Source organism: Anolis sagrei, chromosome 2 (genome assembly GCF_037176765.1).
Source record: "Anolis sagrei isolate rAnoSag1 chromosome 2, rAnoSag1.mat, whole genome shotgun sequence".
Lineage (NCBI taxonomy): Eukaryota > Metazoa > Chordata > Lepidosauria > Squamata > Dactyloidae > Anolis > Anolis sagrei.
In genome coordinates, this window is record NC_090022.1 from 150000121 (window position 1) to 150122016 (window position 121896).

At 41.1% G+C, this 121896-nt stretch overlaps 1 protein-coding gene across 1 annotated transcript; it reads left to right on the forward strand.

The window, feature by feature from the left end:
• The first annotated feature begins 13610 nt into the window (after positions 1 to 13610).
• RBPMS (RNA binding protein, mRNA processing factor) lies at positions 13611 to 121672 on the forward strand. Its single transcript, XM_060763812.2, has 8 exons — positions 13611 to 14077; positions 57731 to 57808; positions 60925 to 60963; positions 61494 to 61556; positions 81051 to 81204; positions 90079 to 90209; positions 114598 to 114667; positions 121570 to 121672. The coding sequence occupies exons 1-7, from the start codon at positions 14015 to 14017 to the stop codon at positions 114658 to 114660; spliced, it is 591 nt and encodes a 196-aa protein (XP_060619795.1). The 5' UTR covers positions 13611 to 14014; the 3' UTR covers positions 114661 to 114667; positions 121570 to 121672.
• Positions 121673 to 121896: the final 224 nt, after the last annotated feature.

A 121896-nucleotide genomic window follows, 5' to 3' on the forward strand; every position in this document is an offset into this window, starting at 1 on the left:
TATACAAGAGGAGGTGTGTGGTGGTGCAGTAGCCATGTTTCAGGAGGTAGTGGGTGCATTTGTACAGGTAATGTTCCAAAAAAACAAAAAACAAAACCAAGTCTGAAGAATGTTGGAAGAAACAATATTAAATAAATTGTATTTTGATGCTTCTCTCTTTGAATGTTTTTTTTTTAATATTTCTGTCGAAGGGCAGGGAGTGTTTCTGATAATGGGTTCTTGCAGTCACTTCTGATTTTCCAGCTCACTCTGCGGGCCAATGGTGTGCAGCAGTCATAACAGTCTCGAAATAGTGAAAAAAAACTAACTTCAGGGATGGAGCGGTCGTATGCCTCAATGTGTGTTCAATGTTTCTTTTCTTGCCAGAAAACATCACTGACTACACTTGCAGCAAGTGCAAACTAGTGGCTCTTTTGGAAGAGAAGGTTAATGCACTACAGCGATGTGTTGAGACTCTTCAACACATCAGAGAACATGAGGCCTTCCTGGACAGAACAGGGGAAACAATTAATCCTACAGAACCAATAGTATCTTGAGAACAAGGCTATGAATAGTTGGATGCAGTATGGGTTTATCAAGAACAATTCCTGCTTAAATTACTGATTTTTCTCACTGGGACACTAGTGTAATAGATGGTGTGATGTCATTGATCTGGGTGTCATTTATCTGGATTTCAGCAAAGTATTTGACAAGGTCTTCCATTATATTTTGATCTTCAAACTAACTAAATACTTAATAGATGGAACACCATCATATGTAACTATAATTGGTTGGAAAACTGCTCAAAGAGTTGTCATCAATATCTGTTCTTCAAATCGGAAGGAGGTTTCAAGGCGAGACTGACTACAACAAAAGGTTCTGTCCTGGAACCAATTCCTTTCAATATTTTTATCAATTGTTTAGATCATGGAATGGACAGAATCTTTAACAAATTTGCAGATGATGCATAACTGAGAGGGATAGCTAATGCATTGGAAGATAGCAACAGACCTTGATAAAATAGAAAACCGGGCTGGAATAAATACAATTAAATTCAGCAGAGACAAATGCAAAATTTTATATTTGGGTCATAGAAATCGAAAGCATGGGTATCATTTGGGGGATATTTGGCTCAGCAGTACAGTTAGTGATCATAAGTTGTAAATGAGTGCGCAAGTGTAACGTCGTGACAGAGAAGGTAAAAGCTACCTTAGTCTGCATTCATAGAAACATAAATTCTAAATTTATTAAATTCCAAACATAAATTCTAAATAAATTCTAAATTTATTAAATAAATAAATAAATTTAAATTTAAATAAATAAATAAATAAATAAATAAATAAATAAATTTAAATTTATTTAATCTAAATTTATTAAATTCCAAGTCAAGGAATAGTCCCATAATAGTCTGCACTGCTCAGACTTCATCTAGAGTTCTGTGTTTGGTTCTGGGCCTCTTGTTTTAAAAAGGATATAGACAAGTTGGAGTGAATTTTAAAAAGGCAAAAAGGATAGGGAACAAAATATGAAAGAGCTGGGCATGTTCAACTTGGCTGAAGGGTGTCAAGATTGCATTCTAAATACCCCAAGGGCTGACAGAGAGCAGAAGAGACAAACCTGTTGTCTGCTACATTGGGGGATAAAGAGGGTAGATTTTGGTTGAACATTACAGAAAACATATTGATAGTGGGAATAATTCAGAAATAGAACCAATTGTCTAAAGAAGTGGTTGTATCTCCTTCTCTGGATGTCTTCAAAGAGGGTTTGGAGAGCTGCTAGTTGTGATGCTCTAGATCAGTGGATCTCAAGCTGTGGGTCCCCAAATGTTTTGTCCTTCAACTCCCAGAAATCCTAACTGGCTGAGATTTCTAGGAGTTGTAGGTCAAAATACCTGGGGACCCATAGGTTGAGAACCACTGCGTTTAGCTGGAGATCCTCCATTGAGCATCTTCCAGCTCTATGATTCTATAATTCTAATTAACTTTTTCTATAGTACCTTTTGGTTGACTACACAAAACCAAATATTACCTTCCAAGGAAACTGAACATGACATATCCTCCTACTTTGTAGTATGAGAGGATGAAAAGCTGGACGTGATTAGTGCCATTAAGTATAGTAACTCAAGCAACAAGGAGAGGTGAGGACTTTCCCTACAAGAGTTGTATTGCAAAAGATATCACCTTCAGCTCACCTCTTCCGTTTCCCCTGACTGGGAAAAGTACAGACAGATCCTATACACCCATATGTTCTTGTTTGGCACGCCTTGCTTCCACTCCTGCTCCATGCAACCACAACAACAAAAACTGTGAGTCAGAGTAAACATTATGAGAGAGTTTTATGACTTCTGACATTATTTTCTTTTGGAAAATGTAACTTTGAAGGGCCCTGGCTTGGGACAGTCCTCACTTCCAATACCATTTTCCTGTGCAACATCTCACTTCTTTGCTATTTCCCCTGACTGGAAAAAAGTACAGATAGACCCTATACATCCATATATTTTCCAGTTGGGGCAAATACCAGCTCCAGGAGTGTAGAGGTAAGTCAAAAGTAGGAAAGCAACATGCAAGGAGAGAGATGAACAATGATCGCCAAGTAGAAATCCTGATTTGGATTCTCGCTTACCCCAAAGTGACTACATTTTGTATATTAGGGTAAGAATTTATTTATTTATTTATTTATTTATTTATTTATTGCATTTCTATACCATTCTCTTTCACCCAGAGGAGGGTTCAGAGCGGTGTACAACATGGCAAAATTCAATATACATATAAAAGCAATATATCACATTAACTGAAATCTTAACATAAATATGAGTTAAACCATTTAAACACTATACATAAAAAACATCATATAAAACATAGATCACATTGACATTGCATCATTCCCATTGTCGTCATTTAGCTACTTATGTCCATATCATGATAGATATTATACTGTAATACTATATTTGCCAAATGCCTGCATGCACACCCAAGTTTTATGGGTTTTTTTCTGAACACAGGAGGGAGGGGGGATCTAACCTCACTGGGGAAGGAGTTCCACAGCCGAGGAGCCACCACTGAGAAGACCCTGTGTCTCGTCCCCACCAGCCGCATCTACAAAGGCAGTGGGACCTAGAGCAGGAACTCCTTGGCCGATTTTAACACTTGGACTGGCTCATAAAGGGAGATACATTCAGACAGTTAAGCTGTCAAAGACTAGGAATCAAAGCGATCAGCAAGAAAATAAAGGAAGCAAGGCTACTGTAGTATGGCAATGTCATGAGAAGAGAACCAACATCGGGAGCACAAACAGCACTGCATTCCGAGATTACAGGACAACGACCATGTGGACAAAGGGCAAAAAAAAAAAAAAAAAAGAAGGATAGACACCATCAATGAAGACATGCATGCTGCAAACCTGAGACCTGAGGATGCCCAAAACAAAGCTATGTGGAAGTGACAGTCACAATGCCAACATCTTCATAGGAAAATAGTTTAGAAAGAAGATGGATGGATGGATAGATAGATAGATACTAGAGCACTAGATTTGGAGATTGCAGAACGACAACCACAAATCATTAAGCTCTCTAGATTATTTTAATCTGCAAGTCCCAGCATTCCTCAAAATTAACTGTGTTAGCAGAACAGCTGGGAGCTGCAGTCCAACAACCTCTAGAAAGCCACAATATTCCCATCCTTATTGTATATGTTATAGTTTACTCTCCACATTCACTGGGGTTAGGGACACAGGACTCCTGCAAAAGTGAAAAACCATACATTAAAAAAAGCTAATTTGTTTACTTGAGATAATGCCTCCTTGAGAATATAGGGAAGGTTCCAGTACAACTTCTACCACAAGTTGACCACAGAATCACACTGGAGGTCCTAGAAATTCCCATAGAGGTCTTCTCTCTAAAAATCTCTAGGGCCTCCAGTTCAATTCCATGGTCAACTTCTGCTGGAAGAGGATCAGAGAGCCATACTGGAGGACCTAAAGATTTCAAGAGAGCATTTTAATCAAATCTATTTATAATCAAATCCACAAACGTGAAATGCTAACTGGATAAGCAGCCTGACCCTAAAATTGCTCATTTTAAATCTCCCTTGGGACTATAATGTCAAAATAGCGTTGTTATGAGTGATAGTGGTATCCTAATTATTACATTTGGTGTACAGCTTGTGAACATGAACTGCTGTTATAGACGCATATAAAAAGTCAAAGGATATTAAGATGCAGCCTTCCTTTAAGCGCGCGCATACACAAACACACACACAGTCGACAGGCTGCTAGGGCTTCAAAGGAGCCACTTGTGTTCTGCGCTGTCAGTCAGCCATGCTTTAGGGAGTCCCTTAGAAATGAAGAATCATTATAAATCCTTTCTGATCATCTGACTTATTTTTAGTGACAGAGAGGCAGGTATCATGTTGATAAAACTCAGTGTGAAATCCATCTAGATCTAAAGGCTTTTGGAAGCGATGCAAACAGATGGGAGTCTTGTTATTTATCTGTGCTTTCTGAAATTATAAATAAAATTAATACAGACAATCCTATGCATAATCTAATAGCTGAGATTACAGCAGAACCTTCTGTATTTCAAATCACATCTTATTTTTGCTTCTGAATTAAAGTTGGAGGCATACGTCACGCTTGTATACTAATTAGGTTTATATTTCAAACATTGAAACACGATCTCCCCACTTTCCTTCTCCTTGTACATTGGTATAAATCTCTCCTTCAAATGTGTTCACTGACTGAACAAACCATGCGGACATGCAATGAGTAGCTGATCCCCATAGATGAGTACAGGCAACTCTCCACTTTGACTTTTGAGAATTTGATTAGTCATGGTTTTGATTAAAATGATCTCTCTAGGAATGTCTAGGTCATCCAGTGCAATTTTATGGTCAACTTCCAGCAGAAATTGACCATAGAGTCATGCCAGAGGACACAGAAATTCCTGGAGGGATGTCCCATTAGATTGTGATTTTTCACTTTCATTTATTATAATTGTGTTTCACCTTTGCAGAGACACAGCTGCACCAGAAACCAGTGGAAAGGAGGTAAGGTTACAACTGTGAATCACGAAGAGAATGCATTGCATACTTCAGGGTCATAGCATACTGGGGAGCCTCCGATGGCGCAGTGGGTTAAACTCTTGTGCCAGCAGGACTGAAGAACGACAGGTCGCAGGTTCGAATCCGGGGAGAGCGCGGATGAGCTCCCTCTATCAGCTGCAGCTCCTCATGCGGGGACATGAGAGAAGCCTCCCACAAGGATGATAAAAACATCAAAACATCCAGCCGTCCCCTGGGCAACGTCCTTGCAGACAGCCAATTATCTTTCACCAGAAGCGACTTGCAGTTTCTCAAGTCACTCCTGACATGACAAAAAAAAATTAGCATACTGGGAGAAAGGCTGGATATAATTTAAACAGATGGATGGATGGATAGGAGACAGTGGAGGAGAGCCATTTCATAGATTCATTTCTTGGTAATATCAAAAAAGGGACTCCATTTTACTATACCATTGTGTGCGCGACCACATTTCTGTGTACGAACCCACACAATCTCTTCGATCATCTGGTGAGGCCCTGCTCTCGCTCCCGCCCCCTTCGTAGGTGCGATTGGTGGGGACGAGGGAGAGGGCCTTCTCTGTGATGCCCCCCTGACCCTGGAACTCACTTCCTAAGGATATCAGGCAAGCCCCCACATTGGCAGTCTTTAGGAGGGGCCTGAAAATGTGGCTGTTCCAGTGTGCCTTCCCTGAATAAGGAAATAATCCCCAGCAAATTGTCCTCAGAAGCACTTTAACTACTAGTTGGGTTGCTTTCCTTTTATTTCTTTTAAAACCCTCTTACCAGGTACATCCTACCTCTGTTCATGCCCAGCATTTATTTTTTAAATTTTAAACTATTACATTTGGCCCGACCATAGATTTTTAAATCCTTGGATGTTATTGTTTATATGTTATTTATATTAATTGTATTGTTTTATTTGCTTATTGCTTTTTGTTTTATTGATGTGTTGTCGGGCTTGGCTTCATGTAAGCCGCTCCAAGTCCCCTTGGGGAGATGGTGGTGGGGTATAAATAAAGTATTATTATTATTATCATCATCATTAGTTTTATTATAATAGAGCTCAAGCATCTATAGATTTTTGTATCCATTGGGGGCCCTGGAATCAAATCCCAGTGGATACCAAGACTCCACTGTAAATACCTTTAATACAGGGCAGCAACGGGAGAACTATCTGAAAGACCATGTCTTCCTTTATGAACTCGCCTGATTTTTAAAATCCTTAATAGAGGACTTTTTCTATCCCAGGTATAGGTGCATATGAGGAAGAGACAGGAGACAGACTTCTCAACTGCTGCTCCTAGGCTGGTCCCCTTCCTGCTTTCCTTCCTGCAGCAAGTGAAGATATTTTTATTTAAACAGACATCTGGTTGGCCAACTGCCTATGCAGGGCGGTATCTTAATTGGATTTCTGTACTGTGCTTTGATTGTGATTATTATATTTTACATGATTTCCCATGGTTTTAATGTATTGATGTTTCAGTATGGAAGTTTGTTTAATTGTCCTTTAATTCATTTACCATTGGTATTATTTAGATGTACCCTGTTTTAATTCCTGAGGTGAGCTGTCATGGGTTCAATGGAGGCAGAAAAATGGGATATACAAGAGGCAGCATTATGATTGTTCAATTAAGACCAGGGTTTGATTCACTGTTTGGTGATGGAAACCCAGTGGGTAACCTTGGGTGAATCTCATACTCTCAGTCCCCCGAAAACCTGTTAATAGCTGTGCCACAATCCCTGTTAACCCGGGATTGTGGCGCAGCTGGCTGAGTGTCAGCTGCATTAAGATCACTCTGACCAAAAGGTCATGAGTTCGAAGCCAGCCCAGGTTGGAGTGGGTTTCCAACCAATTGTGTGTAGCCTGTTGTCGACCTTTGCAACCCGAAAGACAGTTGCATCTGTCAAGTAGGAAAATTAGGTACCATCTTAAAGTGTGGGAAGGCTAAATTAACTAATTTAAGAGGCTATAAAGAAGACTCCAGCAGAGCATTCCAGCGGGGAAGCATGCGGGGAATGTGGAAGTACTTCATCAGCGTCGCAGATGGACGATGAAAGCGACAGCTCCCCTGGCGGCCAGAAAAAGTTAAATAGCCCCTGTGTATGTCTGTATATGTTTGTATGTCAAAAATTGGCATTGAATGTTTGCCATATATGTGTACACTGTAATCCGCCCTGAGTCCCCTGCGGGGTGAGAAGGGCGGAATATAAAAGCGGCAAATAAATAAATAAATAGGTCACCTTGGGGTTTCTATAAGTCAGAGATGACTTGTAGGCACACAATGACAAAAATGAGAACATGGGGAGCTATCAATTGTTCATCAAAACATTGACAGTAATGCCAGTTTCCACCAGAATAATTTCCCTGGTCTTCCTAATGCGACAATACCTGCTCTGGAACTCCCATCTAACTATATACCAGACCCTGAAGTTTGGGTGCATCTACATTGAAGGATTAATGCAGTTTGACACCACTTTAACTGTCATGGATCAGTGCTATGCAATCCTTGCAGTTGTAGTTTGGTGAAACCTAGCAATTTTTGGAAGAAAAGGTCAATTATCTTGTAAAGCTAGAACTCCTTTGATTCTATACCATTGGGTTATGACAGTTAATGTAGTGTCAAACTGTATTAATTCTACAGTGTAGATGCACTCTTAGTTAACAAGTCCAGAATCCCAGCTGAATATACTAGTTAATATATGGTTCTCTTTCACGAGCCGTAAAAACAATGTGAAGAACATGGGCTACAATAACTCTTTGGCCCATCTACACCAACCATGTATTGGAGTTCAAAGCTAGCCTCAAACTGCAGTAGATTGACAATGCACTCCCACAAGAGTGCATGCAAGAAAGCCTTTTGCATACACCAATGCTCTAGGATTTGTATAATCATCATCCAGGGTTCAAGCTGGTTCTGGGATTTACTATGTAATCATTTGCACAGTGAAAACACTTTCTCCAATATTGCTGTAAGACTGTGGTTCTCAACCTTCCTAATGCTGCGACTCCTTAATACAGTTCCTCATGTTGTGGTGACCCCCCAACCATAAAATTATTTTCGTTGCTACTTCATAACTGTAATTTTGCTACTGTTACAAATCATAATGTAAATTATCTGATATGCAGGATCTATTTTCATCATTGGACCACATTTGGCACAAATACCTTATACGCCCCCAATTTGAATACTGGTGGGGTGGGGGTTGATTTTGTCATTTGGGAGTTGTAGTTGCTGGGATTTATAGTTCACTGACAATCAAAGAGCCTTCTGAATTCCACCAACAATAGAATTGAACTAATTTGGCACACAGAACTCCCACGACCAACAGAAAAGATTGAAAGGGTTTGGCGGACATTGATCTTGAATTTTGGAGTTGTAGTTTGCCTACAGCCAGAGAGCACAGTGCACTCAAACAATGATGGAACTGGACCAATCTGGGCACATATTCTCAATATGCCCAAATGTGATCACTGGTGGGGTTTGGGGAAAATAGACCCTGACTTTGGGAGTTGAAGTTTCTGGGATTTAGAGTTCACCTATAATCAAAGAGCATTCTGCACCCCACCAATGATAGAATTAGGCCAAACTTCCCATACAGGTCCCCTATGAACAACAGAAAATATTGTGTTTTCTGATGGTCTTTGGCAACCCCTCTGACACCCTCTCGCGCGCCCCCCCTCCAGGAGACCTGACCCACAGGCTGAGAAACACTGCTTTAAGTAGTCAGTGTAGCTGTGCCTTTTGACCATTCCATAGTATGCTCCCTGGTGCCAAGAGAAAGAGGAAGGTCCAGATATTTCCAAGTGCACTAAAGTAGTATATCTTTTAAGCAATGTGATGTGGGGAATCCACAATTTTTTTTCGTGTCTGTCTGTCTGGCTTTTTTGATTTCCTGAAAACTCACCATAGAGTGGCAGTCAGTGACTCAAGAACTGGCACCAGGTCAGGGACCACACTACTGCACTAAAGGGTATATGAAACTGTTTTATTCCGAATCCAGGCTTCTCTTATCTGATCAGCAGCAAATGTCAAGGGTATCTGGCAGGGGCCTTCCCATGCCCTAGAGATATTGAGAAATGAATCTTATTCAGGCACAACATGGGTTACTGAACTCTTCCCAAGATCTCATTACTTTGCTCAGTAAGTTCAACCAGGTGCTAGGGTTACAATCTGGGTAGGTCTTAATGGTGTGATATTTCTTTCCTCCTGAAAACTATTAAGATAAGGTTACCAAGCTTAAACGTTTAAATAGAACTGGGGGTGGCAAAACAGTAATGAAAGAGGAAATCTTGTCATGGGAAAAAGATATGAGACTAGCGCTGAATCTACACTGTAGAATTAATGCAGTTTGATACCACTTTAAGTTTTCATGGCTCAATGCTATTGAATCCTGGAAAGTGTAGTTTGTGAGGCAGCAGTACTCTCCAGCATAGAAGGCTAAAGCTCCTTGTAGAACTACAGTTCCCAAGATTCCATACAATTGTACACTGGTAGTTAGAGTGGTGTTAAAGTGCATGAATTCTGCCAGATGCACCCCAGGAATGGTTTTAGGGATCTCTCTCCATATATAGCTTCTCCTCTGCAATAAACTCACTTGAATTTCCCAAAAGTTTAGACTGGGAAGGAAGTGACTGGTTTCGCATGGTCTTTCAAATTGAGGACATACATTTCCAGATAGAAGGCAGTCCCAACAGGGGTTGGCTTGACATGCCTTCCTTTTGACACGTTTCTTCCTTTCGCCCTCCATTCGTGCCCCTTCAAATTCCACAGCACTGTTAGTTACAGCTGACCTCCAGTTAGACGTTCAAGAGCCAAAGCTTCCCAGATTCAGTGTTTATACCAAATTTTAAAGGTCATCTTTAAGCCCATCTTCAAATCTCTTTTGCTATCTACCTGACATTCCGTTTACGTTCTGAAACTAAGAGTAAAGTAGCAGCCTTGAGAGACGGTGATCGGGGATTCAGACAATGTGGTCGGTCCAGCAAATTTGATGGCGAAGGATCATGGCTTCAATGCTGGTGGTCTTTGCTTCTTCCAGAATACTGATGTTTGTACATCCATCTTCCCAAGAGATTTGCAGGATTTTTTGGAGGCAAAGCTGAGGCAATATTCTAGAAGTCAAGAGTGATGTTTGCAGATAGCTTTCGGGAGGAGTTGAAACTCCCCCCTCCCACCCTGCCCACATGACTTTTCAGATCAGTATCAACTGATCTGGTAGATTTTAAAAAGGCTCTGAAATTACCATCATTATGCAAAGGTTCTTCATGGTTTTCTTCTTCTTCTTTTTCGTGTCAGGAGCGACCTGAGAAACTGCAAGTTGCTTCTGGTGTGAGAGAATTGGCCGTCTGTAAGGACATTGCCCAGGAGACGCCTGGATGTTCTGATGTTTTTATCATCCTTGTGGGAGGCTTCTGTCATGACCCCGCATGGGGAGCTGGAGCTGACGGAGGGAGCTCATGAGTGCTCTCCCCAGATTTGAACCTGCGACCTGTTGATCTTCAGTCCTGCCAGCACAAGGGTTTAACTCACTGCACCACTGGGGACTTCACAGGTAATAGGTCCTGAATCTTTCTCCCTCTTGTCGGTCACAAAGGACAATAGTTTCCAAAATTGGCAGAAGTTTTTTTCTGTTTTTTTTTTCTGCTTTCTTCTTATTTCCTTTGTCGTGATGACGGTTTACGTCAAGATATTTTACCGTGAATTAGCAAGACATTTTCAGCCAAGCACAAGTTTTTCTGATGGTACTCTTCAGTTTCCACAGTTTTTACCTGCAATCCAGGTCAAATCCTCCTCCCTGTCCCGTGCCTTAGGCTTTGCCTGCTGGCTACCACATTTTGGCAGCTTCCACTATGTCAGCTATTACTGCTATTGCAATGTAAATTGGTAGAAAGGCAGGCAATGATAGTGTGAATCATCTAAATTTGGTTGAGAGAGTGCTTGTAGCTCTGGAGGAACTCTAATTGTTGCTTCTCATAGGCTTGGCATGGGGATTTAGTTAACCAGTAAAAATTCATGAGCAAACCAGTGTTTTGTTTTATTTTTGATCTGACAAATTTCAGGGAGGGTGTTGAATCCCTAAACTGCCCCCTTGGCTACAAGCTTGGACGGTCCATGTATCGCATATAATTGAGTTGTAAAGACCATAGTCTCATATCAATATATATCAATATATATCTATATCTATCTATCAATCATTATCAATACACATAATAAAAGTGAAAATCTGTATGTATGAGGCTGGGGTGCCCACTTTCACAGACAGGCTCCCGCCTCCATCAACAGCTATAACCCCCACCTATGAAGCGAACACCAAAGACCCTCCCTCACTGACATTGCAGGTTATAGCGATTGCCATAAACATGTCCAAAGAGCCCTGCCAATGTCCTCCACAAACACCACACTGCCCACCACCCAAGTGAAGGCTTTAATTCAGGGACAATTTCATCCTAGATTTTCTGTTTTTCCTCCGCCAAACACACCTCTTGGGGTGTCTGGGAATGATTTACGCCCCCTGGATTATCCTTTCTCCCTCTCTGAAAATCATGTTCCACAAAACATTTCCATGCGTTCATATCTTTTCCCTCCGCTTCATGTTTTCCTAGGCTAAAAGTGCCTCAACTTTCTCTTCCCCTCTCTTCCCCCTGCCAAGGGGGCCCCCAGCATCCCCATTGCTCCTTATAACATAGACAGTCAAAATCCTGTCTTGCCCCTATAGCTAAGGCTCTCTCTCTCTCTCTCTCTTTCACTCTGCACAGTCCCTCAACAACCCTTTTCTTCTTTCCTGGTCCATCTCCCTCCCCTCCCCAAATGCATGTGTGTGAATCTTTTAATGGCCCCTCTAACTGCCTTTAAATATGAGAAGGGCACTGTAGGGTCCAGGGGACCTCCCGGCACAGCTGAAATGAACCAGAAGACCACCTGACAAGGGACATCAGATCAGACTGGATCCAGGATCCATAATCCACTCCTGCCACTGTGGACAGCTACCTGGGTGGTGAGTCTGCGGGAGCTCTGCGGGTTTTCTCATGTGGCAGCTGGAACTCAGATGGCACAGGAGGATCCCAGAAGGGCAGGACCAGACCTCCAGCCACCCAGAAGAGACAGCCCCCCCTTGAGGCTGGGGAAGGCCATCACAGGAGAGGCCCCAGGAAGAGAAAACAGGATCCTACAGTGACCGCCATGAAGGAAGGATGTCCTGCCTTTGCCAGAGCTGTGCAAAGGGATGGCCCCAGGACCCCTGGAGCCCTCACTAGGTATGAAAGCTTTCCCCTCTCTCCCTACTAACCATCATAAATCAGTTAAAAACAATTAAAAACAGTAGCATAATAAACAGTCAATATAAATAAATAAAACATCTCATTAGCATCTCATAATAAAAATCAAGATCCAGTCTCATCATTCATTTGTTCCATATTCCTATGTTCGTTACACTGCCTATTCAAATGCCTGCTCAAACAACCAGGTCTTCAGTTATTTCCCAGTTGTCAATCATTCTTGTTGCCATAATCTTGGTTTTTTTACGTTTAGCTGCAACCCAGCTTTTGCGCTTTCTTCTTTCACCTTGATTAGAAGGCTCCTCAGCTCCTCCTCGCTTTCAGCCATGAAAGAGGTATCATCTGCATATCTAAGGTTGTTAATGTTTCTTCCAGCAGTTTTAACCCCAGCCTTGCATTCGTCAAGCCCGCACATGGCATTTTTTTCTTTTTGTCGTGTCAGGAGCAGGTTGAGAAACTGCAAGTTGCTTCTGGTGTGAGAGAATTGGCCATCTGCAAGGACGTTGCCCAGGGGACGCCTGGATGATTTGATGTTTTTATCATCCTTGTGGGAGTCTTCTCTCATGTCCCCGTATGAGGAGCTGGAGCTGATAGAGGGAGCTCATCCGCCTCTCCCCGGATTTGAACCTGCGAACTGTCTGTCTTCAGTCCTGCCGGCACAGGGGTTTAACCCACTGCGCCACCGCACATGGCATGAATGAATGGGAATGGAGATGTTGTTGTTCATTCGTTCAGTCGTCTCCGACTCTTCGTGACCTCATGGACCAGCCCACGCCAGAGCTCCCTGTCCGCCATCACCACCCCCAGCTCCTTCAAGGTCAGTCCAGTCACTTCAAGGATGCCATCCATCCACCTTGCCCTTGGTCGGCCTCTCTTCCTTTTGCCTTCCACTTTCCCCAGCATCATTCCCTTCTCTAGGCTTTGCTGTTTCCTCATGATGTGGCCAAAGTACTTCAGCTTTGTCTCTAGTATCCTTCCCTCCAGTGAGCAGTCAGGCTTTATTTCTTGAAGTATGGACTGGTTGGATCTTCTCACAGTCCAAGGCACTCTCAGCACTTTCCTCCAGCACCACAGCTCAAAAGCATCGATCTTCCTTCGCTCAGCCTTCCCTAAGGTCCAGCTCTCACATCCGTAGGTTACTACAGGGAATACCATGGCTTTGACTAGGCGGATCTTTGTTGCCAGTCTGATGTCTCTACTCTTTACTATTTTATGGAGACTGGACATTGCTCTCCTCCCAAGAAGGAAGCGTCTTCTGGAGATCGTGCTGCTTTATTGTGTAGACGTGCAGACGCCTGTCAAGCTTGGCAGGGGCAAGAGAGGGTAGCCAGCAGGCCAAGGCAGTGGAAGCCTCGACGGTTGAGCTTTGGCGCCGCCTCCTCCCCTCACGTGCCGCGGCGGGGGGTCTCGCGCTTCCCTGCCCTCCTTTCTCGCGCCGTCGAGGGCGCCGCCTCTCCGCCAATCAGAGCCGGGCGCGCGCGGAGACAGGGTGGGGTGGGGGGCTGCGCGCGCCCTCCTCTCTCCTCTCTTCTTCCCCTCAGCTCATTCCTTCTTCGCCTCAGAGGGAGACGGAGGTCTTATCTCGCTGCCTTCGCCGCCCCGCTTCCTCCCCGGAGCAGCCCCTGTATGCGGCTGGAAGAGCTGCGGGCGGCCAGGGCGAGTGCCCCAGCCCAGGAGAAGGAGGAGAGGGAGAGGAGGAGACCATGAACAGCGCGAAAGGCGAGCAGGAGCCCACTCCGCCGGAGCCCAGCCTGACCGAGGAAGAGGTACCCTTCCTGTGGGGAAAGTTGGAGGGCGCTTTCGGGGGCGTCTCTGTGGCTCGCGCAGCTCGGGAGGAGAGCGATTGCGCAACGCCGCTCCCGAAAGTTAAGGCTGGAAGGGAAGAAGGAAGGAAGGGAAGGAAAGAGCCAGGCGCCTCTGTTGTTGTTTCCCTACAAGGAAGGCGATGGCAGGGAGGGAGGGAAACAACAACAGAGGCGCCTGGCTCTTTCCTTCCCTTCCTTCCTTCTTCCCTTCCAGCCTTAACTTTCGGGAAACTTTTGTTTCCCTCCCTCCCTGCCATCGCCTTCCTTGTAGGGAAACAACAACAAGAAGGACGCCCGGTAATCGATAACGCATCCAGCACATTCTTTCCCTATTAGAATCCGATTTAGATCCAGGGGAAAAGGGTGGGAATCCAAAGCACAGGCTTTGAAAAGGGTGCGCCTCTACACTGTAGCATGAATGCGTATTGACACCGCTTGATCTGCTTCGTCTTTTTCATGGCGAAGGGGAGTTTGTGAAACTTTTTGTCGCGTCGTCCGGCGCCCTTCCACACAGCCCTATATGTATCCCAGAATATCAAGGCAGGAAATGCCACAGTAGCTGCTTTGAACTGGGTTATCTGAGTCCACACTCAGATAATGTGGGATTTTCTGCCTTGATATTCTGGGATATCCCCCCCCCCCCGTCACCCTGTATATATTTCTGTGCTTTGATGGCTTCATAGCAGTCGAATAGTTGGGTTGCTGTGAGTTTTCCGGCCTGTATGGCCATGTTCCAGAAGCATTCTCTCCTGACGTTTCGCCCACATCCATGGCAGGCATCCTTAGAGGGTTGTGAGTTGAATAGTTTGTGAATTTGTATTTGCTGAGCCTGTGGAAACCGATGGAAGTTCAACACTCAGGACCCTTCCACACAGCCATGTAACCCAGAATATCAAGGCAGAAAATCCCACAAGATCTGCTTTCAGCTGGGTTATCAGAGGGCCCTTCCACACAGCCATATAACCCAGAATATCAAGGCAGAAAACCCCACAAAATCTACTTTGGAACTGGGTTATCAGAGGGCTCTTCCACACAGCCATATCAAGGCAGAACATCCCACAAAATCTACTTTGGAACTGGGTTATCTGAGGGCCCTTCCACACAGCCCTGTAACCCAGAATATCAAGGCAGAAAACTCTACGATATCTACTTTGAACTGCATTATCTCAGTCTGCACTCAGATATTGTGGGATTTTCTGCCTTGATATTCTGGGGTATAGGGCTGTGTGGAAGGGCCCTGAGTCCACACTGACATATAACCCAATTCAAAGCTGATAATGTGGGATTTTATTCAGCTGTATAGTAGGGGCCTTGGACCACCTCTACTTCCATATAACCCAGTTTCTGAATCCAGATTATCTACTTTGGAGTGGATTATATGGCAGTATTAACTCGTATATATAATTCAGTTCAAAGCAGATAATCTCAATTCAGAAACAGGATTATATGGTGGTTTAGAGTGAGCCAGTAGGATCTGATGCGGAAGGTAGTTTGGGAGTGAAGTCACCTTTTCCTATAGGACCACATTGGAGGGATCAAGAAAGATAGCTATGCCAGGCATGGGCACTCTTGGGCCCTCCAGGGGGTTTGGACTACGATTCCCACTATTTCTAACAGCCTCAGGCCCTTTCCTTTTCCCTCTCAGCTGCTTGAGCCCAAAACTCAGCATAGCCTGGGCATGGGCAGATTTGGGCCCTCCTTTCCCCCTCAACTTAAGTGGCTGGGGGAAAAAAAGGAGGGCCCAAATTTGCCCATGCCTGGGCTATGCTGAGTTTTGGGACTCATTTTGGAGTATAGTGAAAGCAGCAGGATAACAAATCAGTTAAGAGTTGGTGCCAAACTGTGCTATCTTACTGGCACAAATAGCACTTTTATGGAACAACAGGGAGAAAAACATTTCCTGATGCTCCAGATTTGTCTTGCCTGTATTTTGGGGGGGGGGGGGGGGGGATGGGACCCTGATATGTAAGATTTATTCATTCTCGTCCCTTTGGGTAAGAGTGTAACGCTGTATTTCTTCAATACTAAAAAGCACTTTCCCCCCTATATAAACAGATCTAAAAATGGGATGTGCCTTAGAATTACAGGATATACAATCTCCAAGTTAGAAACATCCGACTTATATACGACTCATAGTTACAATTGGGGTTGAGACAACAGGAAGTGGAGAAATCTATCCATACGAAGGGATATCCACTCTTGTCATGGGGAAAAGTTGTCTCCACTGAAGCTTTATCACCAAAAATAACAACCAGAACAACTTTATTCTTATATCCCGCTACCATCTCCCCAAAGGGACTTTGGGGAGATGGTACAGGAAGCACAAAGTGCCTAAAAACAAAACATAAAAGTGTGAGCACAATATAAAACACAGTAAAATAAAACACATGCACATATAAAAACATCAACTCAGACTCAGTCAAACTGCGGTCCTCTAACCATGGCAGTAAATTGCTGTAAACACGGCCAAGCTGTAAACATTAGGAATCAAATAAGTGCCAGCTGCAGTAATGGAGAGAGGGTATGGGATAAAGTGCAAGATGTGCGACTACTCGCAGGATAACTAAACATTCTCAAAGGCTTGAGGATGTCCCTAGGAAAGGAGCACAGTGTGGGGGGCTGTTTAATCTCCCTGGGGAGGGTGTTACAAAGCTGTGGGGCCACCACCAAGAAAGCCCTCTCTCCTGTCCCCACCAACCACGCTTCTGATGTGGACTGAGAAGAAGGTTTTCCCTGGGCAGATCTTACAGCCTGTGTTGGTTCATGGAGGGATGCAGTCACAAAGGTAGACAGGAACTGAGCTGTTTAGGGCTTTATAGGCAATAATGTGCACTTTGAATTGGGACCGGAAACTCATTAGCAGCCAATGGAGCTGTTTTAGTAGGGGCTTTGTTCTCTATAGCTGGCTCCGGTTAGTAGCCAATCTTTGTTTCCACAAGAAGTCATTTTCTTCCAAATACAATTATCATAGGGACAGAAAGTGAGATGAAATCTTCTGAATAGGGGCACACACAGCAAAACAAACATCACAAGGGTGTTAACTTTTCTCTGTGCTATCCATGTATGTGTGTGTGTGTGTGTGTATGGCTGGAGTTACACTTAAACATGTACCTGTTCCCACTTATAAACATATTCAACCTATCTTGTTCATAACTTGGGGGCTGTCTGTACTCACATAACTTTAGGATTATATGCATCTTTTTTTTCTGTTGTTAGTTTTGAAATATGTCTTGAACTCAGAGCTTATAGTGCAATGTGGGGAAGGTCAAACTAACAGTTTACTTGAACTCTTTATCAAAAACCCTTTATCAAAAATTAGGGGGTTATGGAAAAACTATGTCAAGGTGAGAGAGATCAGGGACTGAGAATCTGCAAGTGGCTCTCTTGTGTGCCACATCTCTGTGGCCTCATGCTCCCCACATTTGGTGATAAAATTAAGGAGCACTGGGCTCTGATATTATCTTCATCCTATTTGTCTCCAACCTTATCCTTTATTTACTTCATATTGGCAGATTCATTGCTCTGCCTACACCTTATGATCAACCTTTCCAAATTGAAATAGATGCACTGTTCTGTGAAAATAAGAAGATCCAGTTTTCTAGTTTTCCTGGCAACTTCCAGAGAGCCTGCTTACCTCTAATAACTGTGCTAATAAATGAAGTATTCGTCTGGTGTAAAAAATTGTAGTCCAGATCAGGGCGTCTTAAACGTTTTCTGCACATGACCCCTTTTTTACCCGAGAATTTTTTTCGTGACTCCAGGTATACAAAATAGGGTATAAAAAGCAAACATTTATGGATAATAAATCGTTATTTGCAAGGCTCGCTAAACAGGGTGATTTTCTTTTTTGTGGAGTACAGCTAAAGCATTTTTCCACAGTCCACTGTAAAACCTGCACTTTGAAATTGGTGGCATTCATAAACCTTTTAGTATTGCCAATTTTTTGTGATCCCAACATTGACAGCTGGTAAACTGGATTTCTGGGAATTGTAGGCCAAAAGCATCTGGGGACCCTAGGTTGAGAACCACTGAGCTAAAGGTTCTCCATGTGGTGTTTGGACCTACAGTTTAAGAAGCAGTGTTTTACGTATATCAACACAATCAGATTGTAGTATTAAATTAACTCTTATAACCAGAGCAACCATTGTAATGATCTTGTTTCTTTGCCTGGACGCTTCCACCTCACCCCGCTTCCCCAGTGACTTTATTTATTGTGTCAGAGGCTGATTGAGGGTATAGTTATGATATATTTTAAAAGACACAGGCAAAGTTAAAAAGCTTGGCATTATGCTAGATTTCCATTGACCAGAAGCTGGCCACTTGGAGTGCCTCTGGTGTCACTGTGAGGAGGTCCTCATTGTGCATGTGGCAGGGCTCAGGTTGCATTGTATGTAATGGGTAGTCTGTGGTTTGCTCTTCTCCATACTTGCATGTCATGAACTCCACTTGTAGCCCCATTTCTTAAGGTTAGCTCTGCATCTCATGGTGCCAGAGCGCAGCCTGTTCAGCACCTCCCAAATTTCCCAGTCTTCTGTGTGTCCAAGAGGGAGTCTCTCATCTGGTATCAGCCATGGATTGAGGTTCCGGGTTTTAGGCTGCCACTTTTGGACTCTCGCTTGCTGAGGTATTCCTGCGAGTATCTCTGTGGATCTTGGGAAGCAATTTCTTGATTTAAGGCTTCGGTGTGCTGGTTGATAATTGAACAAAGGATGGGCCGGAGATGTCTGAGATGATAAAGTGATCATATTTACCCATTTTAATGATACACTTGCTTGCAATAATATATATTTACAGTTGTGCATTCTCTTCAACAGCGCTATCTGCTAAGCAAAGCTTCCCCTCAGTTTTCCACAGCTTGGGATGGTCCCTATCAAGCCATAATTAGTTGTTTTGGATGGAACTGGACTACAGTATTCCCTTGAACTATGGCAATAGGTTTTAAAATTGGTCTTCCTTTGGGTTCCTTTTTACCTTTTCGTTACACATCAGTTTCTGTAATTCTGAGTTCTATTAATATATGGTGCTATTTCAGTAGTTTTAAAAGGGGTGTGAGTATTTGTCTGTACACATGAGGTTCTGCATTGTAAATGGTATAACCTTCATTTATAACTAGATAATTCAGTGGAGGAAATCCTCTCTCCCAGTCAAGGAAAGGAGCAATATATGCCAGTCTTAGCCAGAGCAGGGATTGATTGCATGAGAATCATATACACATTCAGAACTTGGAATGTTTCTTTTTTGAGGAAAGTAGCCTGTTATGTCTTAGGCACCATCTACACTGACATATCCAGATTATCTTCTTTGAACTGGATTATATGGCAGTGTAGAATCATACAATCCAGTTCAAAGGAGATAATGTGGATTATATGATTTGATAATCTGGATTATAGGGCGGTGTAGAAGGGGCCTTACTTTATAGTAAGGTGAGCATACGTATAAGTGACTGCCGTCAATTATTGCCCCTATGACACATGGCATGTATTGCTGTTTTCTGGTGCACATGAAACAACATTGTTGATGTTGGAAAGGTTACGGGGAATTGAGAACAGAAAGAAGTGAAACTAGCACATTAAGTGTTCCTGTTGTTTTGTCTTGGGGCTGTTTTTACTAAAAATAATCACCCTAAAATAGACCAAAAGGAAATTTTTTTTGAGGGGGTTGTAAGATCTCTCGGGGAACTCCAGGGCCACAAAAGTGAAGTTCAGATGGGCAGTTGTGGTCCTCCAGTTGCACGTTTCCCACCCTTGTTTTATAGGCAGTATATTAGTAATATTATCCAAACGTGTTGTTGAAGGCTTTCATGGCCAGAATCACTGGGTTGCTGTGAGTTTTCCAGGCTGTATGGCCATGGTCAGGAAGCATTCTCTCCTGATGTTTCATCACCCACATCTATGGCAGACATCCTCAGAGATTGTGAGGTTTGTTGGAGACTAACAAGCCTCACAACCTAGTTTCCAACAAATCTCACAACCTCAGAGAATGCCTGCCATAGATGTGAGTGAAATGTCAGGAGAGAATGCTTCTGGAACATGGCCATACCACAGCAACCCAATTATCCAAACTTGTTACTATTTGTTACTCAATAAAGCATTTAAAAATATTTGAAGACAAAATACCCCCACCCCAAGTCTTGCCTAGTGACAGTTAGAAAACAATGTTTTTGAAATATTTAGTAAGCATCATTTGCGATACACAGTGATTTTACTAATCATTAGCATATTTTGTGAAAACAACACTGTTGTCCCTTTGCCAATGTAAAATGTGAAAGAACACTACAAGTGGGGTCATTACTCACAATGTGTTACTTCCACAATCTGTTAATACTTGACACAACAGTTTAAGGAGTGTTTTCCACACAACACAATAAATGGGACTTAACAATAATCAAGCAAATGTGCACATTTCACTGAATTGCTTAGTACAAAACACAAAAGGGAAAACACTTAACAAATATATAGTTGGCATACATTTTTAAATATAAAATAAACACTCCAGAGGTGTAATACCTAAAAATGTATTCACAAAAATCCATTTTTTACAAAAACTTAAAATACACAAAAATTAATTTAATTTCAGAGCAACTAAATTAATTTGACAACAGTCACCTAAATGCCTGTCTTAGTGTGGCATCACCTCAACAAAGTTTTATTTTTTACTGACCCCTTGCCTCCCAGACACTTTTCCAAGCTTCCCCCTCACCTTCCAGAACTTTATTATTATTGTTACAAAGACTGGATGGCCACTTGTTGGGTTTTTTTGATTGTGTTGACTGTGGTGGGTTGGACTGGATGGCCCCTGGGGTGCTTCTACTGAAATAACATTAAGATTAAGTTGGTTAATTGTTCTTGATTTTAAATATTGTATTGTTCTTTCTTTCTTTTGCACTACAAATGATATATGTGCAGTGTGCATAGGAATTTGTCCATTCTTTTTTCAGTGAGTTCACACAAACACCCTCCATCCATCTGCCACTGGCCCAGTCTGCCTGTCAATTTTTAAAATGCAATGTGCCCCCTGTGTCCATGCCTGATTATATATACATTAAACATTTATTGGGGCTCCACAATAAAGCTTTGCTCTTGTTACATCCCAAATAGACTACTGGAATGCTCTTTACATGGGGTTGCCTTTGAAGACTGTTCAGAAGCTCCAAGTAGTCCAACGGGCGGCAGCCAGATCGCTCACTGGAACGGCATACAGGGAGCACACAACCCCCCGTTACATCAGCTCCACTGGGTGCCAGTCTGCTACCCAGTACAGTTCAAAGTTCTGGGTTTAGCTTACTATAAAGCTCTAAATGATTCCAGCCCAGTTTATCTGTCCGAACATATCTCCTTGATATGACTCACCTCGGAAGTTAAGATCATCTGGGGAGGCTCTGCTCTTGATCCTATCGCCTTGGCAAACACGATTGGTGGGAACAAGAGACAGGGCCTTCTCAGTGGTGGCCCTTCATCTGTGGAACGCCCTCCTCAATGAAATCAGGTCAGTTCCCTTCCTCCTGTCTTTCAGGAAGAAGCTTAAGACGTGGTTGTGGGGCCAAGCATTCAATCAAGCATTGTAATTGTTTGTGCTGGCATTGAATTTCGCCATTACTTATATGTAAAACGCTTTGAGTCCCCTTCGGGGTGAAAAAAGCAGTATACAAACACTGTAAATAAATGAAAATAAAAAAATAAACCAGTAAATAGTGCAATAATGTCAACGGACTAATGGAATTGACAATTGGATAGGCCTTGGACTACGATCTGGATTAAAAGATTTTAATTTTTGTTTTAATAATTAATGTTTAATTGTATGGTTTTAATTGTATTTTTAAAAATGTTTATATGTATTGGTATTGAATCGCTGCCTCCTGTAAGGCCGCACTAAGTCCCCTTTTAGGGTGAGAAGGGTGGGAAACAAATATGTGAAATATGTAACAATAAATAAAAAGGGCTCCACAGCTGAAAATGTTTGAGATCCCCTGTGCTAGAGAATAGGACTCTTTTCTGCCCCAATCCCTGGGAAAAAAACAACATTGTTATCAGGAGATTATGGCGCTTCCTCTGTCTCATTCTATGAAGATGACACAGGGTCTAGTATACAACAGGATAAATAGGTACCTCTCATAGTATTCTACACCAGTTAAAGCAGGTATGAGAACATTGCACCCCTGCAGTTGCTGGACAGCTAGTCCCAGCATTCCTCACCATTGGCTATGTGTTTGGAAATATCTAGAGGACCTTATGAATTAAACCCCAGGCATAAAGGATTCTGCATTATCTTTAAGGGAAGCTCCTAACAGAGCACATTGTAATCTAGACCCCCCCCCAAACCCCAAAAACCTACAGAAGAGTAAAATTGTCAGGGGTACTTTGACCATTTGTCAGGGGTATTTTGCGCTTTTCCTGCATGGCAAGGGTTTGGACTAGGTGACCCATGTAGTCTCTTCCAACTCGATGATTTTATGAACCAATGAGCTCTCCAGAAAGCTACAGGCTTTTCGATTTATCTGCTGATGGGGGGGGGGGGGGGGGGGGAGGAGAGTTTTTTTCAGGTCAGGAACAACTTGAGAAATTGCAAGTCACTTAGAATCATAGAATCATGGAATCAAACAGTTGGAAGAGACCTCATGGGCCATCCAGTCCAACCCCCTGCCAAGAAGCAGGAATATTGCATTCAAATCACCCCTGACAGATGGCCATCCAGCCTCTGTTTAAAAGCTTCCAAAGAAGGAGCCTCCACCACACTCCGGGGCAGAGAGTTCCACTGCTGAACGGCTCTCACAGTCAGGAAGTTCTTCCTCATGTTCAGATGGAATCTCCTCTCTTGTAGTTTGAAGTAATTGTTTCATTTCCTCGTCTCCAGGGAAGCAGAAAACAAGCTTGCTCCCTCTTCCTTGTGGCTTCCTCTCACATATTTATACATGGCTATCATATCTCCTCTCAGCCTTCTCTTCTTCAGGCTAAACATGCCCAGCTCCTTAAGCCGCTTGTCATTGGGCTTGTTCTCCAGACCCTCGATCATTTTAGTTGCCCTCCTCTGGACACATTCCAGAGGTGTAAGAATGTCCAGGTGTGAGCTTCTGGTGTGAGAATTGGCCATCTGCAAGGGTGTTGCCCCGGGAGCGCCTGGATGTTTTACCAATCTGTGGGAGACTTCTCTCATGTTCCCACATGAGAAGCTGGGGCTAACAGGTGGGAGCTCACCCCACTCCCTGGATTTGAACCACCAACCTTTCAGTGAGCAGTCCTGAAAGTCCTGAAACCCATTGCGCTACTGGGGGTACCAGGGGATGAGATCAGAAGTCGCAACAACTTCAACCTGCTTCTCAAGAAGCCATGCTGTGCCCTGAGCATCACCATGTTCTTTTACCTGATCACCTCAGGTCACAAAGCTTCTATCAGTTGCAGCCAAGGTAGCTTTCTCTATAAGACATGTTGGTTGGCTGGCTTTTGCATATCAACATCATATCTGGCTTATACAAGATGAGTTTAGTTCTACCTCTATTAATGCTACACTAAATAAGAGCCCCTTTGGGAACAAAATCTTCAAACATGTTCACAGCTCTTGTTATAAGTAGCATTACACACTAGGAAGATGAATTCTTCAAAGGCAGTAACTAAGATAATAATCATTTTAATTCTAAATAATAGAACATTTGAGCAGAAGTATCCTTAATTTTACCTCCGTATTATTATTTAATTAACTTCTATTCTGCCTTTCCCTTGGCAAATTAAAAACAAATGACACTTTAAATCTTAACAAGTATAAAATATAATAATTAAATACACAGTTCTAGGTAAAATAGTTGAAAATACATCCAAAACAAGTTAAAAAAGATGAAAGCACAGCATATCCTAAGGAACAAACCTTCTGCCACAACATGCGGAGAGCCAAAGGCCTGAAAAACCTAGCAATGTATTTGTCTCTCAATTGAAAACAAGGGCCAACGGGAATAGAATTCCAGAGTTTAGGAGCAGCCATGGAAAAGACTCTCCTGTGTCATTACTGAGCACACCTGAAAATGAGAGAAAGCAAAGGTTGCATTAACCAAAGTTGTGTCTTAGTCAAGAGTAACAGTGAAAAAAGGAGATCAAAAAAGAGATGACGGCTATGGGGAGCATAGCACCCCTTTATCAAACTGAAGGATTGTAGAATGGCAGCCTTCGAAAGGGACTGAGATGGAATGAATACCTTTTGGGACAAGAAATGGACTTAAGACTTTTCCAGCCTTCAACTGAAAATCACTATGTGTAATTCTGTTGCATTTCTACCAGTTTATGTCATTGCTGAGTTTTTGTTAGTTAAGAAACTAGTTAGGGGATCTCAAGAAGTCCCATCTCCTGGTTAATAACTGGGGCGAATTACAGGGAGCAGTCAACCCTCCTGTTTAAGGAGCTCCATTGGTTTTTCCTCAAAAGCATTTTGAAGCTTCCCAGTTTCTTTCCAAGCTGCTCATCCTCACTGAGAGATCATCTTTACCTGGAGCAGAGATTATGCTTTTCAGCTGCCATTGGCCAGACAATGAGAAAAGACCATTATCACAATGAGCCTATCTTTAAGATTTCCAGGGGAAGTCTTTCTCTCATTCCTACCACCCTTAGATCAAACACTAGCATATAGGAAACATTGCTTTAACATCAAGCACAAAGTAGCTGCACGCAATAACATCCTGAGAAAACGTACTGGCAGCACATGGGGTCAGACCCAAAATTAATAAGAACATCAGCCCTGGCCTTGTCTTACTCAACTGCTGCGTATGCCTGCCCTGTTTGGCATAGGTTTGCCCATGCAAAGCAGGTGAACATAGCATTGAATGACACATGCAGAATAATCACAGGTTGTCTTAAACCTTCACCTGTTGATAAACTCTACAAGCTAGCTGGCATTGCCCCCCCCCCCTGATGTGTGATAGGAAGTTGCTGCTAAATGTGAGAAAAATAAGGTTGAACACTGTGAAAGTCACCCACTGCATGGCTATCAGCCTCCTCCCAGTAGATGCAAATCAAGGAAAAGCTTTATGGGAACCACCACTCCTCTTGGCGTCCCCCAGCAACAGCAAGGGTATCCCTCTGGGCAGCTAAACCAGGAAATCCCAACTGGATGCCCCCCCCCCCCCCCGTGAGGGTCTTCCTCCAGGGCAAACCAAGAATGGGCAACCTAGAAGTCCCTGAATAGACTCAGAAGTGGAGTGGGCAGATCAAAAGACAACCTGGCAAAATGGCACAACCTAAAAGAATCCCACACCTTGTGTGACTGTGGAGCAGAACAGACAACTCCACATCTGTATGCTTGTCCATTGTGCACTGCCTCATGTACAGAGGAAGAATTGTTGGAGGCTACAGACAATGCCATTGCTGTTGCCCGTTCTTGGTCAAAAGATATTTAGCTGCCTGCACACCTTCTATTTTTATCAGTTTTATACCAATTTATGCAATGTTTTTGATATGAAATAATAACCACCCTTGTAAGAATATTTGGTGAGAACAAGGAGAGGTTATCACTGACCACTCAAAGGCTATGAAAATGCCCCCCATGAGGGCTATACTCAATCTCTTTCTTCTTTCCTTGTTTATTCAGATATTTGGGCACTACCTTGCTACGGGGGGGGGGGGGGGGTGTTCTGTTTTCCTTGTTTTATGTCTTTAAATAGTTTCTGAGGGGACTTTCACACAGTCATATAACCCAGAATATCAAGTCAGAAAATCCCACAATATCTGCGTTGAACTGGATTATCAGAGTCCATATTCCAGTTCAAAGCCGATAAAGTGGGATTTTATTAAGCTGTGTTGACGGAGCTTGATGTACAACGACCTTGAGGCCAACCTGTCAATGGGATTCCCCCCCCCCCCCCAAAAAAAAATTATTCAGATGGGGTTTGCCTTTGCCCTCTTCTGAGGCTAAGAGATTGTCACTCAGTGGGATTCCATTGCCAAAGGGGTATTTAAACCTTGATCTCCAGTCATATTCAAACACTCAAACCACGATTGTACCATCCTGGCTCACATTCCCCTCTTTATTATGTTCTTAGAAATGTTTAAACCACTTTAAATCAGTAGTTTGTTGTAATGATAATGTATGCAATCATTTAAAACATTCAGTGTTTTTATTGCTTGGTTTTTATTTATGTTTTGATATTCATATTGTGGGTTGACTGCATTCTGCAGATACTTTCAATCTTGGCTAGAGATGTGAAGGTCGGGGGGGGGGGGATCAGAAGACTGTTGTGCAGTTTGCATTCAAGGGCTTCAAAGTCTCTAGAGACTTTTCCTGCCATCCTCTTAAACTTGACTAAAGCTTATTTCAATCAACCAGATGCGGACTTATCAGTATCATTGCTTCTGTTGATGTTATTTGAATGTTGGCGGTCCCTTAGGTGACAGCACTCCAATGATTAGTGTTATGTCTCATCATCTCTAAATCTTCATAGAATCATAAAGTTGGAAGAGACCTTATGGGCCCTCCAATCCAACCCCTTGCCAAGAAACAGGAAAATTGCATTCAAAGCATCCCCTACAGATGGCCAAACCTTTTTGGCCAAACTTCAGAAATTATTCTTTTCACTCTCCCTGTCCGTTACCTGCGTATTTGGGGTTTTTCTCTTGGAAATCCAGTTTATGATTTTTGTTTTGCTTGGTGTGTGGCCAAATCATTTGGAGGACCTTGGCATATTAGAGCAAAAAATCACAAAAACACCCAGTCACTTTCTTTAGCTTTAGAAGGGAAACTTAGAATGGTCATTTTGGCAGTGGGTATCTATGAACCTTGGCTAGCTGACACCATAGTTTATGTTTGCCTCCCCCAACTCCAAAGGTTGTGATATCAAGAAATATATAAGGCAGCAATGTCGTGCCCTTACCTAATATTAAGTCTTCCAACATCTAATTAATTACTTACACCTATAATTTCTCTTAGGTGAGGAACAGTGGAATGTCTTCTGATTAATATTGCTTGAGATTGTGCTCAAGAGGAGAGCTACGATACTGGTGGTCAAGACTACTAAAATGTTAATTAAAGAGTAGATCACATAGGCCTAGATCCAACTGCTAGTCCTAATACCCCGCTGAATCAATGGGAAGTTGGTATGTTAGGGTGCTATTGATTCAGTGGGACCATTGTAATTGAGAACTAGCAATTGAATCTAGACCAGTGGTTCTCAATCTGTGGATCCCCAGGTGTTTTGGCTTACAACTCCCAGAAATCCCAGCCAGTTTACCAACTGTTAGAATTTCAGGGAGTTGAAGGCCAAAACATCTGGGGACTCATTGGTTGAGAACCACTGATCTAGACCATTGAGTTTCAGATACATCACATTTTTCAAGTTTATCCCAAAGTCAAAAGCTCAGGAAAACCCCACGTGAGGCAGGACAGCCTGAGAAAATATGAATATCTGAAGGCCATTCAGTGTACATTGTGGCTCAATGAGGTTTTAACCTAGGTCATCCTCAATCTGTTTTGGGTTTTTTTGTATTTTTAAAATTAACTGTGGACAGATGTAAAGCAATGCAAATCTCGATTATGAAATTCCACTTACATTTTCTCTCAGTATAATGTATCTTATATATATTAATCTTTCCAATCCCAATTCCACAGTTATCAACCTCTTGTGTCTAACAGTTTTTCTTCCCCTCCTTCACCTCTCCACCCACTGCGAACAGTTATGACCTCAATTCAAGGATTATTTGAAATGATCAACCATGAATAGAATATGATTTAGTTCTTTTGGAAAGGCATGACCTTTTAGAAATCATAACCTTTTGGGAAACCAGAAATCTCCATAGCCTTTGGAACGTGACTTTTTTGGAGATTAATTTGCATTTTCACTATTTGGAATAATCATAACCTTTTTGTAAAGTATGGTCTTCCTGAGAATAGTTAAATGCTCATTTGAATGAATCTTCTCCTTAGTGGTAAATATCCACTATTAATCATGCAAGGCAAATTAGGTTTCTCAGTTGTTAGACTGATATTCCTGGTTATCTCTCCGGAATGTTAGGAACCAAGATTATGCCAATGCAGAAAATATATAACAAATCTTCAAAACTGTTATTTCAGTTGCCCCAAAACATCTACTTTCCCATAAAATATATTGCTTTTAAATCATGCTCTCAAGATACCAAAAATTAGGTAGTCTTCATTAAAAGTAACATAGTCTATTTACTTACAAACTTCATGTAATTCAGCATACAAGTACATTTCTTATTGGTTGAGAGTTTAAACAACGAGTTCTCTAAAGCATTCTGTTTCAGTCTCTTCTTTGTTGCATACAGACTAACTCTTCAGTCTAATACATTATTGAACACTGACTCAATGCAGACTGACTACACATTGCAGCATACCGACACTGACTTTACTTCTAAACTCTACTGCTTCTGATGCAAACCGACTTCTAAAATAGAGTTTTAGTCTGCATAGTTCCAGATCTGGTCACATGGTCTGTAGTCCCTCCCACAACCTCAAAAAACATAAAGTTAAGGGGGAAACTGCATATCAAAATATACATACAATATAGTAAGAAATCTGAATTATGTACATAAAAATAACTAGTACAGGAAGCTTGTAGGAGGTTGCTATTTCCAACAAGTTCTTTATATTTTTCTTTTCCTCTGTCTGGTGACCTCCAATAGTTGTAATCCAGAATATCTGAAGGATGCCAGATTTAAGGAAGCCTTAATTGACAGTAGTATGATGAGATATATATATTGTGCTGGTACGGCTGTACCAGTAGCTCCTACTTTATTTGCTTTGTATTAAATGTTTGTTTGCAGTCCTAGGTTTCAGGGACTCTGCAAATGGATGGCTTCCTTTGGTTGCAGTCGTAGGGCAAGTCACCTGTCCATCATCGTTAAGTTTTGGTTCCGCCCCTTGCTCAGGGCAATTGGGAAGGGAAGGGAGCCATTTTTAGTTAGTCTCAGCAAGGAAAGCTAATGTACAGGATGTGTGCAAGCTTCCCCTGTACAAAAGCTTCACCCTTAAGACTTTCCGGGGGGAAAGAGTCTTAAGAGTCTCCAAAGATTTCCAGGAATACAGTTCTAAAGACCAAAGAATTCCAGCTGGAGAATATCTAAACTTTTACTGGTAGGTCCACTCGGTGCTTCGAGACGCAGTTCAACCCAGTAGCGGAGCCCACATCAGTAAGGGTTAGATTACAGTTAGCCTGGGAGAAATTAAAAAGGGAATTTCCCTTTAAAGTAAAGAAGTTATTGAAGACAGTTGCCTGTCCTTCGTGGGCAAGTTTAGGAAGCCACCAGTTGCATAAAAGCCTGGAAGCATTTGCTTAGCTTTATTGAAGACAAGAGAAGTTTCTGTTTGATTGTTCATTAATAAAAGACTTTGTTATACTTCACAAGCCATCTAAAGATCATTTGTGGTGGAAAACCTCTGAGAACTTCTCTTTGGGCCCCCTGGCTTCCCGCTGGGCAAAGGTTGCACGTCCTGTTCTAAAGGAAATTCTTTACAGGCCCAGCGCGCGACAGAACATATATATTTCTCATTCTAGTGTACACGTCCTTAAAGAATGAAATAGGTATCTTTAATTATGAAAAAAGGGTTTAAAGAAATAGAAATTGCCACTTACTTGGTAGCATGCATAATATTGCACTTACGCGTCACTACCTGGCTAGCTGAGAACATGGATTTGTAATATTTATAATGCTTTTAAGGGCTTAACATCACTTCCTAATTGTTGATAGAAAGATCATTCCATGACCGTATTAGTACAGAATGCCATGCCAAAAATCTGTACAAGTTTGCCATTCCTAGCACTAGTGGTTAAAAACCAGACACTATACAGACCCATGTTTTGTTTACTGTGGCACCTAAACCAAGCCAAATTACCAGGCCATCTATTTGATTTATTTAATTTGTTTGCTGTCCTTCTCCAAATACAGGATTCAAGGCCTCTTTCAGCTTTCCTATCAGCAAAGGAGTAGGTCTAGAACAGTGGTTCCCAACCTTTTTTTGACCAGGGACCACTTTTACTCTCCAACATTAGTACCAAAAGGGTTATGAATCAGTTTCTAGTCCAGTTTCTTTAGATTCGGTTTGTTCATTTGGGGTGCTGATTCAGAAAATGGCATTGGATAGACCACATCAGTTCTAGTTTCTGATACAGAGCATATGGCACTCAGTAGTTCTCATCTGCTTGCCACAGAAAACCATATTTAATAATCTAGAGGTGATGTGGTAGTAGTAATCTTTTGTGGATAGTCAGCCGCTCCCCTCCAGACATCTCAGTTGCCTCAGCACTATAAGAGGGTTTTGCGAAACCAGTTGTTCTCGTTGCCGTGTGGTTTCGAGGCAACAGTGTGGTTAAGCCGCGAACCATATTTTCATTCTTGTGACCACCTGGTGGTCCATGGGCCACAGGTTGGGTACCACTGGAGAAGAACAAGAAATTGGTTAATTATAAGTCTTGACAGGTTGAGTAATGTCATGTTGTGTATTGGGATTAAGCAAACCATAAGTGGAAAATCTGATGTCAGATTTATTGGCCAGTGGCTAACAACACACTCTCTTCTCTGTGACGGGTCAGAATTTTACAGAAGGCTGTTTTTTCATTCCATGTGGTCACTCATTCACTCTATGACAGTGCTACTCAAAACTTGTGGTCCATGTAATGGTGCTGATTCTTGGGTTATTGACTGACAGTTCCTGGCAACTTTCTAAGAAATGAAGAAGTCAAAGGGCACAAATACAGGCACAGAATTTACCAGGCTTCTACATCATATAGCATACAACGCACTGTTCAGAACACCCTACAAGAGTATTTAACATCTGCCTTGTTGTGATGTCAGAATGTGTCCATTATGCGTTTTTCCTCTTTACAAATATGTCAATTGGATGTGTAGATTGAAGCTATTTGTTTGTTTTTTTAAAAAATCCCACAGAAATAAACCCAAATTGGCTTGTTTGGCTGTTGTTTGAGCTCTAGGTGGCATTAGATTGCTTCGATTTGGTTGGTATATATTGGCTGTTGATTGTTATATTACGGCAGCAGTTTGACAGATTCCATAGATAAGATGTAAGCTGCTCCTTTGAAGCCAGAGGAATCTAAATGTTTACTTTGCACTTGTAGGTTTGTTGAAATTTTTGTTTACTTTGGATGATTGCAAAGGAAGAAGCAGTTGGCCGGGAATCCTAGTTAGAAGCAGGAGAAAATGTTCAGTGATATAAGTGGGGATATCTTCAAGATAACAAATGGTAGATAACACTTTAGCAAAGATGATCTGTTTTTCCTGTTAAATTACCACATGAGAATATTCAAAGTGAGACAGCTGAGACACAAAACATTGTTCCCAAATACTTAATCTGAATTGCTTTCATTCCCTCTCTCATTCTGTCTGCTATCAAGATGGAGACTATATAAAATACCAAGAACAGCTCATATATAAAGTAGAATTAAGGGAACACAACTGGCCATGATAATTCACTTTCATTATCTTTTCTCATTTTTCATACTCACTTAAATAGCTTCCTACAATGCTCTGAAGAATAACATTGATTTAGCATTCATGTTCACATTATCTCGAAAACATTATCTTACAAAAAACAATAAATGATATCACTATTATCCTCATATTGTAGGCATCAAAGCTGAGTGTTTAATAATGCTTAGGAAATTTATGGCTGAGATAAGATTTGAAGTGGAAATTATCTTGCTCACATTCATTGGCAATAACTATATAGACCTCCTTGTGAGTAAATCCCACAGAGCGCTACATATAACTAAATCACAATGATTCAAAATGTAGGTGGTAGTACATTTTTGTTATTTTTATTTCAAAACATTTAAACACAATACAACTGTCTTGCCACATTATCTATTCTCAGATCTATATCCCCTGCAACTCTCCCATCATTCACATCACATTATAAAAACAGTACAGTAGTAGTGCAGTTGACACCCTGTATCTGCAGGTTATGCATCCACAAATTCAACCAACTATGGCTCAAAAAATCAGAAAAAGCAAACCATGATTTTGCCTTCTGCCATTTCACAGATCTTCAGGCTCTTTCCAACACACATTTTAATAGTTCACGATTTAACATAAGGGATGCCATGTTACTAAAAAGGTAAAGGTTTCCCCTTCACAATAAGTTTTGTCATGTCCGACTCTGGGGGGCGGTGCTCATCTCCATTTCTAAACCGAAGAACTGGCATTGTCCGTAGATGCCTCCAAAGTCACGTGGCCGGCATGACTGCAATGGAGCATCGTTGCCTTCCAGCCCGAGCGGTACCTATTGATCTAGTCACATTTACATGTTTTCAAACTGCTAGATTGGCCAGAAAGTGGGGCTAACAGTGGGAGCTCACCCATTCCCTGGATTTGAACCGCCAACCTTTTGGTCAGCAAGTTCAGCAGCTCAGCAGTTTAACACACTGCATCATTTTACTAGGCTATTGTATATAATGTGATTGGAGCACCCACATAACTCATTTCCATGGTGGTGCAATGGGTTAAACCCTTGTGCTGGCTGAACTGCTGACCTGAAAATCCGAAGGTTGGCGGTTCGAATCCGCAAGATGGAGTGAGCTCCTGTCTGTCAACACCAGCTTCCCATGCAGGGACATGAGGGAAGCCTCCCACAGGATGGTAACACATCCGGGCATCCCCTGGGCAGTGTCTTTGTAGATGTCCGATTCTCTCACACCAGAAGTGACTTGCAGTATATTTTCAATTCACTTCTGACATGTTTTTTTTTAAAAAAAGGAGCACCCACAGATTTTGTTAACTACAGAAATCCTGTTAAAAACCACCACCAATAATGAGGGCCCACTGTATATCCTATGAATGAGACTTTAACTATTTTGTATATTGCTACCTTAAAATAAAAGTAACTAGGAAAATATTTATAAAATAAACAATATTTTAAAGGGAGGGGGAATCAGAGTTTAGTTCCAGTTTTCTGTGGCTTGTGGTACATTCTTAAACAAAGGGGATGTGCCAGTTATAGCAATAACAAGGCAGAAAATATATGAAAATGGTTTAAGAGATTGAGAATAAGACTTTTCTAATGCCCCAGTCGGTTTAGGGGGAAAAGTGAATGGGAAAAAGAAGACTATTTAGAGAATTAGAGAGAAAAATATTATCCTACAAGATAGGAATTTTGTAATATTTGAAATGAATCAGGCCACATTCACTTTGGCTTTTACATCAGCTTTTTAGATATTGTCCACTTGATTTTGTTTTCGTGGTCTTTTGTATTTCTATTACAATGGGCCCTTAATATTTGAAATCTTTAAAATGTTTAGATTATGAGAACTGTCTTGGATTAAGTAGTGCAAAATTTGTCAAATTACTATCATTCTAATATTTTACATTGGTAAACAGCATTGTGTTAAGTTCAGACTTAGCATTGTGCGCTTTTAGGTCTGCCTTCCCCTACCTCGGTTTTTCCAGATCCCTTGCCTTGTAGCTCCTGAGATCTATACCCGTTAGTTGTGCTTGCTGGGTCTTGGTCCAAAATAAGTGATAGCAGTCAAACTGGAGAATACTGGTTGAGGTGGTGTACTTTATACAAAGTAAATTGAATCCCAACTAGATTTACTGGAATCCAGATTTACTGGAATTATTTGGGACTGATGGGGCATGTTCCCAAGGTTGCCTCTTCCTGTTTCACAGCAGCTTAAACTGTATACAGTAAACAAAGGGACACAGTATTCTTCTCATTTCCATGGTGAGAGTTGCTTGGAATTAGTGGGCATCAAATTATAGTGAATATTTAGATGCATCAGGAAAGAGGGCAAGACTGGAACAAATGCCATGCCACTGGAGAGTAACGTTGGGGAGCATTTTGGTGACAGTATCGATCTCCTCCATAACAATATGCTCTTCAGTAACAGCTGTCCTTCAACATGGACATATACAACATAAATATTTACAGACCTGTTTCTTTAGCAGCTGTGTTTTCAAGACAGCAACAGAAATAGAGCATATGCTCATCCCTCAGCTGTGTTCTTCCTCATCTAGCCAACTTGGTTGAAGATTAACATGAGGGTTTTTTTTCTGAAATGAGAGTAGTACCCTAAATTGCTATCCTCTCATATTTCCATGAATACAAAGTATTTAAATTCCTCTTCATTTGAGACTCTACAAGACCCCTACAAAAGCCGAAACTTGGGTGACCATGTGGGCATCAAACGTCAGTGGCTGTGATGTGGTAGAGTTGAAAGGTAAAGAGTATGTTGGTGATGTTCCAGATGATGATGTTATATGTCCTGCTGTGGCCATTACTAAAAGGCATTTTGTTTGCATCAAGTGAGTTTGTGAGGTTCCAGCAAGTGTAAACAGATTCTGATAATCTAAACCAAAAGGAGAGGAGAAAGTCATCCATTAATGGAGTTTGTATTTATGTGGAAGTCCTCCAAGAGAGACTGAATGTACACTCCTTGAGAAAAACAAATTGCTATTATTCATAGCCCATGTTGTTCGCCAAAGGGTTTTTTTTGTTTTGTTCCAGTGTTCTGATTATTCTATGATGTGCTGACTAGTTTTAAGTTGTGGCCATATCAGTGCTCATCAGAGCTGGGCAATGTTTCTTTTGCAGATACATATAAGGTAAGAATATTTTCAGTTGTCTTGATTGAGTGATAAATATTAACCCTTTTTGATCATTTAATTTTTGTTTCCTGGGCGAGTGGTCAAGGACCAAAGTGTTAATATTTATGACTCAGTCAAGTGTTTGGGACATTCATTTTAGGTAGATTTTTCAGTTGGAGTATTTTTTTGGTTTATATTAAAATAGCAAATTAGGATAATAATCCAGTTTCTGATCCCAGATTATTTACTTTGAACAGGATTATATGGCAGTGTAGACTCATATAACATAGCAGATAATCTGGAATCAAATACTGAATAATATGGCAGTGTAGATCTAGCCTTAGTGTGATGTCATGTTTTGAGTATTAGCCTCATATATACTGCCATACAAGGGTTCAAATTGTTGCTTGGCATGGAAACTTGGGTCCCTTCTGCACAGCTGTATAAAATCCCACATTTTCTGCTTTGAACTGAAATATATGGCAATGTGGACTCAGATAACCCAGTTAAAAGATGATATTGTGATATTTTCTGCCTTGATATTCTGGGTTATATGGCTGTGCGGAAAGGCCCTTAGTTTCTAGGCTTTTCTGTATTGTTGTTTTCAAAACCTTGATTGAGAAGAGAACCTTTTCCAGTAACTCCTAAAAATACAGCTATTCACTGCACAGGATTACGACGCTTGTACTAAGGCAGGCCTTAAATATCTAAAGACGCCAGCTCCTGTCTGATCTTGGAAACTAAGCAAGATCTGCCCTGATTAGTACTTGAATGAGAGGCCATCAACAAACCAGATGTTGCAGAGGAAGGAATTGGCAAAATCTCATTGTATTCCTTGCCTAAATAAACCTTGTAAAATTCATGGGGTTTTCAAGAGTTGACAGACAATTTAAAATCACCTGCTGTGCACACAGATATAGAATACAGGGAGATTTGATAAAAATGGGCCAGGGCTGCTATTCTTTTCATGGTTAAAAAAGTAAAATTTAAGTATGATAGCACTACACCTGCTGATGTTTCCTCTTCTCCAGAGGGATATAGAGACCTTGTCCTCTTTTCATATCATCACATAGTTGTTTCCAGCCTTTGGTCTTCCAGCTGTTTTGGACTTCAACTCCCAGAAATCCCAGCCAGCTTACCAGCTGTTAGAAACTGTGGGAGCTGAAGTCCAAAACACCTGGAGGATCAAAGATTGGGAACCACTGGAAGCAAATAGCTACTGATAAACTAGGATGACTTTGGAGCACTTGATCCTCCAGATATTTTGGACTACAAGTCCTACAATCTGTAAGTGCCAAAAGTTACCATTCCTTTACCCAACAATAACCCTGTCCTCTATAGCTTTATTTTTTAATTTGATATCCTTTGGCTACAAAGATGAATCATGTGGGAAGCAAAGGCAACCATTCTGAATCTGTCTTTTTAGCCAGCCTAGACAATGTGTTTGTCTACATGCCTCTGCATAGAAATGCGTGTGCATGTGTCCTCTGAAGAAAACACGCTTTAAGAAAGGTGGCAAGGACAGAGTGGTTTGTGTCATGATGTATCAGTCATGCAGAGTAACCAAGGAAAGGGATTTGCTAAGTATTTAAAACAGCTTCTGATCACATTTGAGATGCTAGCTAGAGTATGTTTGAAATGTGCCAGATTTACTTCACAGTTAATACACTAAAATGTTTATGCAATAATATACTGTTGAAGAATTTACTGTTTCCAGGGTTTGAAAATTTAGCTCAGTTCTGATTATTAGGGTTCCCCCCCTAAAATTATTCATTCATGTCATTCAGCTATGTACTGTAATTCCTGGTTACAAAACTGAAAAATCTAGTTGTGTCCGACTCTAGGGGGTTGGTGCTCATCTCAATTTCTAGGCCAAAGAGCTGGCGTTGTCCTTAGACGCCTCCAAGGTCATGTGGCCAGCATGACTGAATGTAGCGCCATTACCTTCCTGTCGGAGCGGTACCTATTTATCTTCTCACATTTGCATGTTTTTGAACTGCAAGGAAACTGCAGAAACTGGGGCTAACAGCAGGAACTCACACCGTTCCCTGGATTTGAACCACCAACCTTTCAGTCAGCAAGTTCAGCAGCAGTTTAACCTACTGCTTAACCCACTGCTTTCATGGGCGCTACCAGGTGCCCATGAAAAGTGTATAGGATGTGGATTTAACGGCTTAAATCCAATTGTGTGTTCTGTCCAGAGTATATCTATTCAACAAGGGAGCACTGAAATCAGTCACGCCCTGTCTATTCTATGGTTTATTCTAGGACATGATGGAAACAGCTGTAGGTTCAGGTGCACTGAGAGCCCTTTGTATGAATGCTATTACCTGCTCTTTCTGGTTTTGATGGAGAAAAGCATGGATATTGTTAAATAAATTGGATCCTGTTCAAATGGGTGGGTAGGTGATTCTGGAGATTGTGTGAATTACAAGGAAGGTAGTTAGTATTATTCACATTGTTTACTAATGGTTTCTATGACATTAGGGAAATCAATCTGTTCAACTAGGGCTTATTAGTGAAATGAAATTGTATCTCTTTGACCGATTTTCTAGTAAGTGACCTCCACATAGAAAGAGCTGGGTCCCCTTGACTGGGGCAGGATCTACACTGCGATATAATCCAAATCAAAGCAGATCATCTGGATTTTATATGGTATTGAAGATGGGGCTTTAGACCTCTTGCTTTATTCCTGGATTTGTTTGCAGGGTGGGTGATTTTGGGAGTGAGGGAGTTGTCCCTTGTTGTGCTTCTACTCCCAAGGCACCAGGAGAGGCTGATACCCGATGTATTATTGTTTACCTGTGTGGCATTGAATTTTTGCCAGATTTGTAAGTCGCCTTGAGTCCCCTCTCAGGTTGAGAAAGATGGGTAGAAATGAAGTAAATAATGAATAAAATCATTCATTAAAATTAACCCAATACCTCTTTACTGGGACTCCTTCCACACAGCTGTATAAAATCCACATTGAACTGGATTATATGGCAGTGTGGACAAAGATAATCTATTTCAAAGCAGATATTGTGGATTATCTGCCTTGATATTCTGGGTTATTTGGCTATGTGGAAGGGCCCAAAGAAAGCCTGTGACTTTGCTGCATGTCAGATGATCTACCATCCCCAACCACTCTGCTCAGCCTCTGCTAAACGGGAAACAGAGGTGTATTTATGCAACCTATATTAAAAGACTAAATAGTTGAAAGGTGAGATGAAAGTATGTTGTAGGAGGCGATGATAATATAAGAAGAGAATTATTGGTCCAGACCAGATAGGCAAGCACTTTCTTCTTCTTCAGTGCCCAGGCAAGTATCCCTGTGAAGGTGTATTATTTATTTATTTATTTATTTCTGTCCCGCTTTTCTCCCGAATTGGGACTCGAAGCGGCAAACAACAAGTAAACAAAACATACCATATATAAAAATAAACATATTCAACAGATCAAAACATATCTGATAAAAGTATCATCTGATAAAAGGTGCAAAAGTTCTAGCCCTCCTCTGACCATAGAAATAATTTCATTTGTCCTGTTTTTGCAATCCATGGACTTGTATCAGGTCCTATTCCATTACAAAGGCATCTAACAAATAGCATTCGACACCAGTGCTTTTATTATAAAGAAGATTCCTAACGGGTAGCATTTACTGACAATGTATTGTAGTTACTTTTTACTTAATATGTGTAACTGATTAATTGGTACATGATTGTACTAGTGTAGTACTACACATCAGCTAAAGCAGTGGCTCTCAACCTGTGGGTCCCCAGTTGTTTAGGCCTTCAATTGCTAGAAATCAGCTGGTAAAACTGGCTGGGATTTCTGGGTGTTGTAGGCCAAAACACCTGGGGACCCACAGGTTGAGAACCACTAAGCTAAAGCAATATATTTGTTTCATTTGTGACATATTTCTGTTTTTTAGAGAGCAAAACAGTGGCCCAGAGCCAATCTTCTTTCGAAATCCTCATGATTTTGGCTTTAAAATATGTTGTATTTCTGTGCTTAACTGAGAGGATGATGCAATATACTTGAAGACTCCAGCCTTGTTTGCCGATTATATGTTACCAAGTGGGGGCCTTCATACAGTTAAAAAGAAACCAAACTAGTTTATTATTTACAGATTATATCAAATCTAGTTTCAGAACAGTAGGCTTGTCTTCTGCCCTTGACACTCCATTTCTGGGATGGCTTGGCTATAATGTGTGGCAAACTGAATGAGGAAAGGCACCTTGCATACAGCACCAAAAAGCAAGTCAGCCAGGAGACATGAAATTTGAAAAAAAATCTAGAGTTGGAAGAGACCCCAAGGACCATCCAGTCCAGCCGCCTTCTGCCATGCAGCAATACATAATCAAAGCAGCCCCTGACAAATGGACATCCAGCCTCTGTTTAAATCAGTGGTTCCCAGCCTGTGGTCCATGAACCACCAGTGGTCCGCAAGAACTAAAACATGGTCTGTAGCCTCACCGCTACTACAGCGCTGCAATGAGAGCGACTGGTCTCGCAAAACCCTTTTGTAGTGCCGAGGCTTATTAAATATGGTTTTCTGTGGGCAAGCAGATGGTGACTACTTGATGGCATATGTTCTGCATCAGAAACCAAAGCTGGTGTGGTCTATCCAATGCTGTTTTCTGAATCAACACCCCAAATAACCACACTGAATCTAAAATTGACCAAAACCTGATTTGTAACCCTTTTAGTGCTAATGTTGGAGAGCGGTCCATGGTCAAAGTAGTCCCTAGTCATGTGGTCCCTGGTCAAAAGAAGGCCGGGAGCAAGTGGTTTAAATAATCTTCTGAGAAAGGAACTTCACTGCACTCTGAAGCAGCTTTGATACTGAAATTGCCCTTGAAAAAATGACATTTCCTGGTGTGTATATGATGGTCTCTGGAAATCTTGATGCTATATTGTCTCTTTGAAAGGCCTGGTTTCTTTTACGTTTGAAGAGGTCTTACATAACTCATAACCTGCCAAGGCACATATTTTGTTAGCATATTTTGAGTGTTTGGATGCTACTACAATCACCACCTCTTTGTCAGTCCCTAAAGGGCTGCTGTATATGCTTTGTGGGTACGTTTGGTTGGTGTTATCCCATTGTTTTATATTTTAAAAGTAAATATAAGAAGCCATTGTCTGAGGGTTTAGTTTAAATTTCTCTGCTACTTCAGTATATGACAGTGCCTTAAAAGGTCAGCAGAAGTGTGGGAAAAATGGAAATTGGCCTCAAGGTTTGTAGCTTTCACTTTTCTGTGCTTCTTCCTGGAGTATTATGATCTGTGAGTGGGGGAAAATGACGGGGGATGGATTGCTTTTAAAAATCATGCTTAATCTCTTTATTGCTTCCTGATCACTGTGTTGCAATTTCTCTTTCTCTTGCAGAGCCAGCCTCTTTGGCTGCTATTAAATCTGTTCAAGGCTCACAAGAACTTCTCACACATTTTTTTATTCCCTCTGTTATTTTCCATATCTTGGCAGCTTCATAAAAATAGACTGTGTAAACTTTGTGGCTTGGCCTGATGAAACTTTATTGAAAGTTATAGTTTATACTTGTCCCCTCCAAGGCAGTCCTAAAAATAGAAATTTTATCTGAATGTAGACATCAAATAGGACGATCCATAGCATAAGAAGAAAGTCGTTTACTCCCAGCTCATGCCTCAAATCAACTTTACCTTGAATAAAAGAATAATCATGTTTTATAGTTCAGAAGTTGGCTGACCTGGGACTGAACTTTAAAGAAAACAAGGATAATTACTAAAGAAATGCCGTTTCCCTTTGAGGCCTGCTTTCAGCTCGCTCTTCTAAGCACTTATATTTAGCATTGTGATCTCATTGTCAAACATACTCAACTTCGCTACTAATAATGGCAATAATAATAATAAAAATAAATATAAAAAATATTTAAGTTTCAGAGTGAAGGAAACATTTGAGGGAATTTTTGTCTTCCTATTTGAAAATTGTAACTGAAGGTCATGCCAGTCTTAATAACAAGCTAGAGTCCTGACTTATTAAAGGAAAGTAGCTGTACTTGCACATAACAAAACAACAAGATTCCTGTCTTACCGCAAACGAGTCCTATGGTTGGGGTACTTAACCCAGTTGCATCTACTTCTCTTAAAAGTAAGCAAGAAAACACAACTTATTGTGCCATAAATCTGGAATTATGGTTTAACATGCCCAAACAGATTGTCCATAAACCAGATTAAACTCAGGTTTGTTCTTGGTTTATTGATTCATGTGGTTTAGCTATAGCAAAGCACTCCATACTAAGTTATTAAGTTTGAGTTCTTTCACGAACGAGAGAAGCTGATGGCTAGTAGATACACTCTGGTATCCAGCTTCTGTTGTGTTTCAGTATGACATGATCCTTGTTTTATCATTGTGTGTGGATGTTGCCCGTATCTATATGTTACAGTTTGGAAAAGGGTACAAGTCCAGGAGATGTATGGAGATTGAGGGCATGTATGTTTGAATGTACTTTCCATCCAAATCAAATCTGTGCATGTGTAAAACTAGTATTTTAGTCATCTCTAAGCTTGGAACCCAACTTTTAGACATATGAGGGACCAAATGATGTTTGGCTCTCAGTGCTCACCGGTTCAGTGCCCTGGTGGTGCAATGGGTCAAATACTTGTGTTGGCAGGGTTGCTGACTGAAAGATCAGCAGTTTGAATCCGGGGAGCAGGGTGAGTTCCTGTCGTGTCAGCTCCAGCTTTTCATGTGGGGACATGAGAGAAGCCTCCCACAGGATGGTAAAACATCTGGGCGTCCCCTGGGCAATGTCCTTGCAGATGGCCAATTCTCTCACACCAGAAGCGACTTGCAGTTTCGCAAGTCGCTCTGACACATACACAAAAAAATGCTCCAGTAATGATACCCTTTTTAAAAAATGCAAATAATATTGTGTGAATGGGGATGTGATTAACTCTTTCCAAAATTGCCCTGTGCCCAGGTCTCTCAGTAGCCCTGGGAAGGAAGCTGTTTATAACAGCTTGTGAATGGATATTTTTATTAACACTAAAGCATAAAACATACACATATTTTAACTGTTTATAATTATTGTTACAATGTATTTTATTGTGTTGAATTGTTGAATTGTAGGCATCAAACGCATGCCGGTTGGAAGCTGCCCTGAGTCCCCCTTAGGGGGTTGAGAAAGGTGGGGTAGAAGCACCCCAAATAAATAAATAAATAAATAAATTTGATCTTCCAGAGAGGCCCTTCTCTCGCTCCTGCCTCCATCGCAGGTGCAACTTGTGGGGACGAGAGAGAGGGCCTTTTCTGTGGTGGTCCCCCGCTCTGGAACTCGCTCCCCAGAGAGGTTAGGCAAGCCCCCACTCTGGCAGTCTTCAGGGAGATATTGAAAACTTGGCTGTTCCAGTGTGCCTTCACTGAATGAATGTGCAATAATCCCTAGACTTGACCAGTTCTTGCAGAATGCCCTCGGAAGCACTTTACTCTTCCCGTTAGTGCAATCAACCCTACTTTATCCTTCAGTTCCCCTATTCAGATATGTTACATTGCTGTCTCACCCAGTGTTTTAATTTTTTAATTCCATTACAATTGGCCCTACCCATAGTGTTTGACTTCTGTGTTTTAAACGTCGTGATTTTATATTGTTGATGTGTTATTTATGATTGGTTTTGTATTGTTTTTTTATTTTTACAATTTACTGCTGTGTTCTGTTATATTGATGTATTGTATTGCTGGGCTTGGCCTCATGTAAGCTGCCCCTAGTCCCCTTGGGGAGATGGTAGCGGGGTATAAAGTATTATTATTATTATTATTATTAGTGAAATATAGAAATAAGGTTGATGTATGTTGATTAACATGTGACTCTACATCTCAGAATTACTTAATTGAGCAGTTTCCTGTAAATGTTGAAAATCTAGAGAGATGAATTCAAAAACATAACTTTATTAAATTGGAATATCAGTTTGCATAGTGCTCTTGTAGCATCTTTGAGACTGAGAGAAGACAGTTGGTAGCGTACGCTAAGTCTATCTATGAAAGCTAATGCTGCAACTTCTTTTTCTCAGTCTCAGAGGTGCTATAAGATTCCTTTGCATACTGTGAGAAATGAAATTGACCCTTCATGAAACAGCACCACAACTTGATGTATTTTAATCTGTTGTTTCCTTGCCTAGATCCCTAGGAAGAGGTAAGAAATAAATTCTGGTATTATCATCCTTCTCCCAGCTCTAGTCCTCTATGAAGACTAGAAATGGGAATGGGAATAGAGCCATCCCAAAATATTGATTCAGAAGAATGCAGTACTCAGAAGTGGTGACAGTGTAGGTGAAACAGCGGGATTGCACTTCCTCAGTCCTTTTCTCAGTATAGTCTGTTATAGTGCATATCACTGACACTAGGAAGTCTGTAGGAGAAATGAAAGAATTACATCAAAAAGTCCTAGATCCACATTGCTGATGAGCATGGAACTAATGCTTGCTTGCAATTTGATCTTTATCTTACTACAGAGGTGTCCTGTGACAAGGATACTATCCTCCCTCAACACATTTAGCTCTAAGATATGGCATGGGTCATTTTCAGACACTATCTCAAGAGAACCCTCTTGCAGATCTGCTTACATGCTTTGGGACATCTTTGTATCAGATGTGGAAGATCTGCACTTCTATGGACGGTTCTCGGGTGCGTTCTCAGTATGTGTGTATATCCTGAGTAGGATCTTTTAAGTGTCACCATGGCTTTGGAATTGCTGAGCATAACTGTGGAATTTACTTTTTCATGGCTGCCCTGTTGCAGGGAAAGAATAGAAATTATGAACAAGTTGCCTGTTTGTCCCCCTGTTATTGATCATCTCATTGAGGAATCTCTAATCAGTTTCTGAAAAATCTCAGGCGATCTTAGAAGACAGTTTGAAAACCACTGAAGCAAACATATGGAACAATGCTTGGATGAGCATTTCTTTGCAATTGAAAATAGGAAATACAGTGGGTCTTTCTGAGGCAAAGGCTCAAAGATTTTCCAGTTGTAGTTGACCAAAATGTTGAGAAAGTGTCAGCTAGCCAATGATACACCCCAGGGCCCATCTACACAGCACCTAAAACACTGCATTTACCGGGTTAAAAGGGGGGTGGCCACATGATGTTATCAGTGAATCCGCACAGATTCTCTGCAATGGATAAAAACACAGGGTGAAAAGGTTCCTTTTTATCCCAATTGTGGGATATTTTTTTTCTTCCTTCCCCACTGTGGAGACTGCTCCAGCCGTGTTTGCTATTTAAAAGCCCGAAATTGCTGATTAGCTGATTGGACTGTGAAACGGACACACAACTGATTTAAAGGAAGCATGAATGGAAAGCAATTTGAACTCTCTGAAACTCTTTGTTTTAAACCTTATAATATTAAACAGAGTTTGAAGAAACAAGTGGAGGAAGGAAGAATTCCAGTGGAGGGTGTTTTTGAAAAAATAATTCAAATTGTTATGATCTGAAACTCATATGCGCACATGTAAATCTGCTTATATTTATAGTAGGATATTCACAAGTGTGCACAATTATATAGACGGTCCATCACTAACAGAGTGATTTTTTATATTTTAAAAAACCCCATCGTCCACTGGATGTCCCCCATCCACCCTTCATTTTGTTCTGATACAGAGGAAGCATGTGAGGTCGGCAGGGGACCCATTCCCGGGACATTAATAGGCCTGTGTCAGCCTACAGTCAGCCACTGGGATTTTTTTAAACCCCTATGTAAAACACACATTTTTGTGCTGTTTGGAAGCGCCCCCAGATAATAAATATAGTGGTAACAAAAAGGTAAAATTAAAATGGAGTACAAAATCCATTCAGCCAAGTATTTTCATTAGCATCAGCCGGTGTGCACAATAAAATATAAGGGAGAGGCCAAGGGAAATTGTGGACATGAATCATATATCTATAAAGCAGTGGCAGGAGGAGGCATTTCAAGTCAGAAAGATTGTGAGGAGGGATAGGTTTTTCCACTCCCTCCTTGCCTAACCCTAATCCTTCCCTTAACCTTCCTCTCTTACTGATTTTCAATCTCAGAACAGCTACAGAACAATGTCAGGAGGCTGTGGGAAGGGCACTGATATTTAGTGCTCACTTCTCACCCCCACATTTTTGTGCTTGAAAACTTCCTCACTCCCTGTGCTTTTGCATCAGCAGGAGACCTGTGTTCTGTGATCCGAGGTTGCCACCAATTGACTCTTTTGATGTTGCAGGATTATAAAAGTCTAGCAATCCAGTCTGGTGGAGAATCGTATCTTATAGTATACAAAGATATAGTGCTCTCAATTGCTCTGGCACAAATGAGATATAAAATAAAAATGGAGCATTTTTTCCTAGAATTTGATATTACAGGAGACTGGATGGAAGCTGTTACATAAGATGTACAATTTTTTACAGGCTAGCATCTTGGATGTTGCAGCAGCTGCTCGTATTTTTTGAGAACCTGGTAGGTGATTCTATGGGCAAAAGTATATTGCAACTCCTACAAACCTTTTCAGTCTAGGTAGTAACAGGGAATGCAGAATTTGCAGTCCAATAACATCTTCCGGATGCATTTTGCCTTCCTCCTGTGCAAACCAGTGTAATTGCTGTTGTGCCAGCTGCAAGTACATATATGTATTCCTGGTTTTGCTCACAGATAGGGTAACACAACATGAGGCTGATATTTCAAAGAGGCAATATGTATTTAATCTCCTAAAACACACACACAAGGACAAAAATAAATCTGTATATAAAAACCACTATACATGATTACAAACAAATGTAGGTAACAAGATAACAATATTTCAGTTCAAATAAGTAAAATGCATATAATACAGAATTTAGGACAGTTGTGTGTCTTTGTATCTAATATAACATACCTTAGATAGGTATAAATCCAAGTTGTGCAAATTCAGAGGAAGTCCTGATTACTTTGTATTTTCCTCAGACTAGGCCAGTGGTCCTCAACCTGTGGGTCGCCAGATATTTTGGCTTTCAACTCCCAGAAATCCTAACAGCTGGTAAACTGGCTGGGATTTCTGGGAGCTGTAGGCCAAAACATCTGGGGATCCACATGTTAAGAACCACTGGAGTAGACCTTCTCAAATGTGCAGCTGAGATGTAATTGTGCTGCCCCACCCATGGAAGCAAAAGATGGAGAAACTCAGTTCTTTCTGCAAAGATAGGAACAGATGATGGCACAGACCCTTGAAGTCCTGATACCAAATATTAGGAGTACAGCTAAAGAAAACACTAAGTCATCGTGCCTATATATAGAATTTAAAGGCAAAACAGATTTGCCCAATTATGCCTACTTGATCAAGAGCTGGAAAATCTCTGGCCTGAAGCCAAAAACTCTGGCAAGAAGTTACAAGAATGCAAAAACATACTACCTGTAGCCCAAAAGAAAGAAGTCTCATTAAATGACAGGTGAAACTCTTCAAGGAGCTAAGAACAAATGGAGAAGCACAAGGAGATAGAATTAGGGTAAGCATCCTGAATGCAACTGTTCACTAATTTATGTACACTACAGGATCAAAGCCATGCAGTGAAAGAGAAGGAAAGCAAGTAAAAGGTCAAGCAAGAAGCCTCTTCCACAAGTTATGATGAATCAATTTAAACCAAAAGTGAGGATGCTATACAGCCATCAGGTGATTATACCACAAAATCAAGAAGAGATAAAAAGATAATGGAAACAATGTACACTGAGGAATTACAATTTTTAAAAGATGAAAGGTTGACAGATTTATTTTAAGAACTATTTGAAGAAGAAACCCACAATTTTGAGAGTGAAGTGGAAGCTATGCTTAAACCACTTGGAAGAAATAAATATAATACACAAATAGAGTTTGTTTCAAGCTATTGAATTCATACAAATTCTAGTTAAAATCTTCCAACAAATATGCAAAATAAAACATGGTCCATAGGCTAGAAATGCTCAATATACATTTCAGTACCGAATAAAGGGACACGAGGGATCACATGCCACCAGATCATTGTGTATTAGTCTCCCATGAAAGCAAAGTCAGAATCAGAATTTTAGAAAGGCATAGTTACAATTAAATAATAAGAAAATAAGACTAGCCATCACCTTTGATTTATATGACTAATAAGCAGATAATGAAAACATTGAATCAGTTACCGATTTTCCATACCTTTGTTCCATCATTAAGTAGAATGAAGTTTGCAGTCAAGAAACTAGAGGACAGTTAGGTCTTGGAAAGGCAGCTATGAAGGAAGTAGAGGGTTAGGGTTCAGATCTTCAAGTGCAAAGCTATATGACTCAGTACCGAGGGAACTGGAGGGAAGGATACTAGAGACAAAGTTGAAGTACTTTGGCCACATCATGAGGAGACAGGAAAGCCTAGAGAAGACAATTATGCTGGGGAAAGTGGAAGGAAAAAGGAAGAGGGGCCGACCAAGGGCAAGATGGATGGATGGCATCCTTGAAGTGACTGGACTGACCTTGAAGGAGCTGGGGGTGGTGATGGCCGACAGGGAGCTCTGGCGTGGGCTGGTCCATGAGGTCACAAAGAGTCGGAGACGACTGAACGAATGAACAACAACAACAACCGAAGCCAAAGTTGTTCATGCAATTATATTTGTGATTTTAATACATGGCTGTAAAAGCTGAACATTGAAAAGAGAATCAACTCATTTGAAAATTAATGCTGAAGACGAGTTCTGCAGATATTATGGACTGCCAAAAATCAAGTCCAAACTTTTTAAACCGAGACTTTGGACATGACTCAGAAAGACAATGGTTTGATAAGGTGGAAGACAGCAGGGAAAGAGTAAGGCTCTATTACAGGTGGATGGAAGTCACAGCTACCTTTTTTGAGATGGTTTATTGTATCAGTTGTGACTTCAGGAGGCATTTGCTTGAAATGTCTCTGTGTTCTGTGAATTCACAGAGGGACCACATAAAGTCACCTTATCAGTTGACTAGACCATGCACTGCTTCCCCCTCTCTCCTAAATTCGTTACTAGTGTTAATGGGGATGAATTCCCTGTGTTAACTCATATATGCAGTCTTTGTTTGAGTGAAGGGTAGTGGTTGGTAGGTGGGTGGGTGTATGGTAGCCTGAATAAGTGGTGAGGGATGATAAAAGTTGCAGTCCAACAGCATCTAGGATCATGGTTTGCCCAGCTTTGATGTAGTGGTTCTCAATGCTTATGAAATAAAGATGAAGAACTCATTTTCTGGTCTGTCTTCAGAATATTTTTTTTCAGTACATGCATATTATCTTATCCTCCTTTTAATCCTGCTGTATCTTTTCTGAGCTGTCCCTGAAAGAATAGATGGCTGGATTTATGATATTCTTTATAATAAGTAGACCTAAATATCCTAAAGACACAAGATCCCATCTGATCATGCAGGCAGCTCTAGTTAGTGCTTGGATGGGAGATTGCTAATGAATGACTGGGGCTGTAGGTCATATTTCAGAACAAGCAACTGGCAAAACCACCTCTGAGTATTCATTGCCTAAGAAAATTCCATAAAGATTCATGGGCTCACCATGAATCAATAGGAAACTTGAAGGCACTTACACGCACACACACAGGTTATTGTGGCAAACAGCCTCTGAAACCACATGCACTATTTTCCAAAACTATTTGAACCCGCTAAAGTCCAGACTTGGAACATAGTTGATGATTAACTTCAAAACGACTCATTAAAATTGAATTGTATTCTAATATTCCAAAATGTAGTCTAATGCAAAGGTTTTTGGGACTGATTTAGATTCTTCAATATTTACTTAATTTACCTATGCTGGCTTCTATTCTTTGAGATCGCAAATGAGTGTGGTTGGGCCTCCAGACTTCAAAGAACATTTTGGGGTGGAGGGGGGCAAGTAATGCTTTGTGTGTACTTTATTTTTAAGACAGCTTGGCAAACACTCACTAAACAAAAAGCATAATATTAGAGAGAGTTAATGGTTGACTTGCATTCCTTTTGCTCCCAGTATATGAAACTATGTCCATCACTATAGAGTCTTATGTTCAGTCCTTTTCCCACTGCTTTATTCATACAAATGAGTCTCTTTCTGGTAGGGAGGTTGACAACACAATTCTTGTTGTTAAATACAGAATGTGCAGACCATTAAGGGAATTGTTTGGAAAGCCAGCTTTCATGTACAGAGAACATCAGTGGAAATAGAAACCACATCTAAATATTGCAAATAAACAGAGGCCCCAGGCATTGCGTGTCATAGTGTTGGGTATCTGATGTGAGGGTGGAATGCAGGTTAAAATGTCTTGGCTCTGTGCTTATAACCCTTGGAAACACAACATCCCAGATAGTGTTGATTTACAGATGCATTGGCTTTGGCTCCTTTCTCCATTTATGGAGGTTTTGACATCTTGTCCTAAAGTTCTGGTCCTTAGCCAAAGAAATTATAAGAGATTATATGGCTCCAGCTTCCCTTAGTCCCAGGAATCTCTTTACTAGGAGTTTGTTTTCACTGTCCCCTGGTGAACTTTGTTGGATATCTTTGCAACCAACTCATTCTGGGAATATGTGGGGCAAATTCTGCCATGTTTAATGCAAATAGATTTGTCAAGTTAGTGTAACTGATCATATTTTATAAGATGAATAGTACACAGAGAAAGACATTCCATCAGTTCCATAATAATGATATTGATACAACAATAAAAATAATGTTCATGGTGAGGACAGTTACTGTCTGTGTTTGTCAGGTCTTAGAGATATAAGAAGTGTGTGTGGTATGGAAACCAACTGTTTCCTAACACTCAGAGATTTTGCTTGCTAATTGTATGTCATCACAGTTATTTGTACATGAGGATTTTATTTTTACTTACAAAAACTGTTACTTTGTTTTCGCTCCATCAAAGTTCCTTGGAGTATTTTCTGAGAGAGAATTGTTGGCCAACCAGATTAAGGTTTATAGTGCACCCAAAATTATACAGAGATGGGAGTTACGCTGGTGAAATACAGCTCATCCATAGTGCTGAACCATAGCAATCAAGGTGGAATCAAACTGCCTTAACTCTACAGTATAGAATCTATAGATGCATCCTGGGTCACCTTGGGCCAGTCAGTCTGACTCAACCTTTCATAGTGATTGTGTTTTGTATTGCTTGGGGAAAAGGCACCAAATGCAGCTGTCCACCTCTATCTGTGGATTCTGCATCAATGGATTCAACCATTCATGGCTTGAAAATGTCCCCCTCGCTAGTCCCCAAGCTAAGTCCCCCCATGTGTGACCAGGAATGCAGAAGTTGTTTTGGGATGTTCAGCTGGACAAAAGAAAAAGCTAAACTCTAGTTTACTGAAATAACAGAAAGTAAATAGAAAGAGTTAGGATGCGAATCTAAAATGTATGTTTGTATATATATTTATGTTTGTTTGTTTATACATGCACATACATGTATATGTGTGTTGGTGAGTAAGTGAAGGATCCCTTTTGTCTTTTGCTGAACCACTGTTCGTATAGGGAAGCTGATGAAGAAACACAATGTACAAACTATCTACAGACCCATTAAGAAAATCCAAAAAATGCTATGTTTAGCAAAGGACAAGAGGGATCCTCTCACCTCTGCAAGAGCCTACCATATACCATGTAGCTGTGGACAAGTCTACATAGGGACCACCAAACGCAACATTGCCGAGACACGAATCAAAGAAGATGAAAGACGCTGCAGACTAACTCAATCAGAGAAGTCAGCCATAGCAGAGCACTTGATGAACCAACCTAGACAGAGCATATTATTTGAGAACACAGAAATGCTGGACCACTCTCACAGCCACCATGTCAGACTACACAGAGAAGCCATTGAAATCCACAGGCATGTGGAAAATTTCAACAGAAAGGAGGAAACCATGAAAATGAACAAAATCTGGCTACCAATATTTTAAAAAGCCTCTAAAATCAGTACAATAAATAAATAGCAAGACTCAAAAAACATGGGAGTTGAAGATAAGAATCAATCGGGGCCAGCTAACACTTCCCAACAAAGGATTCCCCCAGACAGGAAGCAGCCAAGTCTTGAAGCTGCAAGGCTATTCAATGCTAATCAAGGAGCCCCCGGTGGCGCAGTGGGTTAAACCCCTGTGCCGGCAGGTTCAAATCCAGAGAGAGCGTGGATGAGCTCCCTCTATCAGCTCCAGCTCCTCATGCAGGGACATGAGAGAAGCCTCCCACAAGGATGATAAAATATTAAAACATCCAGGCGTCCCCTGGGCAGTGTACTTGCAGACGGCCAATTCTCTCACACCAGAAGCAACCTGCATTTCCTCAAGTTGTTCCTGACACAACCTCCCCCCAAAAAAGTGATCAATTGCAACATTCATACTTGCCTCAAACAGACAAGAGTTCTTCCTGCCACCTGGGACATTCCACATATATATAAACCCCACTTGCTTGCTTTCCAACAGACCTCACAATCTCTGAGGATGCCAGCCATAGATGTGGGTGAAATGTCAAGAGAGAATGTTTCTGGAACGTGGCCATACAGCCCGGAAAACTCAGAGCAACCCAATACCAGTCTTGCCTTGTGATGAGGGAAGATTGTTTGTTGCTCTGTAGTCCTTGAAGGTAGCATAGGAAGATGCCTTTGTAGTTTGGTGAGGCATAGAAACTCTTTGGTAGAAAAGGCTAAAAATCTCGTAAAACCATGATTCTATAGTATTCAGCCATAGCAGTTCAAAAGTTGACAAACAGCATTAATTCTACTGTGTAGATGGACCCCAAAAACTATTTCCTAAGTGCTTGGAGTTGCTAGGAATTGCAGTAACTGAAATTATTTTACTCTTAGCATAACTTGAGAGCACCAGGTTGGAGAAGGTAAAACGCTTTGACATATTGATCTTGGAATTTTGCATGAAAATGTATGCCCCTTTCCTTCTTTTACCATGTGCTGTGAAACTATAATCTCTTTGGCTTTGATTTGGCAGTAAATTGATCTTCTGTTATGGCCTTCAGCAGAACGTAGCCTCTGAAGAGGTATGGGCTCATTTGTGATAAGAACATCTCAGATAGCTCTGAAGAGGATCAAACTGAGAACAGCCCCTGAGGTTTTGAGATGGTAAAGTTCTTCCTGGGTTATTTAGATTTGCTGGCAGCTGTTAATTATTGACAGCAGTTTAGAGATTATCTGCCTTGTTCTGAATCTGGGTAGATCACTGAACTGGAAAGTGTTTTTAATAAGCTTCCAAGAGTGGCTTACCAACATTAGCTTGCTTCACCAAATTATGCTAGTTTGTACTTTAAGATGGGATATATTTCATGTAGTGTGAAGAATAAATGGTACATGAGACTTCTTGGCGATGCAGCGAGTGTGAGCCAAATCTTTAGCAGTGCTCGTGTTTTGTGTAAAGCATGCTGGGCAAAATTGTTTTTGTGGTTTTTTTTCCTGGGAAATTAAAACAATGCTGAAAAGCAAGAATTATTTATAATATTAAAAATTGTAATTGCAAACATCCAAAGGCATTTGAAAATGTTTGTTTTTTATTTCTCTGTTGCTTTTGGCAAACACATAAGGACAAAGGATATGTTGCTTTCTAGAAAACAGCATGTTTTTGGAAAAGTCTTATGGAATTTCATGATGCCAAGTTTGGGAATAATTTACCCTTGGCTAGAAGGCTACATTAATATCAGAAAGAATGTGAATAAGTGGAGGAGGGGAGAAAGGAAAGAGAAAAATGTATTTTATATGTGTATTTTACATCTGTGTATATTGCCTGTTGATTTCTGGCAACCCTATGAATTTGATAGGGTTTTCTTCAGCAATGAAGATGCAGATGTGCTTTTCCCAGTTCACTTCCTCAGAAATACAACTTTCAGCACCTGGTGTTTGTGGTAGTTTTCCATTTTAAGTACTAACCAGAGCATCCGTATACAGTATATAAAAGGAATGTGTTCTGCTTCTTGTGGATTATGATTATGTCAAGCTAAAGGATGTCACTGACTTGAAGGGCTCTTCATACTGGTTGACGGAAATGTGGGCTCAGGGGAAAATTAAATATCCTGTTTAAGTTATATGGAATAGAGAGAAGATAAAAGATCCCATGTGAAAATGAAAAACTTACCTTATTGCAGGCTCTTTTTTGAAAACCCCCTTTTTAATTTCTTCCCCTTTTTTGCTATCCCAGAGTTTCAAGGACTTGTTTTTAATGTTGAAACTAGAGCACATGTATGTTTCTCTTCTTTTTTTAATTAAAGATTCTTTAAAAGGGTAGTAGGAAAACTATCAAACCTATTTTACAACACCAGGAGCAGGGAGCTTGATGTCAAGCTGCCAGTTGCCTTTGACTCTGGGCTAAGCAAAACAGTCATTTCCTTTGAGCCACTGACTGGCCATCTTTTTGTTCTGTAGGGCCCTTCTTATTTCTCAGTGATTTAAATAATTATTGATAATATAGTTATCTGAACAGCTGATATGATCTGGATGGTACCTATCTAAAGGTGCATCTCCATTGTAGAAAGAATACAGCTCGATGCTGCTTTAATATCTGTGGCTCAATCTTGTGGAATCAAAGGAGTTATAGTTCAGTGAGTTGTTGTTATTGTTATTGTTATTATTATTATTATTATTATTGTTATTGTGTATAACCTACTTTTATCTCTTGATTGAGACATATAACACCTAGCAACATTTAAAAAACTGCAATTTAAAATGCAAAACATACAAATATTATTGGGAAGCCTGACTTGGTCACAATAGTACACGCTGTCTTTACATCTCGAATAGATGACTGCAATGCATTCTACATGGGGCTGCCTTTGAAGACTGTTAGGAAGCTTCAAGTAGTCCAACGGGTGGCAACCAGATTTCTCACCGGAGGTACAGGGAGCATACAACACCTCCACTGTCCAAGCATAATTCAAAGTGCTGGCTTTAGCCTATAAAGACGTTACCAGGCCCGGCCCAGTTTACCTGTCCGAACGTATCTCCCTCTATGAGCCAGCTAGGCAGATAAAATCTTCTGGAGAGGTCCCGTTCTTGGTCCCACCTCCTTCACAGGTGCAACTGGTGGGAACGAGAGACAGGGCATTTTCAGTGGTGGCCTCTCGGCTTTGGAAGTCCCTTCCTAGTAAAATTAGATCAGCCCCCTCCCTCCTGACCTTCAGTCAAAGGCTAAAAGACGTGGATGTGGGATCAAGCGTTCGGTTTGTAACACACTAGAGAATATGGAATAGTGCAGTGACAGTTTGGAACGGCCATGGAATGTGATTTTGGATAACGTGATTTTAAATAAGTGGTTTTAAAGTTTGACATGCTTTTAATTATTATTTTCATGGATATGTTTATTTTACTATGTATGTTTGCATGTCATTGAATAGCTGCCTATATATGTAAGCTGCCTTGAGTCTCGCGGGGTTGAGAAAGGTGGGGAACAAATACAGTACATAAATAAAATAAATAAATATTGAGATAATTATTAAACATACAAATCAATTAAATTCACTTAAAACATTGTAAAGATTGTAAAAAATAAAATAAAATCAAATACAGCAGCATCCCCACCCCGGTTCTCCTATAAAAACTTTCCTCCTTAAAAGGACTACCCGAATAAAAATATTATACAAGATGTTTAACTTTTTCTGTCATCACTTTTGGGCAAAGAAGGCTAAAGACCTTGTAAAACTAGAACTCCCAGGATTCTATAGCATTTAGTCATGACAGTTAAATTGATGGATCCCCTGGTGGCGCAGTGGGTTAAACCTTTGTGCCAGCAGGACTACTAACCCAAAGGTGCATGTGTAAAACTAGTATTTTAGTCATCTCTAAGCTTGGAACCCACCTTTTAGACATATGAGGGACCAAATGATGTTTGGCTCTCAGTGCTCACCGGTTTAGTGCCCTGGTGGTGCAATGGGTTAAATCCTTGTGCTGGCAGGGTTGCTGACTGAAAGGTTGATAGTTCGAATCTGGGGAGCAGGGTGAGCTCCCATCTGTCAGCTCCAGCTTCTCATGAGAGAAGCCTCCCACAGGATGGTAAAACATCTGGGTGTCTCCTGGGCAATGTCCTTGCAGAAGGCCAATTCTCTCACACCAGAAGCGACTTGCAGTTTCTCAAGTAGCTCCTGACATAAAAAAAAAGTTAAAGTCGTGTGAAACTGCATTAATTCAGCACTGTAGATGCAGCCCCTGACCTCCTCCCTCCTCTCTCTCGCTCTTGCTCTCTCTCTCTCTCTTTCCATGTAGCGTGTTTGAGAGAGAACCATTCACACATGAAAGAGATATATTTTGATGGCAATCTGCATTTTCCTGTTCAGGATGTCTCCCCCTCCCTCCCCCCACTTTGGATTAATGGTAGGAAGTAGAAAGTACTTTTTACCACGTGACCTCTTGATCTCCTTTTATGAGTTGTGCTTAGAATATGGAGATAGAAGGTAGTGGGTGAGGGTGTGTGTGTGTCAGTTTTCAGGTGGAGCAGTTGATTGATCTACACAGAGTGTGGACTGTTAGAAGATAGATTAGAGCAAATTGGGCCTGAACTCTTTTGAGGAGGCAAGATGACTAAACTGAGACCAAACATGAGATGACAAAACCCGTTAGAAAAGACAATGCTTGGGTGCGAGGTTGTAGTAGAAGGAGAACACCATATTACACAAGGATTGAGTCAGTCAATTAAACCGCATTCTTGAATATGCAAGACATGAGATGATGATTTTTTTTGTGTGTGTCAGGAGCGACTTGAGAAACTGCAAGTCGCTTCTGGTGTGAGAGACGTCTGCAAGGACGTTGCCCAGGAGATGCCGGGATGTTTGATGTTTTACCATCCTTGTGGGAAGCTTCTCTCATATCCCCACATGGGGAGCTGGAGCTAACAGAGGGAGCTCAATCTGTTCTCCCTGGATTCGAATCACTGACCTGTCGGTCAGCAGTCCTGCCGACATAAGGGTTTAATCCATTGTGCCACCAGGGGCTCCATGATGATGATGAGAAGTAATTTTATTTCTTACCTGCCTCTCTGCATGACTTGAGACGGGACACAATATAGTTTAAAATACAACATTCGGTAAAATAGAGATGTTGGTATCTGGGGTTCAGGAGGTCCCTCGTTTATAGAATTTCCTCCCATCAGTCAATGCCAGCTTAATAGCAAACAACTACAACATGTTGACCTAAATTGAAAGCAACCAACCTGGTTCTGGCTTCACTGTAATTGTTTCTCTTGTGAAAGTGAACAACATACATTTCTAATGCAGGCGTGGGTAAGCTGTGGCCCTGTAGTTGTTGCACTACAGATCCCATCATTCTTGCACATTGGTCAGGTTGGCTGAAACTGATTGGGTTTCAGCAGCGTATGGAGGGCTACGTGTTTAGCACCCGCCTGGCCAAAACACCAGTTCTGAAATAAGTCCCTCCTAATGCTTTGGGGCTTCTGGCATGCTGCAGAAATAATGTTTGGTTTGGTAAAGCTTGGGATAGACAAACAACAATTGCACATTTGATCTTGCTTTATCAAATGTGAGCAGACGCTTTATGAATCTGGAATAAACTTGCATTCCTAATTTGAGAGAGATTTTATTGTTGCTATCAAAAAAATCTGTTTGCAGACAGTGTGGATCAAAACACCAGGAAACAATCCTTGAGTACTTTGCGACGACAGATATCTGAAAATGAAGGACTCGGCAATCAGCATCTTTCTTAAAACAAAACAGAACCTTTGTGTGGTTCAGAGGGCAAATGGACTGGAAAACATTCTGGCTTGTTTCAGGAGGTTCTCCTGTGGCTAAAGCAGTGCTCAAGGTAGCATGTAACAAGAAAAGCTACAAAAAACAAATATCCTATTATAATGCTAGTTTAGCTCATTATTTTTTCCAGAGCTGTTGAAACCTAGGAACTTAATCTGACAAATACTATTAATAATTAAAATTATCTTGAAGGGTCAGTGAAGAGATGCTACCCCAGAGGTGCATGGGAATCCATTAAATAGAATACCTTTGAGGGGTGTTTTTTTTCTGTATCAGGAGTGACTTGAGAAACTGCAGGTCACTTCTGGTGTGAGAGAATTGGCCATCTGCAGAGATGTTGCCCAGGGGACGCCCAAATGTTTTGATGTTTTACCATCCTTCTCTCATGTCCCCGCATGGGGAGCTAGAGCTGATAGAAGGAGCTAATTCAAGCTCTCCCTGGATTCGTACCTGCGATCTGTCAGTCTTCAGTCCTTCCGGCATAAGGGTTTAACCCACTGCGCCACCGGGGGCTCCAGTCCTTGCAAATGTCTTCAGGGGAACAGTATTTGTGTTTGCTGAACTTATAAGACAGAAGTGTGAATACGCTGAAAGCCATATGGACTACATTTGGTGTCAACATAATAGTGCTCCAATGCAGTGGTCATTATGGCAGAATTAACATGATTGGTAGTTTGCATATCTTGAGAAATTCCCACCCTGGACATTCCAAAGATATATAAACCCCACTTACCTAGTTTCCAACAGACCTCGCAACCTCAGAGGATGCCTGCCATAGATGAGGGCAAAACGTCAGGAGAAAATTCTTCTGGAACATGGCCATACAGCCCAGAATACTCACAGGAACGCAGTGATTCCGGCCATGGAAGCCTTCGACAACACTTTGTGACTTCTGTTGTCTTTGAAACCACTTGTGAAGTTTGTTTTAAAAAATTGAAAAATGAATTCTAGGTGGCAGCACATGTTTGTATGGATAGATCATAACTACCAAATCTATCAGATGAATTCAGTGCAGGGCTTGGAAAATTGCATATCATAACAAGAATGCATATCCTCGGCACCTTTTTTTCAATTTGTGTAAAATTTGTTCAGATGGAATTGGTATCTTTTGAAAACAAACTCCACATTTTCATTATATGTGTGTGCTGGATTGATAGATTGTTGAATGCTCTAGATCAGTGATTCTCAACCTGTGGGTCCCCAGATGTTTTGGCTTTCAACTCCCAGAAATCCTAACAGCTAGTAAACTGGCTGGGATCTCTGGGAGTTGTAGGCCAAAACACCTGGGGACGCACAGGTTGCGAACCACTGATCTAGATTATTAAGACCATATCCTCAAACATCTTATTTACATTAGTGAAGTATCTACTGTGTGTGGCTTTCTTTAAAAAACACAGTGCTCAAAGTTTCTGTCATTTTTACCATAGATGACTTGTTTCTTTTCTAATAAAGGTACGAACACTCTTTGTCAGTGGCCTTCCTCTGGACATCAAACCTCGGGAGCTCTACCTCTTGTTCAGACCATTCAAGGTAATTTTTTTCTGTTATCGATTCCTAAAGAAGTGCTGAGACGGAAGCACCAATATATTCATTTGTATGGATATTTGTGGTTCTCCTTTCGGTTATAAATGATCGATTGCCACAGTAATATGTTCTTCTAGAGAGCCACACAGAAAGTCAGTTTTCTGGATATCTGGATTTTAAGCACTTAGATGAAGACTAACATAGTATCATATTTCAAGCATGAACTTGGCTAAGAAGACTTTCCCATGAACCAAATGTTGGCCAAGAGCCCAAGCAGAGAATAAGAGCAAATGTCATAGCAGGGTGATTAGGGTGACAAGTTATAAATACTAACCTCTAATGATGAATTCAGATTTTGAATAAAATTCAAGAAGGCCTGTATGCAGTGTGTTTCATGGTAAGCATTCTGCAAACCTGGATGCACCTTCTGGTTGCTGTTTGAAGCCTACTTTAGGTAATAGCAGAACCTCCATAGTCCCACATCCCTTTCCTTCCTGTGCATTGCTTGGATGTGCTTTTGCTGAAGTCATCGTCCCTCTTAGTGCAATAAATGTCACATTCAAGGTTTTATTACTAGATGGTGAAATGTCTCATCTTTACACATCATACTTTAATAAACATTATGAATTATTTATTGTGTGTAGGATTATTTATCTCTCTAATGCTAAAGTGCTTTAACTAACTTCATGGCTCTCTTTCCCAATTTATTTTTGTTGGGTGGTGGTGGGGGGGGGGCAACATCAGTGCCACTTTTCTATACTTTGTGGCACTTCAGATGCAGGTATGGTACATTCCCCTGTTTGGAGACAAAATGTGTGCATTTATATCTTGAGCTGCTTCTAGTCATCAGAATGTCTTGGATTATTGTGTCTGTTTAATGTGAACACTTCAGGTCATGTTAAATATACTGTAACAATTTTAATCCCAAAGAGAGAGCGAGTCTAAATATCTTCATTTTGACTTGCATCCTGGCATCCCTCGAATACTTGTTCTGGCAGAACTGTTTTGGGAAAGCATCAGTGACTATTATTCTGCTCTCTGCCCTCATCTCAGAACTGTTTGCATGCCTAGCAAACACACCTCACATTAAAGAAAATGACAAAATCTGTCACATTCAATAAGCTTGAAACCAACATCAGTGCATTATACAAAGATGAGCAATAACCAGCGAAGATAGTTCCTGTCTGAGACAGACGGTATGGCATTTGGGGAAGTAGGGAAACAAAAAGAATTCTAAAGGACTGAAGTGACGGAGGAAGTGGAGCACACGGAGGAAGAAACTGAGACAAATCCACTAATTAAATGTGAGCTCACACTGAATGTAACGACAGAAACAGCTAACATAATTCTGGGCAGCATCAACCAAGCATCATGTCTTAAACTTCTACAAGATGAAATGAGTCTTGGATTTGAAGACAATTTTCAGCTTGCTGTCTAGTTTGCTTAAAGAATTGCTAATATTAAATAATGATAGGTTGTTGCAGTTAGATTTGGATGGCATGCCTTTATGTGGTACAATAAGTTACAAGTCAATACTGATTTTAAGAATCACTTTGTTAGTGACATGAGATTTTGAGAATTTGGAAAAGGTACAAACTCCAAGTGTGTCCCAAACACCATTGTAGATAGAGATTCACAAACCTCTTAAACTATCATATTCTGTACCATCAAACCTCCTTTATAGCTAAAAAGTTCATAATAAACCTTCTGATCACAAAAAAGTAACTTGAAATCTCTGATCGAAGTATTCGTTCCAGTGTGCATTTTGTGTATTTGTCCCTTCTAAGACATGAGATTTGCTACTGTGAGAAACAGATTGAATGGTCTAGATGGACATTTGGTATTCTCTACCAAGGCTATCTTTGTGTTCCTAGATTGGGAATATCATAGTTTGAAAGGGATGCAACATATATGTTATCATCCCTTTTGGAAATACATGACTTTTTAGAGACCATAACCTTTTGGAAAACCAATAATCTCCATAGTGTGACCCTTTTGGAGGTGAATTGGCATTCATACTATTTGGAATAAGCATAACCTTTTTGTAAAGTATGATCTTCCTAAGAAGAGTTAAATACATGTTTTAGTGAATCTTCTTCTTAGTGGTAAACATCAACTAGTATTCATGCAAGGCAAATTAGGCTTCTCGGTTGTTAGACCGATATCTCTCTGAACTGCCAGGGACAAAGATATGCCAAATGCACAAAATATATAGCAGATTTTCAGACGTAGTATTTCAGTTTTCCAAAAACCATCTATTCTCCCATAAATTATATTGTTTTTAAATCATGCTCTCAAGAGACCAAAACGAGACAGTCTTTGTTAAAAGTAACATAGCTGATTTACTTACAAACTTCATGTATTGAGCATATAGATGCATTTCTTATTGGTTGATTGTTTAAACAATCTGTTCTCTACAGCATTCTGTCTTAGTCTGTTCTGTGTTGCATCAGACTAACACTCTCTTTAGTCTAATACATTACTGAACATTGACTCTAAACAGACTGACTATATACTGCAGTATATTGAGACTGACTACAGTAACACAGGCAATTGCATACTGTACTGAGTGACTTCTAAACTGTACTGCACTGACTTCTAAAATGGAGTCTCAGTCTGAATAGTCCCAGATCTGTGTGTATATATATTGATATTTGCAATCCTTCCCACAACCTCAAACAACATAGAGTTAAGGGAAACCTTATATCAATACACACACACACAATATAGTAAGCAATAACAATTATATACATAACAAATAACTAGTATAGGAGACTTGTAGAAGGTTGCTATTTCCAACAATTCCATTCAAAGTGGAAAAGTTAAAGTAGCAGAAACACATTTACACTGAAATATTTGTGTGATGCTTTCAAATTATTCTGTGTGTTTTCATAGATTTAATCCACTGTAGATCATCAGATTTTGGATAAAAGCAGCAAAGGTGGCTTCTTTTTCTATTGTCAATAAGCCATACGACATACCCACTCAGTCCTTTTTTTTTTTGATGAGGTGACAAATCACTCAAATAACAATAGAATATATTACAATGTTGTTATAGATTTTTATTTATTTAAGAATCTTTTCCCATTTGGTACAATACATGTTTTTGTTTCTTTCTGCAGGGTTATGAAGGCTCTCTTATTAAACTCACATCCAAGCAGGTAAGCTTATGAAGCACTGAATTGCTTAACATAATTCTCTCCAATGCATCTTTATATTGGGAATGGCTATAAACAGTAGATCTAGAATTACATTTTGGCACAAAGTTTCATAAACCAGCAATGTTCTGATAGTAAAATCTCCACCAGTTTGTGGGCCAGTATACATTTGTAGAGTTTAGCGGAGATGTCAGAAACATCAGTTAGGACTATACAGTTGTCAGCTGAATAAAGCTTATGTAGTTGATGACGTGCCTTGGTGGTTAAATAAACATGCAAAGAATCTAACGATAGAAATGACAAAACAGTCTTCACTTTTACTCCTTTCACTTGGTATGTTATGTGTTGGGTGGGATTGTGCCTGTTGACCGTGTCCCACCCCAGTTTTGCTGTTCTGGGTATTTGTGAGCAGTACTCTAAATGTGACATTTCCAGGCATTGATTGTAACATATTAGTGCATCATTCAATTAATCTGCTCAGTTAGCGAAGCAAACTAGTACTTAGTACTGACCTTTCTTTTACTCTCTTCCAGCCTGTGGGCTTTGTTAGTTTTGACAGTCGCTCAGAAGCAGAAGCTGCTAAGAATGCTTTAAATGTAAGTACCTGGTAACCATTACTCACACTTTGTTACATTGGAACTTTAATAGCTGCAGTACCGTATTTTGTACTTCTGCATCACCTAAGGTTGATGATAGGAACTCCACTTCGAATGCTCACCCCATGTACTTCTGCATGGAAAGAAGGGATGTGCAGAAGAAATGGGCTCTAGGGAGGGACTGTGGAGTAGGTGTGGGCAAACCCAGACCCCGGGGGTTGGATGCGGCCCCTTGGGCTCTTTTCTCAGGCCCTCCTCTCTCTCACTATCATATCCTTCCTTCCTTCTCTCTTTCCTTCCGCCTTCCCTCCCTTACCCCTCCTTCTTTCTCCCTCCCTCCTTCGTTACCTTTCATCCTTCCCTCTTTCCTCCCTCACCCTCTCTCTTTCCCGTTCCTTCCTTCTTTCTCTTTTGTCTTTCCTTCCTTCTCTCTCTCCTCCTTCTCTCCATTCCCTTCCACCCTTGTTTCCTTCCATCATTCTCTTCCTTCTTTTTTCCTTCCTCCTTTCCTCTTTGGGGGATGTTTAGTTGGGAAAGTAGAAAGGGAACATGAGAACAATGTTTCAAGATTTCAAAGGGTGTCCCATTGAGGAGGAGAAAGGGGGAAACTGACTTTCTGCTGCACTAGAGACCAGGGCACAAGAAAGCAATGGTTTCAAATGGCTGGGAAAGAGATTCAACTGAAAAGGTTAGGAAGAACTTCCTAAGAGTACGAGCTGTTGGAGGGTTGCATAGACTGTCTCAAAGTGTGGTGGAGTCTCCTTTTCATGAGGCTTTTCCACAGAAGCTGTCTATTGGGAGTGCTTTGATTGTGCCTTCTTGCATGGCAGGGGGTTGGACTGTATGGCCCTTGGGGGTCTCTTCCAGCTCTAGAATTCTAGGATTCTTTATCAGGAGTAGGCAATACTTGTTCTAATGGATACACTTTTTCCTCTCCCATTCACCATCTTATCCTGATGAACCCTTTTGGGATCCAAATGTTTCCTGTCTTTCCTTCATTTTCTGCCTTTGAAAGAGAAGAGGAAGGGGAGGAAAGGGCAAGGAGGGTACTTGAAGAGAACCCTATCTCCCAGCCTGCCCACCCAATTCTAGCCGGGGTTAGAAAGTTAGAAGTTTGCCTATGCCTGATGTGGAGTAATCTGCATTTAAGAGTAACGCCGTTCACAGCAGGTCCCATTGAACACAGTGGAGTAAAGTTAATAGGACCCTGAGTTTAGGAGGAAACATCAGCTCAGACACTGCATTGGTAAATGAGGGGTAAATGTACATTTTTGGCAATAAAATCAAACAGCTGGTGATTGTTTCCATAGTGGTTGTGGTGGAGTGAAAGCTCAGCAAAGGTAAGAGCTGTAATATTACTAGAATGGTCCTACAAAGCACCCCTAGATATTGTAAATCATTCATCTGGTCCACTCCAAAAATAAACCAGTTCCACCAGCTATGGTTTAAAGAGAGCTATAGGGCTCACTTGTTAATGTATATAATTGTTTATCAGCCAGTATAAGGAATGTGATAGACCACCCTTTGAATCCACCAAGCCCAGAAAACAAATTGCTGAAAAAATAGGTATGTATTAGTTTATGGGGAGCCCCTGGTGGCGCAGCTGGTTAAACCGCTAAGCTGCTGAACTTACTGACTGAAAGGTTGGCGGTTCAAATCCAGGGAACGGGATGAGTTCCCACTGTTAGCCCCAGCTTCTGACAACCTAGCAGCTCAAAAACATGCAGATGTGAGTAGAGCAATAGGTACCATTCCAGTGGGAAAGTAACGGTGCTCCATGCAGTCATGTCGGCCACATGACCTTGAAGGTGTCTATGGACAACAGCGGGTCTTCGGTTTGGAAATGGAGATGAGCACCATCCCCCAGAGTCGGACACCACTGGACTTAATGTCGAGGGGAAACCTTTACCTTTTATTAATTTATGGAAAATCCAAAGAAAGTAGCTGTTACTATAAATAATACAAATAAATAATGGTTACAATAAATTAATATCAGATCTCACTCTCCTTTTCTTCTAAAATATTCTCTCCAGATCCTTCTGTTCTAATCAACCAGCTGCCTCTAATCCTCCTCACTCACTTGCTGACTTTCTGAACTGATGCATATGCCACCTATTGTTTCATTCAGCCCTCGAGGGCTGACAAGAGATGGAGGAAGCCAGTGCTAATTACTGGAGTCTGGTTGTCTGGAAGGGGGTCTGGGACCTCACTTTGTTTGTATCATTATTTGTAGATTATTACTTATATCTAGCGTAAAATTGATGAATTTTTAAAGAAAACTAACAATCTTCCTATTGATTGTGGCAAGGAACATAATAGTAAAATACAACAAGAGTTTGAAATTCTATTTTAAGATTTCTAGCCTTTAAAGATGAAAAAAAATCTAAGACTTAATCAGGGTCTGTAGTGTTTTATGTATTTTAAATAGTTTGTAACCATTTTAAAGAAGTGACTGGCTTGACCTTATTGGAAATTACTGAACGAATAAACAACAAAAATGGTTTTAAGGGTTTTATTTATGTATTTTTAAATAGTGTTTGGTTTAATTCTGTTTTAATTTTTATAGTCTTTAAGTTTTGTATTGCTTTTAGCACTGTTTGTAACTTTGAGTCTCTGTTAAGAGAGAAAAAATTGCATATAATTAATTAATTAATACAATAAAAATAATTAACTCATCTCCAGTGGTGTCAACATTGCTCACAGGTGGGCCAGGAAAGGAAACTGATCTTCTCAAGAATCATATTCACAATTATCAAGTGTAAAAGGAAAGGAAAGCCCAGAAACGCCTGGCCACACCAAAGCCACTCATTAGCATCCTTTGCCCATTGTTTATATCTGCTGGTAGCGCACAGGCTGCTTCCTTCACCAGGGTCCACATCTGCTTTCCACAGCCCTGCATTCCTCCACTCATCCTTCTGTCAATCTGCCCTTTGCTCCTTTCTTAGAACAGCTTGGTCACAAATGCAAGAGATTTCCAAAGAAAGCACAATGTTCCTTTCTGTCTGCCACCCCCTGCCCCTCATAGTGATGAGCATTTTCCTGTTCCAAGAGGGCAGAGAGCAGTTCTTTCTTCCATCCCAGGACTGAGGCACAAGAATATTCCTCCTTGGTTTATTCTGATATATAGATTTATACAGCATAAACCAGTATAAATCTTGCTAGCAGAATGTGAACAACCCAAATGCCATCCAAAAGAAGAAAAGGATATTGGTGTGTGTGTGTGCGCACACACACCAACATCCTTTTCTTCTTTCGGATGGCATTTGGGTTGTTCATGTTCTGCTAGTAAGATTCCTGAGATATTGAGTGCACATAAAGTTCAGCCAAGTCTTAACATGCTTAAAAAATGGGATAGTCTGGTTTTAAAGGCTGTCACGGTGAGAAAGTAGATGTTCCAAAATGGGCTAACTTGGTTTAATAAATAATGATTCAATTCCATCAGTGGGTCAAAAAATACCACCCACTGTGTGAGCAGCCAAAGAAAAGCCAAGCAATTTTCATGTCTTCAGATGGACCTTATAATTATTATATTCATTTATTTTATTTGTATTCTACCTTTCTTCTAATATGAAACCCAAGGCAGTTCACATCAGTTAAGAAAGACAACACCCATAAATAAAAAAATAAAAAAGTAAATAAAAACACAAAAACGTGCTTTTTAAAAGTTACAAAAAAGTAACAAATAGCTATTAAATGCTTCCCAATGTAACAATGCACTTGCCTAGATGGGATAGATCTTTTAGTATAGAAAAGGATTGAAAATACAGCTCTCAGTGTCATCATGTCGCTTAAAAAAATATGTGGGGCAGCCGCATTTGGAAAGCTCTCTGCATTTCTGGTCACCACAAATGGAAAAGCGTTGGAAGAGGTCAACCAAAATGATGTGGTTGTGAGAGTACTCTTTTTACAAGGAAAACTTGCATCTAGTGTTACTTAGTTGAGGGGGAAAAATACATCTAAAAGGGAATACAATAGATGTTTCTAAAATCATGCACGGTGAGAGATATTGATTAGAAATATTTTTATTTCTCTCTTATAACACCAAGACTTGGGATCGTCTGATGAAAATTATTAGGTAGGAAATGAGAACAGAAGTAAAAAAGAGCTTCTTTATAGAAGATGTAATTAGCTTGGGATGTTTGCTATTTGAGGTGTTAGCAGTAGGTGGTAGCTTAGATGTCTTCAAAACTGGATTAGATAGAAATAATGTTTCTACTTGTCGGACTATATGTTTCCTCAGGGTTTCAGAGGTACCTCCATGGTAGGACTTGCACTATTAGTAGTCAAGGAACAATAACAAATGGTGACTGCCTTCACAATGGTTTTTGGGCTTTCGAAAGGCATCCGCTTGAGTAGTCTAGCAACATTTGGGATGGACAGACGTAGAGCTCCAAATGCTTGTGGACTGCATTTCCCAATGTGCTTCACATCCGCTTGTGCTGAAGGGAATGATAGGCCCAAAAAGATGTATTCCAGGGAACCTTCAAACTCTTCAATAAGAATTTCTTAATTTACGATAAGATTCATAGATGCCCACCACTGATCTTAGTCTGCATTTCACAGTACTGAACTTAGCCAGATCTGCACTTGGAGTTTGTGAGAGGTTTCCAAAGCTTAACATATCTGGTGAGTGAAGGCTGCAGAATGTGCTTCAGAATCATCCGTGATTCAGAGGAATATTTCTGCAGGATACGTTTGTGTCTCCTAGGAAGAAAAATGAAGGCTTTTCTGGGAGAAATATTGTGTTCAAGCATCCATGCACAGCCAAAGAATCGACTTCAGTTTTGGCTTGAATAATAGAAATCCAAATACCTTGAACTAGTGTTGCAGAAAATAGTGGAAAGGTTCCAGTTTTAATAACGTGATCTAAATTTTTGTGGCTTTCTGAGAGGAAGGGGAGTCATCTCTGATTAATCTTGTCTTTTCAGTCAAGTACATACTGTCCCATGGATTACTTGTGTTGAACATGTTAATCGTGTACCGAATTGCTAAAAATGAAGCTATGGAATATACTTTTGAGAAGTCTTTAAAATAAGCTGCCAGGAATGCAAGTGCTAGGAGTACCTCAACAGGAATTCTTTCCACCAGTGAAATATGCTTGCATTTCCATAGATAACACTTTAAGAATTTGGTCCAAAAACTAAACAGCGTGTTTTGCATTTGTAGTGAGCACATTCAGAAAAGACAATAACTGTTACCAGCAAGGTAGCACTCCCCAAAGGTATGTTGCCTGAAACTCCTTGTCTTTTCAGCTTTGAGCTGTTTCGCCACAATTTTGGGGAGTGAATTGCCCGCCTGGACAAGCAGGCATGATACGTTGGTATGCCTTTCAAACAGCTCTGAATTCAGTCAAGATTTATCTACCATCAGGTTTGCATAACCAAAGCTGTATGTATTCTGTGCAGTGAACAAAGCAAATACTGTGCAGAAGAAACCTGAATTTTGCAACCTATATATGTCATACAGATTGAATAAACTTGCATTGCATATCCTGGGTGTGTATGTGTGTGTGTGTGTGCACGTTTTTGCTATCCATGGAATGAAACAAAGAATAGTATAGAGCAGTGGTTCTCAGCCTTCCTAATGCCGTGACCCCTTAATACAGTTCCTCCTGTTGTAGTGACCCCCAACCATAACATTATTTTTGTTGCTACTTCATAACTGTCATTTTGCTACTGTTATGAATTGTCGTGTAAATATTCGATATGCAGAAGGTATTTTCATTCACTGGAGGAAATTTGGCGCAAAATACCTAATACGCCCAAATTTGAATTCTGGTGGGGTTTGGGGGGGAGGGGATTGATTTTGTCGTTTGAGAGTTGTAGATGCTGGGATTTATAGTTCACCTACAATCAAAGAGCATTCTGAACTTCACCAACAATGGGATTGAACCAAATTTGACACACAGAACTCCCGTGACCATCAGAAAATACTAGAAGGGTTTGGTGGGCATTGACCTTGAGTTTGGGAGTTGTAGTTCATCTACATCCAGAGAGCACTGTGGACTCAGACAGTGATGGATCTAGACCAAACTTGGCACGATACTCAATATGCCCAAATGTGAACACTGGTGGAATTTGGGGAAAATAGACCTTAACATTTGGGAAGTGTAGTTGCTGGGATAGCATTCTGAACCCCACCAATGAAAGAATTGAGTGCAACTTCCCACACAGAACCCTCATGACCAACAGAAAATACTGTGTTTTCTGCTGGTCTTTGGTGACCCCTTTGACAGCCCCTTGCGACCCCCCCCCCCCGGGGTCCTGACCCCCAAGGTTTAGGAATGCTGGTATGGAGCAAAGGAACCCCCATTCTATTCTCATAATGCTACTCAGAAGCAAAGGCCAGAAGATAATACCACTGTTTCAAAAAGGTGCATCTATACTGTAGAATGAATACAGTTGGACCCTCAATGCTATGGAATCGTGTGGACTGTGGTTTTATAAAAGTCTTTAGCGTTCTCTGCCAAAGAGGACTGGTGCTTCACCAGACACCAACTTCCAGCATAGCATTGAGCCATTCCTGCTAAAGTGGTATCAAATTGCATTTGTCCTACCATATTGATACACCCAAATGAAAGGTTGAAATATTCACAAAATGCTAAAATCCGTGTGTGGATGGAATATGCACAGCCTGGTACATAGCTCGAACTGGAAGTGCTGTGCCTTCTGTTAGCAGTATGTTGCTAATCTGGAAGGCCTCCTGTATAGTGTCAAATCCTGCATACAGTGAGTTCTGTAGATAAATCTGTAGTGGATGGTTTTGAGGACTTATGTATACAGTCTTTTTGTTCTTTTCAGCTTCAATTCTACTAGACATGAGCATTATTGCTGTTGACTGGTTATCTGGTATTAGTTTCTCGCTAAGCAGGAAAGTGCACAGTGATCAGTTCTGCTTCCTAGGAGTTTCCTCTGGTTTGTGTTTAACCTAAAGGGGCATTTTACATTCCAAAGCCAGTGGCCTGCTTGTATACGGTCAGGTGCCACTCAACACATTTTTATTTGCTAGGCAACAGAAATTCACAGTTTTGTTTCCTGGGAAGGTATTCTCCATTTTATTATTATGTAGATTTAATTGTTGCAGTTTGAAAAAACACCTGCATGCTTTTTCAATATTTTTGATTTTATTAAGTGACAAAGTGACAGAATAAAACATTTTTAACTGAACAAATAAACTCACCAGGCACTGTATATTGTTTCCCCAAAAGAAGGATTTGCAGGGTTTATATGAAATCTTTGATGTATAGGTTCACAGCATGAGAAAATAACAATTAATTTACCATTCAACTAAAGCCTCTCTCCGTAGGTCCAGATGTGACCGTGGAGAAGATAGAAACTCCCTGCTGTCATTGATGAAATGTCATTGATGAAGCCATGTTGAAAAGAAGCTTATTTATTTTTATCATCATTTTACAGTAAAATTCCATAAGTACAATTTCCCAATTATTTTTATACCAGGCTTCAGTGGGGAGTTGCTCCAGTTTCCCCCCAATTCTGAGCCATTATCAGTCTTGCATCAAAACAAAAGAGTATACCCTTTTGATTTCATGCTTCATATTTGCCACAAAATATGGAGAAATGTCCTTTTTATGGTTACCTGGAACTGCTTGGTTTGTAATTTGACTTATTCTCTGAAAAATCTTTTTCAAAATTCCGAACTATTGGGACATTCTCACCACGTGCAAAAATATGTACCCACTGCCCCATAGTTCATCCAGAACATTTATGTGTAGCATCTAATGCTTTCTTGAAGCTTTCAGGGTCTGAATATGTTGATTAATTCAATACATGTATAGATTTTGATACTGATGTTTTAATGTTTGCTTAGGAGTTTTCTATTAATATTTCCCATTTCCTTAGCATGAGAGGTTTTACATGTGTTTTATGTCTGCTCTGGAGATAAAGCGGAGTATCCATTGTATTTGGATCCACATTGTTTTAAACGTTCCTAATTGATCTTGAATTTGTTAGCTGAACCTAATGTTTAGCCTGGATATTTGAAAAATGTATACTATCCTGAGATTTTTAGTGAATGTTCAATTGTTTAGACATTTTAAAATAAACCAGAGCCCTTGCCTAGATGCATTAAAATGGCTCTTGCAATGGAAAAGCTGTGGAAAACTTTATTTTCTTTTTCTTTCATTTGCTGTCTTATGCCACAAAATGTAACACGGGACAACTATCTTAGTATACAGTTTATTTGTTGGTGATTTTTGTGGTGATTCTATCTTTTTCCTCTTTTCCCCTCCATACTTGTATTTTCTATCTGTTGATCCTCAGGCTGATACATACTCTGTTTGTGTTCAGGATTTGCTGATGTTAGTATACAAGATGGGACAAATTTGCCATGCGATTGAGTAAAGACCCAAGTGGTTTCACGATCCATTAATTTCAGAGCATGTTACACATGAGTGGCTTTCTTTGACTCCGGACCACTGAATTTCAAATGAAAAGCACAAGTGGCTTGGATGCCTTTGTTTTTCAATGTCATCACGTATAAGGATTTTGCCTGATTCAGAACTGAAAACTTATTGATTTTTCACTTCTAAGCCCAGTGATGAATTTAGACAGCTGTGTAAAGTACAACTGCCAAGCACTGAAAAAATTGCTTGCATGTTACCAATCTGTGGGCTAATTCACACGTACATGGTACCTTATTGCTTGGTCACTTATTCAACTAAACATTGATGGTATAATCTTCCTCTGTTAAAAATACTGGGTTTTGAGATAACGTGAGATGAGGGAATCATGTGACTGTCCACCTATTGTTGAACTGCATGTCCCATCATTCCTTACTGTAGGCCATAGTAGCTGTGACTGAGAGGAATTGCAATCCAACATCATTTTGGAAAACTGTACAATTCCCCACCCTTGGTGTAAGGAAACACGAACTAAAGCTTTGTACTGGATATGTTTCCTGGGCACTCATTTCTTGACATTTTATCCAGTGGTGTCTGGTTTTGTTTAGTCCAGTGGTTCTCAACCTGTGGGTCCACAGGTGTTTTGGCCTTAGACTCCCAGAAATGGTAAACTGGCTGGGATTTCTCAGCGTTGTAGACCAAAACACCTTGGAAATCACAGACTGAGAACCACTAGTTTAGTCATTCCCAAATGGGAAGAGGAGCAAAGTAGGAGCAACCAGACAGTAGGCTATCAACATTAGTCAACAGTCTGGCCAACTATTAACAAAGCATTGTGAGTCAAGAATCAGAAGCCAAGATGACCTGCCTTGCTTATTGCCAACTATGTTAACCAACCCAGTGAATCCTGTATAAGAAAGAAGATCTCTAAACTTATGAATAGCGTGTTTTTCAAGGTAGATCATTAACATACCTCTATGTTCTTTTTAATAAAATCAGGATAATGTTGTTTTTTAAAGCGTATTTCCATAAAAACTAATCACACCTTAGAAGCATTTCTAAGGGAGAGGAGCATTTAGCTCAGATGCATTAAAATGTACTACTTTGTCATGTATGCGTGTGTCAGAGTTCTGGAAAATGTAATTGTCGCATGTATAGAGTTAACCTAATTATTGATGACTCTCTCGAGTAAAAGACTCTCTTAAGTTCAGGCAGTAATCACTTTAGACTCTGATAAAAGCCTGCAGTAAGTACTCCAGTTTCTCACTCTGTTTCTTGGCCTTCATTTTTTATGTACAGTGTCTTTTTGGCTCTGCTAATCTCCAGGGATCAGAGCAGAGCAGAGCAGGATACACACTACCTTATATGGTGCTGATGCTAAAGATGTTTTAGGAATGCGACTTGCTCTCAAGCTTATGGCCCCAGTTTGCACTGCCAAACAAATTAGGTCATTTAAACTTTTGAGGTTTTAAAATGATGTTGGAACTTTAATTTGGAACAAGAAACTGGTGTTGTTTTTGTTAAATGGCTTAGACTCCAGGGGAGTTTAGGTTCGTAGTTTTTCAGACTTTTTATTACTCTTGCCGGTTTCTGGGTGCTGTCTTTTTCTGGCTTGAGATTAAGAAGACGACCTGAAGGCCCACTAAAGATCATATCTGTCGGGGTTTGCTTTAAAATAAGCTTCGCTCTAGGATACAATAAATGTGACACAATGCTTAGTTTTAAGTGTGTGTGTGTGTGTGTGTGGTACCACTTGAGGTTAGCTGCAATCAAGACATGAAACATTAATTTTTCCAGCGTGGCTGCTTCAGAGGATTGGTAAGACAGTCATATCCAACACATCCAAGCAATGAAGCTTTCTTTCCCTAGAGTACACCATTACATCTTGTCTGTTCGAATCTGGAGGCTGATTCTCTGCATCTAGAAACCTAGCAGGTCAATGAAAAGACTGGGCTGATAGTCATTGGAGGGAGAAGCAAACTACCCTCCCGTTAATTAGTTTGGATCAGGAGATCCTTTCCAGAGTATCATTAGCAGTCACATCACTTGATTATTCTGTGGCTTAGATTGTTGACCTTCCTTTTCTCTACTTTCTTTGGCTTTATGTTGCCTTGAAATTTTTAGCCCCCCTGAACGTTGACCAATGGAAACTTAAACTGAAGGCTCGTAAGAGTTTGATCAGGAATCACTTTACTCTCAAACTGAGGGCAGGAGAGATGCTTCTGGACTTTGGTTTCTAATACAAACATTTTCTGGAGTTCTAGATTTGGAGAGCAGCCAGAGTGATGGGATTGCAAAGGAATAACTTGAGAAGGAGGTTCAGACCATGCTTCCTACCAACTGCCTCTCTGTTCCAAATCATCACCCTCTCACGCTACTTTCAAAAGGAAAAGGTGTTGCCTAGATCAGTGCTTTTCAAGCATGGCTTCCCAGAGTACTAGGGGTAGGACTACAATCCCCATCATATCCCTAGTCAGTGGTCTTGTGCATTTATATAGAATTGTTCTTCGTTTTTGTTTGTTTTATTCATAGGGCCCTGTTTTAGTTTTTGAGTGCTTCTTCTGAAAACAAGCTCCTTTCCGAATGAGGTCTGAAAGAACAAAAATTTTCGGACCATTGGCTAACATGGGCTGCTTTCCCAGGCTCCCCTTCCCCTCAGTTTTAGGGCTATAGGGGTGAAAATCACCACACATGGAGGGGCACATCTACCACTTTTAGCCCACCATGTTTGGTAACATTTAGGTCATCCCCTGATTTTTAGGGATTCTTTAAAACATTCCTTCTCCCCCCCCCCCCCGGCTCCGCCTTCTAACTTCTCCAGGAGCAGCAGCAAGAAGGAGTCAGGGCAGGGAGGGCATCCTTTTTTCCTTCCAAATGTCAAAGATGTTCCACACATAAAACCCAGTACCCACACCTTCTATTTCATTTCTTTTTCATCCCCTTTCCATCATTTTTGTCAATGGCATGGTTTGTTCTTATATCCTTCATTACAACCTGGATTAAAAACATCAGTTACTTAAGATACCACTATTTCAGTGATGTTTTCCCCTCCATCTGCACAAGAGAACTGAGGTTAAAGACAGGGCTTAAGATACCAGTATTTCTGTGATGCTTTCTCCTCTGACTGCAGAGCAGGCGAGGCAAAGCTGGCAGCAGGCGAGGCTGAGGGTGTTCTTATCTTCTTATTGGCCCAACAGGCAGGGCTCAGAGGTAAATAAATAGCACACTGCAATGCTCAGTGGGCCTGTGTGAGGAGCGTCATGTGGCCCGAAAATAAGGCGAATAGACTGTAACTGTTCATACTTTCTTTTGTTTTTGGGCCTGTTTTCGTATCCTAGGGTACATTGCAGTTTTGTGCACAACGAATGAAACAAAAGGAACAAAACAAAAGAAACAAATACTCCACACATCACCACTAGCCAGCAGTTTTAGCCCAGCAATATCTGAAGTAGCCATGGTTGGGAAGCAACTGCTATAAATTAATACTCAAAAGCCACCAGGCAAAGGGAACCTTTGACTTTCCAGATGTTTTGGGCTACAGTGCCAATACCTTTTCCCCACCAGCCATTCTGAGTGGGGCTGATGGAAACTGCAAGCTAAAACACGTGGAGGGATGTGTTTAATAATTAATTAGTATTTTTTTCCTTTTTCATGTTTTTATGCTTCATTTGTTAAGTGCTGAGAAAGGTGAACAATGTATTACAGATTGAGTTTCCTTTAACACAAATCTGAAATCCTCCAAATTGTTTATGGCTGTCTCTGATAGTGAATCCTTTGCTTTGTGACAATTCAGTGTACATAAACTTTGTTTCATGCACAACATTATTAAAATATTGCATATAAAATTATCTTCAGTCTACGTTTATAAGGGAATTTCAAGTTTAGACTTGGGTCCTGTTTCCATTATGTGTCTATCTGCAAGTACAGTTATTCCTTTTGTTCTCCAGCATTTTAGATAAGGGACATTCAACCCACATTAGGTTTTGCCTCACTACCGTTTCTAAGAAATAGTTAATATGTTGAAAGTGGCAATAATAAATTTGGTCAACTTTAGATTCGGTGTGGTTATTTGGGGTGCTGATTTATAAAACTGCATTGGATGGATGGACCACATCAGTATTAGTTTCTGATACAGAACATATGCCATCCAGTAGTCGCCATCTACTTGCGCACAGAAAACCATATTTAATAATCTAGAGCTGCGGACCTTATTTTAGGTCTAGGGCCGTGGCCCACAGGTTGGAACCACTGAATTGGAGAAGCTCTGCATTCAAAGTGTGAGCTGTATTTCCTTCTTATGTTGTTCTCACTTGGCATCCTTTGGAAGCATTCCTTTCCAGGATAATCAGCTTGCAGATCTTGTCCTTTTTCAGTTGGGCTGATCTTTGGCCCATGTTCCACTAAATATGGAAATTTACATAATTGGGTAGCTTTCATATGGAGAAATACCTTGAATGTACAGCTTTGGTTGTCAAAAATTTTTAAATCCCACTAAAAAGGGCTTTTCAGTATTGTCGCTTTTTCAGTGGGAGAACACTTCCCCCTCCCATCTTTTACCACAATGTACAGATTGGATTCCGAATCAAAGGCTCAGATAACGTTGAATTTCCCAGACTAAGCCTGGTGGCTGAACCTTTAGCCCCTCTTTTTCTATAGTAACTTAATAGAACTTCAAAGCTTATCAGTGCTATTTTTTTCACAGCCTTCATGAACCCTGGTTTTTGTCTCCTGCTTATTTCATCAGTTGGGAAGCCCAGTTGACCTAACTGTTTGCACTTTTAATTAAAAACGAGAGCAAAGAATTCACATTTAATTTATTGCCTCGTTCCCTCCACAAGCTTTGTCCAAATATTTAATTTCCAGAGCTCTCTCCGCCTACAGATTCACATTTCATAGCTCTTGTTTACCTTCCTCCCCTCTGTGGTTATTAATTGAATTCCGGACATCAATCTGTATCCCTCTCTTTGCCCGAAGTACATCAAATTCCAGGGTGTCCTGTTGGTTACAGTGCAAACTGGCCTGCAGAAACAATACATCTAAATACTAACTTTATGTCTTTAGTGGGTGTTCTGTTCTCAGGGTGAACATTAGTATAATTATGAAATTGTGATCACTTCCCTATATAGACTTACTTCTTGCAACTCTGATTCCATCCCAAACTTGTATCTGTATGCTTTATTAACAGATATTATTTTTCCTATCACCAGGTTTAAGAAAGATATCAGTATTTAGAGATTTCTAAGGTACCACTTTCAAATCTGTCATATTTGATTGTTTCACCGACATCACCAAGTATTTACAAGAAATCATGAAAATGTCTGAAAGTCCACTATAGACAGATATTAAAGTCCATTAAAACTATTGGGAAAATGTTAACACATATGTGACCATTAGTATGGTAAAAATTGTAATTAAGTTGCTTTTACATTAAAAGGGGCCCCCCTGGTGGCCCATCGGATTGAACCGCTGAGCTGCTGAACTTGCTAACTAAAAAGTCAGCTATTCGAATCTGGGAGTGGGGTGAGCTCCCGCTATTAGGCCCAGCTTCTGCCAACCTAACAGTTCGAAAACATGCAAATGTGAGTCGATCAATAGGTACCACTTCTGCAGGAAGGTAACGCGCTCCATGCGGTCATGCCAGCCACATGTCCTTGGATGTGAAAGGAGACACAGTTAATAATTAAATGTAAGCTTGTACGTTTGTATACAGATTTATATTAGTACATTAAAAGCCTGATCAAAATAAAGGTGAAAAAAATCTGTCCCATTATTGAAGTCCTCACACTCATGATTGTACTTTGGAGAGAAAAAGTAACCCCATCAAAACCCCTTCTCTAGCATTCACTTTCCCCTTCTTCCTTGTAGCTTTGTCTTCTTATTTCCAATTTTCTTTAGTTTATTGATTCCCATACGGATCCTAACACAGGATCTTCAGAATTCATTTTCCTAAGAGAGATGAGGCACCACTATGTTGCATCCAATGTATAAAACCTGGGGACTGCTGGATGCAAAGAAAATCCATGCTTTTCAAGTGGTCCATACCACTTGATGGTTTAACAGAAGTAACCAAATGTATACTATGTGATGATCTATTATGAACAAAGATTCAAGAAAACACCTACATTTTCAAAAAAAACTTTTTAGTAAAAATTAATTGGACACAAAAAAATATTTGTTATTTTAAACTGGATCGATAGTCCTTATAATCTTCATGTGGATAGTGTGAGCCATATTTACAGTTATTACTGTGGGGAATTATTCTTTGGAGAAAAATAATTATTCATTATTATTTAATTATTAATTACTATTTTTACATTTATGGCCTCCCTTTGTAAGTTAATAAGATTTTTTTGTCGTGTCAGGAACGACTTGAGAAACTACAAGTTGTTTCTGGTGTGAGAGAATTGGCGTCTGCAAGGATGTTGCCCAGGGGACGCCTGGATGATTTGATGTTTTTATCATCCTTGTGGGAGGCTTCTCTCATATCCCCGTATGAGGAGCTGGAGCTGCTAGAGGGAGCTCATCCGTCTCTCCCTGGATTTGAAACTGCAACCTGTCGGTCTTCAGTCCTGCCGGCACAGGGGTTTAACCCACTGCACCACCGGGGGCTCCAGTTAATAAGATAATATTCAGTTAATAATCCTCATAATAATCCTCATGCGGGCACATGAGAGAAGCCTCCCACAAGGATGATAAAACATCAAAAATCATCCAGGCGTCCCCTGGGCAGCGTCCTTGCAGACGGCCAATTCTCTCACAACAGGAGAGGTTGCTCCTGACACGACCAAAAAAAAAAAAAGGTTAATAATCAGTTAATTATGGAAATAGTAAATTACAAATTAAGCCAATTGCTTTATCTTAAAATAATTTAAATTAAGTTCTCCTTTTTATTAGTTTATGTGCAGCTTCTTAACTCAATTTGTATTATAGGTGTTAGGCATGTGTATTCGAAGGAAACATTGTCCCGTTTCGTGTCCCAGCTTTCGTTGGGGGCCCCGATCCATTTTTGTAAGCCTCTCAAATTTGGGAAGGTTGTTTTCGGTTCTTTGTCTCAGGGCCTGAAAATTGGACCATTGGGGGGGGGGGTTCTTCCCACCCACTGGCTCCCCTTCCCGGCTTGCATTCTTCTTACCTGGAAGCTGCTGTTTCTACTCTAGAGTAAGAGAGGCACTCGGCTGTAGGCACTGGCAAGCGTGCACACTTTCCATGCCTGCTTGCACATCCCGCCATGCACGCCCTCTCCTCGGAAAGAGAGTGTGTTTGTAGCAGGATGTGCAGGCAGGCTTGTAAAGTGTGCGTGCCTGTCAATGCCTGCAGCCAGGCATCTCTTACTCTAGAGTAAGAGGTGCTCAGCTGTAGGCACGCTCCAGGCCTGCCTGCCTGTACAACCCACCACACACACCCCACCACAGCTCCAAGCCTGCCTGCCTGCATGCCCTGCCACACACACACACACTTTCTAAGGCAAGGAGGCAAGTTCAGATTCACACAAAGGCAGGCTTTTGTGTCAAGCAGATTTTTGTGTGGGGTGGGAGCTTCCTGTTTCGTGCAAAGAAACAGAAGACACGAAAGAAACGGTAGAATCAAACTTCGCGCACAAGTTTACTAGGTGTGCCTCAGTTAAGGAAGTCCTAGGCATTATTTCTATTACAGAAAATTTGATACCAGTGGCAGAAATAACATAGAAAGACCTCACTACCTCTGAGGATGCTTGCCATAGATGCAGGCAAAACATCAGGAGAGAATGCCTCTAGAACATGGCCATATAGCCCAAAAAAACCTACAACAACCCAGTGATTCCGGCCATGAAAGCCTTCGACAATACATTGAACATAGAAAGAATAGGGATACTGGTAAATTTCTATATCGCAAAAAAGAAAGCAGTTCAACATATTCCAACAAATGTTTTATTCAAAACATTATGCCCATGAAACAACCGGGTCAAACAAGCCTTTCATAAGTAAAGAAAAATACTTTGAATATTTTAGAGACCATGTGAAAGCTTCTTCTAAAATGCATCCTGGTATGATTTCTTTTACTTAAAAAACCAACAGTTTTCATGTTTTGTGATGAAATTTGGGGATTCATTTTTCTTTTTTTGTTATTTCTGTCCAAGATACCACCCTTTCTGAAAATTTGCCTAGGGACACATCAAGTTGCTTAACTGGGGTATATTTGTGTTGATTTCAGTTTGAGAATCTCTAGCAAGAAGCTCTTAGGCTTTTGGCTACATTTTTGGGACTTTTGGAGTCAAGAGCTAAGGGATGGTGCCACAATATTTACAATCCAAGTTTGTACTGTGGCAAAGCCTATAAGACGCTCCGAGCAAGACTTTAACTGGTTCCAAACTTATCTTAGTGAGGAATTCAGCAGGCTGTCTTAGACAGTGTGTTATTGTGGTCTTGTATCACCTGCAGGATAGAATAATAGCAATCAAAGAATTTCAAATTTAGTAGTGTTTTGAGGAAAAACATTTGTAAGATGATGTACTGTTTGCGATTGCCACCAGAGACTCTCGAAGATCTATAAGGAAAGATATTGTAAACATTGGGGCATTTTATCACATGTGGTGGTCTTGCAGAAAGGTTCAGAAGTATTGGACTAAAATAGATCTGATGCCAGAAGAGATTGTTAAGGTGAGACTGGAGTTTTATGTGCTGGGAATGCTAAACGATAATCTAGAAAGAAAATTTAGAAGAACTTTGCAGTATGTGATTACTGCCACAATAACTCTATAAACTCAGAGATTAAAGAAGACAGTTTTCCCAACACAAGAAAAACAGTTGATGGATAACAATAGTAATACTGTCTCAGAGCCATACCTCAAAAACTATGAGATGCAAAGAGTTTGGCATGCATAGTAATAGAATTCTAGAGGTATGGGTCTGAGGCTTATTTGTGTTTTTCTTCTGAAAAGAAATTTGATGTCCTAAGTGAAAGAGTATGCTGTTAGGTTCAATCACTAGGTGGAAAATATTGCTAACTAGCATTTGGTTGACACAGTTTGAAGTTAGGGTAGAATAGTCTTAGGCCCCTTCTACGCTGCTATATAATCCAGAAGATCCGCATTGTCTGCTTTGAACTGGATTATATGAGTCTACACTGTCATATCCAGTTCAAAGCAGATAACCTGGATTTTATATGACAGTGTAGAAGGGGCCTAAGGGATTGTTTCAATGCTGCACTCTTGTTCCTGCTGTAAAGCTGGAACTACATTGCTATATAATCCAGATTATCTGCTTTTATATGAGTCTACACTGCCATTCATTCCAGTCATACGGTTTTCGTGGCAAGATTTATTCAGAGGAGATTTGCCATTGCCTTTCTCTGAAATATAGCTTAGAGTTCTTGCTGGGGTTTGGCTCCTGAATCCCCCATACTAAAATCAATGAGTGCTCGAATCCTAATATATGGTACAGTAAAATGCTGTCCTTATATCAGAAGGCAAAATCAGCATTTGCTTTTGGGGTTAACTTTTTATGGAATACTTTCAAGCCATAGATGGTTGATTCCATGGATACAAAAACCATCAGTATGGAGAGACAACTATATGAGGTTCTTGTTACCCATTTTCTTACTTTGAATTTGTCTTTTTCTGTGCCTTATTATCCTGTTTACTCACCCTGCATCTCTGGTTTTCCTAAGCAATACATTCTTATGCTTTATTTATTTCTTTGAATACTGCCCTTTGAGGACTTCTAATTCCAAAAATGGTAATTGAGAATTGGTTACCATACACAAATAAACAAAAAGAAAAAACCCAGTTTTTTCTGCTATTAGACTTTGGTATTTTTTAAAAAATCAACATGAACAATATAATTGTAACCATAGTTTTAAAGAACAACATACTTCTGTTGGACCTCCTACAGTGGGGACTCTTCTGGACCCCTTGTGTGTGTTCTTTATTTTCCAACAATGTATTTATTTGTAGCAGTTCTTGTTTTTGTTTATTTCTTACGAAGATTTCATGTCCTTTCCTCTATTAAAATTTGTGTAATACTGCAGTCATTCTCTGATACTGTGTTGTCGTAGTACCTTTTGATGCAACCTGAATGCATTTTTACTATTGCATGGTGGTTTTATAGCAGTGGTTCCCAACCTGTGATCCCCAAGAACTAAAATATGGTCCACAGCCTCACTTTTACTACATCGTTGCAACGAGATTGACTGGTCTCGCGAAACACTCTTACAGTGCCAAGGCAACGGGGATGTCGGGAGGGGAGAGGCTGACTACCCACAAAAGGTGCAACAACAAGCCTCCTGACTGCTGCTTCTCCTCCTGCTCCCTCCACCTGAGCAGAGCCATTCCATGTGGTGCCTGGAAGCGGGGGCATCTTGTTGTCTTCATTTTTAGGCCTGTTCCTGGGGTTATTTTGGGTGCTGGTTCAGAAAATTGCATTGGATAGACCACTTCAGCTCTAGATTATTACCTATTGTTTCCTGTGGGTGAGCAGATGGCGACTACTGGATGGCATATGTTCTGTATCAGAAACTAGAGCTAATGTGGCCTATCCAATGCAATTTTCTGAATCAGCACCCCAAATAACCAAACCAAATCTGATTACGAAGCCAAAAGGGTTACGAATCAGTTGACCAAAAACTGATTTGTAACCTTTTTGGTACTAATGTTGGAGCTTGGTCCCTAGTCAAGTGGTCCCTGGTCCAAAAAAAAAGGTAGGAACCATAGAGGAATCTGGTACTCTAAATTTAAAAATGATCTCAGATTTGCTCCATCACATGCAAATCTTTTTCACAACTTGCTTTGATATTTTTATTTTGTAATACTGTATGACTTCAGATTTCTATTGGGATTATGAAGTAAAAAATAAAGAAGGGGTTAAAGTCTTAATAGATTTTCAAAATGCTTACATTGGCTAATATGAAACACAAAAAGACCTCTAAATGCCTTAAAGATATTGCACTGAGACATCAGCCTCCACATTAGATCAAAACTGAATAATGACAAAATTGATAAAAATATTGAATGTCTGAGTATGTAACTATGTATGGTGCATTTTTATCCTGTTTTTCAAATTCAAATCCGCAAAATACATTAAAAATAGGTTCAATATTGAAAAGGAGTTTTTTCATGGCAAGCCTGGGACTGACTTCGCTTCTTTTTCTCTCTACAAAAGGGAATCCGATTTGACCCCGAAATTCCCCAGACGTTGCGGCTAGAGTTTGCTAAGGCCAACACGAAGATGGCGAAGAATAAATTAGTGGGAACACCAAATCCCAGCACTCCGGCCACCCCCAACACTGTACCTCAATTCATCACCAGGGAGCCATGTAAGTGTTTGTCCACATATGTATATGCACACCAGTTCCATTACAGGTCAGTAAGCAAATTTAAGAGCTTCATCTTCAGCGAATTGTAGCACATTTGTATGTTGATTGCCAAACAGCAGTTGGGCTTGCTTTAACAGGAAAGTACTTCACCTTTCATTACTCTCAAAAGGAGTGTATATTGATTTTAGCCTGAAACATTTATTTCACTACAGGTGACCCTTAAATCCTTTCCTCATACCCTCATCTGGCCAAATTCAGCTGCATAGGCCCTTCCCATTACGTCAACTAACAAAGTCCAAGCTGTCTGTATGATGAAACAGGGCCAAGTATCTGGATGTTAAAGGTGAGCTAGCTGACAGATGTTTGATGTCATGTCAATAAAGGCAGGTGACGTTCATGACATCCCTGAAGGTTGGGAACACATCTGGCATCTAGGTATCTCTGACACTAAAATATGGATTTGTTGCATTTATTAAATTTATATTCATTATATATCAATTATGTAGAAATATTAAGACAATAATATAAGACAGTAGTTGCATTATTAATACTGTAAGTGTGATGTTGGCTTCTGATGTAAACTAGCTGTCCAGAGGAATAATCTAAGCTTTGGGAGTATGGCTTGTTGCATCACTTAGGGAGAATGTGTAAGGTTGTGTTTTAGATGTTATATGTGTCCAGAGAAAGAGTTGTTAGATGTTATATGTGTCCAGAGAAAGAGTTGTTATTAATATTATCATTGGAGACGGACTAGAAAACCTGGGCGTATGTGTGTTTTGAACATTAATTATTTTCTTCCCGTAATACATTCCTCAAAACTGACACACACACACACACACACACCCAATAGCCATGTTACAGGGGTGGAAGTAAGATGTTGGGGCATTCAAATGCTTTAGAAATTGTTCTTCATCTATGCTTTTAAGGAACATAGAATCAAGAGAGGCTTACAAATGAATTACGGATGACCATACTTCGAAAAGCCTGATTTGACCACAGTGGTCCACGCCTTAGTCACATTTAGAATGGACTACTGCAATGCACTCTACATGGGGCTGCCTTTGAAGACAGCTCGGAAACTGCAGTTTGTTGCAAAGGTCAGCAGCCAAATTGCTAACTGGGGCTGGGTATAAGGAGCATACCATACCCCTATTAAAGGAGATCCGCTAGCTGTCAAAGAGTTTCCAGGCCCAATTCGAAATGCAGGTTATTACCTACAGGTGCCTGTACAGTTTGGGTCCAACCTATCTTTGAGACCTCATCTCCTTCTGTGAACAAGTGCAGGCCCTAAGATCTGCCGGGGAGGCCCTCCTCTCGATCCCACCTCCATCTCAAACACAGCTGGTGGGGGTGAGAGAGGGCCTCCTCAGTGCTGGCTCCCCGGTTTTGGAATGCCCTCTCTAGAGAGATTAGGTTAGCCCCCACTCCAAGTTTTCGAGATACACCTGAAAACATGACTTTTTAAACAAGCCTTTGACTATGCTTATGGCTTTAATCACTACATTCAAGTACCCAGTGACTTGCTTCACTTCTGTATTTTATGGGGGCTGATATTATATATAGTCACAGTATTCACAGCCTGCTGGATTTTATAATATGTTTTAAATTAATTGGGGTTTCATTTGTTTTAAATATAATTGTTGGGTTAATTTTACTGTTATTAATTTTTATCTTTTTGTATTTTGTTGTATTTGTATATTGTCACACTATTGAGTGCTTTCTGTGAGCCATCCCGAGTCCTTTGGGGAGATGGTGGGGGGACACAAATAAAGCTTTTGTATTATTATTATTATTATTATTATTATTATTACTTAACAGTATCAAGGGAGGAAAGAGTGTGTGTATTTTTCTATTAAAATTATTTATTTAATAAACTCACAAGGCAATTTGATCGCAAAAAATAGACAAAGCAACTTACAATTAAAATATAGTAAAGTTGTGAATCAATAATGCAAACAATGTCATGTAAAAATATCCATCACGAATAACAGATTGTAGGGATAATCAACTAGGATAATGCCAATGTCTTAAAAAATGGCTAAACACATACCTGTCACTGAAGTTAGGTTGCGGGACCCCCACAAAAGTTGAAAATCCATGATTAAAACAACTACTGGGTTGTTTTTTTCTGACTAGAATACCTCTCAAGGAATCTCTGGGTCCCACAACACATCTCTGTGATCAACATCTGCCAGAGTGTCTAGAGATTCCCAGAGAAAACATTTTAATTAAATCCATGAATAATCAAATTAGCAAATGCAGATGATCAATTGTAGTTCAGTGATGATGTTGTATCATGGATAACACTGATTGCTTTGCTCCATTTTGGAGCAAAAATGCCAGGCTATTATATTTTTCCTCTTTCTTTGTCCACATATTTATCTTTATTTATTTATTTGACCAGTCATATGACCATTTCAAAATAAAATATGAGTAAAAGACAAGACAAAAAGGAGAGGACAGCAGCTGACCTTCTTAATCTTATTTTCCTGGTTCTTCTTTCAAGAAATGTTCTCTTTTCTTGATAGCTTTCAGAATAAAAAGGCTTAGTCTGATTATGGTGGATTTTTCCTGTCCTTGCAAGAGGAATGTCAGAAGATCATTTTTGTTGGGGGACCTGCAGTTGGATAATCCCCAGGTTGTGCCAGTCAGCTTTCGTATGATATTATTTCTATCATTATGATATTATTTCGTATGATATTATTTCTATCACCCACTTTGAGTATTTGGATGCGCTGCAATGCAATGCTCCAGTGGGATTCCTTCCCAGGTAATCCTCAGAGCTTAGGATGCTTGTCTGTTCTTAAGGTGAAAAGGACATGTCTGTGTTTTAGATGGATTAGGGATCAGCTGGTTTTCCCTGTAATAGGCAGTGAGAGCACCTAGAACTTCAGAGAGCTTCTGTTCAACCATCTCAAAGATTCCTGTTTGAGCAGTAATGGCACGATCATCTGCATAGATGAGACTCTCTGTCCCATCTGGCAGTGGCTGGTCATTTGTGTAAATGTTGAACATGGATGGAGCAAGCACGCTCCCCTGGGGCAGGCAGCAGAAGTGGAATAGTCAGATGGTGTTCTAAATGAATATTCCTTTTGTGGAAAGCTAAAAAACCTTGTAGCAGAAGACCTACCTATTTGTCTTATCATATGTCTATCTGTCCTTATTCCAAGGCTCATAATCTTTTCTGCAGTCATGTTGTCACATCCAGAAATAACTCCATTAAGTCCTCTATATGCCATGTCTTGTTCTTTGCTGGGTTACTGACCATACCTGATTAAGACTTGAGAAGGAATATACTTTTGAGAAACAAAGAGACTCGATTTCTGCTTTTGGAAGGAAAAATTACGTTGGATGCATTAATAGCTGTCTCTGAAGCCACGACAGTTATTTTGTTAATATGCTTGTACCTTTTGTACTGATATTGTTCCTTGCTGAACAGAGGTTTATAGAGTTTTTTTAATGCTGTAAAAAAGAAAAACTTACGACTTGCCAACTCTCTTTAAAACCTCAATAGCATATTCATTGAAGATGAAACTTGAATGTGTGTGCTCGTATCTCAAAGTTATGATCTCACTCTTGAACCAATCTAGAATGAATTTGCTCACTTTCCCACTCAGACTCTTGCTTCCGTTCTGACCATACAATTCATATGTTGGGAAATTGCCCACGGAAAGCTCAAGGCTAATATTTGTTTTATATAATAGATAAATAAGTAATACATTTTCCGTCCTTCTCCACGGTATTTATCGTCCCGTCCTCTCCCCACTCCAGCTTACAACTTAAATGTCAGTGGAGCAGTGAGACAAGAGGAGAAGATGAAATGCCAGAGGCAAAGGTAGCAGAAAACGTCTGTGACTGCATAGGAAGAACTTGAAAGAGCCAGGAGAGCAGTGTCCTGAAACCTTTATGTAGTGGGTACAAGAGAAAGATCCTGGATGCATGAAAATGCCCACTGGCCTGGCATTCTTACTGAACTCCTCCTAGGCAACATGTTTCTGCAAGATTATGATGCTGTGTGTGTATTTATAGGCCTATTGCATTCTCTCTCCAAGAATGACCACAGGCCTTAGGAATGAATGGCAGAGGGGAAGGTTGTTTGCATTAGCTCTTGCCAACTTTTTACTGTTTATCTTACTTCAAAATCAACAGCATAAACACTTACTCTCCAGTGTAATTAAAATGCAATGTCTGTCAGCTCCACATAGAGGCAACTCTTGAGCCGGCTGCTCTGGAAATAACATACTCCTCCACCTCCGGATGCCATTGTGCTTTGGAATATATGCAGAAAGGTGGAAGCAGGGGGGTGGGCAATGCACTTTGAAGACAAAGATGATGAAATAAAGCTGGCTGTACACAAGAGGCTTGCATTAGGTTTCCCTCCTTCTCATGGGTTGAAAGTAGTGACATGGGGCTCACTATTCCCGTGCTCCACAGCAGAGCTTCATAAGCTTTTATAACTCGCACCCCCTTTTTTACCTGTGAAAGGTTTATGCAACCCCAAGTATATAAAGGACTGAGGACGTGAGAGAAGGGAAGGCAGAGAGATGTGAGCGCATGAGAGGGAAAGGGAGAGAGAGAAGGGAAAGCAAAGGGAGGCATGAGAGAGGAAGGCAGGCAGGCAGATGCATGGGCAAAAGGGAAAGTAAAGCAGAAATTGAGGGGTGGGGGAGAAAGCAGAGGGTGGCATGTGAAAGGGGAAAGCAGAAAGAGACTTGCATAAAAGAGAAAAGGAAACAGAATGAGATGTGTTTGCGAAAGAGAAGAATAAGCATAAATAAGTGTGTGTTTGGAGGGGACCCCAACATCCAGTTATGGTGACCCCATAGTTCAAGAAGCTTTGCTTTAGAGGAAGGTTTGTGTACATCTTCAAAGGATGCACTCAAATAACACTAAATCACAGAGTATATAAATCATAACTTTATTAATGAGAAATAGATGGGAAAGGATGCAAAATGAGAAAATTAGGCTCCAAAAAAGTATTTTCATGTTACCTTGGTCAGATGCTGACAAAATGTAAATGCTTGAAGTAATAATTATTTTCTTAGCTCCAGGTGGGTTTTGGGGTTCTTTGTTGAAGAGACATTTCCCCTTCCAAAGACCAAGGTGGGGCTTATGTTTCATGGGTTGACTTTCTAGAAGTGTCAAGATGACGCTCAAGGATCCAAGGAGAAATGTAGTTCTTCACTTCTCCTTTACTCCATACACAGAGAAGAGGATGATTCAATCTGTGAGAGAACTTTTTACTAGCACAAGGATTAAAAGGCGACATCTCTGTGTATCTTTAGGTTTAGGCTCTCTTTATTGAGTTACCTAAACAGAGTATGATGAAGCTTGGAAACATGAACTTTAAAGCAAGCTGCCACATACAGGTGTGTAGTTATGTTATATTAAAAGTGTGTGGACAGATGATAAGTCATGGAATCATAGAATCATATAGGAGACCTCGTGGGCCATCCAATCCAACCCCCTGCCAAGAAACCAAAAAATCGCATTCAAAGCATTCAGAGTCCAGTTTCTTAAAACTCCATGCCTATCTTCTGCAAACACAACTCACATCATTGTTGAGCAGAGATGGCAAAGAGGAGTGGGAGCAGTAATGTAAAGTCAATCCTGACCAGAAGAGGACCAGGATCAGTCTTGTCACAGCTCCTTGCTTGCCTTGTTCTATGCCTCAGTGGACCAGTCATAGCTAAAGCTAGTCTTCTCTTTCTGCTCCTTCCTCTTTTAAACTCCTACTGGTGTTCCTCCAGCTTGTAGCATCTGCTTCTGTGAGAAGGAAGGGGCATGAAGGACTCTTTTGCCTCAGATGCTTGGCACTGGCAATTTGCTTAGGGAGCTTTGGGATTGAAGACAAGGTTGCAGTGAGGGACAGTTCAGTTGTGTTGGAAGGAACCAGATAGGGATGGAATTCAAGACTTAGTAAAGTTACTTTTGTAAACTACAATTCTTGGAATCCCCATGGAAAAAATATTTCTTTGAGATTGCTGGGAATTGTAGTCCCAAAGCATAATGTTCCCAAGCTCTGGCTAACCCTCTGCCAACTTAGAAACCTGACTGCTTTGAGATGAAATTGATTAATATTCATTCTCACTGTCTGATAGATTAAGAAAAGCTGTAGTTTGTTTTCCAGTCCTCAGAAAAGACATTAAAAGCTGCATTCATGCCTTCCAGGCTGGATTATTAATTTTGCTTCTGTAAAGAGAAAGAACTGGTTCTGACATACTTCTGTCTGCATATCTTTTTTTAACACATACATACATACATACATACACACATACTTCACATATACAGTGGTGGTGTCTGAACTGACATTAACTACTGAGGCTGTAAAGTGCCAGGACCAGTGTGTGGCACAGTGAAGAAAACAGACCATATAAGGGATTAAAAGCAGAATCTGCTAGTATCCTATTTGTCTTTCTGAGGGAGCAGCATTTGGCTCTTGTTCAGTTGCATCATTTTGAAAAAATAATTGGAACAGGTACAGAAAAAGTCAACCCCGTTTTTAGACAGTTCATCTAACACCTTTGCTAAAGCTAATGATTAACTGTTTAACATGCCTAACCTAAATTATCTTTATCCATCAGAAGGCAGTTGATTTTAGGGTATTGAAATAAAGTAGTGGGGTAGGAAGCTTTGAGGAGTAGTACCAGGGCATAGCAAGAAGGAGAAGTAAGCTGGTACTAAAATGTCCATCAGTTGATTGAATATATACTAGGAAACAACAGGTTGTCCCTTTCATGGCTTGCTCTTCAATAAAAACTAATCTCTTCTCCACCAACTCCCCATGTTCCTAATGGCAGATGTTGCTAATTAAGAGAGCTTTCAAGTTCTTGGTTCAGATCTTGGCTGAGTCGTGATCTCTTCTTGGTGGTCCTAGACAAGTTACTCCCTTTTACCCACAGACAAAGTTGTTCTTCCATATAGCAGCTGTGGTCCTCTTAAGTATTGCGAAATTGCAGATGGTGTTGAAATTGCTAGGACTAATAGTAGTTGCTCTCTTGACAGCATCTGGAAGGCCACAAGATCTCTTCCCTTTCTGTACAGGGCTTGAGTAAGGATTAGATGAATATAATTAAAATGAAATATGTGGCACACTACAAAGTACTATAAAAATTCTAAGCTCCTGATGTTAACAAATGTCCTGGTAATTTTCTTACCTCTATAATCTTGGGGATATATAGTTAAACTAGCTCAATTTACTAGTTGCTGGCATTACGATTTACATCATGCTTATCCAGTATATTTGTGAAGTGTTGGCCTACTCCTCTCCTCTGCTTCAGTTCCCCCTGTTTATAGGCCTTCCCAATAATGTAGAGACCTTCCTTTGTATTAGTTTTTGAGTGGAGCTTAAAATCACCCCGCATACCAGTCTTAGTTGGTCTTTCCCATTTCCCAGTATAGATCTCTCTTGCTGGACTCCTCCTTTTTCTACAGTCACTATAGGCTAGGGCATCGTCTGGTAATCCTAGGCCAAGCAATCCAAAACAGGTATTCTTAGCACCTGCTACATTTGGCAGCATTATTATACCAACAGTCCAAAGGACAACAGAACCTTTTGGCCAGTCAAAGCATCACAGATTAAGACAGTTTGTAAGTAACAAATTAAAATCCATCGCTTTGCACAGAGGCAAGAGAGACTTTCAAAGACCCCAGAAAGATGACTGCAACCAGCAAGATCTCCTTTTGTAATGTATTGTTTTAACTTACCTTATGATAGTCCCGGGTGGAATTAACCCTTTATTCATTTTGTTTCAGTAAATTCGTTTAGTTATCTTTTCACCTTGCCTAAAGTGCCTCTGTCTGCTAAGGTTCTTAATCTTAACAGAAGGTATTAGATAGTCCCCGAGTAAAGCCAGACAGTATAGTTTTCCCAAAGGCTCAGGCATGCCATCACAATATTGCTTTCTGTTGTAATCCCCCCTACATGCAGTAAGGCCAAATGCATATAACTACAAAGCAGTTCCGGTAAACTAATGTTTCTTGGACAATGGAAGAAATATTAGCCAAAATGATACCAAAAATTGAATAAATGGGGTTCAGCTTGAAAAACATCAAAAGTCCCACTTAGCAAAATGCAAAACAGCATACTCTAAGAAGGCCCTGTTTCATTTCTCTGTGCTTCTCAACATGAAGCTTCAAAAAGTAAGAGATCTTCAAGAGTTAAACTTGAAAAAGAGAAGTTGGAATGTCATCAGAAGGTGCATTAAGGTGTTTATGGCATGTCCAGGACTAACATCTTGGATTTTTGGCGGGCATATATGTTAGTGCATTTAACCTTTTGCAGAACTGTTGTATTTCTGTATTTATGAATTTAGCACCAAAACATCGCAATGTATTGAAACAGCTGTGGATCCGGGCGGGAGGCAAACTGCATTGGATAATACATAACGTTGGATGAGTGAAGGTTGGATAAGCAACTGCATATTGTGCAGTTAAAGTCAGATTTGCTGAAATGCACTGTGTTTGGGGGTTATGTGTGTGTGTTGCCATTTATTTTTTACTGCAACAAAGAATAGGCGATTCTTTTCTTCCCACCCTACCTCCATTGAAATCCTTGAAATACATCAACCTCCATCTTCAGCTATATCTGTTCACCCCAAAATTTGTGAAGTCTGTTCCATTAGGCATTTCCTCACACTCACGAAGGATCTGGTTCTTGTTGAAGAAAAACACTTTTTAAATGTTGTAGGTCTTGCATCCTAAACCAGGAGGTTTTGTCCCTCCTAATTTCTAATTGTGTTTTTAAAGGAAATACTAGACTCTCAAAGGAACCATCCGAACATGGCTGTGGAGAAGGTTCTCTTGTGTTTGCCGTTGTGTCTTCTGCGTTTGCTGTTTTTTTAACCATGAACTCTCCTTATTCTTCTCTTGCAGATGAGCTCACAGTGCCTGCACTTTACCCCAGTAGCCCTGAAGTGTGGGCGCCGTACCCTCTCTACCCAGCGGAGTTAGCACCTGCTCTACCTCCGCCTGCTTTCACCTACCCTGCTTCACTGCATGCCCAGGTAATTGAGACCGACCAATCACACCTTCACCCACGTTGCCACATAATCCTCTCCAGTGCGCACTGTACAACTAACACTTGTCTGACTGACAGGCACACCAGAGAGAAATTAATGATCACTCCTCGATCAGGCTGACACATCCTCTTGGGACTATTGGGGACAGGCTTAGGAAAAAAGAAAGAGCACCCCACTGCCTGACCGAATCCTGGACACTTTTCTCTTCCCAAATAATTTCACGTCCTCTCACCAGACGTAATTAGAGGTACTTACTGGGTCTTCGTGCACATATATATCCCTTTGTATATATGGACTCTGCTTCCCAAATTTGCCTTTGCAGTGTTTTTTGCTCTAAGGGTGTGTTGTGTGAGAACGCGTTTGTACCTGAAACCAGTGAGGAAAGAAGTTAGCAAAACAACGGCATATAGAACAGGAGTGAGCAGCAGCATTGGGAAGGGGTAGTTATATTGACCTCTCACTCCTCCTTGGCAACAGTAGTACATTTGGAATGATTGGGATGCCACTTCTGGTTTTGCTTTTTGATCTAACATCACCCAGCCCTTTTTTGGAGGGATTTGGGGCAAAGGGGCGGGGGAAATTGATGCAAATTGTAGGATTTTGGTAGCTTTTAGCTGGGCCAGGGGGTTGCCTGGGGAAAACACTGAAAATGTTGAGGGTCTGGGACACTTGGGAATGTTGTTTGAAGACTCCACACAATTTACAACGATGCATTTTCTTCATCCTTGCTGTAGAGCACGCCTGCACAACCTGTGGCCCTCCAGGTGTTTTGGACTTCAGCTCGCAGAATTCCTGTCAATTGGACAGGCTGACCAGGGTTTCAGAGAACTAGAGCAGTGTTTCTCAACCTTCCTAATGCCGCGACCCCTTAATACAGTTCCTCATGTTGTGGTGACCCCCAATCATAAAATTATTTTTGTTGCTGCTTCACAACTGCTACCATTATGAATCGTAATGTAAATATCCAATATGTAGAATGTATTTTCATTCACTGGTCAAATTTTGGCACAAATACCTGATATGCTCAAATTTGAATACTGGTGGGGTTGAGGGGGGGCGGGCTGATTTTGTCACTTGGGAGTTGTAGTTGCTGAGATTGATAGTTCACCTACAATCAAAGAGCATTCTGAACTCCACCAACGATGGAATTGAACCAAACTTGGCACACAGAACTCCCATAACCAACAGAAAATACTGGAAGTTTTGGAGTTGTAGTTCACTTTTACCCAGAGAGCACTGTGAACTCAAAAATGATGGATCTGGACCAAACTTGACACGAATACTCAATATGCCCAAATGTGAACATTGGTGGAGTTTGTGGAAAATAAGACTTGACATTTGGGAGGTGTAGTTGCTGGGATTTATAGTTAACCTACAATCAAAGTGCATTCTGAACCCCACCAATGATAGAATTAGGCCAGACTTCTCACACAGAATCCCCATGACTAACAGAAAATACTGTGTTTTCTGATGGTCTTTGGTGACCCCTCTGACACCCACTCGTGACCCCCCCTCCCGGGAATCCGGATCCCAGGTTGAGAAAAACTGATCTAGAGTCTCAAATACCTGGAGGACCACAGGTTGTGCAGGCCTGCTATATAAGGACAAATATGGGATCTCAAAGTCTTTTAGAAAAACATCATAGGTGGTTACATTGTAATTACTTAAGCTGTAAGGAGAGGGAATACAGATGATTGAAAACCCACTCCAAATATCCTTATAACCATTTGCTGTGCCATTGTTAGATCCTAGAGAGTCGTGTAGCTCCAGGGCCGTGGCTTTGAAGAGGAGATAAGCCGTAGAAGAGCTAATGAAGTGAAATTCAGCCAGGATGATTTTGAGATTTTGGCTGGGGAGTGGGTGTTCAGTTGTCTCTGAACTGGCTCTTGTGCAATGTAACCAATAAATAGGACAGTGCACCTATATATGGGCTACACCGATAATCATGCTCTTAATTTAGGGCCATCTAAGAGTGCTGCTGCTGACATTAAAAGCCATCAGGAGCCTGGGCCAAGGTTACTTTGGGATTCTCGGAGTGTGGCGTTGCCTGTGTAGCTAATGGAGAGGGTGAAACTTATAGATCTGCTGGTGATGCTTCCCTCTGTAAATCTTACATTTGAAGTCTTTCCAGGGAGGCCATCCAGCCTGCCTGACATTCTTCCAGCTTTTGCACAATTAATTAAAACCTATTTTTGGTCTCTGGAACAGAAGAAACAAGTTTTATTATTGTTGCTTAGCTTTGATTTGTTAGTTTCATAATCTGCTGTTAAGTTACTGTGCGTTGCTCCATGTTCATTGCCTTGTTTTTGTCGTGGGAAGCTTGCTTTTGCAATTTGAGAGGACTAGTTCAGTATGAATTTGAAAATAAAATTCCCTTCAAAGTGGCAAGGATTTTGCTGTACAACTACATGTCACTAGAAATCTAGAAGGAGTGGAACCTCTTCAAGGCCCCTTGATAAGCCAAACCTCCATAACTCTCTGTTGATGGGGTTGCCCAAATGGTTTGGTGTATTTCCTCTTGATGAATGGTTAATGACTATACTTCCCCCTTGAGGTGCATTGTGTACATTCTATTTTTCAGCAAATTTGGAAACTATTTGATACATGGAGGAAAGTGTATCTTGAATTAATATAAAATAAAACATATTACAAGGGTGGTACATAGGTTGATTGAGAATAGTCTGTGAACACTTTTAAGGCAATTCAGTTTTATGCCTTTAGTTCAGTAGTTTTAAATTCTAGTAGGATGTAATAATAATAATAATAATAATTATTATTATTATTATTATTATTATTATTATTTCATATGAGGAGCAACTTGAGAAAATGCAAGTTGCTTCTGGTGTGAGAGAATGGACCATCTGCAAGGACGTTGCCTAGGGGACTCCCGGATGTTTTATGTTTTAGCATCCAATGGGATGCCTCTCTCATGTCCCCACTGAGACAGGAGCTCACCCTGCTCTCTGGATTCGAACTGCCAACCTGTCGGTCAGCAGTCCTGCCGACAGAAGGGTTTAACCCATTGTGCCACCGGGGGCTCCAATAAATATTATTAATAATAATAATCATCATCATCATCTAGGGAGGACATTCCAGAGCTGGAGGGCCACCACAGAGAAGGCCCTCTCTCTCGTTCCCACCAACCGTATTTGGGACAGCAGTAGGACCAAGAGAAGGGCCTCCCTGGCAGATCTCAGAGCCCATAAAAGGAGATACGGTCTCAAAGATATATTCGACCCAAAGCACATAAGGCCATTTTAGTGGGAAGTAAGAGTAGCTTAAATGCTGGGAGAGTTTCCAGAGGACACTGAGAGTGTGGATGGCTTTTCATATACTAATGAACTTAGTTCTAAAAGAGAGACCTTTAAGGTAACCAGAGTAAATGTTACATCCGCTGTCTATTTCCAGGCTCAGTAATGGTTGTTACTTCTGCCTTCAGATATCGTCCAGTCCAGGTATTCACATTTTAAAAAAAATCCTGCCCTGTGTATCTGCTTGATGCATTGTCCCCTGTATTTTATGTTCTGACCAGAAAGCCAAGTCTCTTTCTGCGCATAACAAGCATGAGGTTATCAACTGGTGCTTCCTAAAATTCAGGCCAGACTTCCTCTCAGGGGTCCATCATTGGCAGACGGTCTGAATGCACTGAATCCTGCAACATTGTTGAAGCTAATGGATCTAGATGGTGAAGCCATTGGAAGACACTCTGGGGCTTCAAAATGAAGTGTGTGGTAACTTAAAAGCCAGTTTGGGCCAATTTGGCTTATTATAGTGGGTCATGTGATTTATTGATTGTACTCACAATATAGTTCCCTACCCAAAAAACTTGAAATCTATCATTCAACCTAAGAGCAATGCAAGGAAGTGGAGGCTGAGATAAACAGGAAGAATGTGCATTGTTAGTAACACATACAGTACTTGGATGTAATTATAGAAGAGTACAGAGAATAGGGCTTGTGCCAAAAGCATCACAGAAAAGCTGTGTTTTCAAATGAGGTTTGAAGGAGAGAGAGGAGAAAAAAAGGGATCCTAGATAAATAGTCTGGGGAGTAAGAACAGAGAGGTCACCAAGGATGGATTTTACTCAGCATTTACTTAATGCATTAAATTATATCAATTCAGCACATATCTACCATATGAAAGGTTTGAGGAATTTGGGATTCCTCAAACCTTGAGAATTTCTAGCTAGCTATAGGTATCTGAGGAAGCATAGCTTTGCAGGTATCTTTGCTATAACCCCTCCAGACTCCTACTCTGTTCTGGGGGGTCCTCTAAAGACACTAGAGAAATTGTAACTTTGTTAAAAGTCCTGTTCTAATTTAAACAACAGATTTAATATTATGCGTAATCTATACAGATTAAGAATAATATTATTAGTGAAACTAGTTTATCAAGGTTTTCCTTATGAAAGTGTATACATCTTCCTTTAGCCTAAATACTTCTTTCCTGACTTGTAAGAAAAAGTGTGATGTAAAGGTGTGATGACACACTTGCTAATCACATGGCATCATTCCTTTATGGCAGTGGTTCTCAACCTGTGGATTCCCAGGTGTTTTGGCCTCCAACTCCCAGAAATCCCTGCCAGTTTACCAGCTGTTAGGATTTCTGGGAGTTGAAAGCCAAAACATCTGGGGACCCACAGATTGAGAACCACTTTTTTTATAGCTTTGGGGTATCAGGTTCAAGAAAACAGTGGACCTCACACCTCCAGTCTGTTTTTTCTAGAAGAACAGGGAGCCCTTGTACATGGAGCCCTTCCAGACAGGCCCTATATCCCAGGATCTGATTCCAGGTTTTCTGCTTTAAACTGGATTATATGAGTCCCCACTTCCAGATAATCTGGGTTAAACAGAACACCTAGCATCAGATCCTGGGATATGGGGCCTGTCTGGACGGGCCCTTAGTCTTTTGCTGTTTGGTCCATGAAGCTATAACTATCTCTTTGTGTGTGTTGCTTTTCTTCTTTTCCATTGATTGCAGTCATAGTTCAGTTACATTGAAATTGAGAGCCATAATTCAGATTTGCCTGTTCCTCTTACATTACTACAAAGGCTTGTCTTGCAAACATTTTGTGCAGAGCTTGTATAGTTTAGAAATTTGGAGACTACAACAACCATCATCGGCAAGTGCAAGATTCTGATTGTTGTAATCAAAACAGTACCTTTTCTAAATTCTGTGGGGAGAGGCAGTACAGATCCAACTCTAGGCACTGAGTTGGATCTGTACTGCCATATAATCCAGTATCTGATCTTAGATTATCTGCTTTGAACTGGATCATATGAGTCTACACTGCCATATAATCCAGTTCAAAACAGATAATTTGGGATTAGAAACTGGACTATGTGGAAGTGTAAATGAGGCCTAAGTGTTTCGCGTTCTAAAAACTGATTCTTTCCTTTCGGTTCCATTCATTGTCTTTTTAAATATTGCCTGTGTGATTGAAGATGCACCCATCTTGTCTGTTTTAAAATCTTATTTTTCCACAATGGCTTCAAGGATTGCTAAGATTTTTATTACGAAAGGTTGCCGTCCCCTTGAGGAAGCACTGGCACTTCCCCTCTCCATGGAATGACCCACAACATATCAATAGGGCATGTCCAAAGTCATAATTTTCATCTCCTGTCAACTTACACATGAGGTCACCTGATACAGGAGTGTATATGGTAGTTCCAGTACCAGAAGCCGTATGCTTCTCAGTAGCAGTTGCTTGCTACTGGGTTTCCCATGGGCATTTGGAGGGCACAGCAGAAACAGTATGCTTAGTGAGGATAAGGCCTTTGGTTCCATCCTTGTGCCCCATCTTAGCTCTTGCACATGCAAACCTACCAAGCCACAGCCTTCCTCCTCGTAAAAGAAATAAAAGTTGCTGCCTGGAAACTTGAGAAAAATAGATGAGAACATGAACCAGAGCTTTTGAGGGAAACAGTTTCTGACAGGGAGGAAAAGGGAAATTAGCTTTAAATGGAACACTATCTTTTATTCACGACTTGCAGCGGGGCAGACTGTGAGTGCAAGGCTGAAAATAATCCCCCAAAGCTCCACACCTCTCTGGCAAAGTGGGAGGTCAGAATGCCAAGTAATGTATGTTCTGTCACAAGCACTTTTTCTGCTCACTGAACCTTGCTGCCTGGGACTCGTAATGGCCCCTGAGAGCTGGCACACTCTAGTTAAAAATTAACAAACAAAGGGGAAAGAGTAATTAAATATGGATGGCAGTAATCGCTGAGGAGTACGTCTAGCCCGAACCACTGCACGCTTGAGTGCTCCTGGTGTGGCTTCATTCTTCGTGCAAGTTGAGAAAGATTCCAAGGCAAACGTCACTGGAAGATTTCCTCACTTGGATCTTGGGGAGCGGGAAAGGATGGACCTGGTGCTGGTGGTGGTGGGGATCAGTACAGGCGAAACCTGTCCAGGAGGACACCTGTAGCACTGGTCAGAGCAAAAGGATAAAACTGATGGGCTTACCCTATGGACTTTAGAAAATTTAGTCAAAACACCAACCCAAAAAACCTGGGTCAGTGTATCCAGGGGTTAGTGTGAGAACTCTGCCGTAACTCTTTTTTTTTAAAAAAAAAAGCAACCCTCTCCTTCTCTGAATGGAATAGCAAAAGGCAAGAGCTTAGTCCTTCCCAGGAAAACCTAAAAGAAGCACTGACCCCATGTACTCTCTCTCTTTTAAAATGCTTAGATCAAAAAATGATAGCGGCTGGCTCCATGAAGCAGCGTTGACTTATCCACAAGTCATATCAAAATCCATAATTTTAGTCTCAAATCTTGCCCTTGACTTTCACATGAGCATATACATCAATAAGCAGGGTGGTTTGTTTTGTTTTATTTTTCTCAGCGGGGAGTCAGCTAACTTGATGTAGCTTTTTTTTCGTGTCAGAAGCGACTTGAGAAACTGCAAGTTGCTTCTGGTGGGAGAGAATTTGCTGTCTGCAAGGACATTGCCCAGGGGACACCCGAATGTTTTTCCATCCCATATGAGACTTCTTTCATGTTTCCACATGGAAAGCTGGAGCTGACAGACAGGAGCTCACCCCCTTCCGTGATTCAAACCATCGACCTTTCAGTCAGCAATCCTGCTGCCACAAGGGTTTAACCCATTGCACCTCCAGGGGCTCCGGATATTGGCTTAACTACCCTGTTACAAATGCTATCCATTGCTAAAGCTTTCCTTGGCTTTTTAATTTCTTCTTCTTGCCTATGTTGTCGTTCCATCTCCTCAAATTATTTTTGTTTCAAGCCCCTATTTCCCTTATTGGAGCGCTTCTGATTTTCACAGGCCAAGCATATCAAGGTACCTGGATCCACAATCCATCCAGAGTCCAAGTCCATGTGGTTCATGAAAGTTCCCGTTCACTAGCTGTTTTCCTTCCTTCCTTCCACTCTGCAATCCCTTCCCGGAAGGGAAATAAAACCATTTTCACATCTCAGATGTGATTACAGCTTTAGTGACACAAAAGCTGTAGTCAAAACCTTTTTTTTTTCATAAGAAGAATGACTGATGAAGATCTATAAACTAGCCAAGATGGACAAAATGACTGTGCTGTTTAAGGAGAAGTTTTTGACTAGCTCTAAGAAAGATTTGAACTTGTTTATTACCATTTCACACCAACAATGGGAGCATTTGTCAACTATAGTATTCATGAATTAGTAGAGCGTTACTCAAATGAATAGAATATTAGTTAAAAGGCGTGGACTAATAAATCTATAGATATGTGGAGATTTTGTTGGTGGTGCTGGTGGTTGGTTAGTTTTGTTTCTGTCTGTGTGTAATTTTTGTTTTTGTTTTCTTAATGGGCATTTAATTGTAGCCCTGTAGTAATAGATAGAATGTAGGTATCTAGTTTTTAATGTTCGCTATCCCAAACATCTATTTCTTTAATGTGTTGACGAAGGCTTTCATGGCCAGAATCACTGAGTTGCTGTGACTTTTCTGGGCTGTAAGGCCATGCTCCAGAAGCATTTTCTCCTGACATTTTGCCCACATCTATGGCAGACATCATCAAAGGATTCCTGCCATAGATATGAGTGAAACATCATATGCTTCTGGAACATGTCCATACAGCATGGAAAACTCACAGCCACCCATCTATATTTGTTTGTTCTTTTTTTTCTTAAATAAAATTACTTATTTAAAAAGTATTATTTCATATGGGCTTTTACAGCTAGCAACAACATTTTAGCTATATCTTCTATTTATCCTGTTGTAGGAATCAGGTTGTAGTAGAATTGGTTTTTGGTGTACCAGTAAGTAATACATCAAACAGAAGATATATTAACACTCTCTTCATATCTGTGCTCAATCTGATCCGGGTGTGAATTGGACTCTCCACTAATTGGAAATAACATTGTACGGTCATTTGCACATTGTCAGTGTTGGTAAGTATAAATCTGCAGATTAGGTACTTTGACTTACTAAAATCAGTATTTCACAGTGAAAAAATCGTAGTAGTGACATCCAAGGTAAATTATGCATTGGATATCTTCACACTTCCATTTCTTTTTGGTTTCTTTGTTCTTGTGTTTCGCTCCACTTCATGTTTAGTAATCTCCCACTAGTCTCTACTTCGTATATTGCTACCACATGTGATGATGATCATTATATTTTTAAAAGGAGTCTCTGTAGCTTGCTGTTCTGTTCCAAAGGATTCCCTAAGTAGTGTGCATTTTTTTTCAAAAGGGTAAAAAGATAATCAAATAAAAACAGTAGAGCTTGCAGAAAGTGTTGGTATTGTTAAATCATTAACATTAAAAATTAAAATTACTACTAATAAGAAAGACTTCAGCAAATGAAAAGGACCTTCAACTAGATGACCTCCAACTCATATAATGTATTATAGGAGCACCTCAATCCCAAAAGCCTGAATTCAGGGGTCCTTTCACACTTCAGTAGTATGGTTCACCTTCAGCTGCCGTGGTTGCATCCCAAGGAATCTTGAGTTTGTATCACTAGAGATTCCCATTCTGACAGAAGACAAGACAGGAGACAATCAAGCACTCACATGCAGCTTTGGCCATTTGGGAGTGGTGGCGGTGACACGGAGGATGAAGTGACATCCCAGCGGAGGTCTGAGAATATCTGGATACTAGTGTCAGATTCAGCACGGCTGCTCCAGGGCAGATACACATTGGAGTAACCTGCCCAGTGTAAACCCAGGGCCCCTCCAGATAGGCCCTATATCCCAGAATCTGATCCCAGGTTATCTATTTATCCCAGATATAATCAAGTTTAAAGCAGAACACCTTGGATCAGATCCTGGGGTATAGGGCCTGTCTGGAATGGCCCTCAGTCCTAAAGACAGAGAAAGACAGCCTCTCTCTGGGGTTGAATAAGGCACCTTACTCTGCGCTTCAGTTACTGATTGGAGATAAAAGTAGTTTTTTTTAAAGTTGCCTTTCACTACGCTCAGGAAAGGTAATAACATCCAAGAAGGAAGCTGTCTGGGCTGGACCTAGTGACATCTCATCTCTTATCTCTTATCATATAGTTAAGTCAGTGGTTCCCAACCTGTTGTCCGTTGACCACCATTGGTCCGCAAGAACTAAAATATGGTTCGCGGCCTACACCTTTGCAACGAGAGCAACTGGTCTCGTGACATCTTCTTACAGTGCTGAGGCTTATTAAATATGGTTTTGTGTGGGTAAGCAGATGGTGACTACTGGATGGCTTATGTTCTATATCCGAAACTAGAGCTGATGTGGTCTATCCAATGCAATTTTTAGAATTGGCACCCCAAAAAACCAAACCAAATCTAAAATTGACCAAAATCCGATTTGTAACCCTTTTGGTACTGATGTTGGAGAGTCGTCTCTGGTCAAAAAGGGTAGGAAATCACTGAGTTAAGACAATAGGAAAACAGATGGCATTTAATAGCATTGAAAACTTCGAGGGGAAATTGTTTCTCAGAATGTATAATCTCATTTTTTTATCCTGCTGTTCTCAATCAGTAGGGGAAGTGAATGAAGTACATACGGGTTAACCCACTTCTCTGTTGACAGCAAGGGGACAGGTTGGGATCCCATCCTACTGTTAGTGGCATCAGTTTGTTATTGGTTTAGATATTTCTATATTGTTATCTCTTTAAAGATCTCAAGGTGGGGTATATAAAATCAGCACAATCAATTTAAAACAATGTAAATAGTAAAAATAATTTCAAAGAATAAAAACATATTACACAAATAATCAAATAAAAGAAGAAAAGTTAAAACCAGTTAAAATATGTCTCTAACAGTTGAAAGCCGCACATATGTGTGGCTCTCTTTAAAATTGGACTTTTGCAAAACACCATGTTGATGCTTTGTGGCAGAATGATAGAGGGCACATCAACAGTACATGTGTCGAAGGCGTGCATTGTGAGCTGAATCTGGCCTACCACATCATTATGTGGCTTGTGAGGCTTTCAATACCAGACCAATGCAGTTACATTTATACAGTCTTACAACTACAAACTGTCATTTGAATGCAACCATAAGACTGATGTGGCCCTTGGTGAAAATGCTTGGATACCTTTGCTCTGCACTGTTGAATTAATCCCATAGTTCAGTGCTATGGTGCCGCATCAAACTACAACTCTTAGGACTCTAACATTAACTCATGGCAACTAAAGTAGTGTCAGACTGCATTAATTCTATAGTGGTGATGCATTCAGTGATGTAGGCACCAACCTGTACCACGATAGAGAAGGCCCTCCCTTAATTCTGCCAGCGTGTTGCCCTAACTATGGGAATATCCTACATAAATGCCACAACTTTGACACACATCAGTCCAGAGATGCTTTTAGGGACCTTTCTGGAAATAAAAACAGAACTGCAATGAGTTTTCTAGCTATGGACTCCCTTCCACTCCTTATGCTAATACATGCATGCCAAGCAATTTTATGTGGGCAAGAAGCACTATCAACCTAGAGGTTTTGAGCTCATTACATGTTTCTTGGACTAAGTCAAAGCCAGTTTTGTCAAAGCTGTAGCAAAGCTTCCATTAAAGGGCACTGGGGTGTGATGGACAGTTGCTAATAGGCTGGATGGTCTGGCCATGTGTTGCTAATCCCAGGAACAGAAAGGTTCGCCTTGAACGCAAGTTGCACATCCTTTTCTGATATCCAAAGCCAACAAGCCATAATCTGATAAAAGGGACAGTTGTGGCATAACAGGTTAAACTGCTGAGCTGCTGAACGTGCTGACTGGAAGCTTGATGGTTCGAATCTGTGGGATGAGGTGAGCTCCCACCGTTAGCCCCAGCTTCTGCCAACCTAGCAGTTAGAAAACATGCAAATGTGAGTAGATCAATAGATGTGGCTTCTGCGGGAAGGTAACAGCACTACATGCAGTCATGCCAGCCACATAACCCAGGAGGCATTAACGGACAACGCAGGCTCTTCAGCTTAGAAATTGAGATGAGCACCACCCTCTAGAACCAGAAAGGCTCTATCTGTGTATCTGTGTTTTGTTGTTTCCTTGTCGTGTCATCTGTGAAATGCGCACCTATGGGGTTTTCCTGTGCGCCTGCGCAGCAATCCGGAACATTCTAGAGTTTTAATCAATTTTTTAATGATTATTTTAAGAATATATGTAAGCCCCGCCCATCCCCCGCCCCCCCCAGTATATATGCCGCCAAATGCGGCTTGGCCGGTAGTTCCTTTTTCCGCGCTAAACTTGCAGCATCTACGAACTTCTTCTCTGACTTATTTCACCTATTGGACTGTTCTTCCTCTATTGCCTACCTTCTCCACTCCGACCACGGACCGGCTGACGACTCTTTTCAGGCTAGAATATCTTCCCTTTATTTTATTTAAAAAGAAAGAAAGAAACTGCTCAGCCTGTGGAGGTAATCTCCCGGAGGCTGATAGGCATACTAAATGCCTCCTTTTGTTTGGGAGAGACTCAAAACTTGGGAGAGACTCTGCTAAAGCCCTCCTGTATGAATGTGCTTTGCTGCTGCAAACGGCTCCCTTCCTCACCCAGTCCTCCCCTTTGCAAGAGCCTTTTCAGCCTCCCTCCCCACATGCTGGGGATAGGCGTGACTCAACTACGGCAAGTGCTTCCCTAGCGGAGCCAGCCGCTGGAAGAAAGAAAGAGAGAGAGAAAAAAACAAACCCTCAAACAAACCATGAGGTGTGCTAAATCAAAGGAAAAAGCAAATAAATCAAAAAAAAGGATGGCAACTCACTGGCACACAGCCCTTGAGTCCCCCTGCACTGGAACCGTGAGGTGTGCTAAATCAAGGAAAAAGCAAATAAATCAAAAAAAGGGATGGCAACTCACTGGCACTCAGCCCTTGAGTCCCCCTGCACTGGAACCGATGCCCCAGTTTTCCCGGTTCCATACTCCAGTTACAGGAGCCTCCCCCAACTATCCTCCAAATGGAGGATCCCTCCCCCCTCCTCCCCCTTGAACTCTTGGCTCCTCATCTTGAGCTAGAAACTCAGCCTACAGCCGATTCCCCCATTTCCCCCCCCCTCCCCTTCCTGCCTCAGCCCTCCCCACCGCTTTTCCCAGACTTGCCAGAGTCCCCGGTACCGCGGGAGACTCCTCCCTCCATCCATCCCATTTCATCAGCACAGCCCTCCCGGCACCGCTATTGCTCTCCCTCTCCTTTGCCAAACCATCCCCCATAGAATCATAGAATCAAAGAGTTGGAAGGGACCTCATGGGCCATCCAGTCCAACCCCCTGCCAAGAAGCAGGAATATTACATTCAAATGTAATATTACATTCAAATCACCCCTGACAGATGGCCATCCAGCCTCTGTTTAAAACTTCCCCCATCCCTCCTCCCAAGAGGGCTCATTCTCTCTCCCCTGATCACTATATATCACAACAAAGGCTTCAATGCTCATCCACCGGATAAATACCACAGCCCCCACATGCACCTCCTACTGCCACACTCTCTCATCCTCCAGAAGAACAAACTGAACCACAACCTCAGCCATTTATTCAGGATCCCCTCCCAGACCCTGACCCCTCTCCCCAACAGTTAAGAGGATTTCAAAAATTCTCAGCCCTCCTAATAAGACTTGCCAGAGCCCTCAACCTTTCTGCACTAGAACCATCAGATACAATTGCAGACCCATGTCTCTCCTCTATTGAGCAACAAACCCCCACATCCCCCACCACTGTGTTGCCCACCTTGCCCTATCTTCTCAAAATTTTTAAGAATACAGGAGCTGCTGTGCCTATGGTTCCAGCAACTCCTAAAGGAACAAAAATAATAATAATAATGAAATAAAATTTAATTTTTTTTATTGTATTGATCTCTCTTCAGCTTCATGGCTATCTAAGATGCCCAAGCAAACTCTATACTAACTGATGCTCAACCAAAGCCTATACAGAAAAACCAGACTTTCCCTCCTAATAAAGAAAAAAGAAAAGAAAAAGAAAAAATTGCACTCCATGGCAAATAAACAAATAAATAAAATATTTATTCCTCAGCATGCCTTTTTGCATGCATAGCCCATTATGGAGCCTATATGAGTGTCTATAAACTTTTCTATGGAACAGAACCTCTCCTTATCTAGATTTACTATCTCCATCTGAACAACCTTTGGCTAAAGCCTTTAAACAGGAAGCTCTCCTGTTATCTGGCCTTCAAAAGACCTTGCAAAGCACACAGCTGACACCTCAGTCAAACTCATAGCAGGCTCAGTGGCCTTTCGTCGCCATGCCTGGTTTCAAACTGCTATTTTTTCCCTATCTCAATACACACTTATTGGAGACTTCCCAATGGATGAAGCAGGACTCTTTAATCCTGAAACTGACTCACAACTACAACACTAACACAAGATGAAACAAATAGTCTGCAAGTATGGCCAGCAGCCATACACCTACCAACGCCAACGCTGGGGCTCTTATTATTACCGTCCCCAATACTACAACAGACCTTTCAACACTTCCTTCTATAGAGGATGGCAAACACCATATGCCCCCTCTACAACTTTGACACGACCCCTTCTTCCCTCCAGAGGTCAGTACTGTGGTATCAGACCCACTAACAACAATAAACATCATTTTTACTATAACGTTAACCACCCCCTTCCCCACTCCAACTCAACCACTTACATATTTAGACAGACTACATTACTTCCTACCGGCTTGACAGCCTATTACTACAGACACCTGGGTCCTGGACATAATTGACGGGGGATATGCTATATAATTTGATACTTACACCCCTGTAGGAAACATCTTCCTCACCCAACCCTTCCATACCATCTGGAAAGAAATTAACTCTCTACTTCACAAAGGAGCTATTTTCCCCATACCATCACATGAAGCCACCTCTTGTTTCTTCTCTCGCTACTTTCTAGTAGACAAAAGAGATGGAGGACTACGTCCCATTTTCGACCTTGGGAAACACCACGTAAATTCCGCATGGTCACTCTTCCCAACATACTCCCCTTCAATCCAGAGGAGTCTTGCCTAGCAAGGATGCTTACTTTCGCATCACAAATAGACAATCACACCTCAGATTCCTAACTTTTACAGTTCAACATAACAATTTTCCATTCAATTCTCTTCCATTTCGCTTATCACAAGGACCTTGGCCTGGCCATAAACCAAGAAAAATCTCTTCTCTGCCCAACACAACACATCCAATTCATACGAGCTGTCATAGACTCCAGGATGCAGAGAGCCTTCGCCCCCAGGAGACTGCCTCTCCAACCTACAATGAGCCATCTTCAACCTCCAACGCTCCCAAGCTCCTCCGCTTGGGCCATCCAGTCTATCCTTGGCCACATGTCTTTTACTACCAACGTCACTCCATACACCCCTTTTTTTGGATGAGGTCCCAAAACATTTGATCCTCTCTGCGACCCCCAGTCCCGGGTCCTACACTCCCCACACAGTGTCCTCCAGTCCCTATCATGGTGGACAAAAGACTACAATGTTCAATCGGGGATGCCATTCATTCAACCCCGTCCTTCTATGTCCCTCACAACAGCCGCTTCCAACTCAGGCTTCCAACTCACTCAAGGACTTCGAAGTTAGTGTCCATTGGTCCCCTCAGGACCGCCATTTTCCACATCAATACCCTCGAGCTGATGGCGGTGGAGAAGCTCTTCATGCTTTCACCCGCATTATATCCAACCGCATGGCCCAAATTGTAACTGACAACACTGCGGTCAAATATTATATCAACAAACAAGAGGGAACACGCTCACAAACACTACTCTGCATTTCGACACGCTTATGGGGTGGTGCATTCAGAGAAATGTCCTTCTCACGACCATTCACCTCCCAGGACAGGTCAATACACTACCAGACTCCCTGAGCAGATCATCCAAAAACAATCACGAGTGGCACCTCCACCCCAAACAATTCAAACCATCACACTCAATGGGGCAAACCCAAGATAGATCTCTTTACATCACCACTAAACAATCACTGCCCTTTTACTGCACAAGACTCCGCCCCCATGCACCCCCAGGCTGTCTCGGACAAATCTTCCTATTCCACTAGACTCCAGGTCTACTCTACCTCCCCCCCCCTCTCCTATCCCCAGTCATAGCCAAAATAATCCAGGACAACTCGGATTGCATGCTAATCACCCCTTGGTGGCCCCGGCAACACTGGTTTGCACCACTCCTCCAAATCTCCAACAGGGAGTTTCTCCACTTCAAACCAACTCCGGACCTTCTCACTGTAGAGAACGGACTGGTACTTCACCCAGACCTCCAATCCCTCCGCATGACGGCGTGGATGATCAGACCGCATTAAACCAATCCAAGGAAGTATCACGTATACTCCTCGCTGCCCACAAATCAGCAACCAAAAAGTCCTATAACTATAAATGGTCCCTCTTCAAGCCATTCACAGAAACATCTGGGCATGAACCAAACACAGGCCGAATACCCATGATATTAGATTTTCTAGTCCACCTCTCTGATAAGTGCTCCTCACTCTCCTCTCTAAAATGTTACCTATCAGCCATCTCATTGTTTAGAAGGAAATTGGGTTTACCGTCCCTTTTTCAAAACCACTTAATTCAATTGTTTCTCAAAGGTTATAAAAACATCCACCCTCCTACCTCCTTTCCCTCCCCCCAGTGGAGTCTGTAATTAAGTTTGTCACAACTATCAAACCACCTTTTGAACCCATGGCCTCCAATCGTATTCTCACCTTTCATGGAAGACGGCATTCCTGGTGGCCGTCACTTCCACCAGGAGGGTTAGCGAGCTTACAGCCTTCCGGTCTGACCCACCTTATATTAGGTTTCACGAGGACAAAGTTGTTCTCCGTAACGATGTTACCTTTCTCCCGAAAGTAGTCTCCTTTTTTCATATGTCACAAGACATAACTCTCCCAGCCTTTTTTCTTAACCCATCATCTCCCCTTGAAACTGCCCTTCACTCCTTAGATGTCAAAAGAGCTCTCTCCTTTTATTTCCATAGGACATCTACATATAGAAAATCCCCTAAGCTCTTTTTAAAATACAGGAAAGACAAATTAGGCTACCCTGTTACCTCTCAGGGGTCAGCCCCTTGGAGTGTCTCAACATTCCGCCTAGCCTACCAATTGACAGGCAAAGATCCACCTACTCACCTGGTGGCCCATTCAACTTGCTCTGTGTCCACCTCCCAGGCTTTTTGGCGATGAGTGTCTCGTGAACAGATCTGCAAAGCAGCTACCTGGTCTACACCATCTATTTTTCCTTCTCACTACAAGTTGGACATACAAGTGAAAAAGGACGCCGCCTTTGGCAGAGCTGTTCTCTTTTCCTGTGTGGCATGACCCGCCTCCAGGCCAGTAGCTTGCTAAGTCACCCATAGGTGCGCATTTCACAGATGACACGACAAGGAAATATAGGTTGCTTACCTGTAACCGTATTTCTTTGAGTGTCAATCTGTGAAATTCGCACAACCCGCCCGTCCTCCCCACTTGTCATGCCTCTAACCTGGCTGCTGTTTAGCGCCGGGGAACTACCGGCCAAGCCGCATTTGGCGGCATATATACTGGGGGGGGCGGGGGATGGGCGGGGCTTACATATATTCTTAAAATAATCATTAAAAAATTGATTAAAACTCTAGAATGTTCCGGATTGCTGCGCAGGCGCACAGGAAAACCCCATAGGTGCGAATTTCACAGATTGACACTCAAAGAAATACGGTTACAGGTAAGCAACCTATATTTCTACGCATTGAATGTTTGCTTTTGTGTCTGTATATGCTGGAATCTGCCCTGAGTCCCCTTGGGGAGATAGAGCGGAATACAAATAAATAAATTATTATTATAATTATTTGAAACACAATAAAATGAGTCCACAGCAGACACTCTGCTGGCTGTTGAATTGGATAACACGTCGGACACTTCCCAAGTGTCTAGGACTGTGTGATGTATCGGCGAATAATGCTTGCAGATCCCAGTAAGGTGGCTTTCTGCAGCTGGCTGATAGTAATTCTGTCAGCGCCGATTGTGTTTAAGTGCAGGCCAAGGTCTTTAGGCACTGCACCCAGTGTGCCGATCACTACTGGGACCACCTTTACTGGCTTGTGCCAGAGTCTTTGCAGTATTATTATTATTAAAATGTGAATTAGGTTCCTATTGTGTGTATTTTGGGATTTGGCACTAAAGTACCCATATTAGTCCTGCTTGTCCTACTAGGATGCCTGGATTATCAGGAGTTGGCTCTCTGAAAATACAGGTTTCCAGTAACTCCCATTCTCACAGTGCTAATTAAGCAAAACATAGATGACATTTTCTGCCATAAAATCTCCTGACAAGATAAAGGATATAGTGTGCACTACAGCAATACACAGTAGGACTATAATTAACCCTTGGTATCCACTGTGGTTTGCTCCCAGGACCTCCTATGGATAACACATCCATGGATGCTCAGATCCCAGTATATACTGTGGTGTGGTAAAATGGCATCCCATATATACATGGCAAACTGAAGTTTGTTTGTTTTTATTTTTTCCTGAATATTTTCATACTGTGCATAGTTGAATCTGTAGATACAGAATATGTGGGTACAGAGCCTTAATTGCTTGTCAAATAATAAGAGAAGATGGAGCAGGCTTGTTTTCTGCTGCTTTGAACCATGCTTTGAGGCATGAACCATGGGATTCAAACCATAAGAAAAGTGATTTCATCTAAGCATTACAAACAATGCCTTGACTGTAAGAGCATTTTGATTGTGGAAAAGATTGCATTGGAATATTGTGGACTCTCCTTCTTGACATTAATTCTAGTCATGTCTGACTCTGGGGGGGTGATGCTCATCTCCATTTCTGAGCCGAAGCACCAACGTTGTCCGTAGACACTTCCAAAGTCATGTGGCCGCATGGAGCGCCGTTATCTTCCTGCAGAAGCGGTACCTGTTGATCTACTCACATTTGCATGTTTTCGAACTGCTAAGTTGGCAGAAGCTGGGGCTAACAGCAGGAGCTCACCTCACTCCCCCGATTTGAACTGCCAACCTTTCGGTCAACAAGTTCAACAGCTCAGCGGTTTAATCCGCTGCACCACCAGAGGCCCCATTAAGGTTGTCCTAAGTTTAAATAAAAACCCCAGTGTTATTTTTAGGTTGTCATTGTGGTGCATTTGCTCCCCTGTAGGACAAAACCTATTGGTTTTAAACCACTGCTTCTTAAACTGTTAGTCCAGACACCAAATTGAGTCCTTTTAGTTCAATGTATAAAGTATAAAGTTTCTGAATGCTGCCAGTTTACACAAATCTGTTAGCAACAAAGTGCAGTGTTTACAGCGAATTCTGTGGAAAATGCTTCATCTGCACTCCACAAAAAAAGAACATCAGCCTGTTTAGCAAGCCTTGCAAATGCTGACAATATATGTTTGGTTTTTGTATCTATTTTATATACCTGTATCCTTGGGGTCACATAAACATTTCTCAAGTGGAAAGGGATTGCCAGTGGAAAAGGTTTAAGAAGCCCTGGCCTAAACTAGTTGATTGCTTAGGCTGCACTGCTGAGCTGCAAAACTGTCAACTACAACTTCATAAAGGAGTTTCAACATCATTTTCTTTCTCCAGCCAGCCGTTGTATCTTTCTGCTGCCATCTGGCCTCTGCCTGCCTTCTACTTTGAGGGCCACTTGACATGATTGTAATAGAAAAAGAAAACAAAGGTTATATATGAAGGTCATGATGACATAGCGTTGTGTTTTTTTCCTGTAGCGAGTGGGAAAAATAAGAATAAGAGCAGTGTAAGGTTGGTTTTAGTAAAGAAAGGCTCCCATGATCCAAAAGAGAACAGAATGCTGCCTCCTCCAGAATATTCTTCTTCAACGTGCTTATCTAGCAACATCATTGGCGTCTTTTTACACATACACAAATCTTGACTCTGTTTTTCTGAATGTCCAATAACATTCAGAGTGCCTTACATTTTGCTTTTCTTTATCTTGTAGACTGAGGTTGCGCCATCTCTTTGACTGCTTGGGTGGTATATTGCATTCATTGTGTTGCTTTTATTACATGTTATCAGTTCTCCAGAGAGCTTTTCAAAGCCACCACTACTAATCACACGCTGACACCTTGTTTATTTATTTGTTGGTTTTACCGTATATACTCAAGTATAAGCCAACTTGAATATCAGCCGAGGCACCTAATTTACCACAAAAAACTGGGGAAATGTATTGACTTGAGTATAACCCGAGAGTGGGAAATGCAGCAGCTACTGGTAAATTTCAAAATAAAAATAGATACCAATAAAATTACATTAACTGAGCCATCAGGAGGCTAAATGCTGCTCTAGGTTTCTGGGTAAAGGAAAGGGAGGATGCACTCTCATTTCTGTCCCTCCCCAGCTCAGCCCAGCTGTTGCTTGGACCACATCTAGGACCTGCTGAATCACGCATCCCATCTCTGGTAAGCAGCAGCTACTAGTTATGGTACCTGATAGATGTAGGAGCCGCACACTGCTGTAGAATCTCAGCCATAGTGTGTCTGAGATTAAAGTGTGATGTGGATTTGACTCACCAGAGGAAATAATGGTTAGCTCTGTATCTGGCAAAAGAACAGTGTATCCTCTTCTGTCTCACTAAACTATGACTGAGATGATAGCAGCTTTCCTCAAAATATTTTGACTCTGCCTCTTCTAACTTTAGACCAATGGTTCTCAACCTGTGGGTCCCCAGATGTTTTGGCCTTCAACTCCCAGAAATCCTAACAGCTGTTAAACGGGCTGGGATTTCTGGGAGTTGTAGGCCAAAACACCTCGGGACCCACAGGTTGAGAACCACCACTGGTTTAGATCTTATCAGACAGGCAGGGGAAAGTGGAGGGAGCTGTTCCCTCCTGTTTTTGTGGATGGCTAGCCATCCCATGTGTCCCATGTGTGCCTTTCCCCATCTTCTCCCCATTTGGGTAACACCTGAGAAGAATGCGCTGTGGGCTCCATTTCCATTCGCTGCAGAAATTGAGCCCCATATAGGCCCATCGGAAGTGCTCTTACTTTGTCTGATGTGGGGCTCCCATTGGGGCTCCCATTCCTAAGCTCATAGAAATTGAGCCTGGAGCCCATGGGATGTATCCCATTGTGCCTCCTAAGTGTTGAGTGTGTGGTGATCATGCCGACTGTGTGCATTTCCCTTCCACACTTAGAATTTCTGGGTTGAGGCAGAGGGGATCATGAAAGGTCATTTAGCAGCATTAATTCCCCCTTCCCGTGCCTGGTGTAGGTTCCCCTCATCTGCCCAGTGACCTCAGAGGGGGACAGCTGCTCTCTCCAAGTTGGAGGGCTGCTGCCTGGAAAAGAGCCGGCAGGGAAACGCGATGCGGAGGCTGCCCAGGCATTGACCCTGGAGGGCAGGAACAGAGGAGCTCTTTCCTCCAGCTGTCTCTCTGCTTGGGGTCTTGTGGTTGTGTTTTCAGCAGGATTGTGTTTTCATCTTGCACTCACTAACCAAGACTTTCACAGCAGCAGATCATTTCCTGAATCCCAGCAATTTCTAATTTCACATTTGGAGTTCTTGTCCATAACTGTGCAAACTTTGCACACTGTTGAAAAGGTTAGTCTCACCTTCCCCAGTCTGATGTCTTTCAGATATTTTCTGGTTGAAGATGATGTTAGTGGCACTCCAGCTTATCCAGGAGTTACCAGGTTGGGGAAAAGTTGAAGCTTAATACTGATGTGATTGTATAACTGTTTTTAGGAATTATTTTTAAAAACTACAGTTCTTAAAATAGACAGATCATCATAGAAGGAAGAATTAAGTAGATGGGCCAGATGACATTGTTAATAACCAGAGTTTTGTTGTGGGGTGTTTTTGTGTGTGTGTGTGGGGTTTTTTTTTGGGGGGGGGGTCAGGAGCGACTTGAGAAATTGTAAATCGCTTCTGTTGTGAGAGAATTTGCTGTCTGCAAGGACATTGGGGATGCCCAGATGTTATTTTACCATCCTTGTGGGAGGCTTCACTTATGTCCCGCATGGGGAGCTGGAGCTGACAGAGGGAGCTCATCCGCACTCTCTCCGGATTCGAACCTGTCTTCAGTCCTGCCAGCACAAGGACTTAACGCACTGTGCCACGGGGGGCTCCATAATAACTAGAGTAATGTGGATGAAAACAAACATCTGTTTTGGTTTAATGTTTTGTTTTTTTTTGCAATCATACATATTCACACACAATTGATAATTTTGGAAGTGTGAATGCTCAGTTTGTAAATGTATATTTGTCAAAAAGTTCTCTTCTGGAAGGGAAGATGTTTGCGTGTGCATGCAAGAGAGAGATATGCTTTTGGAGTAGCAAAATTTGGCTTGCTATTTTTAACATAGCAGTATTGCTGCTGCCACTTGTCAGAAACATCCAGGAAGCCTTGTTTCATCTTCATTGCTTCCTCACATGATGCAATGCTTACATCCATTCAGGTGAGCTCATTGGTTTCACTTCTAGGGAAAAGTCTAAATAATAAGTAGGGCTGGGGTGTGTGCTTCTTGGAGCATCTAAAGGATGGAGGTTGGCCTAGATCAGAACAAATTTACTTCTGTATTCTGCTTATGTTGACTCAGAGAGAGTGTATTTTATTGCAAAAGCTGCCCCCTTTGCAAGTGGTATAGCTGCATAATTAATTTGTTGTTGTCTCTCCCAGTTATAACTACAGTAGACTCTCACGTTGGAAAAGCAAAAATGTTGGATAATAAGGAGAGATTAAGGAGAAGCCTATTAAATGTCAAATTATGTTATGATTTTTCAAATTAAGCACCAAACATCATGTTTTATCATAAATTGAGAGAGAAAGCAGTTCAATACATGGTAACATTATTTCGTAATTAACTGTATATATGAATTTAGCACCAAAACATTGCAATGTATTGAAACAGCTGTGGATCTTGGCGGGAGGCAGACTGCATCAGATAATACAGAACGCTGGATGAGCCAAGGTTGGATAAGCGAGACTCTAATGGCAATGCTACAAATTTCCTTTGGATTTAATGTGAGTTGTCATGTTATTTGAACAGACCCACTGAATCCTGGGTTTTACATGTGACTTAACAATTCAGCAATTGATCCAGAAGATTATCTCTACTTGGGACTAGCAATTATACTTAGGCTGGATCTACACCGCTGTATAATCCGGATTATCAAAGCAAATATTCCAGATTATCCACTTTGAACTGGATTAGATGAGTCTACACTGCCATATAATCCACTTCAAAGAAGATAATCTGGATTTTATATGGAATTGTAGAAGGGGTTTTAGCTTCCATCATGACTCTGGTTGATATCCTCTGGAGGCTGACCATGGAACAGCACTGGAGGACCAAGAGACTGCTAGAGGGAACAAATCCATGAATAATCAAAACCGCAAATGTGAAGGGTGATTGTGAAAAATGAGCTATATCCAAGGTGGCAGTTTCTTTTGGCCATCTGAACAAAGCAAAAGCTGAAATGTTTTGCACACTCATTTGTTAGGTTCTCATAATCATTTCAGTAAATTCAATTTTGCAGTGATTTAATTGCATCCTTATCAGATTCAGAACAAACTTGTATATAGTGCTGCTTACTTTTGTTTTTCAATCATAGGAAAATAGGTCAATGTGGGAAGGGTAGAATACCTCTTTCCTATAATTGGAACATTTAAAAAAATGTTTTGTACCATATTTTAATTGACTAGGTTTGAATTTGCGCCCTCAAATGTGCTCCTTGGGAATGTGATAAGCGCAAACTTGTCTATGCAAATTCTGTGTGTCAGACTGGTATTTGTAAATTCAGTTATATAGCAGTGACAAACAAGATCAGTTGAACTGGGACAGATCGTCTTCGCTTTTAGTTCTGCTCCCGGTGGATTTGTTCATAATTCACTCGAAAAGTAATTATTGTAGATCAGGTTGTTTTAGAACTGCTTCTAAACAGTGAGAAATATAGGTTTCTAAAAATGTGAAGTATTTAAATAGCCCTATTGGGAGTCTGAATTGTGGGAGAATTGGGGAAGCTTTGAATGATGTTGGAGATTGCTCTTTATAATATGTTGGTTCATTGTTGTTGCTGTTGCTATATGTCTTGTAACAACCCTAAACCCTATGACTGGATCTGCACTGCCATATAATACAGTTTCTGAATCCAGATTGTCTTCTTTAAACTGGATTATATGAACCTACACTGCCATATAATCCAGTTCAAAGCAGATAATCTGGATTCAGAAACTGGATTATGTATTATTATTATTATTATTAATAATAATAATAATAATAGCAACAACAACAACAACTTTATTTGTACCCCACCTCCATCTCCCCAAAGGGACTTGGGGCGGCTAACATGGGGCCAAGCCCAAGCAATTACAATAAAGCAAAATAAAATATATACATGACACACAACGATATCAATTAAAAATGCTTATACAATAACATAATAAGCCAATAAAGTAGTAGCAATAACATAATAAAACAGAGTATAAACACACTACAAGAATTATATGGCAGTGTAGATCCATCTAATGGAGGATTTTCTTGTTTGAACTTGTTAGAAGAGGGTTGCCTATTTCCTTTTTCTGAGACAGATGAAGTGAGACTTGTCCATCGTTACACAAAAGGTTTCCATGACCAAGCAGGGATTAAAATCATGGTATTCCAGTGCTGAAACTGCTACACCAAGCTGGTTCTCTGGCTTATTTGTACTATTAATTAAAGATTATTCCTGTCTTCTGCCTTGTTATGTATGTGTATGTATTCTTTTTACTGGTGATGTATTGTTTTTGTAATCTGGACTAGCTACAAGAAAGTAGAATATACATTTCCAATTACAGATATGTATAACATAACAGGTAAAGATTGGTTCTAAATTGATGTCTGGGATCAAAAGGGAATCCTGGGTCTGAAAAAGTGTAGAATTCTGCTCTGAAATGCTCTGGCTATTTCTCCTTCATGTCTCTCATTTGTAGTTGTTGTCTTCCCCCCCTTTTTATTTTCTCCCCAGATGCGCTGGCTCCCTCCCTCAGAGGCTACTTCTCAGGGCTGGAAGTCCCGTCAGTTCTGCTGAATACTGTGTAAGTGGATGACGAACACGGTTTACAAAATGCTCCAGGTTAATGCTAGAGGGAGAACAAATCTCTCCTCTCCCCCCCACCCCCAAGTTCCCTCTTTCTTTTCTTCTCTCCTTCTTCCACTCTCCTGTTGGAGGTTGTAGATGTAAATAAATAGAAGCTTTACCACTGTTTCTGAACCAAAATATACCCTGCAGCAGGGGTCCTCAAAATAAGGCCCGGGGGGCCGGATGTGGCCCTCCGAGGTCATTTACCTGGCCCTCGCTCAGGGTCAACCTAAGTCTGAAACTACTTGAAAGCACATAACAACAACAACAATCCTATCTCATCAGCCAAAAGCAGGCCCACATTTCCCATTGAAATACTAATAACTTTATATTTGTTAACATTGTTCCTCATTTTAATTACTGTATTGTTTTTAAATGTTTATTACACTACAAATAAGATATGTGCAGCATGCACAGGAATTCATGTTTTATTTTTTTAATTATAATCCGGCCCTCCAATAGTTTGAGGGACTGTGACCTGGCCCTCTGCTTAAAAAGTTTGTGGACCCCTGCCCTGCAGTATAATAATATGTCACTCAGATTTGTGTAACAAGTAATAGTAACTTTACTTCAGTTGAAAAGATCAAACAGAGCAACAATATATACAGCAGTCTCTCTGAATTTTTACAGAGAACAGAGGGAATAAACAGTCTTTTTAAAAGTCTTTAAAATATGCTTCATGCCTTAGAAATGATCAGGCTTCAGAGTTGGCAGCCATTTCCTTCCTGGCTATTTAAAGTCAGCGCTCTCTTCACTCTCCGAGGTGAAAGTGGCAGTTAAAACCATTTCTCTCAGCAGCAAACTAGAGAATTCTGGCTCCCGGCATACTCTGCCAATCATCTGCCGACACATGCCTTTCCAGTCAATCCATTACATCATGGTGCCTTTTTCCAAATCCCCACATCTCCTGCTTTTCCTTCTCTTCATGGATGGAAGGTTTTGTTACAACTACACTCATCTCCTGCTTGGAATTTGGTTTTGGTTTTTAGTCCAGTGCCTGAGACATGTTATACTCAATGGGTTACTAAGCATTTCTTTTCCTAAAGGCATCTCCATTCCAAAAGACACTTCCTTCAAACTCTTTACAAAGATAGGCAGCCCCAATACATGTTGGTGAAGTTTGGAGTTTTGCAGTTTTGTGCACATGTTATAAACCTCTCTTGCAAATAAAATGGGTTAAAATAGGTGTAGGTGTAGCAGGAATTAATGCCTTTTTGCCTCCAGAGAAGCAAGTCTAAAGGGAGGATTGAATTTCTTTATTCTCCTTGCCCCTGTTCTCTGAATTCATTTACTGATGCAGTCCCTAAATTATGAACAAGAGAGGTTCTGTAGGTTTGTCCTTTAGTTGAATTTGTTGTAGGTAAGTCAGGACAGGTACATTTTTTAAAATGCAACTCCAGCCATATACTCTCCATAGCAAAGTATGATAATTACCACCACCACCCTCCACACACACATAATTGAGACTCAGGTAGCCATAATGGTTCTTTACCTTTTTACATAATGTTTGCACACGCACCCTTCTTTATTGCGAACTCTGACATGGTTTTCTTTAAACGGTAAAGAACTGCTAAGCTTTAATGCCTGTCCATACGGACATAAGGTCTGTTCAAACTGGATCGAGAGCTCTTTTCCAAATGTTTTTCTTGGGTGCACACATTCTTTCTCATGGCAGGCAGAAAATAACTTGGGAACAGAATGGTACCTTATTTAGCCGATTGGCTCTTGAGGAATTCACAGTCTTGGTGAATGGAGATAAAATATTATACTAAAATAATGAAATGGTCTATAAATAGAATAGAGGAATAATGGCACCCAGACAACTGTTTGGAAATCCACCACTGCTGGACATAGTTTAAAGTCTAGACCAGTGGTTCCCAACCTTTTTTTGAGCAGGGACCACTTTGACCAGGGACTACTCTCCAATATTCGTACCAAAAGAGTTATGAATCTGATTTTGGTCAACTTTAGATTCAGTTTGGTTATCTGGGTGCTGATTCAGAAAATTGCATTGGATAGACCACATCAGCTCTAGTTTCTGATACAGAACTTATGCCATCTAGTAGTCTCCATCTGCTCACCCACAGTTGTTTCCAATTTATGATGACACTAAGGCCAAAAGTCAGTGTTTCTTGGTACAGAGGGAACTTCTCTTTGCCTTCCTCTCAGGCTAGATGTATACTGCCATATAATCCAGTTTTTCTGAATTTATATTATCTGCTTTGAACTGGATTATATGAGTCTACACACCGGAGCCCCCGGTGGCGCAGTGGGTTAAAGCACTGAGCTGCTGAGCTTGTTGATCGAAAGGTCGCAGGTTCGATTCCGGGGAGCGGCATGAGCTTCCGCTGTCAGCCCTAGCTTCTGCCAACCTAGCAGTTCGAAAACATGCAAATGTGAGTAGATCAATAGGTACCGCTCCGGCGGGAAGGTAACGGCACTCCGTGCAGTCATGCTGGCCACATGACCTTGGAGGTGTCTACAGACAACGCTGGCTCTTCGGCTTAGAAATGGAGATGAGCACCACACCCCAGAGTCAGACATGACTGGACTTAATGTCACGGGACTACCTTTACCTTACACTGCCATATAATCCAGTTCAAAGCATATAATCTAGATTCAGAAACTGGATTACCAATGTATGTTTCCATATCTGAGTATATAATCATTCATAATTAACTGACCAAAGAGATCAAATGTAGAACAAATGGTCTTTAGGGAAAGTGCACAAATAAAAAAACAACAACTCTTCTCCTTTCTTAGAATAGAGCCTCATTCTAAGTTCAGTTGGAAGAAACCACATGGGTCATCTAGTCCAAAACCCTGCAATTCGGGAAAAGCATAATCAATGCACCCCTGACAGATGGCCATCCAGTCTCTGTTTAAAAGTTTTAAGGAACTTCCAAGGCAGGAAGTTCCACTGTAATTATTAATTTTTTTCCCCTGGAGTTTGGAATTACTTAAGGGTCTTTTTTTTCCTTTTTCCTATAGACAGATTGGTCCAGGCTCTGGCTCATCATTTAGTATGTGGCAGCAATACATTTCCTAGTGTTCACATCCAAACTCCAAACAGTTTCATTGATCATCTGAAGATAGATAGATAAATAGATAGATAGATAGATAGATGAAAACAAGATGCCGTCTCTTTGTCTCTTGAACTTCCTTTCATCTTCTTCTCTCTAACAAAGGGAAGCAATAGACTGATCGTCTTGTTTCCCCATTTACTTCTGGTCAGTTTTAGCCAAAGAAAACAAATCTGCTGTTTTAAAAAATTAATGAAAACTTCATTGGCTTCACATCAAGGCTGGAGGGCTGTAAATCAAGCGCATGCACACATGGGGTTACTGACGGTCAGGATTTGTGCGGCTGAAAGAGGGAGGGAAATGCAGGCTGGGTTTAATGCTGCGGATGAAATTCCTAAAGAGTTTCCAGGCACGACCTTTCTGCTTTTCCTGCATTGTTCTTTTCAAAACCTTGTGAGAGCCTTTTCCAGTAACTCCTGAAGACCCAGCTGTGCACTGCAGAGAACTACGGTGATTGTACTAGGACAGGCTTAACATACCTAAAGACATCAGCTCCTGGAAGCTAAGTAAAATCAGCCCTGGTTAGTACTTGGATGGGAGATCATCAACAAACCTGATGCTGTCATCTATATTTCAGAGGAAGGAACTGGCAAAATCACATCCGAGTATTCCTTATCTTAAAAAAACCCAAATAAGATTCATGTAGTTTCCAGAAGTCAGTGGGTGGCTTGAAGAATATATCCTTTTCCAACATCCAAAAATGCACCAATCTTCTCACTGCCAGGATTATAGCATGTACAAATTGAATGCACCCCAGCATGCAGCCAACGCTCTTTCTGTGTCAGGGCATCACATGGGAAGATGACTACTGGAAAACGAGCTGTTGTTCAGGACAGTTGTGTATACTAATAGTGAAGTTGGGTGCTCAGTTCTGACATCCCAAAACAGCCTCCTGCAAATCAAGAGGGAGGAACAGGTATTCCAAGGTGAATCCTGATAGACAAAGGGAAGATCTACAAAGAAAGTATGGACAATGTGTTGTTGAAGGCTTTCATGGTCAGAATCACTGGGTTGCTGTGAGTTTTTTGGTCTGCGTGGCCATGTTCTAGAAGCATTATCTCATGTAAGACAACTTTTGAGGATCTGTTTGTCTTGTTTACATCTCCTCTGATCTCCCCCAAGAATCCTACAGAATATGTTCTCTTTAAGCCTGCAAGATGTGAGCAAACATCAACAAAAACAGAGTGGATAACCCTTGGTTGCAGTTGCTGGAGGGAAAATAAGGACACATGCCATTATAATGTTGAAATAGGCCTTCCTTTCTGTGCAGGCCTCCTCCATTTCCTGAAAAGAACAGAAGAGGGCAGAGGTCAACAACTGGTGTCCTCTGAGAAAAGTTCAGTTATTTTGAGGGGTGTTACCAGGCCTCCAAACCATTTGCAAACTCAGCCTTTGCGTAAGATGGAGAAGGAATCACAGCTGTGACAGGGGCACTTCCCAGGAAGCCTTTGGGGAGGGTGGAAACCCTCAGAATATAATTACTTCTCACCCAAGTCATCCAAACATTATTTCAGCAAAAATGAGAACCAGGAAATTAGCATTTTGGGAGGTACTCTCTCTCTCTCTCTACTCACAGCGTAGAATGGTGTGGACGAATCACGTTTCTAGATCAAATGGCATAAAATCTAGTTGCTAACTAACCACTTCCTGCTAGCTGTCATTTGGCAATTTGTTGTTGTAATTTAGAACAGCCCATATGATGACCAAGAGTCATAGAATCCTAGTTGGAAGAGAACTCATGGGCCATCCAGTCCAACCCCCTGCCAAGAAGCAGGAAAATCACATTCAAAGCACCCCTGACAGATGGCCATCCATCCTCTGTTTAAAAGACTCCAAAGAAGGAGCCTCCACCACACTCTGGGACAGAGAGTTCCACTGCTGAACAACTCTCACAGTCAGGAAGTTCTTCCTAATGTTCAGGTGGAATCTCCTTGTAGTTTGAAGCCATTGTTCTGCATCCTAGTCTCCAGAGAAGCAGAAAACAAGCTTGCTCCCTCCTCTCTATGACTTCCTCTCACATATGGCCATTGTGTCTCCTCTCAGCCTTCTCTTCTGCAGGCTAAACATGCCCAGCTCTTTAAGCCGCTCCTCATAGGGCTTGTTCTCCAGACCCTTGATCATTTTAGTTGCCCTCCCCTGGACACATTCCAGCTTATCAACATCTCTCTTCAATTGTGGTGCCCAGAATTGGACACAGTATTCTAGGTGTGGTCTAACCAAGGCAGAATAGAGGGATAGCATGACTTACCTGGATCTAGACACTATACTGCTATTTATGCAGGCCAAAATCCCATTGGCTTCTTTTGCAACCGCATCACATTGTTGGCTCATGTTTAACTTGTCCACGAGGACTCCAAGATCTTTTTCACATGTACTGCTGTTGAGCCATTCATCCCCAATTCTGTATCTTTGCATTTCATTTTTTCCGCCTAAGTGGAGTATCTTGCATTTGTCCCAGTTGAACTTCATTTTGTTAGTTTTGTCCCATCTCTCTAGCCTGTTAAGATCGTTTTGAATTCTGCCCCATCATCATTAGCCCTGCTCAGGTCTTGCAAATTCAAGGCTTTGACTATCTTGGTGGGGTCTATCCATTGGAATGTGGTCTTCCTTTTTCCCTTCTGTCTCCTACTAAGTATTATTATCTTTTCTAGTGAGTCATGTCTTCTCGTAATATGGCTAAAGTATGGGAGTCTACATTTAGTCATCTTGGCTTCTTGGGAGAGCTCAAGGCTGATTTGTTCTAGGATGCATGTGTTTAGCTTTTGAGCCATCCACAGCATCCACGGAACTTTTTTGGCACATCTGGGGATCCCCCCATGCCAAAAGTACCATTAGCAGAAGCCCCGGGGAAGACTGTCCCTGCAGGTGCACCCATCTTTTGTTCCAAGAGAGCTGTCTGGTTGCTGTCTTGCTTACATTTCTCCACTCACTGTAAATGTTTTTCCTTTTGGTTTGGACTGGCTGCCTTGAACCCATTTTTTTTAACTATTGGTTGTTTATAATTTGCTTTATGATACCTGAATTCTGGGCAGTTCTTCCAGGACATTGACTAAGGTATAAATCAGAGATGGAAATGTGGACATTGTACCCTGACACATATCATCCTTTACTGCTGGGTGTATAGGCTGAGGGTAATGGGAAGTGTAGTCCAATGTCCTATGGTGGCCACTAATATATACTCCTCCGCTGCCTCTTTGATCCTCACAGACACTCCTGAGAGAAAAGTTGGGCTGAAGGAAATTGCTCCAAAGCCAGGTTGCGAGTTTCATGGGTATCGAGGAATTTGCCCCTTCAGTCCATGACATCATGCTAAATTAAGTGGATTAGGTATTATGGAGGGAGACAACTGTGTCGTTTTGACAAGTTTAGCTTTTTATGACCATTTGGTTTAGTTTTATGGTATTTGAAAACAAAAATTCGTACCACGCCGTGTTAGTGGGATGATATTGTGGACATGCAGTTGACATTCTGCTTTACAATCCAGCAAATGTTCTTTTATGGGTTTTATTTTCCATATTCCAGCGCTTATGTGTGATGACAAGGTTGTTTCTTATTATCCTCCTGACCGTTTGCAGGATCGAAGGGTGTGATTAAAGAAGCTGCATTGTACAAATGAGTTTAGGGTTTGTGTAGATTCCTTCCTCTGCTTCCCAAATGAGGAGTGTTCAAAGCAAGAGAACCTGGGAAGTTCACCGAGTCACACATACATTCTTGGCCGTGGTTCTTGCTTTAAAGAAGCACTTCAGCCTCTCTGATGGTGTTTGTCTTTTTGCAGGTACCAGGTGTGTGATGGCGGCTACAATCTGTCTTGTGGGTATTAATGCGTTCTTCCTGAGTCGCTACTGGCATCTTACCTTCATCTTCAGAATTACAGTGTGGTGGGTAAGTTGAGGCTGTGTAGTAAATATAATGGTTTGTGCGAGCTGGTCCATCTTCATAGTAAAGCAGTGCCCTTCCATTTATGTCTTGACGGTGATGAGTAACTGCTGTGTAATGTTGCTGGTCTATGACTTCCTTTAGTACAAACTGACCATGCTAGGCAGAAACAACACCTTGCCAGAAATGGTATCAAAGGCAACTCTGCACCACTAAGTTGAAGCCA

What these genes read in the sequence shown, in the direction of transcription:
- RBPMS (XM_060763812.2), top strand. Translation starts at nt 14,015, where the DNA reads ATGAACAGCGCGAAAGGCGAGCAGGAGCCCACTCCGCCGGAGCCCAGC. An exon ending in CTGCTAAGAATGCTTTAAAT is followed by an intron (nt 61,557 to 81,050) that starts GTAAGTACCTGG and finishes TCTCTACAAAAG; the next exon opens with GGAATCCGATTTGACCCCGA. An exon ending in ATTCATCACCAGGGAGCCAT is followed by an intron (nt 81,205 to 90,078) that starts GTAAGTGTTTGT and finishes CTTCTCTTGCAG; the next exon opens with ATGAGCTCACAGTGCCTGCA.